This window comes from Mauremys mutica, chromosome 1 (genome assembly GCF_020497125.1).
Source record: "Mauremys mutica isolate MM-2020 ecotype Southern chromosome 1, ASM2049712v1, whole genome shotgun sequence".
Lineage (NCBI taxonomy): Eukaryota > Metazoa > Chordata > Testudines > Geoemydidae > Mauremys > Mauremys mutica.
The window spans coordinates 201,857,544-201,990,644 of record NC_059072.1 but is presented as its reverse complement, the minus strand read 5'-3'; the positions used below and the strand labels follow the sequence as shown (position 1 = coordinate 201,990,644).

General features: G+C 44.7%; 2 protein-coding genes across 6 annotated transcripts; both read right to left on the bottom strand.

The window, feature by feature from the left end:
* Nucleotides 1–22,359: 22,359 nt before the first annotated feature.
* CHAF1B (chromatin assembly factor 1 subunit B) lies at nt 22,360–53,134 on the bottom strand. The gene is made up of 15 exons (XM_045002443.1): nt 53,051–53,134; nt 52,415–52,514; nt 50,346–50,476; nt 49,836–49,968; nt 48,978–49,095; nt 45,668–45,771; nt 43,663–43,759; nt 41,191–41,269; nt 38,160–38,253; nt 37,342–37,411; nt 37,108–37,199; nt 35,346–35,508; nt 33,760–34,185; nt 25,288–25,382; nt 22,360–24,638 (listed from the first exon to the last, which is right to left on the bottom strand). Exons 3-15 carry the CDS (start codon nt 50,469–50,471, stop codon nt 24,517–24,519), a joined length of 1,719 nt encoding a protein of 572 aa, XP_044858378.1. The 5' UTR covers nt 50,472–50,476; nt 52,415–52,514; nt 53,051–53,134; the 3' UTR covers nt 22,360–24,516.
* A 4,530-nt stretch (nt 53,135–57,664) lies between these two features.
* Nucleotides 57,665–118,927, bottom strand: MORC3 (MORC family CW-type zinc finger 3). Of its 5 annotated transcripts, none has more exons than XM_045002439.1 (17): nt 118,845–118,927; nt 109,125–109,197; nt 106,286–106,418; nt 105,006–105,220; nt 104,553–104,697; nt 99,800–99,950; nt 97,950–98,081; nt 97,602–97,721; nt 92,297–92,394; nt 82,292–82,396; nt 82,026–82,148; nt 81,857–81,931; nt 80,957–80,999; nt 69,290–69,477; nt 67,481–68,312; nt 62,314–62,477; nt 57,665–59,831 (listed from the first exon to the last, which is right to left on the bottom strand). In XM_045002439.1, exons 1-17 carry the CDS (start codon nt 118,881–118,883, stop codon nt 59,678–59,680), a joined length of 2,790 nt encoding a protein of 929 aa, XP_044858374.1. In that variant the 5' UTR covers nt 118,884–118,927; the 3' UTR covers nt 57,665–59,677. The 5 variants fall into 5 exon arrangements, with proteins under 5 accessions (XP_044858374.1, XP_044858375.1, XP_044858376.1 ...); XM_045002440.1 differs by lacking the exon at nt 118,845–118,927 and adding an exon at nt 109,331–109,594; XM_045002441.1 differs by lacking the exon at nt 118,845–118,927 and adding an exon at nt 109,492–109,567.
* Between the last annotated feature and the right edge of the window lie 14,174 nt (nt 118,928–133,101).

Here is a 133,101-nt window from a genome sequence, read left to right as displayed (position 1 = left end):
GCTGTTTTGTGGTCCTATAATCCAAAATGGTTTACAGTTAAGTTTTAAAGTCCCTCCATTACTCCAGCATGTGAATTAATGGCTTTGAATTATTATGAAAGAAACGAACAAAAACAACTTAATTACTTTAATTTATGAGTGCTATGGGCGTGTATTATTTTCAACCAAAGTTTGTTATGATTTTTAGCATATGGATTTTGAGCACAATCTCAACAAACGCACTTTAAGTTATACTACACGGGATACAAATATTGTAAATTAAGGAGCACTTACATAGTTTCACATCACTTTCACTTTTTTTTCTAGTTAGTCAACCATGTCAAAAAATCCCTTTCTAATAATATTGCAAAAAGCAGGCCAAATCCTGTGCTCTCAACTCCCATGAACTTTAATGGGAGTTGGTGGAACTATAAGTATGTTAAAAGGCGTTTGCAAGTATCATTTGAATAAAAGACAGAATTTACTTTGACAATATTCACAACCTCTGCAAGATTACAAGGTCATTTTGAAAGCTGTTTGAGCTTCTGGGAACCATGCAATCAAATAGGAGAAACAATACCATGTGACAAACTGTACTGAGTGAAATTTTGTGGCCTGTGTTACAAAGGAGCTCAGACTAGAGCTAGATGATCTAATGGTTCCTTCTGGCCTTAAAATTTATTAATCTTAAAATCTATTTATCTATTACAAATAGCTAATATTCAAAGCAATAATCACAGCCACTAATGCATATTAATTATCTATAAAGTGCTTTGAGATTCTTGGATGAAGGACATGGTATAAATGCAAGGTGCTATTATTATTATAACAAATATACTTTCTGTAATTATGTAATATTTAATATTCAAGAAAAATATACTTGTAACCAACAATAATTCACCTTTATTTGTTATTGTACATTGTACTGCACATCATGAAACAAGAGCATCCAGCATTTATATCAAGACAAGATACTGTAATTGGAGAAAGTTTTATGTTACTATTGCACCTGAAAGAAAGACTACTTTTGTTTGTTACTGATTCCCAAGGGTTACCTTTTTGTAATAATCCCTCATATGTCATAGATACAAAAACTTCATATGGTCAGATTTACAAATTCTGAGTTTAAATACTGCAGTGTCAAGTCATGCAATGCATCTCTTCTAGCTGCAGGTTTAATCCACGTGTTCTTCCCCACAGGCTTGGTCCACACTCAGGCCAGATCTACACTACTCCATACTTTAGTGTAACGTATGTCTCTCAGGGGTGTGCATGACGTAAATTATACTGACCTAATGGCCAGAGTGGACTGCGCTATGTGAACAGAGCTTCTCCTGCCAACATAGCTACCACCTCTTGTGGAGGTGGAGTTGTTGGACTGATGGGAGAGCTCTCTCCCGTCGCCATAGAGTGTCTTCACCAGACACGCTACAGCAGCACAGCTGCACCAATGTGTAGCTATGCCGCTGTAGCACTTCTAGTGTAGACTAGCCCTTAAACTCCCACCCTACCCCAAATATTTCCAAATGGTACAGCTCCACTGGTGTTAGCAACAGAGAGAGGAATAGCAAGGTTCCTGCAGCCCCCACCACTTGGGGGCACATACAGCGGTGCACCACATGAGGATAAAAAGTGTGATTTTAAACCTGTTTACATAAACCAGTGCCAAAGGTTGGACACTTCACTTCCATTTACATCAGGTTTACTTCCGTTTATCATAAGGAAATTATATACAGCTCTAAGCTTAACTGAAATAAGCCACTCAAACCAAAATCAGTGTCCACACATCCTTTTCACTGGTTTCAGTGAAACACTGCAAATTTGTGCACAGACAAGGCCTAACACAGTGACATCTAACCCAGAGGAGGTAAGAAATCAATGCAGGAAGAAGAAAAAAGTGGTAGTAAGATCATTTAAATATTACACTGTATAGAGGTGACCAATGGTAACTTATTACAATGAAAACTCTGTACTGCAGAGGTTATGTGCAGAAATGTCTGACCCATGCAGCTATAGATCCAGTGGAGTAACTTTGCCAGCAAAATTGGAGGAGAAGAGATGGGTAAAATTTACTTACCTTCCCATAATTTTTCCTTCTCCCTTTTGTGTCATCAGCCCTGTGTGTTCCATAACAACTAAGTTATTCCTCCTCATCTTCCAAGCACAGGGGATCTTTTCCTTTTTAAACCTCTCTCTAGCTTTGCAACATAGTACCAGCAGGTGGAGCTTTTCAGAGAGCTGATTGTCTAACTCCCCAGTTCACTGCTCTACCAGAGAAGATGAACTATAAATTCTGATTAATAACGAAAGATTAGCTATAGCCAAGCAGGATGGTTAATCTACGTATTCATTTATGTTACAAAAATGGATATGAATACTAATGCCAAAGCAAGATCCCAATACAAGGCAATCCCAATATTTCTCTCTCTCTCTCTCTCTCTCTGCAGAAAAGGAAAAAAAAAGGAAACGATTCAAAAGGAAGGATTAACATATTTCCCTCCAACTAAAAGGTAATGCAAATTAGGTGACACTCTGAGCGGGGTCTCATTGGCACCTGGTGCCCATTTCAGAAAAGGACAAATCACAGAAAGGTAAGTAAATTTTACTTTTCTCCCTCATGGACACCTGGTGTTCTGTGATCCCCAGACAACCGGAATGTAGGCAGCAGTAAAACTAAACTCTCCAGAAATGAGGGTAACTTAAAAGATAGAGAAAAGTGAACAAAGAAAAAGCACCTTTTAGTTGAGGATGTTTGTTTATTTTTGTCTTTTTTCTTTCTTCTTCCTTGCCCTCTATGTGAAGGGTTACAAACCAAGAGAGAGACTGCAGAGCCATGTGTCCAAAAGTCAGAACGGACAACAACATAACTATTTGAAAGCAATAAAAAAAATGCACTGAAAACCAGGTAGCCAGAAGGCAAAATTACTTGAATGAAGTACTATACTGTTCTACTCAGGAAATGACCAAATACCTGACTGAGTGAGTTCTCGCAGGAAGGGGATCTTTTATAAAAATGTGTAGGCCTGACAAGCTCCTGTATTTAATGCATCTAGAAATGGTGCATGTGGATGCTTTGTACTCCTTCCTTGGTCACCTGTCTAATTATAAAATTGTATCTCATATTCTTTTAGGAATACTTTGCATAAACAATTTGCAACCCTAACCATATTTAAAACATGTTTGGAAGGGCTTGGCTCACAAGCGAGACAAAATAGAAAAATCTGGTGCAGGACTGAGACTCACTTTATCTGGGAAAAATTTGAACACAAGGGTTCCAGATGAATAAAGCTCCCTCCCCGACCAACATAATATTTTTTTTTCTTTTCCATGTAATTGCTACCAGGAAAAACAAAATGGGATTCTTGTCCTTTTAAGCGCACCATGAAATTCAGGTTCTCAGAATCCCTTGAAAACACTCAGATTTGTGGGCAGTTTTTAGATTCAAGCAAGAAATTTATGAGCTCTCCTGAATATTCATGCTCTAGAAGGCAAAATGTCTCATTGTAAACGGTGGATTGTCTGTAACTTGAAACCTTTAAACCATGATTTGAGGGCTTCAGTAACTCAGCCAGAGGTTATGGGTCTATTACAGGAGTGGGTGGGTGTGGCTCTGTGGCCTACCGTGTGCAGGAGGTCAGACTAGATGATCATGATGATCCCTTCTGACCTTAAAGTCTGAGTCTATGAGGTTCCAGGCCATTTTGCTCAAATGTAGGTGGCAGGAAAAGCCAGTGGAAAGAACATGAAAAGAGCGGTGAAATGGTAGGTTTAGCCATACTGTACAAACCCACGCTGTAGGGAGCTGGGGGGACAGGCTCTGTGCACAGGCCCTCAGGCTGCCCTGACGTAAGGGGAACTAGCAGCCCACGTGGGGTTTTGGTTTCAGAGCCTGTGGGAATCAGAGCTGCCCTCAGAGGGAGAGGGGCTGACAAAACTAGTAAAGGGATGGAGGGTGACGGGGGCTGATGTGAAGTGCAGCAAGGAGTGGCTAAAGCCCTTTCTGGAACACCTCGGGCAGAAACACCTAGTTACTGTGGCAGTCTGAACAGGCCGAGGGGTCCTGCATCATGGGTCTTTCCTGCCACAGGCCCTAACTTTTGTTTTTGCCAGTGGGTGCTCTCTCTTATCTGCTCCTGCCCCCACCCTCGTGCAAGCGATGGGCAGGGCCTTGGGGAGGGAAGAGGCCAAGTGAGGGCAGGGTCTCAGGGTGGAGCCAGGGGGCCGTGTCATGGACCAGGTGCTGGGGCCCACAAAAGAGTCATCTGGCCCTGCGTATGTTGAGCACCCTTCTCTTTTTTTTGGTGAGTGTAGGGTTGCCAACTTTCTACTCACACAAAACCGAACCTCCTTGCCCCACCCATCATCCAAGGCCACACCCACGGTCTGCCCCTTCTCCGAGGCCCCGCCCTGCTCACTCCGTCTTCCCCTCCCTCTGTTGCTCACTCTCCCTACCTTCACTCACTGGCTCAGGGGGCTGGGGTATGGGAGGGGGGTGAGGGCTCCGGCTGCTTCCCGGGAGCAGCACAACGTGGAAGCTAGCAGGGACCCTGCCAGCCCCACTGTGCGGTGCCGCCAACCGGACAGTCAACGGCCCAGTCAGCATTGCTGACCAGAGCTGCCAGGATCCCTTTCCGACTGGGTGTTCCGGTTGAAAACCAGACACCTGGTCACCCCAGAGCACCCACAGAGTCGGTGCCTGTATTTCCTGCCCTTCAGCTTACCAGGCTCTTGAAGACTCTCCTGGGTTGTGCCATGTTTCACCTCAGTCAGAGCAGAGAAACAGCCAAGGACCTCTGGCCCATCGCTTCCAAAATGCCAAGTTCTGCTGAATCTCTGCCCCGAACAGCTTACAGCTTGCCTGCCACAGCGCTGTAGAGTGGGAGCAACTGGTGCATTAATGCACAGCTGGGGTGTGCACTAGTGTAATGGAAAAAGCTCGTGCCTGGAGCTAAAGAGAGGCAACGCCTAGAGCAGGGGCTTTCTTCATTTGTGGACCCATAAAAATGTTCAAATGGAAATCTTAGACAATGTCTGCGGGCCCCCAGGGGTCTGCGGACTGCAGGTTGAAAGCCACTGGCCTAGAGGAACCTCCTGCTTCTTATCTTGGAGCAGAAGTGAAACACTGGGGAATAGAGTGGGAGTCAGTCCTCTGAACAGCTCCATCTGCTGGCAAGCACATTGTGAAGCCACAAAGAGGTTGGGGCTGGGGTGTGGTGGGGTGGAAAAAAAGGAGCCTCTAAGTTTGGAAGATGAAGAGAAATAACCCACTTGTAATGGATCACTGATCACCAAGCACCCGGTGCTCATGAGGGAGAAGGATCCTCATAAGGCTGAGAGCCTCCTATCAATATAAGTTTCCTTCAATACCCTACCACCAAAAAGGCTGCAAGCACCTCCTGCTCCCCAGACACCTCTTCCCATGCCCCTCCTTCCAAATTTCTACTCTCCAGTTCCTCACCCACCAACCTTCTTCCGCTAAAACATACCTCAATGTAGGGCTGCCAACAGTCCCATACACCTCTACCCTGATATAACCCGGTCCTCAGGAGACAAAAAATCTCACCGCGTTATAGGTGAGACCACTTTATACCGAACTTGCTTTGGCCCCCCCGTTCCTTGTTCCCTGACCACCCCCTCCAGAAACCCGTGTCCCTAATCCCCCCCCAGAACCCTACCCAACCCCCCTGCTCCCTGTCCCCTGACTGCTCCGACCCCTATCCACACCCCCCACCCCCTGACAGGCACTCACCAGCAGCGGCAGGAAGCAGAGCAACGTGGTCCCAGCCTGCTCCACTCCGCCACCTCCCAGCCATAGTGCTCCGCTTCCCGCTGCCGGTGAGTGCAGGGAGGTTGGGGAAAGGATGCCCTCCATACTCACTGGCGGCGGGAAGCGGAGTGATGCAGCCCCAGCCAGCTCCGCTTTCCTTGCCCCAGCCCCAGCCGTGTCACTGGGGGGGTGGGGGGGAAGAGGTCCTGCACTCACCTGTGGCAGGAAGCGGAGCGCCACGGCTGGGAGCTAGCGGAGTGGAGCAGGCTGGGGCTGGGCTCCTCTGCTTCTCGCCGTCGGTGAGTGCAGGGGGGATCCCTTCCCCCAAGACTCCTCCCCTGAGTGACATGGCTGGGGCCGGGGTGAGGGAAGCGGAGCGGGCTGCTCCTGCTCCCCCCCCCCGCTAATCCCCCAGGCCACTCTGGGACTGCAGGGCCCCCAAAATTGCCCCCCCACAGCTCCTGCCTCCTAGACCCTGGGTTGGGGGAGCCCCTGACCGCCCCTGAGACCCTCTGCCCCTTATCCAACCCCTCGGCCCTGGCCTGGCCCCCTTAACACGCTGCTCAGAGCAGCGTGTCAGAGCTTTACCATGTTGTATGCGAACCTGCATTATATTGGGTCCTGTTATATCAGGGTAGAGGAGTATTATAACTTATTTTGATTTAAAAATTGCCTGTCCCATACTAAATTAGCACAAGATGCCTTGTATCCTGTATTTTGACATATTAAAAATAATATCCCTCTACAAATATTGCAAGCCAGTTTTTTACTACCTTATTTTCCAGTGATATTAAGTTTCTAAAACTAGACAATGTAGTACAGAATCAATTCCATGATTTACTGACCCAATGTACCTACTTAAGTTGAATTAATAAATGGAAATTTTGCCTACCTACTGGCTAACGTTAACATTTACACACATCAGGTAAACAGATTCAGCAGCATGAGTGAAACAGCAGGAACTTCAGACAGTCCTGGACTTAAACAAGAAAAAATGAGATTGTATAGATATAAAATGCCAACGAGAAAGAAAGTACAACAGTGGTAGTTCTGGTAAAGCCTTTTGTACATGATTTGCTATTGGGCATAGAGCTGAAACTGACCTAAGGCAGCATTACAGCAATTGATAGACATAAGAAAGCACACAGGCCAAAAGTACGACAACTATTAGCAAATGTTTTGTGACTGCAAACACTAGAAGTGATATTATTGCAGCATAGGAAATTGCAACCTTTTACCATACAGTTAAACACAGCCTGCATTGCAACAGCATGGTCAATGGAAATAAGTTTGCAATTCAAATATTGTTAAAAAATTGTCTTGTGCAAGAACCAAGGCAGAGCTATTAGTGACCAATGTTTTGGCCCCAAAGTCTGTGAAGGATTGTTTACAAGATTTATCACCATCACCACCAGAAAATCTCTTGTGTGCCTCAAGTAAAGGGGACACAAAGATGTGCTAATGTGCTTGTGATACTCTACCATGTTACATGGTGTTCAGTGCAAATTGTTTGATTTTATGAAGATGGTAATGAATATACGAGAGGCATTCATCGTGCTGTAAAGAACTGTCTAGAAAACACTGTCTAAATGGCATTTTGGGCTAAGTATGAGCATTGCCAGCAGATTGAGGGATGTGATCGTTCCCCTCTATTTGGCATTGGTGAGGCCTCATCTGGAGTACTGTGCCCAATTTTGGGCCCCACACTACAAGAAGGATGTGGAAAAATTGGAAAGTCCAGTGGAGGGCAACAAAAATGATTAGGGGCCTGGAGCACATGACTTATGAGGAGAGGCTGAGGGAACGGGGATTATTTAGACTGCAGAAGAGAAGAGTGAGGGGGGATTTGATAGCTGCTTTCAACTATCTGAAAGGGGGTTCCAAAAAGGATGGCTCTAGACCAGTGTTTCCCAAACTTGGGATGCTGCTTGTATAGGGAAAGCCCCTGGCAGGTCGGGCCCATTTGTTTACCTGCCGCGTCTGCAGTTTCAGCCAATCGCGGCTCCCACTGAGTGCGGTTTGCTGATCTGGGCCAATAGGAGCTGCTGGAAGTGGTGGCCAGTAAGTCCCTCGGCCCACGCCGCTTCCAGCAGCTCCCCTTGGCCTGGAGCAGAGAACCGAGGCCAGTGGGAGCCATGATCGTCCAAACCTGCGGACGCGACAGGTAAACAAATGGGCCCGGCCCGCCAGGGGCTTTCCCTACACAAGCGGCGTCCCAAGTTTGGGAAACACTGATCTAGACTGTTCTCAATGGTACCAGATGACAGAACAAGGAGCAATGGTCTCAAGTTGCAGTGGGGGAGGTTTAGGTTGGATATTAGGAAAAACATTTTCCCTAGGAGGGTGGTGAAGAACTGGAATGGGTTACCTAGGGAGGTGGTGGAATCTCCTTCCTTAGAGGTTTTTTAAGGTCAGGCTTGACAAAGCCCTGGCTGGGATGATTTAGTTGGGGATTGGCCCTGCTTTGAGCAGGGGGTTGGAGTAGATGACCTCCTGAGGTCCCTTCCAGCCCTGAGATTCTAAGTCACTAAGGAAATCTCGCCCAACAGCTTTAAAGAATTTTTTCACCGAAGATGGGGAGTAGAACTGCATTGTGGAAATTTACATGTATTTTTTTCCACAACATGGCTTGTGTCTGACAAACTTGTGAAGAAGTTAGAGGAATCATATATGAAAAGATGTACTGTTTTAAGATGAAGATGCTTAACCAGAAAGAGGATGATTTTTAAAAATTCATTCCAAGCCAAATAATTGATGGAAAAACTAAAATGTGAAGGGAAAGCAAGACTTTATTAAGCTTTATGACTCAGTGCTTTTATACATTGACGATTGGTTCTATTTCTCTTCTGACAACATAATGATGAACCCACTGGCCTCTACAAGAAGCTTAGTTTCTCAGACCTTCAGGACGTAACAGAAGCACTTCAAATGAAAGAAATCAAACATGGATCAACTCTGTGAGGAATTCTGCACCAGTCGAGATGTGATCAAAACATCAAGAAATATTTCCAAATCAACAGTGAACAGCAGATGGATGCGTTTCAGAAGTGTGGAAAAAGTGTAGAAAAAGAAAAGCGTGTTTAAATTTTTTTTCATTTGTACTTAGCACACCAGGAACAAATGCTTTTGTAGAGAAGATTTTTGCCTTGATAGGGAATAAACGGTCTGACAAATGGAACAGATGCAGTACAAATTTAATTAAAAGCAAACTTCAAATTTGCATAAACTTCCAGTTATTCTGCAAAGATTTCTTCATCTCCCTGCTAAAGGATCGTGCGTTGCTGAGTGCAGCAGAAAGCAGCAAGAAATATCCCTAGTGACCATAGGTGAGTACTGCTTAACAATAAAAATAAAATGTAAACTACAGTCACCAAGTTTTGCAGATCGCCATCCCTGAAAAAACAAAACAAAACAGTATTTCTCTGCGGTGTTGTCCCGGGGCGTGTGTGTGCGCATACACGCTATGAACACAGTTCTATATTTTTAAAATACAATGTTGGTAACCATGCCTCGGTATCCCCTACTTAACCCAGGGTTCCTTACTGAAGCCTGTCTCTTCCCTCACCATCCTCCACACTGAACCTTTGCCTTGACCCATGGGTGGCAGGTATAATAGGTCAGGGGAGGCTCTGCCTTCCCCGGCGCTGCCGCGGCTGTCGAGCCCCTGGTTACGGGGTTTGGCAGCAAAGATTTTGCTTTATGATGCCCCATGCAGGATCCAAGGTGACTGAGGCGGCACATACCGCCTCCTCAGGTCCCCCAGAACCTACATGGGGCATATCAAAAGCATCTTCTAACAGACACTTTTCCCCTGGGCAGCTTGGGTCCGGGGAGGGGAGGCACAGCATGGCTTCAGCAAGCCCAGGGCTCCTTAGGGTGGGGGAGGCTTGGGCCTTCGGCCAGCCCGGAGCTCCTTGGGGGGGACGGGGACTCGGGGATTCAGCCAACGCAGGGCTCCTCCAGCCAGGGGGTGGGGGTGCTCTGGGCTGCGGCTGGTCCAGGGCTCCTCCAAGCAGGTTGGGGGGCACTTGGGGACTTCGGCCAACCCAGGGCTCAAGCCGAGGGGGGGGACGCACTCTGGGTTTCTCTGGGTAGAGAAGGGATTGGAGGGGGAGGCGGGTGCGGGTGGAAAGGGCGGAGCCAGGGGCTAGCTTCCCCAAAGGTGAGCTCCACCCACCACCCATGCCCTGACCCCACTTTCCTACAGCAGTTCTCAAACTTCATTGCACCACAACCCCCTTCTAACAACAAAAATTACTACACAACCCCAGGAGTGGCGACCAAAGCCTGAGCCTGCCCAAGCCCCTCCCCCCAGATTGAGGGCTAAAGCCAAAGGGCTTCAGGTGGAGGGCCTGTAACCTGAGCCCTGCCACCCTGAGTGGAGAGGGTGAAGCTCAGGCCCCAGCAAGTCTAATATCAGCCCTAGTGACCCCATTAAAAGGGGGTCATGACCCACGGTTTGAGAACTGCTGCTTGAAGATCCAGTCTGCTTCTCACATCTGGACCTCCCTCACAGGCAAGGGAAGGAGAAGAGACGGTTACTCACCGTAGTAACTGTTGTTCTTCGAGATGTGTTGCTCCTATCCATTCCAGTTAGGTGTGCGCGCCGCGCGTGCACGGCTCTTCGGAACTTTTTTACCCTAGCAACTCCGGCGGGCCGGCTGGCGCCCCCTGGAGTGGCGCCGCTATGGCGCCTGTTATATACCCCAGCCGGCCCGTCCGCTCCTCAGTTCCTTCTTGCCGGCTACTCCGACAGTGGGGAAGGAGGGCGGGTCTGGAATGGATAGGAGCAACACATCTCGAAGAACAACAGTTACTACAGTGAGTAACCGTCTCTTCTTCTTCGAGTGATTGCTCCTATGCATTCCAGTCAGGTGATTCCCAAGCCTTACCTAGGCGGTGGGGTCGGAGTGAGACGTGGCGGAGTGTAATACCGCGGAGCCGAAGGCTGCGTCGTCTCGAGACTGCTGCACCAACACGTAGTGGGAGGCGAAGGTGTGGACGGAAGACCAGGTGGCCGCTCGACAGATGTCCTGGATGGGAACATGGGCCAGGAAGGCGGCGGACGAGGCGTGCGCTCTCGTCGAGTGAGCAGTGAGGCGGCATGGTGGCACGCGAGCAAGCTCGTAGCAGGTCCGGATACATGCTGTGACCCAGGAGGAAATCCGCTGCGAGGAGACCGGCTCGCCCTTCATGCGGTCGGCGACTGCTATAAACAGCTGGGTCGAATGCCGGAAGGGCTTCGTCCGCTCGATGTAAAAAGCGAGCGCCCTGCGGACGTTGAGGGTGTGAAGCTGTTGCTCCCGAGGCGAGGCATGCGGCTTCGGGAAGAAGACCGGGAGGAAGATCTCCTGGTTCAGGTGGAAGGCCGAGACCACCTTAGGGAGGAAGGCCGGATGCGGTCGAAGCTGCACCTTGTCTCCGTGGAAGACAGTGTAGGGTGGACTCACCGTTAGAGCACGGAGCTCAGAGACTCGTCTCGCTGATGTAATGGCGACGAGGAAGGCTGTCTTCCAGGAGAGGTAGAGCAGGGAGCACGTGGCCAAGGGCTCGAAGGGGGGACCCATCAGCTTGGCCAGCACGAGGTTCAAATCGCAGGTCGGGGCAGGACGCCGCACCGGCGGGTACAAGCGGTCCAGGCCTTTAAGGAAGCGGGAAACCATCTGGTTGGAGAAGATGGACCGACCTTCCACAGATGGACGAAAGGCGGACACTGCTGCCAGGTGAACCCTCAAGGAGGAGACCGCAAGACCTTGCTCCTTAAGGTACCAGAGGTAGTCCAGGATGGTAGGAACAGGGACTACGAAGGGATTGAGGCCTCGTTGGTCACACCAGAGCGCGAACCGCTTCCATTTCGCCAGATAGGTGGAGCGAGTGGAAGGCTTTCTGCTCTCTAGCAGGACGTGCTGGACTGCTGCCGAACAGTCCCTCTCTGCGTGGGTCAACCACGCAGGTACCAAGCTGTAAGATGGAGGGACTGCAAGTTCGGATGGCGGAGCCTGCCGAAGTCCTGCGTGATGAGGTCCGGCCACAACGGAAGGGGGACGGGATCCCGAACGGAGAGCTCGAGCAGCAGGGTGTACCAATGCTGTCTCGGCCAGGCCGGAGCTACGAGTACGAGGCGGGCTCTGTCCCTCCGCAGCTTCTGTAGCACTCGGTGTACGAGCGGGAACGGAGGGAAGTCGTAGAGGAGGTGATCCTTCCAGGAATACAGGAAGGCATCCGACAGGGAGCCTGGCGAGTGACCCCGGAACGAGCAAAACAGGTGGCACTTCCTGTTCTCCTTGGACGCGAATAGGTCTACTTGGGGAAACCCCCACCTCTGGAAGATTGTGTGTACTACATCGGGACGGAGGGACCACTCGTGGGAGAGGAACGACCTGCTGAGATGGTCGGCCAGCATGTTCTGCACTGCCGGAAGAAAGGACGCTTCCAGGTGAATTGCGTGGGTCACGCAGAAGTCCCACAGGAGCATCGCTTCCTTGCAGAGGAGGGAGGAGCGGGCTCCGCCCTGTTTGTTCACGTAGAACATGGCTGATGTATTGTCCGTGAACACTGTCACACAGCGGCCTTGCAGGTGGGTGCGGAAGGTGTGACAGGCCAAACGGATCGCTCGCAGCTCGCGGACATTGATGTGCAGAGCGAGCTCCTGGGGCGACCACAGGCCCTGGGTGTGAAGGTCGCCCAGGTGAGCTCCCCAACCGAGCGCTGAGGCATCCGTGGTCAGATTGGCGGATGGGCGAGGAGGGTGGAACGGGACTCCCGCACACACGACCTCCGGGTCGAGCCACCAGCGGAGGGACTCGAGGGTCGGCCTGGTGACCGTGACCACCATGTCGATGGGATCTCGATGCGGCCGGTACACCGACGCGAGCCAAGACTGGAACGGGTGGAGGTGGAGCCGCGCGTACACGGTGACATACGTGCATGATGCCATGTGGCCCAGGAGGCGGAGGCAGGAGCGCACCGTCGTGGTTGGGAAGGTGACGCGGTCCCGGATGATGGAGACCATCGTCTGATGTCGAGATTGCGGTAGGCAGGCTCGGGCCAACAAGGAGTCGAGGACCGCTCCAATGAACTCCACCCACTGTGATGGAATCAAAGTGGACTTCTCGGCGTTGATGAGAAGACCGAGTCGCCGGAAGAGGGACAGGATTTCTGTCATCTGGCCCATTACCAGCTGTCGAGACTGTCCGCGAACCAGCCAGTCGTCGAGATACGGGTAGACGTGCATCTGACGACGGCGGAGGGCTGCGGCAACCACTGCCATGCATTTGGTAAACACCCTCGGTGCGGTAGCGAGCCCGAATGGTAACACGGCAAACTGGTAGTGGGCATTGTTGACCACAAAACGGAGGTAACGTCGATGAGGAGGATAGATCGCGACATGGAAGTAGGCGTCCTTCATGTCGAGGGCGGCAAACCAGTCTCCCGGATCCAGAGAGGGAATGATGGTCCCCCGGGTGACCATGCGAAACTTGGGCTTGAGCAGGTATTTGTTCAGCTCGCGAAGGTCCAGGATAGGACGTAGCCCTCCTTTCGCCTTGGGGATGAGAAAATAACGGGAATAGAATCCCCTGCCCCGCCTGTCTTGAGGCACTGCCTCTATGGCACCCACGCTCAACAGAGTCTGGACCTCTTGTAAGAGGACTTGCTCGTGAGAGGGGTCCCTGAAGAGGGACAGGGAGGGTGGGTGGGAAGGGGGGGGTGAAACAAATTGAAGGCGGTATCCCGACTGGACTGTTTGAAGCACCCAGTTGTCCGTTGTTATTTGGGACCACGCCGAAAAGAAATAGGAGAGGTGGTTGCGGAAGAGAAGGGTAGGATCCGGTAGGGAGAGTGATGGGCCGTCCTCGTGCGTCCCATCAAAAGGCCTGCTTGGACCCCTGAGGGGCCTTGGAAGAGGCCTGGCCCTGGTTACGCCTGTTGCCGGAAGGACGACGGCGATTTGGGCCCGGTCGCCTGCTATTACGGTAGCGTTGCTGATGGAAGGACCGGGGGGGTTGCTGCCGGAAGGACCTGCGCTGTGGAGCTGGCGTGTGCATCCCGAGGGTGCGGATGGCAATGCGACCGTCCTTCAGGGTCTGGATCCGTGAATCAGTCTTCTCAGAGAAGAGACCCTGAGTGTCAAAAGGCAGGTCCTGTAACGTATACTGCACCTCCGGCGGCAGGGTGGAGGACTGCAGCCAGGAGATGCGCCGCATCGTCACGCCGGAGGCTAAGGTCCGAGCTCCCGAGTCCGCGGCGTCAAGGGCGGCCGTGATGGAGGACCTGGACGATTTCTTTCCCTCGTCCAACATCGCCGAGAACTCCTGGCGGGAGGCCGTTGGCAGGAGCTCTGTAAACTTCGCCAGGGACGTCATGATGTCAAAGACGTACCTGGCGAGGAGGACCATCTGGTTGGCGATGCGCATTTGCAGGCCGCCCGCCGAGTAGATTTTGCGGCCTAACAGGTCCATTCGCCGCGCGTCCTTCGACTTAGGCGCAGGGGCAGGTTGACCATGCCTCTCCCTGTCGTTGACCGACTGAATGACCAACGAGTCCGGGGTTGGGTGAGTATAGAGATACTCGTAGCCCGTGGGGGGGACTGAATATTTGCGCTCGACCCCATGAGCCGTAGGAGGGATGGACGCCGGTGTCTGCCAGAGTGTGGTGGCGTTCTTTTGTATTGTCCGTACGAACGGTAACGCCACTCGCACTGGAGCCTCCGCTCCGACCACATTTGTGATAGGGTCCTCGTCCTCCTGAACCTCCGCCACGGGAAGATCCATGGCCGTCGCCATGTGGCGAAGCAGGTCTTGGTGAGCCTTCAAGTCTACTGGCGGAGGCTCCTTGGTAGAAGCTCCGACCACCGCCTCGTCCGGTGAGGACGACAAGGACAAGCCCTGGACGACGACCTCAGTCGAAGGACCTGCGAACTGTTCGTCGGCTGGTTCGGGCTGCATGGTCCTCTCGCGGTCAGGCTCGCGTGGTGGTGAAGGAGGCGGTCGGCTAACAGTCGCCTCTGGTACCCTGCGCTCGGAGGCTCGGAGGCTTGGGGGCAACGGCATCCCCTGAGACTCATACTGGGCCCATGGTACCCAGAATCCCAACTGGTGTGCCCCCTGAGGTTGACCGTGTGGGGTAGGCGGTAGGAGTCCATTGCTGTCCGCCGCGGAGGCGACCGACGCAGGGCGGGATGGCCATGGCGGTGCCGAGGCGCTGATGGATTGCGCCGTTGACTGAGGCAGCCCAGCCCCGGACGGTGCCGAGGATCGGTGCCGGTCTTCACGGTACCAGGATGGTGACCGAGACCAACGTCTGTCGCGGTGCCGGGAGCTCGACCGGTGCTGGGAGCTCGACCGGGATCCAGATCTGCGGTGCCGGGAGCGGCTGCGCGAGTCGCGGTGCCGGGAACGGTGCCGGGACGGAGACCTCCGTCGGTGCCGACGCGACGGCGATCAGGATCTGGAGCGACGCCAGGAGTGCGACCGGTACCGCGATGACGAACGGTACCGGGACTGCGACCGACGTCGAGACGGCGACCAGTACCGCGATGGTGAGCGGTGCCGAGATCGCGAGCGATGGGACGGTGACCTGCGGTGGGACCGGGAACGTGACCGGGACTGGGAGCGTCGTCTGTGCCGTCTGTCCGGAGAGGGCGGCCGGGTCATCATGGCCGGCTTTCCTGCCGACACGACAGCCCGCGCCGGCGGTGCCGGGGGCCGGAGGGTTGGTGCCTCTATGAGCTGTATAAGCTCACGCGCCGAGGAGAATGTCTCCGGCATAGATGGCAGCCAGGGCTCGACCACGGTCGGTGCCGGGGAGCGTGGCGGTGCCGGACTCGACGGTCCGGTGCACGTCTTGTGCACGGCTACCGCGGGGGCCACAGGTAGCGCAATCGTCATCGCTGCTGAGTCCTCCGCGTGGGACTTAGCAATCGCCTTCGCCAGCTTGCGCTTCTTAGAAGGCGAGAGCGAGCGGTGCCGGGTCATCGGAGCCGCTGGCTGAGGCTGCGGAGCCGCGGTGCCGGTGCGGCTCGGGGCCGCCAGTGCGCTCTGCACCGATGAAGTTCTCAGTGCCGGCGCGGACGGTGCCGGGGGCTGGAGTGACGCCTCCATTAAGAGTTGTTTTAATCGAATGTCCCGCTCCTTACGAGTTCGCGGCTTAAAGGCGGAACAGAAAGAACACTTATCTGTTCGGTGACCTTCGCCAAGGCAACGGAGGCAGGCGTCGTGCGGGTCCCCGATTTGCATAGGCCTCTGGCACGATGCGCAGGGCTTAAAGCCCGGTGCCTTGGGCATGAGCCCGCACCGGGGGAGGAAAGGGAGGGGATACCCCCCTTAACCTTATCCTAAAACCTAACTAACTAACTATCAAAAACTATCTACACTAAGTACTAAACGAACTATGTACAGAGAACAGTAGCGAGAGCTAGGGTGGTGGAGGACAGAGAGCACTCCACAGTTCCAACTGGCCGTCACGGGCGGTAAGAAGGAACTGAGGAGCGGACGGGCCGGCTGGGGTATATAACAGGCGCCATAGCGGCGCCACTCCAGGGGGCGCCAGCCGGCCCGCCGGAGTTGCTAGGGTAAAAAAGTTCCGAAGAGCCGTGCACGCGCGGCACGCACACCTGACTGGAATGCATAGGAGCAATCACTCGAAGAAGAAGCAAGAACTGCTGCTGGGCAGGTGGGCTCATGCCTGCCTGGTTGAATTCTCTGTTCTGTACTCAGAGCCGGAAGGGGGCATTGGGAGGGAGCTGAGCCAGCTCCTAGGAGAATCTTTCTGTCTGCCATTGAAGTTGCCTCCTCTCTGATCAGTGAAGGACGAGGAAGAAGCGTGCTGAGTGCCACACTAACAAAGCTCAAATGCTCAAGATTACCTCTCTTCCTTCCATATGTGGGGTGATAGTTAGAGAGAAGCAGCATTGTTCTCCTTCTCCTATGCTGGAAAATAGTGCAGTATAAACTATGGATGTACATGAGTTAGTCAGAGCCATAATTAGTAAGGTGTGATACTAAGGAATACTACATTTATGACAGACTAGCTGGTCTACAAAACTTCAATTAGAGACAAATGGAGAGTAGCCATCGTTTACCTGTAATCCTCCAGATTAGAAAAGCACTAGTTTCTCAGCATTTTCCAGATGCCTTATTTTCTTAAATGATACAATACAATTCCTTCAAATAAAATTCCTGGGCTACGTATGAGTTTGGTAAATAATCTTTGGTTACTCCGGGCCAAATTTTCAATAGTGCTCAGCATTTTAATCTAGACCCAATTAAATTCTAGGCCCTTTAGAAAATCTGGCCCTTTTACATTAAATTTTGAAATGCCATATTTATCCAACTCGATAACTAACTACAGTATTAATCTATTTATGTAAGTTATGACAACCAATCCTATCGCAAGTTTGCTATTGCACATTCCAGAGCATCTGAACAGTGACAGAAAAGTTCATTATAAATGGAATGTAATAAATGAGAGGAAAAGTGAATGGTGTGAAAAGCAGGGGTGGCTTAATACAGTATAGTGTATTCTGTATGTTATAATTTAAAACATACCACCAAGCTGCCTCTTATTAAATAGGACTGCCAAACAAGCTGGGAACTCATAATGCCAATAAATCAAATACAGCTATAGTATATAGATACCATAAACCATTTTTTAAAATGTGTGTCAGTATATATATTTTGTTTAGGAGCATATACCTCTGGCGTTCAGTGAAAAATTCTAACACGAGGAACCCAAATTCACTGGCAAATCAGGAATCCTTTATATGCAGTCAGCAACAATGTGGAACTGTGTGGTTATATATTAGTGGAACTGGCCAAAACATTAGAAATTTTTAATTTCTTAGAACAAGATTGGGTCACATGCTTTTCTGTAAGCCACAAGCATTGCACACACCAGGGGCTCTTTGCATTCCTCCATTTCCCTCCTACTGTCCCCAAACTACCTGTGTCATTCTCCCTCTATTTCATGGATTCCTCCTGTATCCCCCACTCCCCATCTCAGGGCCTCTGTGTAACCTCATTCCCTTCTTTCCCCAGGCCAGGGTCCCCCATTCCCCGCATGCCCCCTCCGTTCTTATGTCCTTCCTTTCTGTCTGGGAGATAAACCATTCAGAGTGTCAACCTTCTAAACTTCATTGGAATGAATGGTAGAGCTGAGATTGGGGGTGGAGGTAGTTATTCTTGTGCTGGAAGGTGTTAACGGCTGCCATCAACCAGTGTTTTGAACTATGGACTATTATGTGCTCTTTCCAGAGAAATTATGGGCACACTAGTCCCATCAATAGCCTCAGTGCAGTGTGGGAAGCCCATTCTCTCAAAGCCAACAATTATTTTGATTTTTATGCCTATCCCCCTTGGGTAAACCACAGTTCTGATCACCTCACAAACCTCCATCACTACAACCCCTCCCCAGTTGACTTACTAACACCAAACTGGTTAGCCATAAACCTGTAGCAGTCTGGGGTAGCCTGCTTCCAGACAGCTATAATGACCTGCTTCTGGACTCACCTGGTCTCCCCTCATGCAAGCTGCTCACACTGCTCTAGGAACATCTGCTTCTTCATGAGAAAGTTCTGGAACAATTGCTGGTCATCCCAGGTCCGCATGACAATGCGGTCCCACCAGTCTATGCTTGTGGCCCTTCTCCAGAAGTGCCAATTGACATATGGTGAATCTGCAGCTATGGCAACATGCATGAACTGCATCAGCTGGGCTGCAAATTCCATGGCTATATGCCCTTCCGAGAAGTGCTTTCGTTAAGACAGATAGCACTGTTGAAATGTCCACCAGCACCTCACAGATGCTCTGCCAGATTCCTGAAATAGGAGTGAAAGTGCAAGCAGGAGATGATCTTCTATTAGTGCTGGATAGATGGTATTGTCTCCAGTTATAGGGATTGTGCACACCCAAAAAATGGCTTGGAAGGCCAAGAGCACTTTCAGTCAAGAGTGGTGGGTTGAACAGAAAGTCTCCAAAAATGCATTCTGAACCAAGCCCTAGGGCAACTAGAGCTAGCAAGGGCACTAAGAATCTGGGATATGCCCCTAGAAATCAGTGTCTTGCAAGCGCAGGCTTGCAAAGAATGGGTTTGTGGGCACAAGTCACATGGACCCAGTGTAGAAATAAGCTTCAACAAGGTCGATAAGGGTAAGTGTGTGTTTTAACCAGATGCAAGGACTCCATATGTCCCTCATTTCTCCCTTCTGATTTTCAGCAAAATCACTAGGGTTCTGACCATGGATACCAAAACATTCCCTGAAATTTTGGAAATGATCAGATTTAAAGATTTTATTAAAGTAAATGTTTGAAATGAAATATACACAGGTTGAGAGGGAAGGTACTGTACATCTGGGGTCAGGCTTGGGTTATGGGGGGTTACAGATATCGTTTGCAAGGATGAAAAGATACATACATATCGCATAACCGGCATAGACCCAGATTGGGGTGCAAGGGTTTTTAAAGTGTCAGTGAATAAGTGGGCTCGGGTTCGCCACGCATGGAATGAATAAGAGTCCAAGTCAGTATTGGTGGAGAGGATAGATACATGGATGGGGTGTGTCCCTTGGTCCCTCAGGGAAGGAAGTGGGTTATTTCCCTGGTCGGCTGTCTCAATTACTCAGCGTGGTATTGGCGGTGTCCGGTGATGTGTTCAGTATAAATGTCTCTGGACCACCTGATGGTGTCGGACACCATGAGCTGTCTCATGAGCCGGGCGTAGCGTCGACCGACCCCACACGCTCTCAGAACTGGCTTGTTGCGGGGGTCCCATGAGCCCAAGGCTTCCACAATCAAGGCGTGTACCTGGACTTCGTAGCCCTGGGCTCTCAGGGTCTCGGCCAGCGGGGCATACTTCGACTCCTTCCGTGCTCGGGCCTCGTGGAAGGCAGGTGACTGGTTTTCAAAAGGCACCGTGACGTCTACCAGGAGGACCACCTTCTTTTCTGGGTCCATCACGACGATGTCGGGTCGCAGTCGGCTGTCTGTCCTGGGGATGGCGGTGTCGACGGTGATCTTCCCCAGGGACGGTGGGATGGCTTTCACTAGTCGGTTCTGGATGGCGTTGTGGTGGTGCCGCCAGGCTCCGGAGTGCTGCTTGCATCCACACAGGACGTGCGGCAGGGTTTCGTTCACGTAGCCGCACTTCCTGCTGCGCTTGTCCCGGTTGCCGTGGCGTATGGCTCCGTTGAGGGGAACGCAGTTGAGTCGGGCCCTGTGGATGAACCGCCAGTTGGCGAACCTGGTGAAGCTGCCCCTGGGGAGGAAGTGGTTACTGGCGTCCCACTTGCTGGACACCTTGAACACCTTGCCCTAGTCTGGCTTCCGCTTGAGGTTCTCGGCGTAGTGGTAGCGGATGGCGTCTTTCAGGGACCTTTCTAGCATGGCTCTGGGGGTCGGGGGGTCGATGGTGTGGTCCGGGGTCTTTACGTGTGGCACCAGTATTCCCAGCTCCCAGCGTTCCTCGCACCACTTCCAGCAGCAGCCGATCCTCTTACCCAGACATCTTGAGGCGTTGCGGGCGCGGGACCAGAGAGAGGATAGGTCTCCCCGCTCTCTCCCGAACTCAGCCTCCAGGGAGCCGCTGAGGTAAGTGGCAATGTCCCGCTCGGAGGGGGCCCTGGCGATGCGTTTCCTGACCACACCCTGTACGGCCTCCTGTGCGATGCCTCCTCACTGTTGGGTCCGGGCATGTCAGGAGGCAGAAGGCGTGGGTCATCACCGGCACGTCACACAGGTCACCCAACCGAGATACGGTGAGTTGAGCGCAAGACCTCACTTCATTCGGCCATTTATAAAATAACCTTAAGTATCTTCATTAACCCTAACAGGAATAGGTAATTTTTTTTCTAAAATGGAACAAAACCATGTCTTTTGTTACTAGCTATTGCAAGTTACTGTTGAACAGAGAAAAGTCAAAGCTTGAAAACTGGGTTTAGGAAAATGTAGGAAATTTTAGCCATGAACTAACTAAAAATTATGCTTATTTATTTCTGAAAATATAAGTGGGTCTTGGTAGCCATCTAGTGTCAAACTTTTCTCCTTAAAGTTTTGTTGCACTGTTTATATTTTGTTCCATTTCTTATTTAAATTTATATAATGTATTTAGTTTGACCCAGGTAGCCTTACTTATGTCTTGGCATATGGAGCACTTAAGCGAAAGTCATTTACATAGTTCACCTGTTGCTCTAATAAAAATATTCTATTTTTAAAAATTGCATGTGTTGATGGAGAGGGAATCCTTGTTCTTGTTCATGAGACGCTACTCAGAAAATAAAAACACCTCCTCCCTGCACACTATATTTAACTGTAAGGAGTAAGCTCTTGTTGGTAACAGAACCAGTATTTTTGGAAGCATATATATCAGAGATTAAATTGTTTACTGTCCTAAAATCCCACAACTCTTCTTAATCCACCACGTTTTTTTTTTGTTTTATACTACTAGCTTCAATATCTTTTCCCCACAGCCCCCAAGATGTAGAACAGTGACATCCAGAGGCCAGCTAACACTTTATGCTTAGAATTCTCATGCCTGGGTTTCTGGACAAGTTATTTGTTCATACTGTTATTATATTATCCACAACTGAATGGTATTCAGCAACCTAGTGGAAAAAATCCATCATCTTGTCCAACACAAAGATTAAACTGGTGATCAACCAGTAAGGTGAATGGATGACTTGGACATATGGAAGACCTTGTAAAAGATATATTGACAGACTGCCAATAAGGAAATACTTAAATATGAAATATATAAATCAGCTAGTCCAGTTGATATACATGATTATGAATGGAAAGAACTGGCTAATGAACTTACCAACAATTTACTTCTGTAAAACAGATGTGGGAGCATCTAAATATGAAAAGAAATGATAGTAATATAGTACTGTGTCAAAAAATAAAAAGGGATGATACTGGTAATTATTTGCATGTATTATTATTGCTGTTCAGAGATGAGCAATAAAAATTATGTGGGACCTGGTTTTATAAGAAAAGATTAAAAGAGCTAAATATGTATGACTTTGCTGAGCAAAGAGGAAGAGAGGGGAGACAGCAGTCTACCAGTAACTAAGGGCGGTAAACAAGAAAAGAAAGGAATTATTTTGGCAAGAGAGAACTACTAGGAATAATGAGATGAAATTATAAAAACAGAAAATGTAGCCCAAACACCAGGAAAAGCTTCCAACAGGATGTGGAATAGTTTTCAAAGGGAAGTGGCAGAAGCCCTATTTCTTGTGACACTTATGATTAGACTGGAGAAAGCATTAACAATGAGCTGTTGGCTAATCTACAATCAGTAATTCTTTTCCATATCTGGCTTATATGGTTTTAAGTGCAATGGTTTCTGAGAACACATCTATTTCAAACCACAGCAAAAATGAAGATGAAGTGAATAGTATTATCCATTACCACTTAACAGTCTTCAATGTAGAGCAGTGGTTCTTAACCTGGGGTGCACGCACCCCTGGGGGTGCGAGATGCTCTTTCTGGGGGTGCGAGAGACGTGCCAGATTTTTTTTAGAAAGTAAATAATTGAAAACACAAATTAAGCACATACGTACAACTACTTTGTTTCATCAAACCTATGTATTTATTAACATTATACATTTTTTAAACGATTACTGTAATATACAAACAAAAAATATATCTAGGTTTAAAGAACTGACCTACTTCAACGATTTTTGATAAGGGGTGCGAGAACATATTTTGAGAACCAAAGGGGTGCAGGCTGCAGTAAAGGTTAAGAATCACTGGTGTAGAGGGTAGCCTACTTTGTTTAAAATCAGGTTTTATAAAACTGCAGGAAAATATTTCAATTAATGTTTATAAGAGCTTGAATTTAAACTGTCCCTTGCAGCGCACACAACCCAAATATTGCAGCACTATATTAGTCATTGTATGCGGAAACCAGAAAGTGGAGATGATTAGTGTTTTCATAGCCCAAACTGAGCAAAAAAATAAAACAGCATAAATAGCAAAGACGACTTTGGATGTAAATGTCTATCATTCATCGTTGGTAGAGATCTTTAAAAATATTTTTACTCAACAGTGTGAACATCTGACCTAGTTTGGTAGTATCTTCTTTCCATTTCTTATTTTAGGATGCTCAAGATTTGGCTAAATCTAATAAAGCTCAACCCCATCCTCTTCTCAAAGATTTTGAGCAGAAATGCAATCAAGATGTTTTCCCCCCATTTGTATATATCAAACTTCAACAGAAATGTTCAACAGATCCTAATTCAGCATCCGAAGAAGTGGGCTGTATGCTCAAATACATTTGTTAGTCTCTAAGGTGCCACAAGTACTCCTGTTCTTAATTCAGCAAAGTACTTTAGCATTTGCTTAACACTGTCTCACTGACAAGCATTTATTAAGTAACATTTCTTCCGTATGAACACTATTTTAGTTAACCTATTTCTGAAGAACTTTCACTTTAATTTGCTTCTTTTTGAATTTGTTGTTTCTCAGGCAGTCATGAAACAAGTGATAAGTAAATTACGTATTTTAAAAACAATAATTTTATAGTGAAACAACCAAAACTAGGGAACAGTATAGGTAGAAAAAAGCTTTAATATGAATTTGGAACTTTTTTTTTTTTAAACTATGTACATTAACACTTCAAATGTTGAAAGCATAGGCTTAGCCATAAGAGAGAAACTGCCACTTAAACCCCTTTTTCAGGTCAAGTCAATTAAAAGGGCCCTTCACTTATTTAACCATTATCTTACATTTACTTTTAAACAGGGAAGGGGCATTGCACAAAGTACTCCCTCCTCCTGCCCCTCTCCAACCTTCACCACCAGGGGCGAGCACTCTAAAGCGCAGTAGGTTTCAAAATATTTGCATTTTGATTTCACTGTTTCCAATCCTAAGGTCTTATGTGTTAGCTACACAAAGAGCACTAAGGGCTAAAAATAAACAAATTAAAAACTTAACATAAATTGGTTTTATGTATTTATTTTTTGCTAAGGGAGCAGGTTTTGCACTATAGAAAAATAGGGAAAACTAGTAATTTCAACATATATATCGCAAACCTTTGCTGTCCCCAGAAAATCTCATGCCTGCAATTTTTTTATACAGAGAATGAACGAATGAATCTGTTTCTATTGTTGAATGCCCATAACAAATATTTAAACAAAAATATTTCACTTCCTTGCAGTTATGAGTTTGTGACTTATTTCAATTATACCACTGATATTGCACTGCATTTTTAAGTGTGGAGCATATAAACATTAAACATCCAAATGGAATGAAAGTCAGAGTGCATAATTATCTTGTGAACTGATAAACTTAATTGTGAAATGTAGAAGTCAATTGCCTCAGGGAAACAGCTGTTAGTCACATTAAAACGCTATGAAGACAAATGCTTAAAAATCCCACTCTTTTGCAAGACACAGACTTGCTGGAAGACTTAATACTTTAAAAATACCAATGCGATGATTATGAAGGAGACTCTTAGGTTGTCACGACATTTCTATACCAGTATTGCCTACAAACACTATGCTTTATCATGCAGTTGACACTACTTGGTTTAGAAAGCAGTGTGTTCAAAGGCCGATACAGACATAGTTAAGTTCCAACTATTTTCACTTCCACAAAGCAGGATTTTTGCAGAAAATCAGTCTTTTCTGCTGCAGATCCCCTCCTTCACAGCACCTTATGTTAAACCCCCTTAATACTCTATTTAGCTGCTGAGAATCTATCACTTGCAGAAAGGGAGTTTACTTTCTGGTCTAGTTGCATTGCCCCCAGACAGTGAGTTTACTGAAATTTTGGTCTTTAGTTGTTTGAACTACAGCAGGTTTGGTCTTCAGGAGATGCAGAGACAGGAGTTTCATCAGTTCTGGGACGTTTAGATGCTGGCGGATTGTGCACAGGATCATCAGAGGGAGAAGGTATCTCTGAAATATTGGGAAATAACGAAATTCACTTAGTTTGATTTCCTGTTTATTATTTTTCATTTTTAAAAAATTAAAAGTGAATTTAGCATTCATGAAAGATGCTGAGTTGACAGCCCTGGATACTAAAGTCCTTTATCCACTGTACAGGCATCATGCAGGAGCAGCAGTGAAAGCTGGCCCGTACAAACCACCAGAGTCTGATATGGAGGTGAATACCTCAATGCCAATTCATTCCTGGGTGTTGAGACTGACAGCCAGGATTCTAATTAACATCAACTCTGTTTATAGAATCTCAGGGTTGGAAGGAACCTCGGGAGGTCATCTAGTCCAACCCCCTGCTCAAAGCAGGACCAATTCCCAACTAAATCATCCAATGTGTTGCTGATGACTAATGGGACATCTGTCCATTAGCAACTGGACTGAGAACAATAACTCACTTTACATTGTCCAAAGTACCATCAAGCAGCAGCAGCTTCCAAAACTGAGTTGGAGACTCAAGTTTCTGAATTTGTCATTAATCCCTCTGTATTCATGTTTGAACTAAGACACTCATATTTACCAAACCAGTCAAAGATCCATAATTATGTAATTTGGAATGAAATGGCTGAGCAGCAAATGTTTTATATATTATGACCAGAAAGTGGCTTACCATGTTGAATTGCTTCTGAGGAGGAAGATGTGGACACTAGATTTGTGTGTGTTGAGTTTGGCGTGTCTGTCTTCAGAGGAATCAAGTTTATTCTCCTTAAAAATAAAACAGAGATACAATTCAACTGCTTTTAATGCCTCACTTCCACAAACTCTTCTTTGAAAGGTACTGTATAGTATAATTATTTAATTACTGCTTCAATTAACTACAGTGTTATAGATGTGCTTTACACACCCACACCCACACTTTCCCTGGCTACCTTTGGTACGGGATATTCTGAACAGAAAATTTAACTCGTAAAGACAGAAGTGTTAATTATTAGATACACTTTCCTTGAATGAGTATGTGGATATAGAGCAACACAGTACTTGATTTTTTACTTCAAAACATATTATATATGTGAAAGAGATTTTAAAAATTAAGATTGGCTGCTAAGATAAGGTTTCTGCTCTGCTCTTTGGGCATGTCTACACTTACCTCCGGAGTGATTGATCCAGCAGGGGTCGATTTATCACGTCTAGTGAAGATGCGATAAATCGACTGCCAAGCGCTCTCCCGTTGACTCCTGTACTCCACCCGTGCGAGAGGCGCAGGCGGAGTTGACGGGGGAGCGTCAGCAGTCGACTCCCCGCAGTGAAGACACCGTGGTAAGCAGATCTAAGTACACTGACTTCAGCTACATTATTCACATAGCTGAAGTTGAGTAACTCAGGGCTTGGCTACACTTACGGTTTGCAGCGCTGGTAGTTTGCAGCGCTGGTCATCCAGCTGTGTAGGAGCAGCGCTGGTGTGTGGCCACACTCACAGCTACCAGCGCTGGTGTGTGGCCACATTTGCAGCATTTCCAGCGCTGTTGGGAGTGATGCATTATGGGCAGCTATCCCAGCATTCAAGTGGCCGCAACGTGCTTTTCAAAAGAGGGGGGTGGAGTGGGGTCTAGTGTGACAGGGAGCGGGGGGAGAGAGAGAGTGGATTTTTGGAGCCAACACTGTGTGTTAGCTTCCTGACTTGAAAAATCAGAACATTTTTCCGACCCCTTAGTCTTAACTCTTAATTGCAAACAGCCTGCAGGCAACAGGACTCCCCACTGTTTCCCTGCCTGCCTCTATTTGATTGTTTACAGCCAGGTACAGATGATCACAGCAAACAGGAGCTTTGTTTGTTTTTTAGATAGCAGCAGCGGCAACGGAGGAGCTCCACAGAGCTCGTTCACAACAGGGAGGAGGATCTCATTTGATTGTTCACAGATTGATCACAGCAAACAGGAGCTGATAAACAGCTCCGGTAGAAACGGAGCTCCGGAGGTTCACAACAAAACAAAGAGAGGCTGCATAACAAAACAAAGGGAGTAATTTAGTTAAAAGCATTCTGGGATATCTCCTTATTCCCTGGAGGCCAATAAAAGCGCTGGTGTGTGTCCACACTTGATGAGCAGCGCTGGATCACCAGCGCTGCAATCGCTACACCCCAACCCGGCCAGGTGTACAGCCAGCGCTGCAGCCAGGGAGTTGCAGCGCTGGATGTGCCTTGCAGGTGTGGACGGTTACTAATTGCAGCGCTGGAAAGCCTCTACCAGCGCTGCAACTTGCAAGTGTAGCCAAGCCCTCAGATCGATATCCCCCTCCCCCCAATGTAGAGCAGGCCTTAAGAAAGTCCTTCCACTGTACTGGCAAGTCCTTCAACTGTAGTGGAATCTCTTATCTATACCTCCACTGGACTGTTCTGACTTTGCCTCTTCTGGGGGACATGCCAATTTTCTGCTGGATTACCCTTTCTTCAGCAGATGTTTGTTGACAAGCACTGTTAAAAAAATTACACTTCCCCAGCAACTTATTACTTGTGCTTTTCTTCTGTTAAATCTACCAGACATGCCATTTAAAAATTAAGTATAAAAAAATGGGGTGGAGTGTGACAAACAAGGTAACTAACACTTCAGTGTTTTCTTTTTATTTTTGCAGACAGCTGTCTCTGTGTTATGGCACAGAGTCCCAGAAATGTAGGGCTGGAAAGGATCTCGAGAGGTCAAGTCCAGCCCCCTTCACTGAGGCAGCACACGTATACCTAGATCATCCCTAACAGGGGTTTGTCCATGCTGTTCTCAAAAACCTCCAGTGATGGGGATTCCACAACCCTTAGAAGCCTGTTCCAGAGCTTAACTATCCTAATATCTAACCTAACTCTTCCTTGCTGCAAATTAAGCCCCTTGCAACTTGTCCTATCTTCAGTGGATCTGGAGAACTGGGCACCAGCCCCTTTATAACAGCCCTTCACATACTTGAAGACTTATCAGGTTCTCTCCTAGTCTTTTCTCAAGACTAAACATGACCATTTTTTTAAAACCTTTTCTCATAGGTCATGTTTTGTAAACCTCTTATTTGTGTTGCTCTCCTCTGGACTCTTTCCAATTTGTCCACGTCTTTCCTAAAGCGTGGCACCCAGTACTGGACACAGTACACCACTTGAGCCCTCACCAGTACAAGCAGAGTGGGACAATTACCTCCTGTGTCTTACATTTGACACTCCTGTTAGTATACCCAAGAATACTATTAGCCTCTTTCTCAACTTCATCACATTGTTGACTCACATGCAATTTGTGATCCACTATAACCCCCCAGATCCTTTCCAGCAGTACTGCTGCCTAGCCAGTCATTTCCCATTTTGTAGTTGTGCATTTGAGTCTTCCTTCCTACGTGCAGTACTTTGAACTTGTCTTTATTGAATTTTATCTTGTTGAATTCAGACCAATTCTCCAGTTGTCAAAGTCATTTTGAGTTCTAATTCCACCCTCCAAAGTGCTTGCAACCCTTCCCAGCTTGGTGTCATCTGCAAATATTTAACATACTCTCCACTCCATTATCCAAGTAATTAATGAAAATATTGAATTTACTGGACCAAGGACTGACTCCTGAAGGATTCCTCCCACTTTTAAATGGTATTTATGGGATAATTATTTGAAATCACTTGAACTCAGTTTATCGATTAACCCAGTATATAAAGTTTTATGGGGAGATTTTTAAAGACAGAAGCTGGAGGAAGGTGCCCAACTGGAGCTGGGAGTTTGTGCTTTTGAAAATCTCCCCTTTATGGCAAATACGCTTTTAGTTTTTGTATATCTTCAATTTGGAGAATAATCCCAAGTAAAACCTAAGATGTTGAGCCAGAAAGTTCTTTAAATTATGATTTGTACAATTTCTCCTTAAGCTTGACTGAGCATGTTTATATCCTTGTGTACACATGCAGGAAGCGCAGAACATAAAACAAGCTCTCCTAGTCTTGGTCACAGTTATCGGAGTAATTTATTGGACTAACTACACCTCTAAGCCCAACTGGTTTCTCTTGAAATGCATTCCCGCTCGGGTCTCAGACCTCTAGCCATCACCTTTTTAGGGGTGGAATCATGCAATTCTCCCACTCTCAGACAGGGCCTTACGTTGCATTCCCCAGGTGCCAACTGTGATTACCTCAGCAGGCCTGACTTACGTTCAGTTTCTCTAATCCTGTTACCTCCAGGAACAGTGGCCAGTGGTTAATACAGTGACCACACAGCTTTCTTAAAGCAAAGTGTTTATTTAAAACAAAAGTATTTCAGAGTAAAAGTCTTAAAACTATAAACTGACTATATTCATATGTAACTTACCAGGAGTCTATCCATCTTCCCCATGGTGATGCTGGTAAGTCTAAGATTCCTATAGACACCTCCAAGACCACTAAGGCCAGGGCAGCATATCTGTTCCCTTAATAACACAGTTCACACCCCTCTTCTTCAGGGAGTGTTTTTTAAAAGCTGCTTGTCTTTTTGATCACCCCCTTTCCAGAGACTAAATCACTTGTTAACGGTGTACAGCCCTTTGATCTGTTAGCTCACAGGACTAGCAAAACAGCTGTGTATCTTTGAACTGGAGCCTGGAAGTAGGCCATTGTCCTCTAATTACCCCCCATGTGTTTGCTGGGAGGCTGCTTATCTAGATCCACTGTATTGCTTTCCTGCTTGTTTTTCCAGCAGCCCCCTATTAAGTTAGATCAATATATTGATATACAAAAGTCCATAAATCCTATATAGTATACATTACCTTTGCCAACTGCCTCACTGAGGTCACATGCAGCATTCATAAAGCTATTACATATCTGTATTCTTAGATTACTATATAAAAGCTCCACATCCACCACAGTCTGCACTACTGTCACTGCAGTCTACATTATTGTCACAAAAAGGGACAGTGGATATTTTTATTTTAATGTTCTAATAACATGTCCAACTTAATTTTAGAAAATCTCACCAACAACTGCACATCAAAGTGACACACAAATAAACCAAACAAACATGAAGCCCCTGTCTGCAAACTCATGCAGTTATTCTGTGACTACATTCCCGTTAGTCTCCTATTTGATCTGTTCTTATTGGAAGTTGAGTACTTGTGGCACCTTAAAGACTAATAAATTTATTTCAGCATGAGCTTTCGTGAGCTGCAGCTCACTTCTTCGGATGCATAGAATGGAACACACAGACAGGGGATATTTATACATACAGAGAACATGAAAAGGTGGAAGTATGCATACCAACAGGCAGAGTCTAATCAATGCCTGTTGGTATGCATACTTCCACCTTTTCATGTTGTCTGTATGTATAAATATCTTCTGTCTGTGTGTTCCATTCTATGCATCCGAAGAAGTGAGCTGCAGCTCACGAAAGCTCATGCTAAAATAAATTTGTTAGTCTTTAAGGTGCCACAAGTACTCCTGTTCTTTTTGCGGATACAGACTAACACGGCTGCTACTCTGAAACCTTCCAATAAGAGACACTCACTGAAGTACCTGCGTATCCCACTAAAGATTCTCTCTTTGACTGTGGGAGTTGGGGTAGAGATAGAACCAGTTGCAACTACAAGCACCAAAGAATAACATGCAAGTTAACTTCAGTGTTTGGATAAAAATATATTAAATGGCAAAAAAAAACTAACGCAGAGTTAAGGTTGCCCAGTAATAGCTCGTGTCCTTCCAGAATGTTGAGTTCAGCAAAACTCAAAACTTCTGAAAACCAGGAAATACAGAGTTAAGGTAAATGCCCATGTAACCTTGACCCTGCCCCGCTGGAGCCAGTAATAGCCATTCAGAATAATCCACATGCACTGTAGCTGCATTCAGCATGCAAGATGTAGCTGTATTAAACGGTGGAGGCAGTAGGTGGCGCAGGTTGGTAGAGGTGTGTTTGTGAGCTGAGGAGATGGGGATTAGTTTGAAGAGTGTCACAGACCTGTGCTTGTGATATAACAGGGGTCTCAAACTCAAATGACCCCGAGGGCCGCATGAGGACTAGTGCATTGGCCTGAGGGCCGCATCACTGACACGCCCCCTTGCTGCCCCTGGCCCCACCCCCAATCCACCCCTTCTATGAGGCCCCGCCCCTGCCCTGTCTCTTCTCCACCTCCTCCCCTAAGCGCGCGGCTCCCCGCTCCTCCCCCCTCCCTCCTGGAAAGTGCTAAGCGCCACCAACAGCTGTTTGGTGGCTTGGCGGCGGGGCACTTAGGCGGCGGGTCCCGGAACAGAAGGGGCCCCCCACCGCCGAAGACCGGGCTGCGCTTCGGCGGCGGCGGGTCTCTCTTTTCCCCACCCCGGCCGGTCCCGCTTCCCACCCCGGCCGGTCCCGCTTCCCTCCCCCACCCCCCGGCCCGGCCCCGGCGGGTCTCGCTTCCCTTCCCCACCCCCGGCCCGCCCCGGCGGGTCTCGCTTCCCTCCCCCACCCCCCGGCCCGGCCCCGGCGGGTCTCACTTCCCTTCCCCCCCCACCCCCCGGCCCGGCCCCGGCGGGTCTCGCTTCCCTCCCCCACCCCCCGGCCTGGCCCGGCCCGGCGGGTCTCGCTTCCCTGCCCTACCCCCCCCCCCCGGCCCGGCCCCGGCGGGTCCCGCTTCCCCCCCCCCTTACCCGAGCGCGTCTCCGGCGAGGCCTGAGCTTCATCCCGCTCAGAGCCGCGTGGTGAGGGGGCGGGGCTGTGAGCTCCACACCGAGCGCAGCGCTCAGCCCAGAGCTCCCAGCCCCGCCCCCTCCCCACGCGGCTCGGATCGGGGCGGGGCTCAGGCGCTCGGACGGAGACGCGCTCGGGTAAGAGGGGGGGTTGAGGGGGGGAGGGAAAGGCTCCAGGAGAGGGGCGGAGGCGGGAGGCTCCGCTTTTCTCTTGGGGACCCCTGCGGAGCCCGGGGCCCGGGGCAAATTGCCCCCTTTGCCCCCCCCTCTGGGCGGCCCTGGGGAGCTCCGTGGGCCGCAGGGAAGAGCTCCGCGGGCCGCATGCGGCCCGCGGGCCGCATGTTTGAGACCCCTGTGATATAAGGAGATCAGGGTTTGCACCCACCACACATGTACGTAAAGAAAAGGGGAGCATGTGTACCCTGCGGAGCTAGTCTGCATCATTTTATTGCAAAACTGCGTAGGTTCTCTCATGGCAGGTCTTGCCATTAGACTTGTCAGTAGTGAAGTGAGATATGAGAGCAGTCCATGGGTTTACTGCTGGGAAAGGGAAAACATAAGTGCAGACGGTATCCTTTGAGTAAGTGTGCAGTGGTGGTTAAATTTCACAAATGTGGTGGTGTTAGGAGAGTAGGCTAAAGTGTTTGAGTGCAGGGCAGGTAGCTTCTTTCCTGTACAATGAAAAGTCAGAGTGCTACTATGTGTGTTATGGGTGTCTGGGGGCATCACTTGAAAAAGGCAGAGGTAAAATTACGTGAGCACGGGATGGTAAAATTATGTATTTCCTAGTTTTCTGCAGTTTGAGTTTTTTTGAACTTGAAGCTCTGGAAGGACATGAGTTGTCACTGGGAAACCTTAACTCTTCATTAACCAAGGCTTTTTTGCTATTTAATTTCCTAGGTTATTTTTTTAAACAGACGCCCTGGGAGTAGAGTGCCCCCACACCAAAATCCAAACCCAGTCTCATGGGGAGGGCTAGGGACCCCCCCACAAGATCCTAGCACACACACATAAGTAGAGAATGTGGGGTGGACAGGCACCCCTGCCCCTATTCAATCACTAGACCCCATGCCATTCACCCCATGTATACCTCACTTGCTACCTCCAACCTTTCACCTCCCCTACCTCCCATCCCCATTTATCCCCCTCTTCACAATGCAACCCTAAACCCTTCTCACTCCTTCCCCCCACACGCTCCCCCTCCCCACCAGCAAACATTTTTCACCCCAAAATAAAAAAAACCCTCTAAGATGGATTTCAGCAATAAGCCACCAACCTCTTCTAAATTTCTATCCAAGGGAGGGGGTGAGGGACTTTGGGTGGGTCAAGTTCATACAACTACTGCTTATCCCCTGGAGCGATCCAGCTAGTGTGAAACTTTGAAGGATAATAATTAAGGCTGCGAATCATTCATGGAGGTCACAGAAGTCCTCCGTGAATTTTGTAGCGCTGGTGCTGCTCACCCCAGGACCACCCCAGCAGCTGGGGAAACCCCAGGACCAGCCGCTGCTCCGGCAGCCTCAGGCAATGGTACCCAGCGCCGCCCTGGAGCAGCGGTCCGGGACCAGCAGCAGCAGGGCTGTGGGCCACCCACTGCCCAGACCAGCAGGAGCAGCAGGGCCCTGGGCTACCCCCTCAGCAGAAACGTCACCCGCACTGTTCCCCCCCCCGCCAGTCTTCCCCAAGCAGCAGTCTTCAGGAGCACCCCCTCCCAGCAGGTAAGATTTAGTCACAGGTATTTTTTAGTAAAAGTCCTAGACAGGTCACGGGGCCATGACTTTTTGTTTACTGCCCGTGCCCCGTACAGGACTTTTACTAAAAATACCTGTGACTAAAATGTAGCATTACTAATAACCTGTTAACTCCCCTGTTCATAAATGTGTGGCACAAGCTATAATGGTGCAGATAGACTGATGAGTTGTCACATGTCTAACTGCAGAAATAAAATCTTTTTCAAGTAACATTTTCATTTGATTTTCCCCAAAGGCCTGGTGGGTGCCCTGCACTCTTCTGGGGTAACCCTCGAGCATTTGGGGTGCTTGGCAACGATCTGAGCCTCGGTTTGATCTGTATTTGTGGACAGAATTATAGGTTGCCAGAATCTGTCAATTTGAAGAAAAGCTTGGGGGTAGGGGTTGTGAGAAGGGTCTGTATCTCAGAAACCCCTTAGTTAAATGGCCCTAAATTTGGATTGCAAACAGAATCCCACATCCCCATGAGGTACACCAAATTTCAAGCCAATCTGAGTAACTGTAGATTTTAGAACACTTTACAGTTGAGCTTTAAACAAAACTAGTCTTAACCGTAACCATAGCAGAGCTGTCTGCTAAAATTAAGGTGCAAGTTTAGGATCTAGAAGTCATTTTGACCTTTAACTTGGAGTACAAATGGAGCACAAAAGTATGAAAAATAGCTATAGAATTTATTTTTAAACCTCCATACTTCTAAAGTAGCACAAGAACAGCTTGTTTTGGCCTTCACATTTGTCACAGGAAATGGCAATATAAATCTTACCTTGGCGTCTTACTCCAACCTTGTAAAGCATTTAGAGTAATCCTCCTGGGTTGGTTTACTTTAGCACTCTGGCTGGCTGGCTGCATGGGTTTCCTCTCCTCTGAAGATGAAGCTGGAATATTTTTGATGCCAACAGGTGTTGAGGGAGAATCCTTGTTGGTGATTGCTGCTGGTGTTTTAGGCTGGAGAGTGAGATTACTTGGATCCATGGTCCTGTTCGGAGGGGTTCCATCAACTGGCCTGGGGACTGGGGAGACAACCTTGTGTGACTGATTCTTCTTCATTTTCTTCTCTGTTGCACTAGCAGTCGTAACACACACCACTGGCTTCTCTTTCAATGGAACTCCAAGCTCATCCTCCTCAAATGTCACAAAAGAGCAGTATCCATCCGTGGAAGAAATAGCAAGAAAGGATCCATCACTGGACCTGTTTATTTTTTTCAGAGGGAAGAAATCTGAGAAACTGAGCTAGTGCTGACCAGTCTCCCCAGAAACATATCCCATGTCAATCACACAAGTTGCCCCATCCCCAGCTAAATGTGTAAATGTAAATAAACCTGAAATGACCTCAAAGACATCATCTAACTCAAACAATCAACAGTTCAAGAAGCACAGCCTTGACAATTGATTTAGTTCTTCTGGCTTTGTCTGTGGTATGGCATTACCCATTACTAGCAGCAGGTGGGTGCAGCCGAAGTGGTACTGAATACAATTTAACTGCAGGTATACAAATATTCATCATCTTTTAATCATGATTTCTGACATGCTGCTGAACGCGGTTTGCCATAATTTATATTGTAGGTAAACAGTGTTCAGCACTGGTTTGACTGCATTTCTTGCCCTTTTTGCTGGCAGTGGGCAGAAGCCCTGCAGTGATAACATGAACAGGCCCCTGCCATTCACTTCACCAAACAGTGATCACTGGTGAATTAAAAAATCTTAAATTTTCTGTTCACGTTCTCATGCAGCCCCCCTTCGTCATGATACATGAGCATCATTGACAGGTTTTGAAAGAAGCCCCATATCCAGTCCTCAGCTGGAAGGATAGTGGTTACAGTATGGACCAGTGGTCCTCAACCACCGGGCCACTTGCAGCCCAATTAGCACACAGCTGCAGCCCATATGACATCCTCAGGGCCATACAGGCAGTGTATATAGTGTGTGGATGTGGCCAAGATAACACAGGGAGCTGCATATGCAGCCCAAAATGGTAAATAGATTGAGAACCTCTGGTACAGACCCTAGAGAGGAAAGATGGTCCAGTGATTAGGGCCGCAGTCTGGGCCATGAGAGACCTAGGTTCAGTTCCCAGCTCAGCCACAGAGAGATCTTGGGTAAGTCACTCAGTCTTTTGGTGCCTCGGTTCCCCATCTGTAAAATGTGGATTATAGCACTGCCCTATCTCACAGGGGTGTCATGAGGAAAAATACATTACAAGATTGCAAGGCACTCAGATTCTATAGTAACCATATAAGTGCGATCGATTGATAGAAGTGTAAAGCAAGAAATAGGAGGATCCTTTCAGAAAAGATAAGAATGACAGCCTGCTCTACCATGACAAATCTAAAGGATCTGTCAGTTACCTACCATGAAATGTCACTCAGAGTATGATAATGTATATTGGATACGTAACCAAAGGGAAAGGACTGCTGTGTATCATAGAAAAGCACAGAATCTTCTGAAGCAACAGCAAACACCAACCGATAGGGCAGATTTATTAGAGCAGGGATGGACTTCTGTGAAGCTTCATCTAGGAGTACAAAGGAACACAACACAGAGGAAAAAAAAGAAAAAAAAAATCACACAGAGACCACCACTCCATTATAATGGTATTGCTTGTACTAACTTAATTAACTGCTTGAACAGAGTTTTTATCATTGCAGTGTATAGTACCAACATTCTGGCTGAGAAGATGGCACTTGTATTATACAACACTATTTTCAAGTACACGCAATTTTCTGGAAAAGCTACTCTTTGGACTTAAGTTTCTCCTATTTCGTCTTAGCCTAAAAGGTGAATGGTTGGGGCAAAGTTTGGTCTTTTTGGCCTTTTTTAAATTATTCAAGTGGGAATGAAAATCCTTCAGTTAAACTATTCAGAAGCTTTTTTTACACTTTAACTCAAGGTCTGAATAAGCAAATCTCAAAATTTACTTTAAATCACAATCTTACCATCAGTTTATATAAAGCACAACTTACTATGTAATCCATTTTCTTCCTGAATTCCATTTCCTTTTGTAATTTTTAAGTTCAACAGTTGGATAATCTTCTGGGCTAGGAGTTAGTTCTTTGTATGATTAGAGGACAGATACCGAACCAACATTTTTCCAGCTGGTGCTAAAAGGTAAGCACTAACTGGCCTTTATTTGCAGCAGTGCTGAACATACACAGGTCGCACTGACTTCCACCGGTGTTATGGAAGCTCAATGCCTTGGAAAATCAGGCCACTTTTTTAATTGTAGGTATCTAAGTTTGTCCGTTTTGGCCCTAGTCGGGATATTTTGCTTTCATGAGAGTGTTGTGGAAGCAGCAGCAGCAACACCTCTGCTTAATAAAGAACTGACAGTTTGACAAAACCCCATCTAGTTCTCGTCCAACAGCAGCTCTGAAGGTTATGGTGGGGAAAAAATGGCACTAAGTAATAGGATCCTGTAAGGGATACTATAATTTGAGAGTTATAAACTTCAAAGGAGGGGGCCCTATTGTGCTCCAGTTAGAATTGAGGAAATCTGTGCCTTTTAGCAAGAATGTGAATAGTCTTGTTTAAAAAACTTAGGGTAAAATCCTGGCCCCGCTGACTTCAATAGGGTCAGGTTTTCACTTCCCACCAGCCAGTTATTGTGCAGTTTGAGTATAAATTTCCCCTCACCACACCTCTGCCAATGCATTCCAGTCCTGACACCAGCAACACTAGTGCAATTTCAGCCTTAGCTCTCCTGAACAAATATCTCCAATTGTTGCAAACTGTGACAAATTTTGTAGTGGTTCTGTGATGTGGGCAATCAGGACTAAAAAAATATTTTACTAGGTGATTCCTTAATGCTGAGCCAAGTTATTTATGTTTATCCAGTGAGTTAAAAAGTTGTAGGAAAACACCAAGTAGTGTTTCTGCAGCATAAGAGGCCAAGTGAGAACATTTATCCACTATACCAAAAATCACTCAAAAGGCACTTAATGAATTTAAGGTCTTAGAATCAGCAAATAGTTTCTTAGTTGTGGTACAACAGTTAATATCCTGAAGGAATATTAAAATACTGGGACATAAAATAGTATGACCTGCAGCTACATAGTCAGATTTGCTTTCCAGCAGATTTGCTGTAAAACAAATTCCCCGAAAGGATTTACGGTACCTTTCTTACGTGCTGGTCTCAACTCAAAGTAGACTGGACAGCAGCGAACAGCTAGAGTTGCCTTTCCAGGACAGGGAAGGTGAGCTATGGGCCTATTAGAAAGAATAAATGTTTAAAATGGCATGTAAAATGGATATATATACACAAAACACACACACAACCACACCCCTATATATATATATATATGTGTGTGTGTGTGTATTATAAAGAAAAAGTAGGTATATTAAATCCTACCTCTTAAGATTTTTTCTTGAAAAAACATACGTAGTATTGGTTACATTCTCTCCTGATTCAACACAGCCAGCTGAGAAAATAAAAAAAAGTTTCAAAGCATTACTCATCAATTCAAAGGTACTAAGCACACAAACTTACATGTATAAACATTTTATTTCCCCAAACATTAGCCTTGTGTCAGAGGGCCAGGTTTTTGTGATCTGATCACAACTTGAAAATGTATCCCAAATACTACCTTAAATCTATTTTAGTTTTCCTTATATACTGCTTCAAAACAAGCTTCTCTTTACTTTTGCAAATGGCTGCAATATCAGTGCCTATGCAGGTAACAGACCCCGCTTTGCAGTGTTGGTCTTATTAACAGATCAGAATGCTTTTAAGAACAAGAACACAAGGGAGTAGAGTCAGAATAAGTCAAAAAATAAAATACTCCTTTTTTTCTGACAGTGCAGCATTGTTGATATACCAGGAATTTCATAAAGAATGCCTTATGCAAGTGTTAACACTACACTGAAGGTCTGAATCTCCTGCTGTTGGTTAATAAAATGCCAAACTGATCGCAAATTTACACAGAGGGATACACTAAATTTAGCCTACTCTGTAAAATAGGGAACCACAGGCTGCTACTACCACCACCACCAGCAGCAGAATGTAACAAGAACAAGATACTGTTAACCCCTTTTGCTGCTATAGCACATGGCTGTATTCTGCAACATATCCATGTTCCTCCGACATTTCAAAAGTGATGTACCTGACACAAGGGCAAAGTGCCGCTCCAGGGCTGCTACATGCACCTGGTACATCTTCCTTTCACATACCTGGAGTGAGAAGCAAAGAGCCGTCAGGAGTAAAACTAAGCCTGCGGAAGAATGATTTCATGCTGTCATCATGAAACATCCGATAGCTTCTCACCTGTAACATTTCAAAAGAATAAAAAAATCTTTAAAGTATCATCTCTGAAAAGCACTATTAATTTCAGTCAATACATTTATCTTAAACTGTGACAATCGCCTGGTTATACAATCCAGTTTAATGGGCCTTAGTGGGTCTTAAAATAATTTAAGATTTTGCTACCTCCAAATTGTTTTTGTAAACTAATATTTTGTGTGGTTTAAATTCTCTATGGCTAATGGTAGTCTCCCTGGATCCCTCTTCATATACTGATTAGCATACTTCAAAGGCATATTAGACTTGACTATTCCTCTCGTTTCCCTCTATTGTATTATTATAGCTATTTAAACTAAAGTAGTCACCAGTAAGGGAAACAGATGAAGATACATTTTATTTACAGAATAGCACTATTGCTTGGGTATAGTAATACTAAACAAAAACAAAAACAAAAAAAAGGAAAAAATGCAACTTGACAGATCCAAAAAATTCAGATATAAAAAGAACCAAAAATTAAATAAAGACATGGGAATAAAGATACATTTTAAGTAAACAGTCAAGTTGCAAATTAACTGAATCTAAGAGCCTGTCCCTTAGGTAATCTTACTTTAACTCTAATACTAAAAAGATTTCAAGATGCCCCCTCAGATCCATTTTAGACCTCTTTTTCAGGACAAACAAACCTGCTGAAGGCTACTTCCTAAAGAAAAAAATATGCTTCCTTTACAGACAACTCCAAAAAGTTATTTTACTATCTATCATTCAGAGTTAATTTGGGAAAAAAAAACTCTTCTGCTTCCCTCTTGGGATCTGAAACTTTTTACCAATATATGTTCACTCAAAAATTATATTACACCCACCAGGTGACTACAAGCTACTGCATTAGTAATAAAAATGTTAATGCAATATAATAACTAGGACTGTCAAGCGATTAAAAAAAAATGAATTGCGATTAATTGCGCTGTTAAACAATAGAATACCATTGTAAAATATTTGTGGATGTTTTCTACATTTTCAAATATATGGAATTACAACACAGAATACAAAATGTATAGTGCTCAGTTTATATTTATTTTTTATTATAAATATTTGCATTGTAGAAAACAAAAGAAATAGTATTTTTCAATTGCAAGTACTGTAGTGCAATCTATTTATCACAAAAGTTGAATTTACAAATGTAAAGTTAGGTAAAACACCTGCATTCAAAAAACAAAACAATGTAAAACTTCTAGAGCCTACAAGTCCACTCAGTCCTGCTTCTTGTTCAGTCAATCAGACAAACAAGTTTGTTTACATTTGCAGGAGATAATGCTGCCCGCTTCTTGTTTACGATGTCACCTGAAAGTAAGAACAGGCATTCCCATGGCACAGCTGTAGATCAGCATCACAAGATATTTAGTGCATTTGGCACGTAAAGATTCAAATGTCCCTTCATGCTTTAACCACCATTCCACATGTGCCCATGCTGATGACTGGTTCTACTCAATGACAATCCAAAGCAGTGCAGACTGACGCATGTTCATTTTTATCATCTGAGTCAGATGCCACCATCAGAATGTTGATGCCACCATCAGAGTGTTGCTCTTTTACGACTTCTGAAAGCATGCTCCACACCTCGTCCCTCTCAGATTTTGGAAGGCACTTATTTGGAAGACACAGATTCTTAAACCTTGGGTCAAGTGCCGTAGCTATCTTTAGAAATGTCACACTGGTACCTTCTTTGAGTTCTGTCAAATCTGCAGTGAAAGTGTTCTTAAAACAAACAACATGTGCTGGGTCATCATCCTAGACTGTTATAACATTAAATATATGGCAGAATGCAGGTAAAAGAGAGCAGGAGACATGCAATTCTCCTCCAAAGAGTTCAGTCACAAATTTAATGAAACTTTTTTTTTTTTTTAAATGAGCATCATCAGTATGGAAGCATGTCCTCTGGAATGATGGCCGAAGCATGAAGGGGCATATGAATGTTTAGCATATCTGGCACATAAATATCTTGTAATGCCAGCTACAAAAATCCCATGCGAATGCCTGTTCTCACTTTCAGGTGACATTGTAAGTAATAAGCAGGCAGTATTATGTCGCGTAAATATAAACAAACTTCTTTGTCTTCACAATTGGCTGAACAAGGAGGACTGAGTGGACTTGTAGGCTCTAAAGTTTTACATTGTTTTGTTTTTAAATGCAGTTATGAAAAAAAAATCTATATTTGTAAACTGAACTTTCACGATAAAGAGACTGCACTACAGTATGTGTATGAGATGAATTGAAAAATACTATTTATTTTGTTTATAATTTTTACTGTGGAAATATTAGTAATCAAAAACAATATACTGAGCATTGTACACTGTGTTCTGTGTTGTAACTGAAATCAATATATTTGAAAATGTAAAAACCATCAAAATATTTAATACATTTCACTTGGTTAATTGCTTAACAGTGCGATTAAAACGGCAAATATTTTTTAATTGCAATTAATTTGAGTTAATTGTGTAAGTCAACTGTGATTAATCAATAGCCCTAATTATAACTATTAATAACCTTAAGAGTTGCTGCCTGACAGATATCTTTGAAATTATTCCATTTAAAAGAAATTCTCTGTGTACAGACTATTTTTTGCTTCTCTCCCCTTGAACTTTACTTAAGGGCATTAGCATTGTCAATTTGCTAAATTATAGAGGCAAATGAACTTGCAAGAGGCAATCACTAGATGACAATGTTATTTGTGATAGTCACTTCCACAGTAAACTAAAGTCAGAGAAAAGAATATGAAGAAACATCTTCTATTCCACACATTCATATAGCAATAAATGAAGAGACAAATGCAAAAATATCTGATGTACAAGTAAATTATTTCTAAAACTGAATAGTTTTTTCCAATTTCACTTTCAGAGAGAGCAGCCCTTATAAAAAACATACCAAGGGTTATCTGATAACATTGTTAGTATTAGAACAATTTACCTCGCCTTCAGCTCCTGATGGCATCTTGGTAACATTGAATGCTACACGCTTAGTTTGTGTACTGTACACCCGCAGCACCCTACATAATGGAGAATATTGTTACCCACAAACAGGTACCTTCCGCACTGAGCAATATCCTTGTCTTTTTCACATAGAGTTACAGCACCTTCCATTTCAGTCAGAACTTTCTGGATCCAGTAGACAGTTATGTGAAAAAAGGACTTCCTTCTAAACGGTAGGAGATTATTACTACTAAATATTATAGGACAGGGCATTAACAAATAACCACTAAGGGCATCTCTACCCTACAAATTTTTGCTGCCGCAAGTTTTGTCAGCATAAAGCCACCAGTTAGCATATTGCTTGTGCGTGTGCATGCTGGGCTTCTTGCATCGGCGCTGCGCACATTCACCAGGAACACTTGTTTCAATGCAGTGAGGAGCATCATGATGTGAAACTTGCCACCAGGGCTGGCTCCAGGTTTTCTGCCACCCCAAGTGGCAAAAAAGCCGCAGCAGCGTGATCACACCGATCCACTCTTCGGCGACAATCAGGTGGCAGGTCCTTCGCTCCGAGAGAGACTGAGGGACCCGCCGCCGAATTGCCGAAGACCCGGACGTGCCGCCCCAATAGCGGCCGGAGTGCTGCCCCTTGGTATTGGCCGCCCCAAGCACCTGCTTCTTTAGCTGGTGCCTGGAACCGGCTCTGCTTGCCACTGTCCAGCACACTGTCTTTTGGGAAGTTTTGGCAATGAATGGTGGGGCAGAAACGAATTGCACAGGGGTGACTAGGACTGCAGGGTCAAGTTCCCATCATGCAACTTTCTCCACTCCCATGCCATCTCTATCCCATAATTTTCATGTCTTTTTTAAAAATTCCATGCACCTACGTGACTCTCTTTGCTGTCCATCATCTCTGACAGAAGCACAGAGCCTGCACAGCTCTGCATTACTGTCGTCAGCATTGCAAACAAATGACACAAGATCCATGTTTCCTGCAGCCCCTTTGTTGATTTATTCACAGAAGCTTATTTGTGACATGTGTATGTGCCCTTGAGGGAAAATCAGGTATCAGAGTGAAATGGAAAAGACCTGAACAACTTCCTGGGACTTCCCTAGTGACTCCATCAGTTCCTACAGAACATGAACCGTAACTGAAAGAATAAATCATGTTTCTAGCCGTTATTGTTGCAGTTTCCTTACGAATGTGAATTGAATGCAGGCCTGTGCAAGATTATCTTCCTAAATCTGCACGGGAGAAGTGTGAACGGACTTAATTCATGTCTTTAAGGGTGTGAACTCTGAAAACTAAAGATAAGTTAAATTGTCACTTTACTATTTCACAGCTGATCATTTTTAGAGAAACATCCAAATATTGTGTTTATCCTGTGGAGATTCAAAAGGACTATTAGGTCTTTCTACTTGTCCTCTCTCTGATCCACTTGCAGGATCTTCTTTAAGTGAGATCAGTACCCTCTGTAATAGAACCCTCATCATTATGAAGGCTTTCCAGATATACCCAGACAGTTTTCTGTTTCTTAATTTCATCCTGCTACTCCTTGTTACACCTCTGGAACTGAGGCTAGTAATCCAGAGGAGAGGAAGAGAGAGAAAAGATACAAGAAAAGAGGAAGATGAAGAGGGAGGGGATTTATTAAAAAGGCATCACTTTACATCTCCAGCCCCTGGAGAGAATAAAACCAATAAAAGACATAGGTTAACATGTATCCATCTTTTTGTCTTCAACACACAAGAGCGACAAAGGGATAAATAAAATTAAAGAGGTAAGACTTTGGTGATAAAAAGGTACCTAAACTAAACTAAGACACTAGCTAAACAATGCCATGTAATTTCTACAGTCTATGAAGACAGCCCACTGATGTGCTATTTTTCTTCATTACAGAGATTTGGAACACTTTGGTACTAAAGAAATCTCACATCAGGGATCACTCTCCCATAGGTTTATTAGCCAGTTGCAAAGTCTATCAAAATCGGATGCATACCCCCAAACAATTTAAGGTGAACTGCAAAGTTAAAATGAAAAAAAAAAACTGAGTTAAACACAGATTTGTTTGCCAAATGACCTTACTAACCAGGCTGCTGAGGGTGGGGATATGGGGTGAGATGAAAAGAGGGACATTCAGCCCAGAAAAATTAAACTTCTGATATCTTCAGTGATTCAAAAATGCCCAGTGGAGGATAATTTGTTTAAAAGTTTAATTAAAATTATTATTTTTTGTTGAATATTCCCTCTAAGACTTTGGATGGCATTCAGCACAGAAATGACTTTGGAATTCACACCAATTGTCACTTCACCTTTGCAGTTCCCTTTGAAGGACCAATGTGAACAGCAATTAAAACTCACATTTCCAGATATTGATACTTGTGAAGTGAAAAGCATTCAGTTCTTTTCTTGACTTAATTAACATACAACAAAGAATAGTAATAGGAAACACTTAAAACAATAACTCACCTATCACAGCTAAGAGTTGCGATGTACTGGCCGACCGGATCCCATGTTATTCCTTGTACATAACTCTTGTGTTCATTAAAAATTGAAACTTTTTGCCCTGAAAATGCAAATAGTTTCTAAATTCCAAAACTCAATTTCTATTTCATAACACACTTTTCATTTCAGAAATAAAACAAGGCTAAATATTTCAGAATGTAAAGTTGTATATATTTTTACACTTAAATAGATAACATTCTCGTAAAGTGTCTTACAATGATGGTAGTGGGAGAAAAAGCTTTCTAATTATGTCAACTCAACCCACAAAACTCTTCACCAACCAGGGGACCTGGTGCTGGGAGGCATGAGGAGCCACAAGTCCCGCCCCACCCCTGCCGTTACACTGCAGAGGGTGGCACCATTTACACTCATGTTTAACATGTATGCGGACGAATCAATTAAAACTATTACAAGAAGAGATTTCAGAGTATTACACCTGTCCAACACACTGACTCCATGTGTCACAATGAAGAAGCTACTGTCTCATACTTGCATGGAGGACAACTACGTACTTTACACGAAAAATACTCCAGCATGAGAAGACAAAATTCTTTGAGCAACTCAACACACAGCTTAACAAAGCTGCTGCCTCTCACTGTTCAGTGAAGTTTCTTAATAGTTCCCAAGAGGAGACTGACACTAAAATTATCTTGCATGCCTTCAATGTCACAGTGAAAGATGTGCACAAGACACACATGAGCTAGTGTTGTGAGATGCTACCCAAAACTTCCGCAAGATTCTGTTTTTGTGCCTGCAGCTAGGGAACAGAATCACTGTATATTCCTCAGAGATGTGTTCCTACCACTCAGCCCATTAAATACCTCCACACTGCCAGGATGTGACGCTACTGGAAGACCAAATTGTCTTACCAGAAGGCATTTGATTCACCCTCCTAAGACTCTCTCCACCCTTTGAAGGTGCTTGGAATGGCAGAGACAATCACTGATGAGGTCATAAATAAACTTGGCATATGAATGCCTCCAGTGTAGACCAACATTAAAGACACTTGCAGAGCTATGTTGATGGATGTTTTCCAAGAAGTAGAAAAACAGAGAAAAATTGCCACTGACAAAGGGTGCATTTATACATGCTATCAAGAGGGGCAAATTATCAATCAACGGAATGGCTCTAGGATGATCAAGCACAAGCTATCCTCCCCTTTTGGGCATGGATGGGTCTGGATGATGGACTAATCACACCAGTGTATGTGAAATGCCACGCACTCCAGAATCAATCCTTCTGCTAAACAAATGCTCTCAAGACAAATGCTCTCACCACCCGGCAAACATTTGGCCAGCAGCCTGCTTTTTACAGAGATGTACGAGTACAGTGCAGATGAGAATCAGTGTGACATGTCTAGCAGTGATGCCCTACATGGGCACAACATTGATGATGACTGATGAATAAATATTTTCATGCCTACATGTCAAGACTAGCTTCCCTAGAATTACTAAAGATTAATATATTTACGTAAACAATGCATCTCTGTGTTAACATATAATTTTGAACATTTTCTCAAATATAAATCTATATAATAATTATTCAAGATTTGTCACATTTGGTACCACTGTGGTTGTGGGAGAAAGGGCTTTCAAAAGATACCCAACTCGACCCCTCTCTGACAACACTGTATTATCAAATTTCCACCACTGGAGGACCTGGAGCTGGGAGGGTGGTGAGTCCCCCCTGCCATGCCACAGAGAGTGACACCATGGAAACTATGATTCTGTAGACTGTATGAATCAAATGACCCCTCCCTGACCCTTTTGTCTTTAACCTGTCGACAAAATAAGATTTCACTACATCACACTCCCAGACTAAGAGGTATTTCTACCCCACCCTCACAAATTCAGGAGATAATTTGACCATGTTGTCAAAAAAAATGCTTTCAGTTATGTTTTAAGCATTAAGCAATTCTACTTATCGCAGGATGATTGCCACAAAGACAAATTAGAAACTTAGCAATTACCTTTATTGACATCCCACATTATAGCTGTGTTATCTACTGATGCAGATGCCATGCAGTTTCCATCAGGGGTCCAGCAAATATCATACACATCTTCTATGTGGCCTCTGGAATCCGAAGTAGTAGATTGTGATAATTAGTTATAGCAAGAACAAGAATTATTAACAAACAAAGCCAGTTTTTTTTAAAATGTTAAAAGCCTATAACCAAAGGTTATCAATTATTCCAATAGTGAGATGGCCAGCTACTGCTTTTTATTTTTAAATATATATATATTCCTGCTAGTAGGAGTAACACACATATAACCCTGCTAACCTCTGTATAACATGGCATCTTTCAAAGAAATAAAAACCCTGAATTCACAAATGACTTCCAATGATGTACAGTAACTCCTTACTTAACGTAGGGGAGCTGATAGGGGGGCTGCCAGCTGTGGACAAAGCAGGCAGACAAACAACGTTATAGCAAAGTATTGTACAACTTTAAATGGCACACATTCTGTAATTGAGCTGGAACGTAAGAATCGACACAACATTAAGCGAGAGGATGTTAAGTGTGGAGTTACTATATGATTAAAGATGTTAAAAATGAACATCCCCAGGAATGTGTGCAATATAGACAATACACAATTGTTCATGTACTATTATATAAATATAATATAAATATGAGAAAAGTCACTTTCAGAAAACTTTCCTTTATAGATACATTTTTTCACAAGAAGCGTTCAATAAAAAGTTTGCATATTAAGTGGAGTCATATCAAATCTCAGAATCTGAGTTTAGTTCATATTGCATTTGAACCAATGTCTTCTGATATCCAGTCCAAGTCAAGAGAACCTCCATGAAAAATAAATTTTAGAAATGGTAAGAATCACTAGCATTATTTTGTACATTTACACCACAATGTGACTATTTGAATGATAAAATGTTACATTCCCATTTTTAAAAATTCCAATGTTTTTGGAGAAATTAATTCTAATTAACTTATCTTGGAAGCTGTTCCAGTCTTGTACGGAAATTATACAAACTTTTTAAAAGGCATATTTTATACTATACACACTTTGTAGCTATTCAGGTGTAAGCAGAGTCAGGATGAGCTCTACCCTGACATCTGGTGGTAGATTATGGGGAGTGCGGAAAGAAGTTTCAAATATTCGCATTAGCATTTCAGTTATTTGCATGGGCACTCCCACCCCACTTAGCATACCGCAAAGCAGCCTGGGATGGTTATTTTCACAGCTATGGGAGCCCCAATTTTGTTGTTATTGGGGCAGGAGCAATAAAATGTTGTCATCCCGATTAAGTAAATGAGAAACTACAAAACTGTCTTATGATAGAGGGTTTCATTGTCAACTAAATAGCACTTGCTAGACAAGGGACATGGGTTCCAAAACCCAGTCAAGAGAGAGAGGCTGGGGACAGAGATCTGTACTTGGTGGTGCAGGCTCTTTGTGTGAGCCAGATGCACCAGTTCCACCTGTGCCTCTCTCCACTGTGGAATGTCAGAGTTAATTTTTGATTCCCTTAAGAATCTAAATGCAGGTTACTGAGCTGAATTCACTGGTACTGGGGCTCCCCTACTAAGAGCTGGAATCACTGAAGAGCTGGACTTGCTGAGCTGAGAGCACTGAGTACTGTGCTAATGAGTGGGGGAGCCTGAAGCCATACTGTGGAGCAGAGCAGCTGGCAGAACAGAGTAGAGCAGTTTGTGCAGCCACTGGGTGAGTGGAGCCAAGCAGCTCGTGAGGACAGCTGGAGTGGCTCACAGGACAGCTGGTGGACCAGAGCAGCTGGCAGAGCGGAGCAGCCCGCAGAGCAAGCGGAGCTGAGCTGTTTGCGGAGATGACTAGTGGAAGCAGAACCCCACGAAGAGGCAGGGCAGTTGGCCCCGAAACCACGTAAGGTGCCCCTTTCTACCCAGGCTGGGGAGGGGGACTTCTGCAGAGAGACTCTTGAGCTCTGGGGCTGCACTGACCCGGGACAGAGACTTTTGGATTGTGGGACTTTTGGGACTGTGGGTGATTTGGGGGTTGCTGGACTCAAGGGCCCCGAGAGAAGGACATGGGCCCAATTTGCTGGAGTGGGTCTTTGCTCACGGTTTGACCTATGAACTCTAGCTGAGGTATTTTCCCAATTTAATGCTTGTTGTTTGTCATGTAATTAAACCTTTTCTGCTACACCAAGACTCTGTGCTTGCGAGAGGGGAAGTATTGCCTCTTCGAGGCGCCCAGGGGTGAGTGTAAGATTTTCCCAGGTCACTGGGTGGGGGCTCGAGCTGGTTTTGCATTATGTTGTGGGGAAGGGACCCCTATGTATTGAACCCGGCCCTTGCTGCTATCGTTTCGGCCTGGCAGAAGGGTTACACAGGTTTATCAGGTAGAGATACTAGGGTTTGTGTTTTGTTTTTTGGGTAAAACAGTGTGAATTACTAATGAATTTAACGACCCTAAGGGATGCAAACTGAGAGAACCTGGAGTCCAAAGTGCTCAGTTTATCCACAGATGCTGCTCAAACAGGGGATAGTGTTCCAAATATTGTCCCATGAAGGGACAAAAGGTGATTTCAGTTTCCACAGCCTTTCATTCCTTTGCTTCTCTATTGAGAGTGACAACAGGATGTCATTCAGTTTCCTCTGTGGTAGTGGTGCTGATGTCTTGCTCACTAGGAACTGGACTGAAACCACGACTTATTTCACTTAGATAAATGAACTATTTTAACTGTGATTACACATACATTTTAATAAGCATCATATATAATGTGAAATAAAGGCTATTTTGTATTATATGAATACATAATAAAAACAATGTAAAAGTGTCTATTATAATTATTGTAATTTGCAAATAATATTTCCAGACAGCTGGAATAAGACTTGGCTGGGACTGACATTTAGCAAACAGGCATGATTCATTTGATCTTTTGGCACTTTTTTGTTTAATATTCATTATTAAATTACATTCACTATAAATTCAGTAATAAAAATGTCTGTTTTCTTAAAATATCCCTGTGCAAAAGTGGACAAAGGCAGAGCTTTTGAAGTAAATGATCATGTAAGTAGGTGCACAGAGCTATGCCACAGATGTCAGATCTTCTGCCTTAAAATCTTAGAAGACTGGGAAACAGACTGGTACAGAACAGCAGCACTCACTGATACTAAATAGGGGCACAAGTTAGAAAGCATAACAGGAATTAGCTGTGGAGCAGTTGAGTTTTCCAAAAACTGTGAAGGGGATTTGTATATGCTGAGTGGAAGGCTGTTCCAGACATAAAGAGCATCAAGGAATGAAGAAATCTCTCAAAAAGCCCAATTAAATTACCTTAAAGTTTTAATTACTGTCCAATTCTCTTTGTTCAGCTGAGCTTCATCTTCATCTTGAAATGCTATTGGTTCTGGTTCTTTGTTATCATTCAATTTCCACAATAAAATCACAGCATCTGTGGAATAATTTGACTTGTTAAGTTTTTCTGTTTTTTTTATAATGAATTATTATATTGGCCTTATCCTGCTATTATGTTGCATGTAATGTGCAACTCAACCAGCAAAAATATTTAGACTAGTCTTGGAGATTTTTTTAGGTGATTGACCTAGAAATGCTTTTTTCCCCACCATTACCTTTATTATGCAGGAACAGGAAACAAATGTGTAAGTTAGTTTTGATTTATGTTGCTCTAGCCTTTTTCATTACACAATCTGATTAAGAAGGATATTTCCAAAGGTCCAAGTGGGAGTCAGGTTCCCAACTTTCAACGGGTACCTAACTGCCCTTTGTGCCTTTGGAAATCTTCTCTTAAAATATTACACATTTGTGTCAAACACAATAGAGAGCTATCCAATCAACTTTGGTCCTGAGGATAAGGCACTTGTCTGGGACTCAGGAGATGGATTTAATTTCCAAACTCTGCCACAGTTCCTTTATGATATTGGGCAAGCTGCTCAATGCCACACCTGTAAAACAGGAATAATTCTTTCACATCTGTAAAACAGAGAAAATACTTCCCTATCTCACAAGGCGGCTGGAGGAATAAATTCATTAGGGTGTGTGGGGCACTCATGTATTATGGTGATAGGGAGGGCAGTGGTTCATACAAACCCAAAGACAGACACTTTCTGTGCTCATTTTTACATGAGATGTATGTATATTCTTTATATTGGTTTTTATTATAATGTTACTCACCATCTCCTCCTGATGCTAAAATCTCACCACTGGGAGAGAAACGCACAACATTCACTGCTTTGGTATGGCGAGCTAGATTGGATAAGAATTCCACAATTGCTTTCCCATCTGGTCCTTTTTCCACTTTCCAGATCTAGTTATAGAAGTATTACAGAGAGTAAATTGGCTTCTATACCTGAAAATTGATCTATTTTCAGTTTTGTAATTAGTGTGCACCATTTTCTTCAGTTCAGTTATTTATATATTTTACAAGGAGGCAGGAGGAGTGCAGTCATTCACAAATTTCAAAACCCTACCCAAACTAGATGAAATTAGGAAGAAGCAGATTAGCCAGAACTTGAAGACTAAACTCAAACTGATAGAGCTCACGCCCCACTTTCACATAACTGTTCATCTGAGTCACTCACTGGTGGACAGTGGAAAACCAGAAGAATGTGAAATTTTAAAGTAAAATTAAATTCCTTGGTAGTTATCCTGCACACACTAAAATCAGTGAAAGTTTGAACTCACACGAACAGCAGTGTCTACTCCAGCTGAGGCCAGTCGATTGATTTTCCCATCAGTTCCATGTTGGAAGTCTAAGCTATATACCGGCTCTTTGTTGTGCCATGCTATTTCACAAGTGATGACCTTCATTCTTTCTAAAAAGTAAAACATGGCAAGAATCAGATATTTTGCATTTATTATGACAAAAATTGTAATCAAAGTTAACAACAGTGTCCACAAGCACTACGGAAATAAGAAAAACATTATAGCAAAGCACAAAAGATGACTACGTTTGAAGTTTTCTGTAAGAATATTCTCTGAAAAGGTTACTAAGCCATGGCTCTCTACTCCATTACGGGAAATCTTATTATGACGACAGAGGTAGTTGTGCTGGAACAGTGCTTAGGTACATTTTCTGTGGGCATATAATTTTTCCCATCCCCAGACCTCAATGTGGCTGAATTCTTCATGCTGCTCTGATCCCTCTACTCCCTGCTCCGACGGCAGCACAAATCATAGATTGGTGTTTGAGTCACAAGCGTTGCTGAAGCAGCAAGAGTAATTACTACTGAGGGAATTCTATGTCAAAAAATTAAAAATTCTGCACCAATAAAAATTCTGCACACAGTATTTTAAAATTCTGCAAATTTTATTTGTTAAATAAATGTGGAGGCTCCAGCATGGCATTGGGGAGCACAAGCCACTGGCTACACAGAGGTGGGAGATCATTGTGCCGCTCTCCCCCCCGGACACAGACTCAGCAGTGAGTCTGCACCCAACCCTGACACAGTGAAAGGACCAGGTCTGCCCCAGGAACACTCCAGGGCCCTGCCCCTCTGTGACAGGTGCACCAGGTGTGGGCAGGAAGGCTCAGCAAGGCACGATCCAAGTACGGAGGGGCTTAGTGCGGGGGGGGATTCAGGTGTGAGTTAAAAAGGTTCGAGGGGGGGGCAATCTGGGTGCGAGCAGCTCAGCGAGGAATCCGGATGTACAGGAGCTTGTTGGGGGGTTCTGGGTGCAATGGTAATGGGACTCTGCAGGGGGGGTCCAGGTGAAGGTAGTTGGGGCTCAGCAGGAGGGGTGTCAGGGGGGAAGAGAGCTTGGCAGGAGAGTGTGGGAGGCTCAGTGGTGGGGTCCAGATGCTGAGGAAGTGGGGCTCAGTGGGGGGGGGGAAGCGCAGATCCAGGTGCAGCTGGTTGGCTTGGTACAGTGGGGATCCGGGTGTGGGGGGCTCATTGAGGTGGTCCAGGTGCAGGGGGAGTGGGGTTTGTTGGACGGGTTCTGGGTGCGAGGGGGAGTGACGCTTGGCAGGAGGATCTGGATACAAGGAGGTTGGATGGATGGGGCAGCAGCTCCCTGTACGGGAATCCCTCCCCATGCAGCTGAGAAGCAATGGGTGCAGGAAGCGGGGGGGGGAGGGGGGAGAGACGAGAGAGAGAATTTGCAGAGCTTCCTACAGCCAGGAGAGAAATCTGGGGGTGGGTCTGACACAGCCCCGGATGCCGTGCAGGGAAAGAGGAAGTCCCATCCTCCCCAGCCCAGCCAGGACTAGCAGCTGAGCCTGGTGCAGAGTAGGAGCCGCCAGCTGGGTCTTCCCCAGTCCCACCTCCTGCCCCACAGTGATTTACCTCTGCTGGCTACCGTGGGCACCCAAAACATACTGCTGGGAAGGGTCGCATGACCGTTCGAGTGGCTTTCTTTTGCTTCCCCATCAGAAAGTAATTTTTTAGCAGGGAAGCAAAAAAATCTTCAGGAGGACATAAATTCTGCACATGCACAGTGGTGAAAAATTCCCCTAGGAGTAAATAATGCTAGAAGCACGGCAAGCAGGAAGGGAGGTGTAAAAGAGGAATTCACCATTTAGTGCAGACCTCATGGACCATAAAAATTATCTGCATTTTAAGGGGAAATTACCAAGAAAGTAAAATGAAGAGAAAAGAATTAGCATGTTGGAGTGGGAAGAGAGATGAAAGGATAGAAGGAAAAGGGGAGAGACAGAACAGAACAAAAATCATTCCTCCTAGGAAAGGAGGGACTTGTTAGTCACAGAAAAGATGCTATGCCTCAGCAATAGCAAAACAATACTCACTTACCTAGCAGCTTTCTTCCAGAGGGCTCAAGGGACTTTGCACATCACCACTGTTCTACAGAGAGGAAGACCGAGGCACTCAGCTGAGAAGTGTCACACAAAGCCTGAGGTGCACAGCGAAAGGTCTGAATCAAGCTCACGTAAAAGAAGCACTCGTTTGCCAAACGGCATGAAGCTTCAAAGGAAGGTGAAGCAAGTCAAGCTGACAAATCCCTGCAAATGAAGAGGCCCCCTTCAAAATACTCCCTCTCTTGAACAAAACCCACCCCCGGCAATAGGAGCGACCCAAACCCACCACTGGAACACGGAACAACCGAGGAGTCGCAGCCAGGCTGAATTCGCCCCCCGCGCCCTGCACCCCGCCCCGCAGCTCAATGGGGCACCGCCCCGCCCCCTGCACCCCGCGCCCCCCGGGGGCTGCACCCCGCCCCGCAGCTCAATGGGGCACCGCCCCGCCCCCTGCACCCCGCGCCCCCCGGGGGCTGCACCCCGCCCCGCAGCTCAATGGGGCACCGCCCCGCCCCCTGCACCCCGCGCCCCCCGGGGGCTGCACCCCGCCCCCCAGCTCCCGTCCGTAGCGCCGCGGGAGGAGGAGGAGGAGGAGGAGGGGGGGGGGGCCCGAGCCCGCGGCCGCCCCTACCTGAGGCTGGCGCGCGCGCGGAGTGGGGGAGGCGGGTCCGGCCGGCAGGCGGGGTTCGCCTTTCCCGCGCGCGCGCCGCGGCTCCCCCCGCAGTGACCGCGCATGCGTCCGATAAAGGCGGGGTCGAGGGAAAGGGACACGCCCGCCGCGGACTCGTTCCCGGGGGACGTTACGGGGCAACAGCGCCACCTGCTGGGGTTCTGGCTCGTGCCTCCCCCGCGCCCCGCTAGGCCCAGAGCCTCGGCCCCAAGCTACGATGCGGGGGCGGGGGGGTATTACGTGTGTGCGCCTAGAGCTGGGTGGGAGAGAGGGGGCAGGGTGTGTGGGTAGGGGGGGCAGGGTGTGGGTGTGGGGAGGGGAAGCGGGAGCAGTGTGTGTGTGCAGGAGTGTGGGGAACAGGATGTGCGTAGGGATGGGAGGGGGCAGGGTGTGGGTGTGGGGAGGGGAAGCGGGAGCAGTGTGCGTGTGCAGGAGTGTGGGGAACAGGGTGTGCGTAGGGATGGGAGGGGGCAGGGTGTCTGGGTAGGGGGAGCAGGGTGTGTGTGTAGGGGCCAGTGTGTGTGATGGGTGGGGGAAGCAGGGTGTGTGTGTGTGTGTTTGTGTAGGGGCAGGGGAGCAGGGTGTATGTGTAGGGAGCAGGGTGTATGCATATAGGGGCAGAGCGTGTGTGTTGCTTTACAGAATGATGGAGATTCAAGTGTATTTTCCTCTGTTCATTCAGTCCCCTCCCGTGGCAAAGTGAAACTTTCTCGAGTTCAGTCGTTCCACTAGAGTGGGTCGGATAAGAAGAGGCACTTCCCCATGCCCGCTCCAGCTGTCTGCTCCATTCTTTCAGGCTCCTGTAAGCCATTCCAGGTAGGTGGGCACTGGCAGAGCAATGCGGTTAGGACAGCCACAGGGATCCTACCCTCTATAGAGCAGCAGGGGGTCTTTTTTGTTAGGAAAATGTGCTTTAAGCTGTAGCAACGGGAAACAGAGACGGTGTTTCAGTGAGGCGTCTCAGGATAGTCCCGGACCCTTGCTTTTATTCACTTTTCTCATACATACAGGTTATTCATTACTACATGATTGATACACCTGTTTACTTCATTCTGATTGGTTAAGGCTGGCTTTCCTCACCGGGCTCACCGGGCCATTGTCCTGAGTGACTAATGCTAGCATAACAGAATGTGCATGCTGTACTTGTACTATTGAATGGTTCAATGCAGAGACAGCGTGGCTTGCCAGCACTTGTACCTACATTAAGCAATTGTCTCTATGTAAGTATTAAGGGGGTGGGGGGGCATTAGAGAAATGGTAACAGAATTGAAACGGTTGCACTGCTCTTGTAATTGAAATTAATTGTACCTAATCCGACATGGATGTCTCATCCATAGATCACAAAGCACTTTATAAAGCTGAGTATTGTCCCCATTTTACAGGGTGGCAGAGGGGTTTACAACACTGGATCTCAACTTTGTTTTTGGAATTTACACCATTTCCTATAGTTGCCAAATTTTGTTAAGTTGCCCTAGTGACATTTTATGTAAATTATGTAGCAGTCTAATTTGCATTCTTGCAAATTTCCATAGGACCATAAGCTTCATCTGATGGCCAACACATTCTGCCCAGAGCAGTAGCAGGATGTCAGGTGACATGAAATTGCACAAAACTTGACAATTTGCCCCATGGCTGCTAGACTATGAGTGGAGGAGGGTGTCTGGTATGTGTAAAGGGTGGATGCTAGGCTGTCAAGGTGGGTGACTGCTAAAACTGTGGGGAGAGGAGTGCTGGAGTGAGTCAAATTGCTAACAGGTGTTGGGGGGGGCAGCAGCTGGCTGTTTGGGAAGAAAGCTGCGGGAGGTAGGGGTACAGTCCTGTGGTTGGGGGGCTAAGGGAATGGCTGGAGACAGCCTGGCACCTGTTCCTCACCTCTTCCCCTGGGTCTGCTGTTGGTGCCATCTGTAGTTGTAAAACAGGGAATATGGTGTGAGGGGGGACAGAGGCTGGGTGCAGACCCCACAGCAACCTCTGCTGTACTCAAACAGTTACAGCCTTTTCTGTAGCCCATCTGAATGCATGATGTGAGAGTTCAGTATTCACAACCCCAAAAGTTCAAAAATAATTATTCAAACACTAAAATTGTGAGGATTTTTACAAAAGCCCATGATTATGTGCCAAAGATTAAATGGTGTTTTGGTCTGTCTTCTGAATTCCTTTTGCCCACCCCCAAATATGTGTATCATAATTACAAAATGGCCAACCCTTGCAAATTTAGGTCTTGCTATATTTAACCTCATACCAAACTTGTTATATAGGAACAATTTTTAATCCTTGCAGAGCTGGGCAGTTCAACTGAGTGACCTACTGTGGTTCTCAAAGAGGAAGAGTACCACCTGGGGGGGTATGCAGCAGTCTTCCCAGGGGTACATTAATTCGTCTAGATATTTGCCTAGTTTTAGAACAGGCTACATAAAAAGCACTAGCAGAGTTAGTACAAACTAAAATTTCATGTGTTTATTCTACTCTATATTCTGTACACTGAAATGGAAGTACAATATTTATATTCTTTATATTATACATTAGAAATGAGAAAGCAATTTCAGTAACAATGTGCTTTGACACTTGTATTTTTGTCTGATTTTGTAAGGAAGTAGTTTAAGTAAGGTGAAACTTGGGAGTACATAAGACAAATCAGACTCCTCAGAGGGGTATAGTAGTCTGGAAAGGTTGAGAGGCACTGCTCTGTAGCTCAAGTAGTAATGCCCTAAGACACCATCTCCAATAAGTGCCAATGTTACACCTTTCAGAATGAGGATTACTTTCTGGAAAGATAAGTTAAACTTAGTTCTGGCCTTTCTGGAGTTTACACAGCAAGAATCTACTCTTTGGTTACACAGGGCAAGTCTTCCATGGATTACTCTGAACCAAACAAATAAAAATACAGCAGTAAAGTATATTAGTACAACATCCAATTTCACATCTAAATATATTTTGCAATATCAACATTCCAACAAATGCTTCAGGGCTCTTAAACTGAGTTTTATATATAATGTATTTTTTTCACCCCATCTGGGTCATCTGCAAGGTTGGAACCCACTGCCTTCCAGTCCACAGCACAGACCTCTTCCATGTGAAGTTATAACTGGTGGTGGTGCTGGTGTGCGCGCGCAGGGGTGGAGTAGGGGGTGAAGCATGATGATAGTCTTTACATGGACTAGCCCTTACAGGGAGGGATAGCACATTGCCAGTGGGTTACACAAGCTTTTGTGGACTGCTGGGCATTGGGAATCTTGGTTTCCATTGCTGGCTTTGGGAGCAGTGTGTGGTCTAGTGCAGGGGTAGGCAACCTATGGCACATGTGCCAAAGGTGGCATATGAACTGATTTTCAGTGGTACTCACACTGCCTGGATCCTGGCCACCAGTCTGGGGGGCTCTGCATTTTAATTTAATTTTAAATGAAGCTTCTTAAACATTTTAAAAACCTTATTTACTTTACATACAACAAGAGTTTAGTTATATATTATAGACTTATAGAAAGAGACCTAAAAACGTTAAAATGTATTACTGGCACGCAAAACTTTAAGTTATAAGTCAATAAATGAAGACTCGGCACACCCCTTCTGAAAGGTTGCCGACCCCCGGTCTAGTGGTTACAGACTGGATAAACAAATGTACCTGTGACAGATTTGTCCAGGGTATTGCAGGAAATTGCCCAACCTTCTTGAAGTAAGTTTGTTTCATAGGCTATGGATTGTATGCAATTCCATGTAGGGAGGGAGACCACAGTCTTCCAGGAACTAAGCTGAGTGGAGGGGTGGGATTAGGCAAATTCACTCCAGTTGTAACACTTCCAGAGAGCTAGCACTGACTGGAGTCTTGCATATGCTTGTTCAAACTGAACTATCCTGGGACCAAAAAAGAAGGAATTTTGTTTAAAGAGTTAAAACTAATGGAGAGCTTTCCTTCTAATACAGCAAGCGGAGGGCCCCAATCCTCAGGGAAGTGTTGAAAGGACTGACAGACTAGAGCCCTTGTGGAAAATGGGGTGTGATCTCTAGTAAGTTTAGTGTATGTGTACATTTTTATTAAGAATAAATGTGCTTGCTTAGAAAGAGCTGTGTGGTAACTTATTGTGGCACTGTTTATGGTCCCTGACAAGAAAAGTAAACAGGCCTGCTTGGGCAGTCTGACTACTGGGGAATTCACAGTATAGGCAGGGAACTGTGCAGCCTGGAAATAACCTGATTAGGAGGGAGAGAGATGTGACAGCTGGGAGCTTAGAATGGGTGCCCTTGCTGGACCACAGCGTGGGAGCAGATGCAGTTGCTCTGAACTGTGACAGTACCAACAGCCTTTGTTTAGGAAATCTGGCATTGAACCTGGGACTTCAGAACATGAAAACACTAGCCTCCAGCACTTGAGTTAAAGAATCAGGTCTCTTAGCATGGAAGTAAAGTCAAACATCTATATGTGGTCTAACCGCTAAAGAGAGTAACAGAACTACACTATTAGTGCGGATTACAGAAGCAAGCAATTTGACATTCTTCTGAAAGGCTGCATGGTAAAGTGGAGGCCAGATTCTTCTTAAGGATGAATGTTAAAATAAAGCCAGAGAGCTAGTGTGCATATTCTTATTTAAAACAAAATTAATTTTTTATTGACCAGTTAAAAGTTTTGATCTGACAGAAAACCAGAATGTGTTTTTTACAAAAAAATACATCTATGTACTTTAACAAGTAAACTTACTTCCATTTACCCGCTGTTCCTCAAAATTTAAATGTACAGTATAAATTTTTAATTTTCAATATAGACATTTTACCAGTCATCTATAATAAATTCAACTACAGAAGTATCTGGACAAAACACTGAGAAAATAAATAAACAATGACAGACAAAATGAAAAATTGCACACCAGTTTATCAAAAATTAACCATGTTCATATACCTAAGCCATATTTCAGCTACCTGTTCAAAATTAAACATTAAATTTAGCCATTATAAGCACAATAGTATTTCTTTATCCCTACTAGCATAATACTAGATCAGGTATTCAAGATACTCTTACGCTAAACAGACTAGCATAGTACAACTAAGGGAATGCAACCTAATTTAAACAGAATAGTAAGGTTGCTTAAGCCAAAAAATGTAGGTTTTGTAGAAACAGATGTTTCACATTAATGTTTAAAATTAAAGGGATGTTTTCATGATTGTTTTAAAGGTTTTAATTGAAACAATTTTTGTTTCGCACTAGTCAAATGAGAAGGATACCTCTCTTGGCTGGGAAAAAAAAAGATGGTTTGAAGGAGCATCACTATCCCCATATTTGTCCTCCGCACTCAAATTTAAACATTCACCTGTTTTGCAGATATTGCAGCGCTGTGCTGATACAGGAGAACCAGTTAAGAGACTAGAAACAAAAGGACTAGCCCATTTTTTGTCCATAAAAAATGTGCAAAATTGAAAACAGCATAAACAGTGAAAGCAAATTAGATTTAAGTTTTCAGCTTTAATAAACTCATTGGTCATTACCACCATAAATAAGGTAATTAATTTGCTTTTAAAAGTATCTAACTTAAATGCCCTTTTAATTACATAATTCCTCTAAAACTGAGTAGCCCATTGTAATCATACAGCATGCTGCATTATAGGTATTTTCATGGGAAGCTAAATTAGGAGACATTGATTACAGTAGTGTCATTTCAACAAAGCTAACAAAGGGGGGTTTCTATGGCAGAGTCAGTAATCAATATTGCAACAATTCAGTGTTCTGAGGTTTTTTATTTTAGGACATCTTGTCCCTATTATGTATTTGCCAACATCACAAAACCACTATTCAATTTAACATGATTCGCAGTCTTCACTCAAGGGGGTAGTATTAAAATGGTAGCATTTCAGGTCAGTATTGAGATACATGAATAAGCTTACACAGCACATACCAAAACTATGCCTACTTGTGGTTAGTACCACAGCAGTATGCGTCTGAGTGGTATGAGCATCTGCAATTCCCACTGGCTTTGGTGGGAACTGCAGGTATTAGCACTTGTCAGGATCAGACCCTTGTTGTACAAAAAACCCCCAACAACCCATATTGCTACCAGGGACCATAGCCCAAACATTTCATGTACCAACTATATTTGATCATAAGTAAAGGCAAATGCACAAAACTTGCCTGTTTCATTATTGTTTACAAGCAGAATACTGATATTTACAACAATGCTTTTGTGGTTTGTTTTCGGAGGGGGATCAGAGAGGGTAAGTTTAGTTTTGGGGGAACAAATACATTTAAGGATCACTGAGAATACAAAAGTTAAAAGCAAAATGAAAAGCTCGGTAAAAACTGCTTAAGACTCCAAAGTAATAGAAAATATTTGCAAGTTTAATTACATTTATTTTTAAAACAAAATTCTTAATAAGTTAGGTACATCCACGGCCTGTCAATGTTGACTGTTCCTTTAAGGAGAAAGTTAAAGGTACGTGAAAAGTACCCACAGTATTTGTGACACCTGAGTGCACACAGTATATATATTTTACACTGGATTTATATCTAAATTACTCAAACAAAAACAAAACCAGTCTTTACAACTTGGAAACCATACAATATAGTGGAAGATTCAGCAAGTATCTTAATGTCTTCAGTAAAGGATATTAAGTAGTGGTGATTTCATGCATTTGTTCCACAACTTGTCCTAAAATTTCATCAACTATATCAACATCATAATTAACTTGCTGCAAATCTAAATCAGGCATAATTATGGCCAGTAGCTGTCCAACGTTAACTCGGAGGGATCGCAGTTTCAGGCTGTAAGGAGATAATGTTGATCATATTAAGGAAGATTTTATATATAGAGTGCAGATAAATTCTGAAATTACAGTCCATAACATTTTATATTGAACTTTATAAACAATGTGACTGCCTTACTGAAAAGAGAAGGTTCTGCAAATCTGAGTTTTACAAAGAAAAACATCAGCCAACATAAGACATGATGAAATTTAATTTAAAGTAATCTATGAAGTAACTCAAGGCAAGGATCTAGCTGGACCAGTTTTTCCAAGGTTTGAGCACCACAGTTCCTGTGCTGGAGGATTACATGCTCATTCCGTTTTAAACAAACACTAAGGGCAGAACTTGGTTCCATTCTCCTCGCCACAAAATAGGGGCTCTTTTGAAGCAAAATGAAAGAGATTGTGTTTATTTGTTTGGGTAGCACAAATCCAAATACTGACCCAGATACCTTACTGCAATCTCCATTTTGCTTTCTCAAAACAATTCCAAAGTATTAAAAATTGGAAGTACATGCAGAAACATGATAGGGCATGGCATATCTGGCCCAAGTGTGAGGCACACACTGAAAGCCACCTCTAGAGACAGACAAGAGGAGGAGGGGAAATACTAGCTGGAAAGAGAAATTAATTTGTCCAAGAACTACTTTAAAAATAAAGCTACAATAGGTGTGTAAAGCTACGTTTTAGCTATATTTCTCTGTTACACTCTACAGGGTTTTTTTTTCTGCTTCAGCCTCTTTCCTACTTTCCTTTCCTCCTCCTGTTTATTTTGTGTGTTCCTTCTCTTATTCTTGCTTTCCTGTGTTCATTTTCTCACCCCATGCCTCTTTGCTGCTCAAAATTACTTCCAACTCAACCATCCTTTTTATCTTTCTTCCTTCTGCCTGCATTTCCTTCCAGGTTAGGCTGGGACTTATCAGCAAAATGGATGCTGATTTGTGGGTGGCCACTAGTGCAACAAATTCAAATAATCCGCAAATCCTTCCAGGGAGTACGAGACATTAAAGTTGGAGGCCAACAGCAAAGAAAATGGTGGCAGACAGAGGAACGATCACAACTGATGCAGCTACAGCTCAAACCTAACACTAGAGATCGGGCTAGCGGTGACAACTCTGAACAGACTTGTATGGAATGGTAACTCAATCTATTACTACAATTTGCAGTAACATTTGAGGAAGGGTGTCAGTAATCCATAAAGAACATTTAAGGCCTAGTCTACACTACAGAGTTAGGTCAACATAAGGAAGCTTACGTTGACCTAATTTTGTTACGCATCTATACTACAGTAACTCATCCACTACGCTGACTTAATAACTTCACCTCCGTGTGCAAAAGAGTGCGCTTAGGTCGATGTAGTTAAGTTGCTTACATCACCTGTTGCTGCTTTTGACAGCCTGAGCCCTTTTGCCCTTGCATGGAGCCAGCCAGCGCCATCAGCCCCAGCTTCGCTGCCCCCACATGGGGCCAGCCGCCCCAGCCCCAAGTAGGGGCAAGCAGGAGTGAGGCTGATGGCACCGGCCCCATGCAGGGGTGGTGGGGCTGATGGCACTGGCCGCCAGCTGGTGCCAGCAGCCCCAGCCGCTCCCTCCCTCACGGGGCAGAACAATCCAGCCCGTGCCAACAGCCCCAGCACTGCCCCTCCTGCATAGGGCCAACCACTAGCTGGATACCATTAGCCTCAGCCGGGCCAGCCTCCCCAGCCCTCCCCTGTCGCCTCCACATGGGGCATGCTGGTGGCATCAGCCCTGCCCCATCACCTCCGTATAGGGCAGGCAGCCTACCATAATCCCCTTCACGTGGGGCCAGCCAGTGCCATCAGCGCCAGCCCCACCGAAACCTACAGCCCTAGGGCAGAGGGTTCCCACAGTCAGCCCTGCACCAACTGTCAACCCTGCAGTGGTGGGGCTCTGCCTGTCAGCCCCCTGCAATGCCCCCACTTAAGTCGATACATGCGCTCCTGGTGAGGACGCAAATCATTGGCACAAGGAGGGTAGTGTGGACATGAACAGCTGATTTAATTACTGCGCTGGCTGTAGGTCAACATAACTTACATTGACTTAATTTTGTAGTCTAGATCTGTGCTAATATACATTTGGAGTAAAAATGAGAAAAATTGTCAGAAAATGGACAATGTCTTCTGTGCGTTGTATAGCGGTAAGTAAGCAAGCTGTTAACACCAATAAAAAGCCATTGTTCTACCTGAATAAAGAGAAACCTTATTTCTTCTATTTTTATTTTATTTTTTTAGGATTTTCAGACAAACTACACATTTAGATTCTTTTAACACTTGCAATCTGGACCATATTATACATAAACTAATCTGAAATATTTTTTGGAAGATAAATTGTGAACATTAGCGGGGAAAGAAAGGGGCAGTGAAGATTCAGAAAGTCATAAAAGTTTACAGAATCAATCATGAACTTTGACAGGGTTTTAAGGTACAAGCTTGATAGGCTATTCCAGGCAAATTTCTGGTCTAAAAGAAAGAAAAGTGATACCTTTCTTCATCAGAATAACTGACAGGATCTTCAATGTTACTGGCTGTGGAATCATTTGCACATGCTACCACTTGAGGAATTGTAGCTTTTAACTGTGCAACTTCTCTTTTAAGCTCTTCGCACTGAAAACCAATTTGAGTTTTTTCCATTTCCAGCAGTTCAATCTGAGACAGGTAAATCAAAGTAAGTTAATTTTATACTTCTGAAGTCAAGGTGGCGTAATTTAAAAATAAGGTGATTTAAATCATTGGCTTAACTAATGTTCAAATCACTTGATTTTTAAAAGTTTACTGATGCTTTAAAAAACTAATCTGAAAATGCGTTTTACTGCAATGAATTAAAATTAATAAACTAAATTATGCTTTCTAAAAATGTCACTACTGGTTGGGTATCATCTGTATTTTACAAAATTGCTAAAGGAAAACAAAATATTGAAAATTAAAACCATGATCCTGCAAACACTTAAGCAGGTATGCAATTCTGCTCACATTAATATCATCAGATTTTCTTCAATGTGACTGCTCATCTGCTTGAAACCAACATGAGTGTGCACAAGTGTTTGTGGTATCAGAGGTTAAAATTGTAGTTATTAAAAAGTCTTAGTGCCATAAAATCTTTCCATTCAAAACAAATTGCTTCAATATTAACAATCAGAAGTTAAGACTCAATATATTAGTGAACATACTTTACATATGCCAAAATTTTCAAAAACAGAAGCCTAAAGTTAGGCACTTAAAGCTAATTTAGGCACCTAACAGTTGAATTTTCAAAAGCACTTAACTTATTTAGGAGCATAAGTTCCATTGATTTCACACTGCAAACCCTGATGGTTGAGTATAGACTGGTCAAAGCAGTTCAGCTTTCTTGACTTGTGGAAGTTCAATACATCAAAAAGTGGAGTTGAGTACACAAACAGCATGGGCAATTTACTTATCAATTCTGTATGTGTGTGTTTTCAGATTAAGGCTATTAATGAGGCTCTTGACTTTTTCAGCATAGATGAGCATTTTAAATCTGAAACTTGGAAGGGCGCAATCTATAAAATCTGAAATTCTATGAACGATTAGAAAGCTAAAGAAACATACAAAACATCCACATTAGCAATTTAATACTATAAGATAGGGAAATAACTACCAACATTTAAATAATTGATCTTTTAAAAACTAATTTATCCATCCTGTGTAAATTCCAAAAAACGCTGTTAGCTAATTTTAGAAACTGTCATTTTCTTGGTTTTAGCTCATTCTTGGTGAGCAAAAAATGGCAGAATATAGATACTCTCCTCTAAAAAATATTTTGAAAAAGATGGAGACAAATTACCAAAACTGATCAATTTCCATAACACATGTACATATAGCAATTTTGTTTAGAACAGTTTTAAAATACTAATGGTTTCTCTCCAAAATGAAAATTTTACTCCTCACAACGATGCCAGATTGGGTGTCAGAGGCTTTGGATGGCAGCTGATCTAGGAGAAGGTCAACTCCAAATTAAAACCACAGCAGGGTCAGCCATGAGTGGGCTACTTAGCTCCTAGGTTCTTGGTGTGTTCTTTGAATGCAAGTATTTAAAACATGTAACCGACACTCTTTTCTAGGCAACAGCGACAAATTGGCCAAGTCCTGAGAACAGCGACTTGGAATGTAGGTTCACTTAAGGGTAGGTCAGGAGAGCTGGTAGAGGCAATGGCTAGAAAGAAAATCCATATACAATATCTGCAGGCAACTACATGGTGTAGAGGCAGAAGTATAATTTTGAAAGATGGATTTAAAGTTTTTTTGGTTTGGAGAAAAAAATGAATGGGGTAGCTATCATGAGCTCAGATCACTGATGTCATGAGTGTAGAAAGAAGAGGGAAATGATTAATGATAGTACGGTTGATGATAGAGAATAGGGTTGTTTGATGTCAAAGTTTGCTCCACAAATCAGGCAGACCTATGGAAGAGAGGAAGAACTTTAGAAATGAGCTGGAAAGTTGGTGGTTATGGTTGAAAGTGACACCTTGTTAGCAACCAGCAATCATGTTGGTGAAGGGAGCCCAACAGAAGTAGTGGTGGGTAAATTTGGCTTTGGTAAAATAATTGAGAAGGAGAGAACTGGGTTAAGTGGTGTTTAATGGGAGTTCAGTGGTGAATACTGTTTTGTTTTTTAAAAAAGAATCCCATATGAGGATATATTACAGTGGAAAAAGCAAAGCCCAGGTAGACTATATTTTGGTAAGAGAACATATGAAAATGGTGAAGGACAAAGGTTGTTCTGCCACATATGCACTCAGTATAACAAGTACTAATAGCTAAAATGTATAACCTGAGAACACAGGAAAGAATGAAATTGAGGAAGAAATTGCACTAGTAGTTAGTTATGTAAGGGGGCAGAAAGGAAGTTTGCTAAACAGTAAAGGAAGGTTTTCATGCATTGCCAAAGACAGTGAAGTGAGTGGAAGGAGAATTAAGAAAGTTTAAGAACATAAGAACAGCCATACTGGGTCAGAGCAAAGGTCCATTTAGCCCAGTATCCTGCCCTCAGACAGTGGCCAAATCCAGGTGACCCAGAGGGAATGAATAGAACAGGTGATCATCAAGTGATCCATCCCCTGTTGCCCATTCCCAGCTTCTGGCAAACAGAGGCTACAGACACCATCCCTGCCCATTTCATTAAGGCAGTGAAGGTAATGTGGCAGAACAAGTGGTAAGATAGGGTCCTTTTGGATAACAAGTAATTAAAAACAAAGAATTAAAGAGTCTGAGAAAGCAGGTTGGGATGAGAATAATAAAAGCACACAACATGCAAAAAAGGCAGTTAAGGTGAGAATGGAAGCTGAAGAGGAATTATACAGAAAGCTGGAGGAAGATGATGTCAAGAAAGTATCAGAGGGGTAGCCGTGTTTGTTGCTTTTTACAGATCCAGACTAAGGGTCCTGTGGTACCTTATAGACTAACAGATGTATTGGAGCATAAGCTTTCGTGGGTGAATACCCACTTCGTCAGACGGGTTGGCAAAAAAGATGAACAAATGAAACACAAGATAGAGCTTTCTGCATGAAGGATGGGAACTGTGTGATGACTAACCCTAAAGGTGTGGTAGAGATATGGAAAAAATATTTCCAAAGGCTGTTAAACAAGAAGAGAATTGCAACTGCAAGCACCTCCAACAATTATGGAAAAGCCTCAAAGAGGATTGATCTCTGTAGAGGAGGTAAAAGCTCTGAATAAGATGAAGAAAAGTGAGGCAGCAAGTGAAGATGAGATAACCGTTGATATGATCAAGGCAGATACTCGCTTCATACATTACTATGTTTGCTGGGATCCTACTTAACTGGAGAATGGGATAGATTATGCCTCTCTGGGAGGGCACGGGTGATGCAAATAATCCAAATACTTATTGGGCATCACGCCGTTAAATCAGACTCAAAGTCCTTGAAAGAGTTTTGGAGGTAAGGTTTTGGTGCAAGGTGGAGGAAAATATAGGAGAAGAGATTTAAGAAGGAAAGGAATACTACAGACATTATATTTACAAGACAGAAGTTTGAAAGAATTATAAACGGAGGGTGTAACTGCTATGTAGCATTTATTGATCTTGACAAAGCATATGACTTGATTCTGCATTGTTTACAGTATTGAAATCGATGGGACGGGGACTTCAGAAAAGGATATGATAGAGAAACTTTATTGAGGGTCAAGAGCTAAGGTGGTAACAATACATGGAATTTCAGAGAGTTCTGAGGCAGCAGTGGGAGTCAGACAAAGCAGTGTGCTGAGTCCACTTTTCTTCATCCTAGTTATGGAGTTAAGTAATAGGAGTACCAAACCTGTGGAGATAGAGAAAGGTAATCTATGCTGACCATCTGGCCCTTTTGGCTGACAGCAAAGAGGAACTGGTAAATATGGTATCAGAGTAGGCATCTGTGTTTGAAGATCATAGTTTGAAGGTAAACACAAAAGACCAATTATGCAAGTAAGGAAGAGTGACAGAAGAGCTGCTGACTGAAGTTTCTGGAGAGAAGAAAAAATCTGTATGCTTGGGAAGTATATTTCAGGCCCCTGGACCAAGATCTGGAGAACTGAAAAGAACACCACAGTGAGCATGGATGGCAGTGAAAAAGGCAGGAGTACTGTGGAACTTGCAATTAATTCACAAACTGAAAGGAAGAGTGTTCACTGCATTTGTCTGTCCCTGCCTGCTCTGATTTGGCAGTGGATAATAGAAAATAATATAGTGAAGAGAATGGCAGGCAAGCAGAGTAAACAGAGTGCACATGGAATAAATTAGGGGGAAGATTAATTTGGGACTCTCAGTGATAGCAAAGAAAGCATGGGAGAAAGAGGACAGCAAGAAAGGACATGGAAGACAGAGGACACAATGGAAAGACTGTCAAGAGAAGTTTGAAGAGAAAAGGACTGGAACTCCAAAACCTAAGAACCTGTGCCATGGACTGTAAGGAATAGTGAAGAATCATAGGCACCTCCGACCTCATGTAAATGGGAAAAGGAGTTGAGAAGTGAAGTTAAAAGATGGCAGACGTAGTCTCCAGTGGTATCTATTCTGTTTATTAACGGAAACAAATAATGAACTACCCAAAAGCAACGAGAACTCCTGTATATTTGTCTATCAGGGTGTCTCAAGCTTACTCTGGAGGGATCACTTCTAAAGAGAAGTTAGAGTAAATCTATGCCAATTCAATGCTTGGTATCTTTTCTAGCAGTTTTTATTAGTTGTGTTACTTGAACACACAATACTATTTGAAAAAAATATTCGTACTTGAATTTTTGAAAGAGGCAACAGTATACTAAAAAAATAACAAAAAGGTATTCACATCTCTAGAAATTTACAACAAATCAAGATCTAGCATATACACAGGAGATGTCAGCTAATGAGATAATCCTAATTTATTTCCAATTAACTGATTTGCATCTGGATAATTATGATAATTTGTATGTGCAATTGCATCCACAAATTTTTACCCTGATCCTGCAGTGTACTCGATGTTTCTGTTCTCTTTGCTCATAAGGAGCCCCACTGATGCCATAGGGAGTTCTGTGGATGGAGCTCATTACAAGATCAAGGCCTTGGTGAATAATTTTGTAGCTAGTTTAAAAAAAAAAAAAAAAAAAAAGACAGATCCTGTATATTCACTTTACCTTGCCATAAACCATATTAACAAACATACCTCACTTTTATATTGATCTCTCTCAGTATTGCATTTGTCCAGTTGTCTGAAGACATCATCAAGTTGCACAGCAATTTCATCCACATCACTTTTATTTTCATTGTTAGAACATTTGCTGCATTCTGTTTTTAAGTTTAGCAAAGTACTACACTGTTCCTTTAGCTTTTCCATCTCTTTTAAGGCCTGCTCATATAAAATAGCCACTTCTTCTGGACTTTTCTCTTTAAAATTTTCTAGTTTGTCATCTGGGAATATAATAGTCTCAGTTGACTGATGACACATTTCCTTTTTCACATAGTTATCATTCATTTCTAGTATCTTCTGCTCTAGTATTTTCATCTGGTTGATTAACATTTCACACTGTTTTCGGTAATTTTCTTTTTCTTGGTTTGCTACTTGCAGCTGATTTCTTAGTTCATTTAATTTGATGCTAAAATCCACAGAAGAAATCTCAGAAGCACTGATGATTTCTTCTTGGCTTGTTTCCAAAGTTGATCGGGGTAACTGCATATCTATATTATCTTCTACTTCTTCCTTTTTAACAACTAAACTTGGGATCTCAGTTTGAGTTGATGCAGTCCACTGCTCATATTTATCTTCTGAACTAGCTGCACCACAAGGCTCCTCTTGCATGCTGCCTTGTTCCATGTTAATATGCTCAGTTTTTACTATTGTAACATCATAGTCTGCTGCAGGCTTTGGAGTACTGCTCTCCTCTAAGATGATGACGTCCTCATCATCGTCATCTTCAGTGTGATTGTCAAATGTGTGGTTATTTAATCGTGGTGTCTTTAAAGTAATAGGTGAATAACCAGAAATCTTCCGTTTAAGGCTGGGGAGGGAAGAAATGAAATAAATCAGCTAGTGCAAAGTACTATATTATTCAAAATAATTCCTATTTTCCCAACTGTGTAATTCCAAATTTGTGTGAACAGTGCTTATGAAAATAAAGTACACATTTGTTGGACTGACCTGGTGATTCTAGACAATCATCTGCACTTTTTAATTTCTAAATTTTGAAGTCAACTTTAGGAGTCGTAAATCCTACCATTTTGGAGTGCTCCTGAAAACTGGACATTGAGTGAACTGACACTATACACAGTGAATGAGAGGATGTCTTTCTGCTTATCTATTCTAGTGAGACTGTTGGTTGTGCTTGGTACAGTTAAGAACATTAGGAGAGATCAGGTTTCATGGCTGGACTGAATGAAAAGGATTCATCCAAGGCTATTTGGGACAATGGAAGCAACAGCATCTTTAGTTAACTAAATCAGAATTACAGGTAATTAGCAGAAAGACAGGCTAAGTCAAGAGAAAGATGTTCTTGAATGGAACAGATGTCAGCAGAGAGGTTCTGACTAGAAAGAATGTTATGCTAAGAAAAAACTACATATCACTAGTCAGTCAGGGTACATATCAAGCATTATTTTTATAGTAACTTAGCAATTGACTTGTTTTCACACTATATCATGAAACAGACTAATAAACTTGGACCAAGAAGTGACAATATAATAAAAGGTTACCAGCAATGGAAGCTTCTTTGGAAAAATATACTGGAAAGACAGCTAACACAAAGCAGTCTTTCCTGACTAAGAGAAATAGGTAATCAATCTTCCTACATTTGCTTTCACTCTTCAGAAAGCATCTGATCTAATGTCTGACAGCTATCATACTAGCTCAGATAACACATCAGTCATTATGGCTGTCACAACCTGGCAACTGACATATTACAAACACCATAATTACTTTCATCTGCAAATTATTTATTCCTGAGATGAAGGGAAAGCTACTTTGCACTTATTCACTCACCTGTTCTCAGGATCCAAATGAGGTGAAGATACTAATCTATTGTTTGAAGTGTTTATAGATCTTGTAACAGAAGTGTTTAAGGCTTCTGTTAAGTGTGATCTTAGAGCACTCTCCTTTCTACTCATAGATGACAATGCATTTTTGATTGAAGAGACAGAAGGTGTTTTAAAATACATTTCATTATTAACCTGTAGAAAAAGCAATATTTAATTAGACTAAGCACAGAAGTTATAGACACCTTGAAGGTAGGAAGGGTACTTGAAATCTAAATTTGGAGGAACTATGTACCTTATTACATAAGTTCACAACATGTCCCATACTTGGGCCACCTTCACATACAGCTGGAAACCTGCCTTGCATTTACCAATATGAGAAGGGCAGGATGGTCATGAGCCTCTGGTTGAAAACCCCTGTTCCCATTAGAACAAACAACCCCAAGCTGACTGTTGTAGCCCAACCACCAAATCTTATTCAGAAGTGCCATTTATATTCTGTTTTCTTTTAATACATTATATTTATGGATGATGGAGCTACTTTGAATGGTGCAGTGCCCATTCAAAAACACTATAAAACATCCAACCACTGAAATCCTATTCAAAAGTTCTGTTTAGCTGTGATGTAAAAATACATGTTACTAAGGGAGTAAACACAAAAACCACATGGTGCAGTTTTGGAAATAAAGATTAAAATGTCCTAGACTGGAAACAGGTTCAAATGGTTTATGGTTAAGACCTGTTAAGGAAATAATATAAATAAACTGAACATCTTTGTACGCGTCTGTGTTAAATTTTACCAATGTGCAGTTACCATAAAGAACTGTGCTCACTAAAAAGAGGTAAAATATGCTTAAACACCATTAAAAGGACTTTCTAGACAAAAATGTATACTTTAATGTGTAAGAGTGCTGGGGGAGGGGGAGGGGCACTGAAAGAAACTTAACAGGACTGGCACAGGAACTAGACTGTTTGAAATCACTATTTTGCTAACAGATGCTGTGGAAACAATCAAGCACTCTGACAGTAGATAGCAACAAAAGTACTATAGCCATTAAATAAGCAAAACCAATAACTCATTAATAAAGCTTTGTTAACTATATAACGTGATCTTGTAACTGTTTTAAGGAAGTATGGAATTAAGTCAATGTGTGCTAACATGTACGTGGGGGATATACAAGCTATAGAAAGTAAAAGTGACCCTAAGTTATATGCAGCAAGAAAACTTGCCCTCTTACCACAAACAAGTTAAAATTTGTTATAAGAAATAGTCCAGTTGGTGCAGTGCAAAAAAATTAACAAGGATCCAATTCCATGAACTTAAATGTAAAACCACTGAAACCCATATGGTGTGAAAAAAAAAGTTTTCCCTCTGTTGCAAGACAATGCAAGATCGGGAAAGCCCCAGACTTGTACTGCTGTTTGCTCCTGGGAGACAATTACGTGTGCAGCTGTAAAGTCTTACAGACAGAGTTGCCAGTATGTGGATTCACTTTGGGGAAACAGTCTTCAAATTGCACAGTATGGCTGAAAAATTGACGCTCATAAAGTATAAACTGTCTATGCTAACAACTATTGTGTAGTGGCTAAGAAACCCACTTCTGGCATAAATGCAGAAAATATTACTTTAATTGGTCTATGTTCTGTTTCACACCTAAATTAACTTTAGTAATAAATATTTTAAACCAGTTTGTAATATAATTAAAAGAAAAATTAAAATGACAAAAAATGCTTTAAAGGCAAATCAAGCTTATAATGTATTATGCCCTAGTAGGCTATTCCATAAAAATAATCTTGCACCCCCTGGTTTGTACTTTAAGCTAGTATTAAATAGTAATGCTATAATCTTTAAAAGATACACAAAACAAAACTACAATGCAAACAAAACAAATACCAATATAAAAAAAGAACAACAAAAGTAGTGGAATGTAGACAAGGCATTTATTAGGAGGCACAGTTAGGAGTCAATCCTTCAAACCCTACATAAGGGTTTTTCTATAAGGATTGATAGCTGTTAACTCAGAACAAGCACGTCCACAAATAGATCAAGTCCTTCCACATACAACCGTTCTCAGGAAGGACTGTCTCTCCCTTTGGACAGAAAGTCCTGTTCATTTGTTGGATCAGAAAGAAGACCCTGCATCAGTTTAAACTCAAGTAGTACAGGTAGTACACCCCCTCTTAGCTCCTGGATGGCTGTAGTTCCCCCCTCCCCGCCTCATAGAATTACATACAATCCCTGGCCCACAATGATATATAAACTTAATACAGTAAGGCTAAACTTAATCCAATAATGTTTTTCCAGGGTACTGCAGGAAAAAGACGGTTACTCACCGTAGTAACTGTTGTTCTTCGAGATGTGTTGCTCCTATCCATTCCAGTCAGGTGTGCGCGCCGCGCGTGCACGACTCTTCGGAACTTTTTTACCCTAGCAACTCCGGCGGGCCGGCTGGCGCCCCCTGGAGTGCCGCCGGAATGGCACCTGTTATTTACCCCAGCCGGCCCGTCCGCTCCTCAGTTCCTTCTTGCCGGTTACTCCGACAGTGGGGAAGGAGGGCGGATCTGGAATGGATAGGAGCAACACATCTAGAAGAACAACAGTTACTACGGTGAGTAACTGTCTTTTCTTCTTCGAGTGATTGCTCCTATGCATTCCAGTCAGGTGATTCCCAAGCCTTACCTAGGCGGTGGGGTCGGAGTGAGACGTGGCGGAGTGTAATACCGCGGAGCCGAAGGCTGCGTCGTCTCGAGACTGCTGCACCAACGCGTAGTGGGAGGCGAAGGTGTGGACCGAAGACCAGGTGGCCGCTCGACAGATGTCCTGGATGGGGACATGGGCCAGGAAGGCAGCCGACGAGGCGTGCGGTCTCGTGGAGTGAGCGGTGAGGCGGCATGGTGGCACGCGAGCCAGCTCGTAGCAGGTCCGGATACACGCTGTGACCCAGGAGGAGATCCGTTGGGAGGAGATCGGCTCACCTTTCATGTGGTCAGCAACCGCTACGAACAGCTGGGGCGAACGCTGGAAGGGCTTCGTCCGCTCGATGTAAAAAGCGAGCGCCCTGCGGACGTCGAGGGTGTGAAGCTGTTGCTCCCGAGGCGAGGCATGCGGCTTCGGGAAGAAGACCGGGAGGAAGATCTCCTGGTTGAGGTGGAAGGCCGACACCACCTTTGGGAGAAAGGCCGGATGTGGTCGAAGCTGCACCTTGTCCCCGTGGAAGACGGTGTATGGCGGGCTAACCGTTAGAGCACGGAGCTCAGAGACTCGTCTCGCTGATGTAATGGCGACGAGGAAGGCTGTCTTCCAGGAGAGGTAGAGCAGGGAGCACGTGGCCAAGGGCTCGAAGGGGGGACCCATCAGCTTGGCCAGCACGAGGTTCAAATCCCAGGTTGGGGCAGGGCGCCGCACCGGCGGGTACAAGTGGTCCAGGCCTTTAAGGAAGCGGGAAACCATCTGGTTGGAGAAGATGGACCGACCTTCCACTGATGGACGAAAGGCGGACACTGCTGCCAGGTGAACTCTCAAGGAGGAGACCGCAAGACCTTGCTCCTTAAGGTACCAGAGGTAGTCCAGGATGGTAGGGACAGGGACTACAAAGGGATTGAGGCCTCGTTGGTCACACCAGAGCGCGAACCGCTTCCATTTCGCCAGATAGGCGAGTGGAAGGCTTTCTGCTCTCTAACAGGACGTGCTGAACTGCTGCCGAACAGTCCCTCTCTGCGTGGGTCAACCACGCAGGTACCAAGCTGTAAGATGGAGGGACTGCAGGCTCGGATGGCGGAGTCTGCCGAAGTCCTGGGTGATGAGGTCCGGCCACAACGGAGGGGGATAGGATCCCGAACGGAGAGCTCAAGCAGCAGGGAGTACCAATGTTGCCTCGGCCAGGCCGGAGCTACGAGTATGACGGTGGCTCTGTCCCTCCGACGCTTCTGTAGCACTCGGTGTACGAGCGGGAACGGAGGGAAGGCGTAGAGGAGGTGATCCTTCCAGGAATACAGGAAGGCGTCCGACAGGGAGCCCTGCGCGTGACCCTGGAACGAGCAGAACAGGTGGCACTTTCTGTTCGCCTTGGAGGCGAATAGGTCTATCCGGGGAAACCCCCACCTGCGGAAGATTGTGTGCACGACGTCGGGACGGAGAGACCATTCGTGGGAGAGGAATGACCTGCTGAGATGGTCGGCCAGCGTGTTCTGTACTCCCGGAAGGACGATTCTAGGTGAATGGAGTGGGTCACGCAGAAGTCCCACAGGAGCATCGCCTCCTTGCAGAGGAGGGAGGAGTGGGCTCCGCCCTGTTTGTTCACGTAGAACATTGCTGATGTATTGTCCGTGAACACTGTCACACAGCGGCCTTGCAGGTGGGTGCAGAAGGTGCGACAGGCCAAACAGATCGCTCGCAGCTTGCGGACATTGATGTGCAGAGCGAGCTCCTGGGGCGACCACAGGCCCTGTGTGTGAAGGTCGCCCAGGTGAGCTCCCCAACCGAGCGCTGAGGCATCCGTGGTCAGAGTGGCGGACAGGCGAGGAGGATGGAACGGGACTCCCGCACAGACGACCTCCGGGTCTAGCCACCAGTTGAGGGACTCGAGGGTTGGCCTGGAGACTGTCACCACCATATCGATGGGATCTCGATGCGGCCGGTACACCGACGCGAGCCAAGACTGGAATGGGCGGAGGTGGAGCCGCGCATACGCGGTGACATACGTGCATGATGCCTTGTGGCCCAGGAGGCGGAGGCAGGAGCGCACCGTCGTGGTTGGGAAGGTGATTAGGTCCCGGATGAGGGAGACCATCGTCTGATGGCGAGATCGCGGTAGGCAGGCCCGGGCCAACGAGGAGTCGAGGACCGCCCCAATGAACTCCACCCGCTGCGACGGGATCAAGGTGGACTTCTCGGTGTTGATGAGAAGACCGAGTCGCCGGAAGAGGGACAGTATGTCTGTCAACTGACCCATTACCAGCTGCCGAGACTGTCCGCGAACCAGCCAGTCGTCGAGATACGGGTAGACATGTATCCGACGACGGCGGAGGGCTGCGGCAACCACTGCCATGCATTTGGTAAACACCCTCGGTGCGGTGGAGAGCCCGAACGGTAACACGGCGAACTGGTAGTAGGCGTTGTTGACCACAAACCGGAGGTAACGTCGATGGGGAGGAAAGATCGCGACATGGAAGTAGGCGTCCTTCATGTCGAGGGCGGCAAACCAGTCTCCCGGATCCAGAGAGGGAATGATGGTCCCCAGGGTGACCATGCGAAACTTGGGCTTGAGCAGGTACTTGTTCAGCTCGCGAAGGTCCAGGATAGGACGTAGCCCTCCTTTCGCTTTGGGGATGAGAAAATAACGGGAATAGAATCCCCTGCCCCGCCTGTCTTGAGGCACTGCTTCTATGGCACCCACGCTCAACAGAGTCTGGACCTCTTGTAAGAGGACTTGCTCGTGAGAGGGGTCCCTGAAGAGGGACAGGGAGGGTGGGTGGGAAGGTGGGGGCGAAACAAATTGAAGGCGGTATCCCGACTGGACTGTTTGAAGCACCCAGTTGTCCGTTGTTAATTAGGACCACGCCGAAAAGAAATGGGAAAGGCGGTTGTAAAATAAAGGGGTAGGATCCGGTAGGGAGAGTGATGGGCCGTCCTCGTGTGTCCCATCAAAAGGCCTGCTTGGACCCCTGAGGGGCCTTGGAAGAGGCCTGGCCCTGGTTACGCCTGTTGCCGGACGGACGACGGCGATTTTGCCCCGGCCGCCTGCTATTGTACGGGCGGTAGCGTTGTTGGTGGAAGGACCGGGGGGGGTTGCTGTCGGAAGGACCTGCGCTGTGGAGCCGGCGTGTGCATCCCTAGGGTGCGGATGGCAACGCGACCGTCCTTCAGGGTCTGGATCCGGGAATCAGTCTTCTCGGAGAAGAGACCCTGAGTGTCAAACGGCAGGTCCTGTAATGTATATTGCACCTCCGGCGGCAGGGTGGAGGACTGCAGCCAGGAGATGCGCCGCATCGTCACGCCGGAGGCCAAGGTCCGAACTCTCGAGTCCGCGGCGTCGAGGGCGGCCGTGATGGAGGACCTGGACGATTTCTTTCCCTCGTCCAACATCGCCGAGAACTCCTGGCGGGAGGCTGTTGGCAGGAGCTCCGTAAACTTTGCCAGGGACGTCATGATGTCAAAGACGTACCTGGCAAGGAGGACCATCTGGTTGGCGATGCGCATTTGTAGGCCGCCCGCCGAGTAGATCTTGCAGCCTAACAGGTCCATTCGCCGCGCGTCCTTCGACTTAGGCGCAGGGGCAGGTTGACCGTGCCTCTCCCTGTCGTTGACCGATTGGACGACCAACGAGTCCGGGGTTGGGTGAGTATAAAGATACTCATAGCCCGTGGGGGGGCCTGAATATTTGCGCTTGACCCCACGAGCCGTAGGAGGGATGGACACAGGCGTCTGCCAAAGTGTGGTGGCGTTCTTCTGTATTGTCCGTACAAACGGTAACGCCACTCGCACGGGAGCCTCTGCTCCGACGACGTTAGTGATAGGGTCCTCGTCCTCCTGAACCTCCGCCACTGGAAGAGCCATAGCCGTCGCCACGCGGCGAAGCAGGTCTTGGTGAGCCTTCAGGTCTATAGGCGGAGGCTCCTTGGCAGAAGCTCCGGCCACCGCCTCGTCCGGTGAGGACGACGAGGACAAGCCCTGGACAGCGACCTCCGTTGAAGGACCTGCGGACTGTTCGTCGGCTGGGTCGAGCTGCATGGTCCCCTTGTGGCCAGGCTCACGTGGAGGAGAAGGGGGCGGTCGGCTAACCGTCGCCTCTGGTACCCTGCGCTCGGAAGCAGGGGCTCTTGGGGGCAATGGCACCCCCTGAGTCTCATACTGTGCCCATGGCACCCAGAATCCCCACTGTTGTGCCCCCTGAGGTTGACCGTGTGGGGTAGTTGGTAGGTGAGCATTGCTGTCCACCGCAGAGGCGACCGATGCAGAGCGGGATGGCCATGGCGGTGCCGAGGCGCTGATGGATTGCGCCGTCGACTGAGGCAGTCCGGCCCCGGACGGTGCCGAGGATCGGTGCCGGTCTTCACGGTACCGGGACGGTGACCGAGACCAACGCCTGCCGCGGTGCCGGGAGCTCGACCGGTGCCGGGAGCTCGACCGGGATTCGGACCTGTGATGCCGGGAGCGGCTGCGCGGGGAACGGTGCCGGGACGGAGACCTCTGTCAGTGCCGACGCGACGGCGATCGGGACCTGGTGCAACGCCGGGAGTGCGACCGGTACCGCGATGACGAGCGGTACCGGGACTGCGACTGACGTTGAGACGGCGACCGGTACCGCGATGGCGAGCGGTGCCGAGATCGCGATCGACGGGACGGTGACCTGCGGCGGGACCGGGAACGTGACCGGGACCGCCGTCCGTGCCGTCTGTCCGGAGAGGGCAGCCGAAGCATCATGGCCGGTTTCCCTGCCGATACGACAGCCCGCGCCGGCGGTGCTGGGGGCTGGAGGCTCGGTGCCTCTATGAGCTGTATTAGCTCGCGCGCCGAGGAGAATGTCTCCAGCGTAGATGGCAGCCGGGGCTCGACCACGGTCGGTGCCGGGGAGCGTGGCAGTGCCAGACTCGACGGCCCTTGCGGCGCCGGAGTCAATGGCCCGGTGCACGTCTTGTGCACGGCCACCGCAGAGGCCGCAGGTGGCGCAATCGTCTTCGCTGAGTCCTCAGCACGGGCCTTAGCAAGTGCCTTCGCCAGTTTGTGTTTTTTTGAAGGCGAGAGCGAGCAGTGCCGGGTCTTCGGAGCCGCTGGCTGAGGCTGCGGAGCCGCTGGCTGAGGCTGCGGAGCCGCGGTGCCGGAGCGGCTTGGGGCCGCTGGTGCGCTCTGCACCGATGAAGCCCTCGGTGCCGGCGCGGACGGTGCCGGGGGCTGGAGCGACGCCTCCATTAGGAGCTGTTTTATCCTAATGTCCCGCTCCTTACGAGTTCGCGGCTTGAAGGCGGAACAGATCGAACACTTATCTGTTCGGTGACCTTCTCCAAGGCAGCGGAGGCAGGCGTCGTGTGGGTCTCTGATCGGCATAGGCCTCTGGCAAGACGCGCAGGGCTTAAAGCCCGGTGCCTTGGGCATGAGCCCGCACCGGGGGAGGAAAGGGAGGGGATACCCCCCTTAACCTTATCCTAAAACCTAACTAACTACTATCAAAACTATCTACACTAAGTACTAAACGAACTATATACAGAGAACAATAGTGAGAGCTAGGGCAGTGGAGGACAGAGAGCACTCCACAGTTCCAACTGGCCGTCACGGGCGGTAAGAAGGAACTGAGGAGCGGACGGGCCGGCTGGGGTATATAACAGGCGCCATAGCGGCGCCACTCCAGGGGGCGCCAGCCGGCCCGCCGGAGTTGCTAGGGTAAAAAAGTTCCGAAGAGCCGTGCACGCGCGGCGCGCACACCTGACTGGAATGCATAGGAGCAATCACTCGAAGAAGAATTGCCATATATGTCACACTGGACATCACTTCTATAGCACCACTCACTTTTGGGGCTGCACTGGCCCCCTTTCTTCTTCCTTCAATCATGAATAGCAGGCTAGAGATGCTTTCTATCACTGCAATTTTCTCCCAACATAAAAGCTTTTTGTCATTGGGGCACATGGTGGTTTTTTCTAATGGCAGGCTGCACCTAGTTTTATAGCTAGTAAATCCTCAAAATAAAAAAAAATTATTGTAAATTAGCTTAGTTGAGATGTAAGTGACAACAATTACAAGAAAAAATATAAGCCTCAAGACTGGACACCTCATTTCTAAACAGAGCTACTCAGCTGTGTCTACACTACAAGCGCTACAGCAGCACAGCTGCAGCAATGCCGCTGTAGTGTAGACACATTTTACAGCAACAAGAGTTGCTCCATCACTGTAGTAAATCTACCACTTTGACAGGCGGCAGCTAGGTCGATGAAAGAATAGTTCTGTAGACCTAGTGGTATCTACACTGAGGCTTAGGGTTAGCTTAACTGTATGTCTCAAGGATGTGAAAATTTCATTCCCCCTGAAGAGCATAGCTAGGCTAACCTAAATTTTAGGTCAAGACCAGGCCTATGTCTGACTAAAGTAAGAGTTTTTTTATTGAATGCAAAAGGGAACCAGGATACTATAAAGTGGGTGCATAATTGGATGGAAAACTATTCCCAGAGTAGTTATCAGTGGGACACAATGAAGCTGGAAGGGCGTACCAAGTGGGGTCCCGCTGGGATCAGTCCTGGGTTTGGTTCTGTTCAATATCTTCATCAATTATTTAGATAATGGCAGAGAGAATACACTTATAAAGTTTGTGAATGATACCAAGCTAGGAGGCATTGCAAGTGCCTTGGAGGATAGAATTAAAATTCAAAGTGATCTGCACACACTGGAGAAATGTCCTGAAATAAACAGAATGAAATTGGACAAATGCAAAGTACTCCACGTAGGAAGGAACAATCAGCTACACACATACAAAATGGGAAATGACTGAGTAGGAAGGAAGTACTGCGGAAAGGGATCTGGGGGTTATAGTGGATCACAAGCTAAATGAGAGTCCAGTGTTGCAAAAAAACTCCATCATAATTCTGGGATGCATTAGCAGGAGTGTTGTAAGCGAGATACAAAAAGTAATTCTTCCACTCTACTCCAGGCACATAAGGCCTCAACTGGAGCATTTTGTCCAGTTCTGGGCACCACATTCAGGAAGGAAGTGGACAAATTGGAGAAAGCCAAGAGGAGGGAAGAGGATATAAACTGGCCATCAGCAAGTTCAGGCTTGAAATTAGGTGACGGTTTCTAATCATCAGGGAACTCAAGTTTTGGAATAGCTTTACTAGGGGAGCAGTTGGGCCAAAAAACCTAACTGGTTTCAAGACTGAGCTTGATAAGTTTATAGAGGGGATTGTATGATGACACTGCCTACAATGGCATGTTGCCTATCTCTGACCACTAGCAGGAAATATCTCCAACAGCCAGTGATGGGACACTAGATGGGTAGTTTAGATTGGACATTAGGAAAAACTTCCTGTCAGAATAATTAAGCACTGAAATAAGCTGCCTATGGAAGTTATGGAATCTTCATCATTGGAAATTTTTAAGAGCAGGTCAGACAAACACCTGCCAGGGATGGTCTAGATCAGTGGTTCTCAACCTAATTACCATTGTGGGCCACATATGTAGCTCGCTGTGTTATGTGGGCCACATCCACACTACATATATATTAGATACACACACACACCCACACACCCTGTATGGCCCTGAGGATGTAACATGGGCCACAGCTGTGTGCTGATTGGGTCGCAAGGGGCCCACAGGCCACGGGTTGAGAACCACTGGTCTAGATAATGCTTAGTCCTACCTTGAGTGCAGAGGACTAGACTAGAAGACCTTTCAAGGTACATTTCAGTCTAACAATTCTATTATCTGCCTATTAAAGCACATTTTGTGATTTTACTTGCATATTTTTATCAACTTTTTTCACAAAAGCTATGCTTGCTTTTATATATTCTCTAGTAATTTCAATATTTAAATAGTTCTATTTACATTGGTTCAATTACTTTGGAGAGTACATTTTAATACTTTAATAATTAATCACTGAACTTTGAATTCTGCTCCCAAAACATGACTATGAAAACAGTATCTTCTTACTGAATGTATTTGAAAATCTGGTACACGGGGAGCAAAGAGAGACATGCACATCATGAAATATGCATACTAAGTGTTCTTGCACACTAAATTTTGCCATTAAAGTAAAAAGATGATCTGGAATATATAGAGAGAGGACCAGGTTTTCAAATGTTTTTACTTTTTATTTGTTAGCACTACAGCATTAATATAGTTATGCCAGAGAGCCTGTATTTTTTTTTTTCCAATCTAATGAATCAACTGAAACATGAAGTTCGAAATAAAGAACAAATTCTGCAAATAGTTTTTATAGGTAAAAACCCCACTGAAGTTAAGGTTGTCTATGCAGAATGGAAAGCAGAATTTGGCCAGCAGAACCTTTATTGCTAGCAATGATACAGGTCTGAGGTTGAATTTGCAGGACTGACAATTTAAAAAAAATTCTTACTTGTAAATTAAGCAAGTTGAACCCACAAGACACATAACAGAGCCTCTCAATGCTGTTTTAAATACCTTAATTTGATCAAATAGTCAAAAAGTATATGACTTCTTAAACAAGCGTAATGTGATCAGATACCAGTATGTGTGCACTTGCGTATATAAAAACATTAAATATGAGAAGTGTGTATATTTGTTTACACATCTTCTAAATAAGAGCAGCAGGCTCATTGCCTTTAAAAATGTACTAGTAAAACAAAATGCATATTTAAAAATATTATAGTGTTGTGTAAATTATGTTTGAAGCCCCTTTCAGAATGTTTATATAAAAATATTTAAATGCATTACAAAGTAGTTTGAGTAATCTCCCTTATATCCTCAAAACAAACCTTATATCCTCTCAAACAAAATCGGACACTCAGATGGAAAAAAAATATCCCAACTTCCTGAAGTGTACATACAGAGTTTTGAATTTACAGCTTTTGCTAAATGCACATTAGCGGCTACAGTCCAACATACTGTATTTATATTCTTGAATGAATTACATCTGGGAAATCATCATTCAGGTGCATTTACAGCCAAAACTACCAAATTCAAGAGCAAATCAAGATTAAGAGAGACAGTTACCTGTTGGCTGTACTCCAGTCGCCTCCTTAGTTTTTCCCTGTCTCTTTATACATTAGGGGAAGAAAAAGTTTAAATCAAAATATAATTCACTGTAAAAATCAATTTCTAGCTTAAAACGAATACAATACTCTTCACCTTTCAAAGATGAAAAGAATGAACGGTTTTCACTAATATTCTGAATTACTGAATACAATTTAAGCATGAAGGCTATTAGGAGTTAAAATTAGCATAACCTCAATTACTTGTCAGATTTGACCACTGTAAATCATCCTTTTTAAGCTAACCCTTTTCATCAGTACTCAAAACAATAGACTTCCTGAACTGTCAGCTAAGGTCCTGTTCATGCTCAAATTACTACTGTGTTGGGGTAGTTGGTTACACCCAACTGTATGTGTAGGCTAGACAAGGGATCCTCAGTTTATGTAGCCTGCATCACACCTTAGAGTGTCATCTTCCCATTCACTGTGTGGACCACCTTTCCCCTCCCCATTAAAAATTACACAACATCCCTGAGCCAATGCCAGCAATTGCTCTAATAATATTACCCTATGAGAGTATTTACATTGACAGCTAAATATGTATTAATTTAGCAACTGGAAAGGAGGAGAGAGCATCATATGATCAGCAGTCAAAAACAAAAACGTCACCAGTGGTCCACAGAACAATTTGAGAATTTCTGCATCAGTCCATGCTAAAAGGAGCGATTATATATGACATTTATAACACTGTAGCACTGTTCCCTTACAATGGTTTGGTCTGCTCTTTTAGGGCACAAACCATGCTGTAACTTGGTAATATCCCCCAAACAGTGGGTAAATTAAAAACTTAAAGGTGTTTTACTTCTCATATTTCTATTCTATAATAGGTACATCTTTTCACACAAAAGTCTTTGGTACTCACTTTTTCTTACACGTTTTCTCATATGTCGGATGTATTAAGTCATCATCTTCAGGTTCTTCTGGTACACTGCAATTCCTGATTAAGAGTATTGAGACAAATGGTGCTCTAATCAACTGAGAAAAGTAAAACATGCAATAGCATCTAGATATTCCTCCAGATCCTACTTTACCTGAATTGTGGATCAGGATTCAACGAACAGTACCACTTCTCTGGCAAGCGATCTATCCCATCTGGAAGTTTCCGCCACTTCAGACATGAATCACATTGAACCCATGTCTGATCAGGTCGTTTTCTGTAAAGAAACATCAAAACATTCATATGATAATGTTTTTTCCCCCCACTTCTGTGCAATATCATGTAGGAGTAGAGAAACTAACATGCATGTATTCTAGTACTGGGGCCTTTACATTATAGCTTTAGAGACATCTTACTTACTGTTGATCCTCTACTGGCAAATCTAGAGGATATTCTTCATTTTTCTTTGCTTTCATTTCATTCCAGTAATCATTAAGTTTTTCTCCCAGTGCCGCTATTGTAAGTCTAGCAAAGAAACAGTGCCTCATGAGAAACATTTTGTAATATATTTATTAGCCAGAAAAACATTAACTTTTCTATGCAATCTGTAAATGTGTGATTATAGCAGAAAATTGTTCAAATAAAAAAACTAGTTTTAAACTAAAGCATTGGACTTGTGTGAAGTCCTATGTGTCAATAACTTAGGGCTTGTCTACACTACCCGTCAGATCATATAGTATAGATGCGATAAATCAACCACTGAGCGCTCTCCCATCGACTCCGATACTCCACCAGAATGAGGAGCGTAAGCAGAATCAACGGGAGAGCGTCAACTGTCCACTTACCACAGTGAAGACACCGTGGTAAGAAAATCAAAGTATGTCGACTTCAGCTACGTTACTCACATAGCTAAAGTTGCGCATCTTCCATCGACCCTGCGCGGTACTGTAGACAAAAGCCCTTAGTGATATATTTCTGGCTTTGATTTGGGAAAATTGCTGGTTCAAATACTGGACAAGTCTTTGCACTAATAGTGAAAATAAAGGTCTCAAACCCAATTTACAAATGACTTTCAGAGAAGAATTAAAATGAGCATTGAGTAACACGATGGTCTATGGCACAGGAGGGCAAACTATGGCCCGCAGGCCACATCTGGTCCACGGGACCGTTCTCCCTGGCCCCTGAGCTCCTGGTCCAGGAGGCTAGCCTCCAGCCCCTTCCCTACAGTTCCCCCTCCCCCGCAACCTCAGCTCACTGCGCCACCGGCACCATGCTCTGGGTGGCAAGCTCCTGGGGCAGCACAGCTACAGAGCCCGGCCTGACCCGGTGCGTGGCTGACTCCAGCCGGGAAGCGTGGCTGCCTGTCATGGTGCAGCCGCACCACCAGCCACCAGTGCTCCAGGCAGCGTGGTAAGGGGGCAGGAAGCGGGGATGGATAGAGGGCAGGAGAGTTCGGGGAGTGGTCAGGGTTGGGGATGGTCAGGGAGAAGGGGTGGTTGGATGGGGCAGAGGTCCGGGGGGAGACCACCAGGAATGAGAGGAGGGGTTGGATGGGGCGGCTGGGGGCAGTCAGGGGTGGGGGTTCCAGGGGCAGTCAAGGAGAAAGTGTGGTTGGATGAGGCAGGGGTCCAGGGGCAGTCTGGGGACATAGGGCAGGGGTTCAGGGGGGCCACCAGGGAACAGGGGTGGTTGGATGCGGTAGGAGTCCCGGGGGGCCATCAGGGGCAAGAAGTGGGAGGGGTCAGATGGAGGCAGGGGCTGGGCCATGCCTGCCTGTCTGGGGAGGCACAGCCTCCCTTAACAGGCCCTCCATACAATTTTTGAAACCCGATGTGGCCCTCAGGCCAAAAAGTTTGCCCACCCCTGGTCTATGGGACTAAGTCTCTGGTTTAGGTATGAGGGAGTCTGGGCAAACACTCTCAGTGGTGGTGAAAATTTAGTCCAAAGTATAATTACAGTCTGCAGAAATAGCAGCAGTTGAAGAAAATAGCTTTTGATTCAAAACAATGGTGAGAAATAAGGCAATACAGCTATTTAAAAATATTCAAGTAGTCCATTTGATGGTCCTGTTAGTACTTGTTCGTGAATATTAGCCCTTTTAGTCATTTTCTTTTTTGTATATTGATTCATTTACATATTAACTATTCTTTAGAATCTTTATGATATTAACAAAGAGTATGTGGAATTTTAAGGTCCAGAATACTGGTCCTTGACCTATAAGTAACCCTATTCATGATTCTATGCATTAGGCTGTATCCAATAATCTGTGGTGCTTCCATGTCTATAAAACTCCAAATATTCTTGGAAACCATTCCTTTAAAAAAAAGTTATAATATAATGCTTACATAAGCATATATAAAATTGATTGATGAGGGATGATTGTTACAGCAGATGTTTCCTATTGAGGAATCAACAGGGAAGAATGCTTATGGGGGAAGAAGAACTCACTGAGAGGTATCTTGAAGAATGTTGGTCCTCAGCTGTAAAAAATTATGCCTTCACACATAAATCAGGTAAACTAAGAATGCATAGATATTAAAGGAAATCCCATCAGAACATAAGAAATGACATCAGAACACGGTTCTGGGAGAGTGTTTTTGGCGAAGAGGGATCATGGGCTGAAATCCCTATAACACAACAGAAGTTTTGGAACTTAGGTGAGGAATGAAACTGTACATCCCACCAGTTACAGTGAAGAGGAGACACACACAGCATTAGATCTTTACCTTACAGCTAGGGTAGTAATGTATCTATTCTTTCTGTATTCTGTACAGTGCTGTACTAATCTCTGATTGAACATCTATGATTAATCAATTTCAATTGAGCCTGTTATTTGACAACCTTGGATAGTCATTAAGTCAGATATGCAAAAGTCCTCAGCAAGATCACAACAGTCTTAGGCCTGGTCTACACTAGGCGTTTAAATCGGTTTTAGGAGCCTAAAACCGATTTAACGCCACAACCGTCCACACTAGGAGGCACCTTATATCGATTTTAATGGCTCTTTAAATCGGTTTCTGTACTCCTGCCCGACGAGAGGAGTAGCGCTAATATCGGTATTAACATATCGGAATAGGGTTAGTGTGGCCGCAATCGACGGTATTGGCCTCCGGGAGCTATCCCACAGTGCACCACTGACCGCTCTGGACAGCATTCTCAACTCGGATGCACTGGCCAGGTAGACAGGAAAAGCCCCGCGAACTTTTGAAATTCATTTCCTGCTTCCCCAGCGTGGAGAGCTCATCATCACAGGTGACCACGCACAGCTCATCAGCACAGTTAACAATGCAGTCTCCTGAGAATCGAAAAAGAGCCCCAGCATGGACCGCTCGGGAGGTAATGGATCTGATCGCTATATGGGGAGAGGATTCAGTGCTAACAGAACTGCGTTCCAAAAGACGAAATGAAAAAGTATTTGAAAGAATTTCTAAGTCTATGACGGATAAAGGCCACAGCAGGGACTCCGTGCAGTGCAGAGTGAAAGTTAAGGAGCTCAGACAAGCCTACCAGAAAACCAAAGAAGCAAACGGAAGGTCCGGGGCAGGTCGAAAAACATGCCGCTTCTATGCTGAGCTGCATGCAATTTTAGGGGGCTGCGCCACAAGTACCCCACCCCTGACCGTGGATTCCGAGGTGGGGGTTGTAATCTCTGCCATGTCAGACGGGGAAGATGAAGATGAAGAAGAGGAGGAAGACCTCGCAGAGAGCACACAGCACTCCGTGACCCCCAGCAGCCAGGAGCTTTTTATCACCCTGACGGAATTACCCTGCTCCCAGCCCTCACAAGCAACTATTCCAGAGAATGACGCCATGGAAGGGAGCTCTGGTGAGTGTACCTTTGCAAATAGCAAACAGTGTTTTTTAAGCAAGCCTTTTTTAATGATTGATTTGCCCTGAGGACTTGGGACGCATTCGCAGACAGTATAGTTACTTAGAAAAGTTTGTTAACATGTCCGGGGATTGAGAGGAAATCCTCCAGGGACATCTCGATGAAGCGCTCCTGTAGGTACTCCAGAAGCCTTTGCAGAAGGTTTCTGGGCAAAGCATCCTTGTTCCGCCCACCATGGTAGGACACTTTACCATGCCATGCATGTAGCAAGTAATCAGGTATCATTGCGTGGCAAAGCATAGCGGCGTATGGTCCCGGTGACTGCTGGCATTCAAGAAGCATGCGCTCTTTATCTTGTTCTGTTATCCTCAGCAAAGTGATATCGTTCAGGATAACCTGGTTAGAAATCAGGAATTTAAGTAAGGGGGGGTGGCCATTTTTCTACTGGGTTCGTGGAATGCAGCAGCTTAAAAAAAACACTTTCCTGCACGTAGCGAAGCGGGGGGAGGGGAGGAGTGAAATGCCGATGATCTTTTCTGTTTGGTCACCGGCGAGGCGATCTTCCCCAAGCTACCGGACAAGCAGTGGGTGGGGGGGAGGGGGAAGGTTGTTGATTAGCAGGGAGCTAGCGTGGTATTAGCCATGCGTTGGGGGGGGAGGGGTAAATCACTGAGACAGTGGCTTACCATGGCCGCATGCAAGCTGAATCCTGATGCCTGGACCTGTGTCTGAGATCTGTAACCCAAGAGTTGCAAGCAGGCACTATTAAGATGAAAAATGCGACCTTGTAGGGAAATCACATGTGCTATGTAAGGTGAATAGTGCTTTTCACTGTGAAAGAGTATAACCATTGTTCTGTAAAATGTATCTTTCTAAATATTTATCTCCCTCATGCAGCTGCAAATATTTCAAGCGTCCCTCCTCCATCCCAAAGGCTAGCACAGATAAGGCGGAGGAAAAAGAAGACGCGAGATGAGATGTTCTCGGATATTATGGAAGTTACACGCAATGAAAGAGCTCATCTGAATGAGTGGAAGGACGTGGTTTCAAATTACAGGAAAGAGGCCAGTGAACGTGAGGACAGGAGGGATGAACGTGAGGACAGGAGGGACAACCGAGATGAGAGGTGGCGGCAGGAAGACCGGCAGGAAAATCAGCGGTGGCGGCAGGAAGATCAGCGGTGGCGGGATGCAACTCTGGGGCTGCTGCGTGATCAAACTGACATGCTCCGGCGTCTTGTGGAGCTTCAGGAACGGCAGCAGGATCACAGAGTGCCGCTGCAGCCCCTGTATAACCACCCTCCCCCCTCACCATGTTCCTTAGCCTCCTCACCCAGACGTGTAAGAACGCGTGGGGGGAGGCTCCGTGCACCCGCCCACTCCACCCCCGTGGACAGCCCAACCAGAAGGATGTCGTTACTCTGAATTTTATTTTTTTAATGGCCTTCTCCATCCCTCCTTTCCTCCTCCCAAAGCACACCCTTACTTCTCTCCCTCTTTTTATAATGAATCAATAAAGAATTCATGCTTTTTAAATGAGTGACTTTATTTGCATAAGTAAGCTGTACTCGAAGGGGGAGGGGGAGTTGCTTACAGGGACTGAGTCAATCAAGGGGGTTGGGTGTTCATCAACAAACACAGCAGTCACACTGTACCCTGGCCATTGATGAAGCTCGTTTTCAAAGCTTCTCTGATGCGCACCGCTTCCTGGTGTGCTCTTCTAATCTCCCTGGTGTCTGGCTGCGCGTAATCAGCGGCCAGGTGATTTGCCTCAGCCTCCCACCCCGCCATAAAGGTCTCCCCCTTACTCTCACAGAGATTGTGGAGAATACAGCAAGCAGCAATAACATAGGGGACATTGGTTTGGCTGAGGTCTGAGCGAGTCAGTAATGTGCGCCAGCGCGCCTTTAAACGGCCAAATGCACATTCCACCACCATTCTGCACTTGCTCAGCCTGTAATTGAACAGATCCTGACCACTGTCCAGGCTGCCTGTGTATGGCTTCATGAGCCATGGCATCAAGGGGTAGGCTGGGTCCCCCAGGATAACGACAGGCATTTCAACATCCCCAACTGTTATTTTCTGGTCTGGGAAGTAAGTCCCTTGTTGCAGCCGTTTAAACAGAGTAGTGCTTCTGAATACGCGAGCGTCATGAACCCTCCCTGGCCATCCCGCGTGGATGTTTGTGAAACGTCCCTTGTGATCCACCAGTGCTTGCAGCACCATTGAAAAGTACCCCTTCCGGTTTACGTACTGGGTGCCCTGGTGCTGCGGTGCCAAGATAGGGATATGGGTTCCATCTATCGCCCCCCCACAGTTAGGGAATCCCATTGCAGCAAAGCCATCCACTATGGCCTGCACGTTTCCCAGAGTCACAACCTTTCGTAGCAGCAGCTTAGTGATTGCTTTGGCTACTTGCATCACAGCAGCCCCCACAGTAGATTTTCCAACTCCAAATTGATTCCCGACTGACCGGTAGCTGTCTGGCATTGCAAGCTTCCACAGGGCTATCGCCACTCGCTTCTCTACTGTGAGGGCTGCTCTCATCTTGGTATTATGGCGTTTCAGGGCAGGGGCAAGCAAGTCACAAAGTTCCATGAAAGTGCCCTTACGCATGCGAAAGTTTCGCAGCCACTGGGAATCGTCCCACACCTGCAACACAATGCGGTCCCACCAGTCAGTGCTTGTTTCCCGGGCCCAAAATCGGCGTTCAATGGATAGAATCTGCCCCATTACCATCAGGATCTCCAAAGCGCCGGGGCCCGCGGTTTGAGATAATTCTGTGTCCACGTCCTCATCACTGTCATCGCCGCGCTGCCGTATCCGCCTCTTACTCGCCTCGGTTCGAAGGTCCTGGTTCAGCATATACTGCACGAGAGTGCGCGAGGTGTTTAAAACATCCACGATTGCGGTATGGAGCTGAGCAGGGTCCATGCTTGCTGTGCTATGGCGTCTGCACGGTTCACCAAGCAAAAAAGGCGCGAAACGGTTGTCTGCCGCTGTCAGGGAGGGAGGGAGGGGTGAGGCTGTACCCAGAACCACCCGCGAAAATGATTTTTGCCCCATCAGGCACTGGGATCTCAACCCGGAAATGCCAAGGGGCGGGGGAGGCTGCGGGAACTATGGGATAGCTACGGGATAGCTACCCACAGTGCAACGCTCCAGAAATCGACGCTAGCCTCGGACCATGGACGCACACCACCGATTTAATGTGTTTAGTGTGGCCGCGCACACTCGATTTTATAAAATCTGTTTTACAAAACCGGTTTATGCAAATTCGGAATAGTCCCGTAGTGTAGACGTACCCTTAGAAGAGGAAGAGAAGTTTTGAGATCAGATTTAAAGTCAGAAAAACAAGAGCAAATGAACGTTCCAAAGAGAGGTTTAGAAAGAAAAATACAAAGGTAGACAGCCACAAAAAAGTGAATCATAACATGAAGGAAGGAGGCAAACTGGAAGGCAGAAGTAGCACAGCAAAATGGATAAGAAGCTAGTGAACTGAAGAGGCAAAGACATGGGAATAAGCAAGGCAGAGCAAAAAAGTTATAGTACATGAAGTAAGTAGGATGGTTTTGGACCAAATGAACAAAGGATTCTACAAGACCAAACATGACCTGTAAAATGAAAATACTTGTCTAACGGGAAATACAGACGAGACCAGTAGGAACAATTATCTGTATACAAGGAATAGGCAGTAAAGGAGGAATAGAGTTGACATCATAACCAAAATCAACAGAGGTTTTCCAGAACATATTCAGTTGCAGGGCTGAAGCCTAAGGGAGGACAAGGAAAGTAGACTTCATAGGGTGATGGGAGCAGATGCACAAAAGCTAGGGTGTGTGTGTGTGGGGGGGGGTAAGATAACACTACTAAACATTCATATAAAACTGTACTAGTGTATTAAATGTATTTCAATATTCATTATTTACCAGTCACTTGTCAATTAAGTGAATTATTTCTGAAGTCTCCCAAGCTCTCTTCAAATGAGAGAAAAAAAATATATCCACTGTTTAATAAATATAAGCAGCACAATTTTAGATAAAAGTTGAGAAAGTTACTGTCATAGTAAAGGGTTACCCGAATCTCTGTTCCCAATCTGGTCTCTCTGAATGCAACCCCCTCACATGTTAGGTCTTGTGCCTTTACCTATCTTGTGGTGTGTTAGTCAATACAAATATATTAGAGATTGCATACATCCCATTAACGGGTATTATCCGTATTAACACAATTTGTTTACATATACAAAAAGTGTTGGGAAGTTATGTTAACTGAATATATCATGCTCGCCCCACAATTCTGTTCACAAGATCACAACATTTTGCAAAGCTGAAGTCAGCTTTGCCATTAGAAAATAGGAAGCCCGTTAAGCTAAAATACAAAGAGTGGTAGGTCCTAGCACAGATTGGGATGCACCTCTTCACCCAACTGGGTTTGGAATGTACTAGTCAAATCAAAAATAAGAAAAGAATAGAACAAAAGTTAAAGAACTGTTACAAACTGATGGATTGGATTTTAGTGATGTGTAAAAAGCTTTGTAACTTGTAAAATGATGCTACAAATATTACTCAGACTCAGACTTTAAGGTCAGAAGAGACTATTATGATCTTCTAGTCTGATCTCCTGCACAATGCAGGCCACAGAATCTCACCCACCCACTCCTGTAACAAACCCCTGACCTATGTTTGAGCTATTGAAGTCCTCAGCTTGTGGTTTAAAGACCTCAAGGTGCAGCGAATCTCCAGCAAGTGACCCGTGCCCCATGCTGCAGAGGAAGGCGAAAAACCCTCAGGGCCTCTGCCAATCTGCCCTGGAGGAAAATTCCTTCCCGACCCCAAATATTGCAATCAGCTAAAACCCTGAGCATGTGGGCAAGACTCACCAGCCAGACACCCGGGAAAGAATTCTCTGTAGTAACTCAGATCCCACCCTATCTAGTGTCCCATCACAGGCCATTGGTCATATTTACCACTAATAGTCAAAGATCCATTGCCAAAATTACTCTATCCCATCATACCATCCCTTCCATAAACGTATCAAGCTTAGTCTTGAAGCCAGACAGTGGCTTGAAGTCTTTTGCCTCCACTGCTCCCCTTGGAAGGCTATTCCAGAACCTCACTCCTCTGATGGTTAGGAACCTTCATCTCATTTCAAGTCTAAACTTCCTGATTACTAGCTGATAAGCTATCTTAGAAGCATATATTCCGTGCAAGAATTGCTTCCCAGAAAGAAGGCATGTATGTCTCCTTCTCGTATTGTACTGCTTTGTCTTTAGACAATAAATTTGGATAAGTCTGGTTATTTGAAAATTTAAGAACAAACTATGAGCGTAATCAAACGATTGTCTACTTTTTGTCAATAGGTGGGATTCTGCAATTCTCGAGACCAGGCCCTGGACTACAGTATCCTGTGGATCAATTGTACGAACTTAACAGGTTCAAGTGAGTTCAGGTACCTGTACTTCTTCCCTGACAGTAAGCTAAACAGGCCTAACTTCTTCAGATACCCTCAGAAGGATCCGGGGTTTTAGTCTAGTTCCCCTAAACAGCTACCCTCCCTCTTGAAAGTGTTCTTTTTGAGTTTTTGATCCCTTTTTCTGTCCTGGAATTGTCAAACACTTGTGTAGTTACGAGACAACTCGCTTACCTTGAGCCATTTTTTCCCTTCCTGCTTGTTCTCCATTCACCCCCACATTATACTAAACCACTGTATCCATACAACATCCCAATCAGATCAACATGCACTATTCGTAAATTATTATAGAGCAGCTCCAAATCCCAGTTACCACAACTCTATGCTGCTGAGAAATCTGAGTTGCTTACTTTCTGGTTCATCTGCCAAATCTCTCAAAGATTTAACAGAATTTCCATTCTAATGACCTATCCATTTCCTTCGGTTACAGGCAATTGATATTGCTCAGCCTGGCAGAGAAACAGGAAAGCTGTATCTCAGAATTTTAAAAAGGATGAGTCAACTTTTATTTTTAAAATGGACAAATTTTTAATTTATAGTTTTAACTATGGCATTAATTTTGAGACTCCTTAAATACACTTTCCAATAAGTCAATTACTTAATTATCTTTGCATATAAAAAAACAAGGAAAAATAGAAACTCCTAAGTATCTTCAGATGTAGATGACAATGTATAAAACTTTTCTTGCAGGTATTACTATTTAACACACAACAGCTAATAAATTAACTTGGCAATTATTTGTTGTTTTTATTTCTCACCTCACGCCTCCCTCAAATACATATTCAACATTTAAAATACTCCACAGGTTAGCATATGAATTCAGCTTTTCAGCCAGTTAACTCTACCAACAGAAAGAAGCATTTAAAGAGAAAAGCATGAAGATGTTTGAAAGATAAAAGTAACTTTTTAAAACAGAATTATCTACCTTTGTTTTCAATTTGGTAACACTTACTGTCCAAAGTGGTGGTAGTATTTCATGACAATTTCAGATTACAAAGTACTTATACAATACTTAGGGAAAAAACTGACATTTTATAGCTAAGAAAATAGCATGCTAGGAAACGTATTTAATACACCCACTGTAAAACCATTTTATAATATGTCTAAATAAAATACATATATATTCACCTGTATTCATTGGTATAATCAAAATCTTGTTTATTATGAGTTGGTTTTAGGAAGTTACATTCTATAACCCCAACTACACCAACACCCATGTTGTTTGCCTGTAAAAGATTAATATAGAAATTAGAAAAAGATGCCAACTTTTATACTGAAACATTCCTATACACAAAAGGAAAAAACAGACTATTGGTAGTTTGGATTTTACAAATCTATTCAATTTAGCAACAAGTTTGTCAGAAAAGTTTACAAGCCACATGAGCTGAAGTTACAAAATTTTATTTTGACATGTAGTTCCTTTTGAAAAAGGTATTTTGTACCTATCATGGATGAAAACATACCCAATGTGGATAAAGGAAGGCTTTAAAATAGTTCCAAAGTGGGCAGGTGACAAAAGCTCCCAGGTAAGTATAAAAAACCCATATTAACAGAGGGCTAGATGTTCAGGGGAAGGGAGGAAGACATGGAAATTTACAATAGGGTCACCAGTCAGGGAATCTGTTCAACATCTCAGATGTCTATGCACAAAGGCAAGGAGTATGGGGAATAAACAGGAAGAACTGGAAGTGTTGGCATATAATAAATTAGCTTATCACAAAGACTTGGTGGGATAAATCTCATGACTGGACTATAGGTATAGAGGGGTATAATTTGTTCACAGGACGGACAGTCAGGTGATGTAGCATTATGCAACAAGAATATAGACGCTTATTCTGAGGTCCAGAAGGTGGTGAGAGGCAGACAAGTTGAAAATTTCTCGGTAAGGATAACCAAGGGAAAAATAAGGGTGACATCATGGTATGAGTATATTATAGACACCAAATCAGGAGGAAGAAGTGGATGAGGCACTTCTAAAAACAAAATAGAAATATCAAAAACACAAAATCTGGTACTTATGGGGGACATGAACAACCCAGACATCTGCTGGAAAAGTAATACAGGCAAAACAACAAATGTCCAATAAGTTCTTAGAACGTATCAGGGACAACTTTTTGTTTCAGAAAGTGGAGAAAGTAATCATAGAGACAAACATTTTAGACTTGATTCTGACCAATAGGGAGAAATTGGCTGTGAATCTGAAGGCAGACAGCAATTTGGGTGAAAGTGATCATGAAATGCTGATTTCATCATTCTAAAGAAAGAAAGGAGCAAAAGCAGCAGAATAAAGACATAAAAGGTAAGGGAAAATTCCAACTTCCAAGCTAGAACACTAAGTAGCTAATACATTAACTTGGCAATTATTTGTTTCTATTTCTCACCTCACACCTCCCTCAAATCCATGTTCAACATTTTAAATACTCTACTGGTTAGCAAAAAAGCAGACTTTAACACACTCAGAGAACTCATAGATAAAGTCCAATGGGAAGAAAAGCTAAGGGAAAAATGAGTTCAGGAGAGCTGGCAGTTCCTTAAGGTGACAATATTAAAGGCATAACTGCAAACTATTCTGATACTGTTCTATCTTTCCTTTGTAAGAGGCCAATAAGGCTCCATCAGGAGCTCTTTAATAACATGAAAATCAAAAAGGAATTCTACAAAAAGTGGAAACATGGTCAAATTGATACGGAGGAGCACTAAAGAACAGCATAAGTATGTAGAAACAAAAATCAGAAAGGATAAGGCACAAAATGAGTTACACTTGGCATAGCACATAAAAGGGAATAAGGGGAGGTTCTTTAAATACCTTAGGACCAAGAGAAAGAAGAAAAAAAGTGCATCTTCTGCTTAGCAGAGGAGGAGAGCTAATAACTGATGACATCAAGAGAGCTAAGGTGCTTAATGCCTATTGTGTTGCAGTCTTCATTAAAAAGGTTGATGACCACCAGATACTCAACACAATTAATACTGACAACCAGTGGGAAGGAATACAAGCCAAAATAGGAAGAGAACAGGTTAACGAATATTTAGATAAGTTAGATGTATTTCAAAGTCAGAAGGGCCTGCTGAAATTCATGCTAGAGTACTTAAGGAACCAGCTGAAGGCATCTCAGAGCTCTTAGCAGTTATCTTTGAGAACTCCTGGAGGACAGGAGAGGTCCAAGAAGACAGGTACTACGTTTGTCCTTCTCCAATCTTTAAAAAGGGGAAACCAAAGAGGGCCTGGGGAATTATAGACCCGTCAGCATAACTTCAATACCTGCAAAGATACTGGAGCAATTATTAAACAGTCAATTTGTAAGCACTTGAAGGAGAATAGGGTTATAAGGAACAGTCAGCATGGATTTGTCAAGAACAAATCATGCTAACCTGACTTAATTTCCTTCTTTGGTAAGATTACTGACCTAGTGGATGGAGGAACACAGGAGACATGATAAACCTTGATTTCAGTAAAGCTTTTGACACAGTTCCACATGACATTCTCATAAGCAAAGCAGAGAAATGTGGTCTAGATGAAATTACTGTAAGATGGGTGCACAACTGGTTGAAAGACTGTATCCAAATGTTATCAGTTTGCTGTCAAATTAGGAGGGCATATCTACTGGGATGCCAATGCGGTCAATCCTAGGTCTGGTACTATTCAATATTTTCATTAATGACTTGAGTATGCTTATAAAATCTGCAGATGACACCAAGATGGAGGGGTTGTAAGCACTTTGGAGGACAGGTATAAAATTCAAAATTAGCTTGACAAATTCAAGAATTGATCTGAATTCAACAAGATGAAAGTCAATAAAGACAAGTGCAAAGTACTGCATTTAGGAAGAAAAAAATCAAATCACAACTACAAAATGGGGAATAACTATCTAGGTAGTAGTACTGCTGAAAAAGATCTTGGGGTTATAGTGGACCACAAACTGAATTGTCAATGTGATGCAGCTTCAAATAAAGTTAATGATTCTGGGGGTGTATTAACAGGACTGTTGCATGCAAGACACAGGAGGTAATTATCCCACTCTACTTGGCACTGATGAGGCCCCAACTGGAGTAATGTGTCCTATTCTGGGTACCACACTTTGGAAAAGACATGGACAAATTGGGAAGAGTCTAGAGGAAAGCAACAAAAATGATAGAAAGGTTTAGAAAACCTGACCTATAAGGAAAGGTTAAAAAACTGGCCATGTTTGGTCATGAGAAAAGACTGAGGGAGGATCTGAGAGTCTTCAATTATGTTAAGGGCTGTTATAAAGAGGACAGTGATCAATTGTTCTCCATGTCCACTGAAGGTAGGACAAATAGTAATGGGCTTAATCTACAGCAAGGGAGATAGGAAAAGCTTTCTAACTACAACGGAAGTTAAACTCTGGAATAGCCTTCCAACAGAGGTCATGGAGTCCCCATCACTGGAAGCTTTTAAAAACAAGTTGGACAAACACCTGTCAGGGATGGTTTAAGTTTACTTGGTCCTGGCACAGCATAGGGGACTGGACTTAATGACTTTGAGGTCCCTTCCAGCACTAAATTTCTATGATTCTATAAGGACAATGGACGTAAAATCTGCCCTTTTTTTTTTTTAAAGTATACTCAGAACTGGTAGGTAATGTCCCCCGGGGAAGAAAATCTAAGGGCTAAAAGAGAACTGGAAGTTTCTCAAGGAGACAACATTAAAGGCACAACTTCAAGCTATCCTGATGTGAAGGAAAGAGGAATAATAGTATGGAGTCATGTTGACACCTTCAGGAACTCTTGAATCACCTGAAAATCATAAAAGAATCCTACAGAAAGTGGAAACTTTGTGGTATTCTTTTGTACTTAGCAATTTATCAAGTATATAGGGAGAAAATCAGAAAGGCTAAGAGACAAAATGAATTACACCTAGAGAGCGATATAGAAGACTAAGAAGTTTTTTAAATACATTAGGAGCAGAAGAAAGTGTAGGTCTTCTACTTGGCAGAGAAGAGCTAACAACAGATATCAGGAAGGCGGAGATGTTTAATGCCTATTTTGCTTCAATCTTCACTTAAAAGTTTAACAGTGACCAGATACCACACAATATTAACAAAGGGGAGGAATACAAGCCAAAATAGGAAAAGAACAAGTTAATGGATATTTAGATATGTTAGATGTATTCAAGTCAGAGAGCCTTATGAAATTCACCCTACAGGTAACTTAAGGTACTAGCTGAAGCAACCTCTAAATCAGTAACAGTTATCTTCAAGATCACATGGAGGGTGGGTAAGGTCCCAGAGGACTGAAGAAGGGCAAACATATTACCTATTTTTAAAAGGGGGAAACAAGGAAGACCTGGGGAATTATAAACCAATCAGCCTAACTTTGATACCTAGAAAGATACAGGAACAAATTATTAAACAATCAATCTATAAGCACCTAAAGCACAATAGAGTTACAAGTAATCACAACATGGATTTATCAAGAACTAATCATGTCAAACCAACTTAATTTACTTCCTTGACAGGGTTGTTAGCCTAGTGGATTGGGGGAAATAGTAGATGTGATATCACTTGATTTTTATTAAGGCTTTTAACACAGTCCCCCATGACCATTTTCATAAGCTAACTAGGCTTTATAACATGAAATTACTATAAGGTGGGTGCAAAAGTGGTTGAAATACTGTACTCAATGAGTAGTTATCAACTGCTCACTGTCACATGGGAAGAACGTATTTAGTAGTGTCCTATAAGCATCAGATGTGGACAAACTGGAGAGGAGAACAACAAAAATTATAGAAGGTTTAGAACCTATAAGAAAAGGTTAAAAGAACTGGACATGTCTTCTTGAGGATTTGGGGCCGTGGGAGAAGACCTGAGAAGTCTTCAGGTATGTTAAAGGCTGTTATAAAGAGGACTGATCAATTTTTCATGTCTACTGAAGGCAGGACAAGATGCAATGGGCTTGAACTAAAGCAAGGGAGTTTTAGGTTAAATATTATGACAAACTTTCTGTTTACAAGAGTAGTTAAACCTCTAGTAAAGGGAAGGTTGTGAATCCCTATTACTGGAGGTTTAAGAACAGATTGGATAACTTATCATGGATGGGCTAGGTTTTACTTTATCTGACTCAGAACCAGGAGCAGGATTACTTTGAGATCCCTTCCAGCCCTACATTTCTATGATTCTCGAGTCCCTCCTTTCTCCTAAAGGAGACACATTCATGCTTACACTTTGTACATCAAGTTTAGTACTAAAGCAATCATTTTTCATTAAGTGCTTAGTACAACTTTCAGTACTAAACTGATGCACTGACACTACATAAACCAAGGATTTTACAAAAGCACCATCAAAATATAACATTTTTAAAAATTCATTATTTTATTACTATTAAATTACTCGATTAAACAAATTAGGTAAACTGTTTTGAATTAAACTAGTTTCTAATTCACAAATATTAACGTTTTTCAAGGTTAAAGTCTTACCTTTAATTGACAGCCAACCCTTTCATAAGCTTTGATCAGTCTGTTTTTGTGATACATCATTATTCCATAATGGTCTTTGTTTCTGCAGTTAAATCCAAAGGTGATTCTTACAGTTTTAGCCTTGTTTTTGGATGTTAAGGATAATTTGATCACCCAAGAGTTTCTTCATACTGAAAGTGCATTAAAAAATGAGCCAATACTTTCAAACTAGAACAATTCCATCAGCCCCTAGGTTTGGTATAGCATCTTAAAATGGATATCTGCAACACAACATTTTGTCACAGACAGCCTACTTACATCAGGTCTTCCCATTCAGCATGCAATGATGTACATATCAGTAAAGGATACAGCCAAAAATTTTGGTCTATAAATATCACGTTCAATGTATGCAAGACTTTTGGAAATCAGCTGCGTTTTCACTTTTTGTCCTCTGATAATGATTTGCATTCTTGGCTTCAAATACAAAATACTGCTGTAAGCCTGCAAAGCACATGGTAATTTCTATTATGCAAGCCAAACCAAACCAACACGAATGGTTTATAATACATCCTCTCTCTATATAGAATAAATGCTGCTTAACAACCACCCTGATAATTACTTCCTGTTAAACATTTTGCGTGGAGCTGAAATCATCCAATGACTTGAACTGGAATTGGTCTGGATATTGGCAACAGGCTTGCCACTTACTGACTTTTTTTGCCTGCAGCTCCACATGGAAAGACCCAGGCGCAGGCAGGTTTGCAGGGCTGCAGTTAGGGACAGAAGTGCTAGGATGTGTGGAGCCCAGATCCCAGGGTAGGCTGCAGACAAGGTTGCTGACGCCGCCTAGATGCTGAGGGGCTGCATGATACCTCTCCCTGTCGTCTCTGGGCTGTGTCCTGCCCTTGCAATAGGGGCATGGCCTTGGCACTCCCAGTCACTTCCCCTGGCCGCAGGCAGGTTTGCAAGCGGTGGCAAGGAGACGGACTGTTCCTTCACTGAGGAGACTAGCTGATATTGTGGCTTGCCTCATGCAAAAAGGAGCACCACCAGGGTTGGTTGAAAAATAGTGAAAGGTCTTGGGGGTGAACTTTGCTTTACAAGGCATTAAACAAGTCTAGATTCTATACTAAATAGTTAAATAAGTCTAGGTTCTAAATGCATTATGATTTTATTTTATATGTAACCGTTTCCAATATTTCTACTTGCTATCACTTGAATCTTTTTCCTTTGTTAAATAAACTGTTGCTTGTTTTCAATATAAACATATCTAAGTGCTGTCTGTTAAACAGAACAGTGATCTGAGGTATAACTGGAAACTGCAGTGTATTGCAGCTGGGAGCACCAAAACTGTGAATACTGACAGTTTCCAGAGGAACAGAGGCTGGGCACTAGGAAGACATTCATGGGCTTGGACCACATCACTAACCTGAAGAGAGACAGCAGAGCAAACATAGGCTGAGAAGGGAGTGCTTGTGTTGCCTATGACTGGCGGAGTCAGGAAGCTGACACACAGCCGGCACAGAACAAGGCTTCCTCACACTAAGGGCAGGTTGTAGTTAGGTGCCTCACAATCCTGGGCACCCCGGAGAAGCATCACAGACACATATTTCAAAAGCAAATGGCTTGGCTTTAAAATATTTTATGGCCACTGCTGCTGTAGTATAATCATTCTCATTGAAAAGAAATATTTGAAACTTACTTTCCAGCTTTGTCACTGTTTTAAGTAAACAATTGTCGAAGAAAAACTCAGTTCTCGCTTTTTGTTTGGGTGCAGCAAAATCAAATACTTTATTATTTCTCCAGTAATTACAATGGAGGGAGAGAGTGCCATAGGACACAGGGTCGCCCCAGTCCTGGACAGGTCTCTCAACTGGTAAACAATTACATCAAGCCTTTATACCTTTGTTACAGACAATTTCTAGCAATCATGGAGACAGTAAAAAGCAACAAATACATTTTGTTTATACATAGCAGAAAGGCTTATCTTATTTGTCTCTCTCTTAAGAAAAGCAAGCCTGCATTTTGGTTAGTGATTGCAAGGTCATAATAACTTTGTACACAGTTCTTGTCCTGTCGCCTCGCACTATCTTTGCTCCTACAAGTCTCACGTCATTAGGGTTACAGTATGGCCTGACTCTTGCTAACTGACTGACACGCATTAAAATCCGCTTCAAATCCTTATGGAAGCTTTCCCTGCTTCCACACAGTATACCTACCCGTAGCGAATAGTCACTTTCAGGCACAATCTGGTCCTGTCTCTCTTGTTTTTTATACCCTCTTTTCCCTGTTGCTTCATCTAAATCTTCTGGAATTCTGATGTCGTATTTATCCTTATCAAAATCGAGCTCTGTTTCTCCATCTTTATCTCTGTGGAAGGAAGTCCAAAATATAAATAAAATAAATTAAAAATTATAAATAAATAAATAACCCAACACAATTACTGAAGAAGGCAGGGTACCACGGAGGGGTGGAAGAGGAAAAATCTTAGCAGGCAAGTTTGTTTCAGCTGGAGATTCTAAAGTATGGTTTCCTCAAGAGTATGTTCCTTTTTAATCACAGTTCTCTAATATTTACAAGGTAGCGCTGCAATGACATTCATTTGTTCTAAATGAATCCTAACAATACTACTACAGAAATACTTCCTAAAATACTCAAGGAGCTGACTGAGGAAATATGTGAGTCATTAACTATTATCTTCGAAAACTCATGGAAGATGGGAGAGATTCCAGACTGGAAGAAGGCAAATACACTGCCAATCTACAAAAAGGGGAATTGAGATAACCCAGGGAATTACAGACCCAGACCATAGTTATCAGTGGTTCCCAGTCAAGCTGGAAGGGCATATCAAGTAAGGTCCTACAGGGATCCCTCCTGGGTCCAGTTCTGTTCAATATCTTTATAAATGATTTAGATAATGGCATAGAGAGTACACTTATAAAGTTTTCAGACGATACCAAGCTGGGAAGGTTTGCAAGTGCTTTGGAGGATAGGATTAAAATTCAAAATGGAAAAATCATCTGAAACAAACAAAAATCAGCAAGGACAATGCAAAGTACTCCACTTAGGACGGATCAACCGCACACATACAAATTGGAAATGTCTGCCTAGAAAAGAGTACTGTGCAAAGGGATCTGGGGGTTACAGTGGATCACAAGCTAAATGAGAGTCCACAGTGTAACACTTGCAAAAAAAGGCAATCATCATTCTGGGATGTATTAGCAGGAGTATTGTGAGCACAACAGAAGAAATAATTCTTCTGCTCTACTCTGCGCTGATTAGGCCTCAACTGGAGTATTTTGTCCAGTTCTGGGCACCACATTTGAGAAAATATGTCGACAAATTGGAGAAAGCCCAGAGGAGAGAACAGGATATAAACTAGCCATCAACAAGTTTAGGCTTGAAATTAGGCAAAGGTTTCTAATCAGAGAACTGAAGTTCTGGAACAGCCTCCCAAGGCCAGTGATGGGGAGGGCTCTGAGTTACTACAGAGAATTCTTTCCCAGGTGAGTGGGGCAGGTTCTGCGGCCTGCAATGTACAGGAGGTCAGACTAGATGACCATGATAGTCCTTTCTGACCTTAAAGTCTCTGGGAGCAACAAAAATGATTAAAAGTCTAGAAAACATGACCTATTAGGGAAGACTGAAGCCTGGTCTACACTAGGCGTTTAAACCGGTTTTAGGAGCGTAAAACCGATTTAACGCCACAACCGTCCACACTAGGAGGCACCTTATATCGATTTTAATGGCTCTTTAAACCGGTTTCTGTACTCCTCCCTAACGAGAGGAGTAACACTAGTATCGGTATTAACATATCGGATTAGGGTTAGTGTGGACGCTGATCGACGGCATTGGCCTCCGGGAGCTATCCCACAGTGCACCAGTGACCGCTCTGGACCACAATCTGAACTCGGATGCAGTGGTCAGGTAGACAGGAAAAGCCCCGCGAACTTTTGAATATTTCCTGTTTGCCCAGCGTGGAGCTCCGATCAGCACGGGTGGCGATGCAGTCCGAAATCAAAATAAAAAAAGAGCTCCAGCATGGACCATGCGGATGTGATCGCTGTAAGGGCAGGCAAATCCGTTCTATCAGCGCTCCGTTACAGAAGATGAAATTCAGAATCCTTTTTTAAAAATCTCCAGACAGACGCCATAGCAGGGACTCAGCGCACTGCAGCGTGACAAGCGTAACGGAAAGCCAAAGAATCAAATGGACGCTCATGGACTGGAGGACTGAAGCTATCCCACAGTTCCTGCAGCCTCCGAAAAGTATTTGCATTCTTGGCTGAGCTCCAAATGCTTCTAGGGTCAAACACAGTGTCCGCGGTGGGTCAGGGCATAGCTTGGCAATCTACTCACCCCCCACACACACCCCCAGAAGCGAAAGGGAAAACAATCCTCTGACTCTTTTACATGTCACCCTATCTTTACTGAATGCTGCAGATAGACACGATGCTGCAGCCGTCAACACCAACATCATCACTCCCCCCCTGCCATGGGTGGCTGATGGTACAAAAGGACTGGTAACCGTCCTCGTCATCAGCCTATTGGCACATGGGGCAGTAACCATGCTGACTAGCATCCGTCAGGTCGATCAAGGGCGCCTGGCCCTAATTTTTTCTGGTGGTGGATGGTGCAATATGGCTGGTAACCATCGTCATCATAGCAACAGGGGGCTGAGCTCCATCACCCCCCACCCTTCATGTGTAAAGAAAAGATTCAGTTGCCCCTGGACTAGCAGAGGGATGCTGGGCTTCTCTCCTACACACTGCTTAATGTCCTGTCTGGACTATCATAGCAGCTGGAGGCTGCCTTCCACTCATTTCTCACTAACAAGTCACCATGTCTTATTCCTGCATTCTTTATTACTTCATCACACAAGTGGGGGGACAATGGTATGGTAGCCCAGGAAGGCTGGGGTAAGAACGGAATGAACAGGTGGTGTTGTTACAGGAGCACCCCCTGTGAATAGCATACAGATCATAAATTCTGCAGGATCTGACACAGAGCAGCTGTGCTCTCTGGTTCTATGATACAGTGGTTATCTAGTACACTTGCCTATATTCTAGGCAGGACTGATTCTATTTTTAGATACCAAAAAGGAGGGATTGACTCAGGGAGTCATTCCCAATTTTGGCTTTTGCGCCCCTGGCTAAGAGCAGCCAGGGGCACTTATGACAGCAGCAAATGATACAAAAGGACTGGTAGCCATGATCATCTTAGTTCCAATTTATGGAAGGGTTTGGAAGGTGCAATATGGCTGGTAACCATCTCTGCTGTCATGCAAAAGCAAAAGCATGCTTCTGTGTAGCGCTGCTGAATCGCCTCTGTGAGCGGCATCTAGTACACATACGGTGAGAGTCACAAAAGGCAAAACAAGCTCCATGATTGCCATGCTATGGCATCTGCCAGGGCAATCCAGGGGAAAAAGGCGCGAAATGCTTGTCTGCCGTTGCTTTCCCAGAGGAAGGAGTGACTAACGACATTTACCCAGAACCACCCGCAACAATGATTTTTGCCCCATCAGGCACTGGGATCTCAACCCGGAAGTTCCAAGGGGCGGCGGGGGAGGCTGCGGGAACTATGGGATAGCTAGGGAATAGCTACCCACAGTGCAACGCTCCAGAAGCCGACGCTAGCCTCGGACCGCGGACGCACACCACTGAATTAATGTGCTTAGTGTGGCCGCACGCACTCGATTTTATAAAATCTGTTTTACAAAACCGGTTTATGCAAATTCGGAATAGTCCCGTAGTGTAGACGTACCCTGAAAAAAAATTGGGTTTGTTTAGTCTGGAGAAGAGAAGATGGGCAGGGGGTGGGGGGAATATGATAACAATTTTCGAGTCCAAAGAGATTGTTACAAGGAGGGGGGAGAAAAATTGTTCTCTTTAACCTTTGAGGATAGGAGAAGGAGCAATGGGCTTAAATTGCAGCAAGAGCGGTTTAGGTTGGACATTAGGAAAAACTTCTTATCAGAGCAGTTAAGCATTGGAACAAATCTCCTAGGAAGATTGGAGAATCTCTCTCATTGGAGGTTTTTAAGGATAGGTTAGACAAATACCTGTCAGGACGGGTCAGTTATTACTTAGTTCTGCCTTGAGTGCAGGAGACTGGACTAGATGACCTATTGAGGTCCCTTCCAGCCCTACGTTTCTATAGGGCCCACTCCTGCAGAGGCACGTGGATGGAGTAGTTGACCTAACAAATTTGTTCTCTAATTTCTACTGACTTTGAGAATGTGACTAATTAAGCCTTTTATTTTGCTATGGTAAATTGTGTGGGAAAATTCTGGATTAGATACTGTAAGAGTCAACAAACTAGAATTAAACTTGAAAAGTTCCAGGCATTTTAAGTAGACTACTGCTCGGCCACAAGAAAGTTTAGTTAAGGAGCTGCCTGGTGTCTCACAAACAGCCATTAAAATATTAAAACAGATGGGATTTAGCAAGATATCACATTTTAGGGCTAGTTTACAACTGCAAGAGCTTTGCAAGTACAGCAATAACAACAAATCTCTCTAGCAGAGATCCAACTTATTCTAGCAAAAGTAATTATTTTGCTGGCACAGTTAAACTACCTCCTCAAAGGACAGAAGCTATGCTGACAAAGGTCCTCTGCTTGTATTAACTGTCAAACACAGGGTTTTTTGCTGGCATAACTAACAGACATAGCTATGCCAAAAGAACATTGTAGTATAGACCTGGCTTTAGACCCTTTGCCTCTGGCTATTTTACTTGCTCAGTCGTGATAGTTCAGTGGCAACGGATGAATGACCTTGTAACTCTCAAATGTATCCGTCCGATTCCGCATGTTCCCACTAAGTTACAACCAACTCATGCTCATTAGCTTTATAGCTTTAGAGAGTAGTTCCACCAAGACTTCTAAAGTCTAGCTGCTTACCACCAAACTCATGCATAGCAAACACTTGTTTTAAGTTCACAAGTTACCAGATATTGGACTTCATCTTACCTTCTAAGGTTCCAAATAATGATTCTTGTTCCCTTTTTCCCCATGATAGCATCAAGCTCTGCCAGTAATTTCTCCTCAGTAGAGAACAAAGAATGTGCCTGGATGGCCTTAAGGCTGGCTTTGTATTCTGGATTAATTATTTGCCGTAAGAACTAAGTTAAAGACTTAAACATTTCACACATTAAAATAAATTTCTAGGTGAGCTTCTCTGGCACAGCCACAGTACTCAGGGCTCTCCCCCTAACAGGCCTCAGACATGTGTTATGCTGCTAGCTTACTGCTTTAATTCAACCCCATAGCCCTCCTCCCTCCTTATATATATGGAGGACATCCGCACAACTGCAATTTCCATCTCTTGAGAGGGCAAGAGGCACACCTGAGAGGCTCTTCATATCCTACTTTTACACATGCAAGTTCTCTACTTTTTATGTTTGAAAATAGTCAAAAGGATATGTTGCCTGTTAAATGATACTATAGGAACAATGACATGTTCTGCCTTTGTAGCTTCTAGGAAGGTCTGAGATAACAGGCCAACACTCATGGTCTCTCCATTTTTGGTAAAAACAATCGCATCTTTTCCCAGGCGCATAGATCCTGATTTAAATCCATTTCCATACAGTCCCACTGGAACGCGGCCATTTATTGTAACTTTGTCACTGAAGCCAAAGCTGAAACACATTGTAAGAACATTTTGTAAAAAAGTGTAAACTCACAAAAGATTGATGTCAAAATAGGTTTAAACAGATTATGTTAATCCCTACTTTTGATATCAGTTGACTACAGCATAGCTAAAAGCAGTATTTGCTCAACAACTAGACAAAGGCTGAGGATCAGATTGAGGTTATAATGCTAAACTGCTCCCTAGTGTGATCTATTGCCATCTTTAAATATGTCTAAGGGGTATCATCTGTATGGAATTATACAAAAAGTGCTCCCAAAGCAGTCCAATAGTCAATTATATTTTAAAAGACTGAACTGGACCTTGGTGAACAGTTTTTCCACTTCTCTCAATTGCTTTCGCAATTATTTGTAAACAAAAGTCAACTTTGCATTAGTAAATGAGACAAAGGAGACATTTCATTAAAAGTGATGATCTGTAGTTGTGCAGTGAATTTAGCATTAAGCCCTTAACTCACAAGAAATAATACCTTAGAAAAAAACATAAAAAGAAAATATATAACTGTTCATTATAGTTATTCCTCACCCCCTTAATTTTTCTACAATACCTTCAATTTTGAACAATGTGCAAAATCTGAATTCTATTACATTTCACCTACAACCCAATAACTCAAAGAAGCAACTGAACAGTCATGTTGGCAGTTAATAGTACTGAGTTAACTACCTTTCAACTTTGGCTACCTGGGTTTATATTCACACAAACCTGAGTTTAGCAGGTATGGCCTCCTCTTCTTCCCCTATCCTATTCCATTTACGGACATTTCAAAACCACATATTTCTGTATAGCCGCTGACTCAAAATAGGCTCAGGAACAGACAAATGGAGATGGGTGATTCAGGAACAAAATATACTGCTGATCTTGATGAACACTTGACCAGCATCTGCCTATTGTTTGGATCTAGCTATTAATCTTAGTCTCGCTTTCACAAGCATTAAATTCATTTGCAGATTTGATATAAAAAAATATGCAGGAATGAGCAGAACATTAAACTCTGAAACTGAAAATTGGAATGATTGTGGGAGACCATAAAAATATCCACAAAACGGTTACCCACCTGAGCATTTTGTGCAATTTCTCTGAAGTCATGCCATTTCCATTATCAGTAAATGTCAAACATATGTTGCCCTTTATTACTGTTTTGTCTATCCAGATCTGTTTAGCATTCACATCTGGATCGTAAGCATTGTCTGAAAATCAGAGAAGTGTGAAATTAACAAGAGCACAAATTAAAATGCTATAGCATCCATACATTCAAAATACATCATTCTGGTGAAAGGCTTATATACCAAAACCTTCTATGAAAATATTTTCCAGGTAAGTGGATTCAGCATATCCCATCTCTACCTCATAAAATATTAAATTCCATACCCTTCCTTCCCTGACCCTCCTTTTTAAATCAGTTAAAGCCATTTTTTAAAGTTAAAATATTGTACAAGGTCTACAAAATGAGTGGCTTATAGTTGCTGTTTTAGGATCAAACTTGAAAGTCAGTCCCCACTTAGTACACACCAATTTTTATAATCACTCATATGGACAGCCACCATATTATCTGGGTTGTTTGCTGATGATTTTCCACCACTACTCACTCAGAAAGATGTAGGGTTAAACTATGAGTGCTGGTTGCCAAGTAGCTTTCAGACAAAAGGCTTTTCCGAAGACTAAAGTGGATCTGCCATTTAGGAACCACTTAAACTATTGCTGGCAATGCTGATGAGTAGCCACTGGAATGGACCTACCACCTTGATTAAATGTAAACCCTACAGAATTTTAGTAATTTGCATTAAGGCCCATTCTGAATTTGTGAGTGAACAAACGTGTAAAAGCAAAGGTGCATAACAAAGATGTCCTTTATCAATATATTTTGTCAATTTTAATTATGTACATTTCTTCAGTGTATATATACAGTGGTACCTTGTAAAATTAAATTGTAGTAATACAATACCTCATTACAGCATCTGCCACAAACTCTAATTTGGGGTGAGGGGATACAATTTTTTCCTTGCAACTAGCACATACAGTTTTGCAAAGCACTGAACAGCGAGATTTTGCTACTTTGTTTAAAAATTAGCACAGACCCTGAAACAAAAACCATACACTGAAGACGTACTTGATGATGAATGTCAATGCTAGAATTAGAAATTAATTTTAGTTTTATTTTCATCTCTTTGATGAAGTCATCAGATTATATGTAAAATATGTAAAAGTTGATTAATAGCCCCCCCCAAATTGACTCAATTTTAAAATAAAAGATTAACACTCCTCCACCCCCTAGCAGGAATATCAGCTCACATTAGACTTGAATGAACTATGGTTTTAAACATGTGCAATATGCCCAATGCATGTGGTCAAAAAGAATGAGATCATAGGAAGAGTTGTGTTAAACTTTCAGTGACCCTTCAAAATACCAGTGTTATATTATTTAAGGTTTGTGCTGAAATAATAGAAATAAAACCTGGTTCATTGGGTACCAGGTACAGTAAGTAATTGTCTATATAAGTTTGTTAAATATATTATAAAAAACTGCTTCACCTGGCCTTAGCTAAGGTCCAATACTTGGCAATTACATCACTTGTTCATTAAAGAGTATTAAAGAAAGTAAACATTGCTAATACCTGCCTGAACAAGTTGGAGCCAACCAATATGGGTATAAGCATCCCTGTAAGCCCTTTTGTAAATATTTTTAATCAAATGCTCATAAGTGTTGTTACTGTTTGGATATTTATTATTTAGGCTTTTAGACATATTTAGAGCAATTGCAGAAATACCACTGGGCCTTCAGATTTAATAAAGGAATTTATGACTGAACTGGTGTCATGGTAGTATCCTATATTAATAATTTCAATACACACAGCCCCCAAACTATTGCCTCTACAATACTGCCCCTATTTATAGTTCAAGATATATCATATGTAAAATTCCACTCAAGACATCATCATAATCAAAAAAGGAAGAAAAAAAATCTTGTTTTCCAGTACCTTGTATAAACAAAATGTTACTAATTTGCTGCCTATTAGGGGAAAAGCAAACCTATTTTTAAAAATCTAGATTGCAATGAATGATCTTCACACAAAACCAGATGCTAAACATTAAGATTGGCCTCAGTTTCCTTCAAACCACCACTGAATGGCAATAGAAATGGGCAGTTTCTCCCACTCACCCCACTCCTAAGTTTCTCTTTAGTCCTTCTCAACCAGCTATGCTCCTAACTAAGCTGAACTGCAGTTCAGGAAAAGGGAGCACATGGCTAACAAATAAGGTTATAAAATATTTTCTTGTTGGACAACCAAATATGAGATGCAAACTATTCTGAGGAAATGTACCTTAAAAAAAGGTCATTCTAACACAAACTTCTAGCTTTTATAAAACTAGAAACTGTGAACAAAGATATAAAAGCAAAGTGCAGTTTGGCTTATTGGCAAGTATCTGTTATTACAAGTAGACAGGTCCAACATTTTAGGTTTTGCTACTGAAAACTGAACAAAAGCCTAAGAAATGGTTTTATGGATTTTAAATGAGAAAAAAAAATGTCTTAAATTTGAACATTTCCCTAACAATGTTCAAAACCTAAATTATACCACTGTGCTACTACAAGTGAACCTGACAGATCTACTTCCAAACAAAATAAACCACAAATAGCATATATCACAAAAAACAGTTTATTTTTTAAATTAGAATACACTGTATTAACACATGTAAGGAAGTTTCAAATATGATTAAACTGAAACTTTTGATTGCTCTCTATGTACCATAGAATCAAAATTTAAAACCTTATTTCCCCTCTACTTTCTATTAAAATAATTATTTAAGCTGAATTTAACTTTTAATGTCAAAGTCGCTGCACAATTTAAACAAAAACAAAGGGGTTGAGTATTGAATAAACAAAGCATTGATACCTATAAGTTCTGCAACTGCACTGAACGGCCAAGTGTGACTGGTAGAATTTGTGTGCAAGAACTTTGGACAAAGCTGAAACAAAAAACAAAAAAAGGTTAGTGTTAGCTCAGTTTGTTTCCTTCCACAATATAAAGTGAAAGACAATATCTATTAAATACTGTGACATTTACTGTAGCTATTGTATACAACAAATGTGTCAAGTTACCACACTTAAACATTGGAAATATTCTTCAGTTTTTATCATCAATATTCTTCAAGAAAGTGACATGATCAGCAAGATTTAGCTCTTGTTGTTATGCTGTGTTCTGGACTAGAGTCCTCAAGGTCATCCTATGAAGTTGGTTTCTCTTTTTTGGAGAATCTTACATTACTCCTGAGGGAGGTGCAGAGCTACATACGGTGGCTGAGTGGGGGCACAGAGATGAGTGGGGACAGGAGAGGGGTACAGAGACACATAGGGACAGGGGAGTGGCTAGGTGAGGTCACAGACACATGAGGACGGGGAGAGGGGCACAGGGACAGGAGAGGCTGGGTGAGGGCACAGAGACATTGTGATGGGGCGGCGTACAGGGACAGGGGATTGGCTGGGTCAGGGCAGAGACATGGTGATGGGAGAAGGGTACAGGGACACAGACGGGAGTGGCTGAGTGAGGGCAGAGTCACATGGGGGAGGGGGAGCAGAGCTACATAGGGCCAGGGGAGTGGCTGGGTGAGGGCACAGAGACACATGGGATGGGGGCAGATGTGCCTGACTGAATGGGAGAGGCTAGGGATCAGCCAGGGTCTGCACGGGGGAAGCTCCCTGACAATCCCTCCCCGCCTCTCCTCCCCCCCCCCAAAAAAAACAACCCTGTTCCATACTTTTCCCACCCATACCCAACAGCCCTCCAAGTTCACTCCCAGGCTCCTTCCCAGCAATTTATTTCCCTCTCCTTCAGCTCCTCCATTACCCCTAACTCCCCCAAGCCTTTGCACTGCTTCTGAGGGGTGCAGGAAATACGGTTCTCTATTGTATTTAAATGAATTATTACTCCAAGTTCTGTATTAATATGCCTAGTAAGGAATCTATTTGTCAAAAAACATTTCCTGAATCTTTTTTGTCTATATTGCTACAGACATACTTGCTGACAGATATTTTGAAATAAATGACCAAAAATAATTAAAACTGGTGAGATTATATTCTGCATATTTTATTTGTCAAAATAACACAATTTTGCAGAATTTTAAAATATTGTGTGCAGAATTTAATTTTTTGGCGCAGAATTCCACCACGAGTATTACATGTAACAAACTACAATTACATGCCCACTGACAGTAGAGGTCATCAGAGGAACCAAACCTCAGCTCTCCAGCACAAGCCTCAACCACTTGAGCTAAAAGAATAATCTTTAGCTTTAAGAATGTAACAAGAACTTATTCTTAATGGGGGGAACCACCAAGAGGAGCAATACACTGGCTTAGGCTACAAATGCTTTGCCAGTATAGCTATAACAGGGGAGCCCCACAGTGCAGACATAGCATATACTGACAGATGGAGTTTTTCCACAAGAATTGTAACATCACCTTTCCGAACAACATTAGCTATGCCGACAGAAGCACTCTTCTGCCAGCACAGCTGCATCTAAACTGGAGTTTTTGGTGGCCTGGCTGTGTTGACAGGGGGTACCGTTTTTTCACATGCCTGAAAGACGCCTCTCCCAACTAAACTTTGCAGTATAGACCTGCTCTTAGTGTGTACAATCATGTCCCTGTAGTAACTGGGTCTGTTTGGTGAAGGCTTATTTATCCCTAACCAAATAGCTCCTTTAGGTCAAGAGGTGGTGACTCATGGTTTGGATAGTCAAGCTCCTAGATTCTATCCCTACCAATGACCAGAACAGCTATACCAGAAAACTCTTACTTGGGCCTTGTGTACACTAGAAACCATGAGCTAGTCACCCTGTCCATTATCCCCATAGATACTATGCTGTTGACCTTTTGCCGAGCAGAAATCAGGACCTTGTAGATCAGTTTTCTGTTTGGAGTGGAGTCAGGTATTTTCTTCAGGTAACTTGTTTATACAAAACGCACACCAATCCTATTTCCTTGAATAGGGGTGGTAAATGGCACATAAACAACTCTCTCTTGCAGAAACCTCAAGTAAAGCATTTCTGCCTGTTTCCAGGACACTCTCATCAATGTTACTGCTTAATTTCTGAGACTCTTTCTCTCCCTAAACACCCCTGCACTTCTATGAGGGCAAGTCTACACTACAAACTTGCAGTGGCACAGCTGCACCAATGCAACTATTCCACAGTAGCACTTCTGGCACAGACATTCTAAGCCAATGGGAGCAAGCTCTCCCATTGACAACTCCACTTCCATGAGAGGCAGTACCTATGTTGGTGAGAGAGCTCTCCTGCAGACATAGCGCTGTCTACACCAGTGCTTAGGTTAGTATACCTACGTCACACAGTGGTGTGGATTATTCACACCCCCTGAGTGACAGTTATACCGAAGTAATTCTGTAGTGTAGCCCAGGGCTGAGAAAGTCCTAGGCTTTGGCTACACTTGCACTTCAAAGCGCTGCCGCGGCAGCGCTTTGAAGCGCTAAGTGTAGTCAAAGCGCCAGCGCTGGGAGAGAGCTCTCCCAGCGCTGTCCGTACTCCACCTCCCTGTTGGGAATAACGTACAGCACTGGGAGCCGCGCTCCCAGCGCTGGGGCTTTGACCACACTGGCGCTTTGCAGCCCCGCAATTTGCAGCGCTGGAGAGGGTGTGTTTTCACACCCTGCTGCAGCGCTGCAAATTTGCAAGTGTAGCCAAGGCCCTAGTCCCACACTGCTCAGGGAGACCATAAGGCCCGAAAGCTGGGCCATCAATACTTTTATACAGCAGCTCTGCAACACAAAGGCAGCTTAGAAAGGTCTAATCACCTGCACAAAGGACTGTGATTTAGCTCACACAATATCCTTAATGACTTTCAGGGAGTGAAGTATCAGAGGGGTAGCCCTGTTTGTCACTTTTTACAGATCCAGACTGAGGCTGTGGCTACACTTAGCACTTCAAAGCACTGCCGCGGTAGCGCTTTGAAGCGCTAAGTGTAGTCAAAGCACCAGCGCTGGGAGAAAGCTCTCCCAGCGCTGTCCGTACTCCACCTCCCTGTTGGGAATAACGAACAGCGCTGGGAGCCGCGCTCCCAGCGCTGGGGCTTTGACCACACTGGCGCTTTGCAGCGCCGCAATTTGCAGCGCTGGAGAGGGTGTGTTTTCACACCCTGCTGCAGCGCTGCAAATTTGTAAGTGTAGCCAAGCCCCAACAGACGTATTGGAGCATAAGCTTTCGTGGGTGAATACCCACTCTAATACGTCTGTTAGTCTAAAAGGTGCCACAGGTCTCTCTGTCGCTTCTTTCAGGGAGTGGTTATTGCATGAAATCTTTAACTTCCTATGGAGAGCTTAATCCTGGGTGCTTTTATATTTTTGTATATGTATATGTACACACACCTCTAACGGGCAAGCCACTAGTGTTGTTATAATACTAAAAGGTAGTCCAATGAAAGATATTACCTCACCCAACTTATTTTCTAACAACATTGCTCATCCCACATGAATGTTGTAAAGCTTGTTTGAAAAGCAATTTTTACATACATGGAAGAGTTAAACGGAACCCAACACACAACAGGAACATATCCTCATGAGGCATATGCTCGAACCCTTTTCTATTGATTAAATTAAAACTCACACACTGTCCAGCAGAACTCAAAGGTTTAACATGTCTTTGGCCTTGTCTTCACTGCAAAGTTAACTTGAGCCATCACACATAAAACCCCTTAATTAGAATGCAGTGGTGCTTTTAACTCAAAATGGCAGTCCCAAGAGAAGGTATAGGCTACCACAGAAGTGAGCATAGCTCATCAACTGTACAACCACTGCAGTGTGGATGCAGGCTAGCTTCACTGTGGTGCCACCATTAGTCCAACACCTTCCAACAATTTTCCCCATGTTCCCCGAAAGGACAGACAAGTTCTCTCACAATGCACTAAGAAATAATTCATAGAACAGCTTAAATTTCTACATTGCTAAGAATCACAGAATTTGCCCCCAGAAGTTGTAGCACTAATCAATGAGTGAGTATAGTAACTCCTCACTTAATGTCATCTCAGTTAATGTTGTTTCGTCACTGATCTATTAGAGAATATACTCATTAAAAGTTGTGCAATGTTTGCATATAACGTTGTTTGGCTGCCGCCTGTTAGCAGATGGGGGCTTGGAACAAGGGTGGGCCGGCAGTCCCCCCATCAGGTCCCCTCCAACTCACTCCACGGATCAGCAACTCCCCGCTCCTTCCCCATGTCTCCTGCCTGCAGGGCTGCGTCCTCGCTCCTCCCACCCCGAACCTCCTGAACACCGCAAAACAGCTGACTGCTGTGGGCGGGAGGCACAGGGAAGGAGAGGGGAGTCTGCGCTAACTAAAACCTCTCCAGCACATCATCAAGGATCTACAACCTATCCTGAAGGACGATTCGTCACTCTCACAGACATTGGGAGACAGGCCAGTCCTCACTTACAAACAGCCCCACAACCGGAAGCAAATACTTACCAGCAACTACACACCACACAACAAAAACACTAATCAAGGAACCTATCCTTGCAACAAAGCCCGTTGCCAACTCTGTCCACACATCTATTCAAGGGACACCATCATAGGACCTAATCCAGGCCTGCACAACTCGTAAAGCAGCGAAGGCCATATTAGCCAAAGAAAACAGCTGAGGGCTGAACCCCCCTGGCCCCGCCGCCCCCACTCCAGCACCGCCAAGCCCCCCCCGAAACAACACACACCTCAGTGCCGCACCCCCTCCCCCCCCAGCACCGTCCACCCCATGGAAACAAACCCTCCTTCCCCAGTGCTGGCCCACCGAAACAGCGGTACTGAACCTTGGTAATATGTTATAGCGGACCCCTAAGGTAGTATAATTAAGGTAAAAGAAAAATGCCTTTTTGCTAGAAGTAGAATAAGATCTTCCACCAACTTTGTAATCAATTGCCCTATTGAATGAATGAGGTGTGAATGAGGAAGGCATGGAAGACAGGCACCGCCAGACAGCTGCAACCTTTGGAGAGAGGATGGGAGCCAGACCAGATCAGTAGAACAGGTCAGCCACTGACTCCTTGCTCTCCTCCTCGGCCCCCCACCCCCGCAGGTCACCTACTCAGCCCCCGCCACTGCCCACCCGCCCCCTCAGTCCCCTCTCCCCCACCGCCAGCTCACCTGCCCTCCCCCGCTCGCCGCCTCAGCTCCCCTCCCTCACCCACCACTTGCCTACTCAACCCCCACGGGCCGCACAGTGAGCCCACCTACTCACACACACACCCCCGGGTCACACAGTGAGCTCACGCGGGCCACATGCGGTCCCCGGGCCGCATTTTGTGCAGGCCTGACCTAATCACATCAGCCACACCATCAGGGGTTCATTCACCTACACATCTACCAATGTGATATATGCCATCATGTGCCAGCAATGCTCCTCTGCCATGTACATTGGCCAAACCAGACAGTCTCTACGCAAAAGAATAAATGGACACAAATCAGACTTCAAGAATTATAACATTCAAAAACCAGCTGGAGAACACTTCAACCTCCCTGGACACTCAATTACAGACCTAAAAGTCACAATTCGTCAACAAAAAAAATTCAGAAAGAGACCCAAGGAGAAACTGCTGAACTGGAATTAATTTGCAAAATGGACACCATCAAATTAGGCCTGAATAAAGAATAGGAGTGGATGAGTCATTACACAAACTAAAACCTATTTCCCCATGCTAATTTCCCCCCCTAGTGTTACTCACATCTTCTTGTCAATTGTTTGAAATGGGCCACCCTGATTACCACTACAAAAGTGATTTTTCCTCCTGCTGATAATAGCCCACTTTAATTGATTTGTCTCAGAGTTGGTAAGGCAACTCCCATCTTTTCATGGTTGGTGGGTGTGTATTCCTACTGCATTTTCCACTCCATGCACCTGATGAAGTGGGTTTTAGCCCACAAAAGCTTATGCCCAAATAAATTTGTTAGTCTCTAAGGTGCCATGACTATTCTTCATTCTTTTTACTCTTACAACAGTTACATTTTCCCCTCTGTTCCAACTTTATAAGCTTAATTCTGCTCATCTTTATTTTCCACTTGTTTATGACAGATGAAATCTGGAATTTTAAATTGTATTATCACACACCTTACAAACTTTTTCTAGCTTTGTACATAACAGTCCAGATGAAAATAAACCACGGAGCCATCTGCACTAACGGTACGTACCTAGCACAAAGTGCATATTTAGCAAACTTCAACAGAACATACATCTTGCTTTTGACAGATTCTGCATATACAAAGAACAGAGATTACAACAATTTAAATACTAGTGAATTTCCACAATAAAACTGAGCATGAATAGGAAAGATTCTTGGAGATTTTAACTAGTTCAATGCACTGACAATGTGAACATTTGAGACTATAAATGTTTATCTTCTTTCACCTATTCAGTTCCATACTTCTAAATAAATAGGTTTCTGAATCTTCATCTTCCTAATTATAATTTTACTTCATAGATACAGTAGTAACGTTAGCAGAACTTCCATTCTAAAAAAATTCAGAGCCACTATAGATTTTATTAAGTTCCTTCTGCAAACAACTAACAGGGCTGATTTTTTAAAATAAGATTTGTTTGTTTTGATTATCTTATTCACTGTATTTGAATGGTATTCAATTGTGCATGAAGTTTTAGAATCACTTTTCTTTTGGAAGGACCCAAATATTAGAAAACAAGAATAAAACTAGGGTTGCCAACTGTCTAATCACAAAAACCCAAACACCCTTGTCCTTCCCCGAGGAACTGCCCTCCCTCCATCACTTGCTCTCCCCCACCCTCACTGGGCTGGGGCAGAGGGATGGAGACCAGGGGGGGACGCACGCTCTGGGCTGCGGCTGAGGGGTTCGGAATGTGGGAGGGGCTCCGGGCTGAGCCTGGGGTAGGGGTGCAGAACAGGGTGCGAGGTGCAAGCTCTGGGAGGGAGTTTGGGTACTGGAGGGGGCTCAGGGATGGGGCAGGAAGTTTGGGTGCAGGAGGGGGCTCCGGGTGGAGAGGGTGAGGGCTCCAGTCAGGAGGCACTTATCTCGGGCAGCTCCGGGGCAAAGGCAGGCTCCCTGCCTGCCCTGGTGCCACACCACTCCTGGAAGCAGCCAGCACATCCCTATGGCACTTGGGTGAGGGGCAGCAGGCTCCATGCTCTGTCCACACCCACAAGCACCGCCCCCGCATCTCCCATTGGCCACAGTTGCCAGACAATGGGAGCTGCAGAGTCAGCGCTTGGGCAGCACACGAAGCCCCCCCATACCCAGGGGTCACAGGAACACGCTGGCCGCTTCCAAGAGCATTATGGGGCCAGGGCAGATAGGGAGTCTGCCTTAGCCCCATTGCAGCTCCCAACTTTTACTGGCCTAAAATTTCCCGGTTTGGTTTCGTAGCCTCTGGGATATAGAACCTGATACCAGGAGACTCCCAGCAAAACCAGGAGAGTTGGCAACCCTAAATATTACTAGTCATTTTTAAACATCCAGAACTGAGAAGTGATTTGGTCAACTGGTTTTAGCCCTTGGTTATAGCCACAGCCATAGACAATGCTAGTTGCCACTATCATGGTTAGCTGTGCCTTTGACCTCTTACTGATCTCTCTAAGTCCGCTTCTCAGATCTCATGCCTTCTCCTCTGGACAATTCTGCTATTCTCCCATTCATAGAATGGGTCCTAGGCTACAGTAGCCTGCATATCAACTGTGTTTACCCAACAGATCTGACTAGTTTGGTGCCTACTGTCCTTCCTTTGGGAATCTGTTCCCAATGGATTACAGTGGCCCAAAACGAGGTTTCTTAAAACAAAGTATTCTTTAGTCCCAACAGTGGGAACACAAAGAATAGCATAAGAGAAAAAAGTATTTTTTTAAAACAGAGGAGATAAAACCGGCCTGGATCCTCGGGAGGGAACTTACAGCCCCACTTCCTCGAGGGCGGCTGGCACATCAGAAAGCATTTAATGAAGGCAGACAAGGACGGGTCTAACCACTGGCTCTGAGCTGCACTCAAGGGCTCTCCGTTTAAAGCCACGTGAGGACAAACCCACTGAGCAGAGATGTACGACTGTGGCTCGCAGGAGCCCGCTGCAGCCTGGCATGGCCCCCACGCCCTGCTGTGTGTCGGGACTTGCCTTCATATACACACACACTCCTTAAGAGACTGTGTGCTCCCAGCTCACCTAGAGAGCCCCATACAAGCTCCTCTACATGCCTATCTTATCTAAACCCAAGTTCTGTTGGTGAGATAGACAATCTTTAAAGCTACACAGAGCTCTTTTTCAGATCTGGAAAAGGTACTGAGCCCTAGCCTACACTAAGGACTTATGCAGTTATAACTGTCACTCAGCAATACTGTACACACCAAACTTCCTGTGTATACAGCCCTATGTCAACAGGAGGGCTTCTGCCTCCCTGTACCTGAAGTGCAGACAAGCCCTCAGAGTGTCACAACTGAATACAAGATAGTTCAGCATAAATTGTTAGCACATATTCTAAGGGACCATTCAAGGTGAAGTAGTAGCCCATTCACACCCATATGTCATATGACAAAAAGTAGGGTTAGTAGTTACCGATTACTGTAATAAGCCATGAAGCCAGTGCCTTTATTACAACCATGATTTTTAGTGTCTAACAAAATTATGAATTTAAGCTCTCACTCATCTTTTGGAAGTGTTGTGCAGGTTTCCTTTGAGGATAACAATTGATAAGTCAGATATAGAAAGATCGCTTCATGAAAAGTGTTCACAACTGATATGGCATTTTTGTCTCTTTTCTTTGTCCAAAAGAAGTTGGTCTAAATAGAAGATATATTACCTTGCCCACCTCGTGTCTCTAATACCAGAGAACCCACACAGCTAAAACAATTCTGCATAGTATCTATGCCTTTCCATCACATGAGAAGGGCACAGGAAAGCCTAGCTGTTTACTAACCCTGCAGGTGTCTGTGGTGCCAACACGTTTCCCCTGAAGAGGTCCCTGACAACTGCCGACCCCACTGAATGATCATGTCCTTTTAAATCTAGCCAGTGTTTTTGTTCTCCGCCGCCTCCCAATCTCGGGTTTCCTGCCCAAACCTGTCCTGTGACCTCCATAGGCAGGGCCAGAGCATCAAACCGAAAGGCGTTTGCAGTGTCTCCCAAGTCCCCCTCCCCGAAACACTTGAGGGACGCCTCAGCTCAACTCATTACCCCGCCTTCCCGTTTCCAAACAGCCCCGATGACACCGCCCACAACAGCCACGCGATGACCATCCCCGCGGCCAGACGGGCACAGAGCGCCGAGCCCCTCCCGGGGCCCCCCGGCAGACCGTGGAAACGCCCCTCCAGGGCCCTTCCCCGCCCACCCGGACTCCCCAGGGCGGCGCGGACCGAGCCCCCGGCCCGTCTCTTGGGAGCCGCCAGGAGGCTCCGCGGTGTTTTGGTTTTCGGAAGCGCAGGTTTCCCTGCCCGGGCTCGGGCCTCCGCCCGCCCGCCCCCCACGCCGGGCTCGGCCCCGGCCCCACACGGCTCCGACTTGGGGGTGCGGGCGGCTGGAGCAGCAGCAGCCCCCAGGGAACGGGCACGAGGCGGGAGAAACCAACTCAGTCCCCGGGGGCGCCCGCCCGGCCGCCCGCTCACCGCGCTGAGGCGAATCCCGCTCTGCGTCTGCGCCGCCATCTTAGCTCCGGTGCGAAACTAACGCAGCAGCGGAGCCGCCCCACTCCCGTCCCAACCCGCGCCCCTCTCCGCCTCGAGCACTTCCGGGGCGGGGCCGACCACTTCCGGCCCGAGTTGGGGGCGGGGCTGGGCGCTGAGGAAGAGCCGCGAGGCGCCAGCCCCCCCCACCCTGCGCTGGGTGGGGCGAGGCGCCGGCGGTTCGTGCCCCCAGCTCGTGCGGGGGAGAGGAGCCGAGCTCAGCCTGTCCGCCCCGCCCCGCCCCGCGGGAGAGCGGCTCGCGGATACCCCGCGCCCGGCTACATGGCAAGGGAGACCCCGCGGCCGTAACCAGACCCCGCCCCCGCGTAGGCACCCGCACACACCCCCCTGCCTGCAGCCCCTTGGGTCTATCCCCCGGTGCAGGCTCTGCTCCGCCATACACACAGCCTGGGTCCAGCCATCTTCCCGCCCATACATCCCTGCATGCCCCCGCTACACACACACCCCCGTCCTCTGTCCACACTCTGCCCTTTGCACATCCACCCTACATCCCCTGCATGCCCACACTGTGTGCACACCGACCCCTGCATGCCCACACCCTGTGCACACCCATCTGCACACACAACCTGCATGCACCTACCCCCATATCCCCTGCACGTGCACACCCAACCCCACGTACCCTGTAGACACACCCTGTACACTCTCACCTGCATGCACACCCTCGTACACATTCCCCCACATCCCTTGCATACACACACCTTCGTACATATCCCCTGCACACACACCCTCGTACACATCCACCCCCACATCCCTTGCACACACACATACCCTGTGCGCACACCCACGACATCTCCTGCACACACACATCCTGTGCACACCCAGCGCCACCTCCCTTGCATGCACACACCCTCTACACATCCATCCACACATTCCCTACACACACACACACGCTGTGCACAGACTCAGACACATTGTTTGAATGTTGCCACATTCAAGGTTTTCCTGTGGAATTGGGCAATTTAATGCATGCCAGTAATATTTTTTGAGCAGTCACGGGTTGCAGTATTTTGAGCAAGTTTGCTTATAGTCTGCTACATTTGGGGCTAATTAAATTTAATTAGATGAAATATATATATATATATATATATATATATATATATATATATATAAAATGTACTTGTGGCACCTTAGAGACTATCAAATTTATTTGGGCATATTTGGGGGCTGAAGGTGACGGCTAATGCCGTCCTGTTACTTTCTTTGTTGGGCCTGTCCTGGAGTAGGTGCTATGGGTACCTGCATGGTCCCACAGTATGCCAACATTTTTATGGCTGACGTAGAACAATGCTTCCTCAGCTCTCGTCCCCTAACGCCCCTACTCTACTTGTGCTACATTGATGACATCATCATCATCTGGACCCATGGAAAAGAAGCCCTTGAGGAATTCCACCATGATTTCAACAATTTCCATCCCACCATCAACCTCAGCCTGGACCAGTCCACACAAGAGATCCACTTCCTGGATACTACAGTGCTAATAAGCGATGGTCACATAAACGTCATCCTATACCAGAAACCTACTGACAGCTATACTTACCTACATGCCTCTAGGGGTACGTCTACACTACGGGACTATTCCGAATTTGCATAAACCGGTTTTGTAAAACAGATTTTATAAAATCGAGTGCGCGCGGCCACACTAAACACATTAAATCGGTGGTGTGCGTCCACGGTCCGAGGCTAGCATCGATTTCTGGAGCGTTGCACTGTGGGTAGCTATCCCGTAGCTATCCCATAGTTCCCGCAGCCTCCCCCGCCCCTTGGCATTTCCGGGTTGAGATCCCAGTGCCTGATGGGGCAAAAATCATTGTCGCGGGTGGTTCTGGGTAAATGTCGTCAGTCACTCCTTCCTCTGGGAAAGCAACGGCAGACAAGCATTTCGCGTCTTTTTTCCCTGGATTGCCCTGGCAGATGCCATAGCATGGCAATCATGGAGCCTGTTTTGCCTTTTGTGACTGTCACCGTATGTGTACTAGATGCCGCTGACAGAGGCGATTCAGCAGCGCTACACAGCAGCATGCTTTTGCTTTTGCATGACAGCAGAGATGGTTATCAGCCATACTGCACCATCTACCAATCCATAAATTGGTAATAAGATGATCATGGCTACCAGTCCTTTTGCACTGTTCCATTTGCTGCTGTCATAAGTGCCCCTGGCTGCTCTTAGCCAGGGGTGCAAAAGCCAAAATTGGGAATGACTCTCTGAGTCAATCCCTCCTTTTTGGTATCTAAAAATAGAATCAGTCCTGCCTAGAATATGGGCAAGTGTACTAGAGAACCACTGTATCAGAGAACCAGAGAGCACAGCTGCTCTGTGTCAGATCCTGCAGAAATTATGAGCTGTATGCTATTCACAGGGGGTGCTCCTGCAACAACCCCTCCTGTTCATTTCATTCTTCCCCCAGCCTTCATGGGCTACCGTAGCATTGTCCCCCCACTTGTGTGATGAAGTAATAAAGAATGCAGGAATAAGACACAGTGACTTGTTAGTGAAGGCAGCCTCCAGCTGCTATGATAGTCCAGACAGGACAGTAAGGAGTGCATCCCTCTGCTAGTTCAGGGGCACTTGAATCTTTTCTTTACACATGAAGGGTGGGGGCTGATGGAGCTCAGCCCCCTGTTGCTATGACAATGATGGATATCAGCCATACTGCACCATCTACCAGGAAAAATTAGGACCAGGCGACCTTGATTGACCTGTCCCAAGCAAGTTGGTATGGTTACCAGTCCTTTTGCACTGCCCCATGTGCCAATAGGCTGATGATGAGAACGGGTAGCAATCCTATTGTACCATCAGCCACCCATGGCGGGGTGGGAGGAAGGATGTTGTTGTTGAGTGCTGCACCATCCCGTCTATCTGCAGCATTCAGTAAAGATAGGGTGACATGTAAAAGAGTCAAGACAGGATTGTTTTCCCTTTCACTTCTGGGGGTGGGTGGGGGGGTGCGTAAATTGCCTAGCTATGCCCTGACCCACCGCGGACACTGTTTTTGACCCTAGAAGCATTTGGAGCTCAGCCAAGAATGCAAATGCTTTTCAGAGACTGCAGGAACTGTGGGATAGCTTGAGTCCTCCAGTCCATGAGCGTCCATTTGATTCTTTGGCTTTCCGTTACGCTTGCCACGCAGCAGTGCGCTGAGTCCCTGCTATGGTGTCTGTCTGGAGATATTTAAAAAATGATTTTGAATTTCGTCTTCTGTAACGGAGCACTGATAGAACAGTTTTGCCTGCCCTTACAGCGATCACGTCCGCATCGTCCATGCTGGAGCTCTTTCTTTATTTTGATTTTTAACTGCATCACCACCCGTGGTGATCGGAGCTCCACGCTGGGCAAACAGGAAATATTCAAAAGTTCGCGGGGCTTTTCCTGTCTACCTGGCCACTGCATCCGAGTTCAGATTGCTGTCCAGAGCGGTCAGTGGTGCACTGTGGGATACCGCCCGGAGGCCAATACCGTTGATCAGCGGCCACACTAACCCTAATCCGATATGGTAATACCGATACTAGCGCTACTCCTCTCGTTAGGGAGGAGTACAGAAACCGGTTTAAAGAGCCATTAAAATCGATATAAGGTGCCTCCTAGTGTGGACGGTTGTGGCGTTAAATCGGTTTTACGCTCCTAAAACCGGTTTAAACGCGTAGTGTAGACCAGGCTTAGCTTTCATCCAGACCACATCACATGATCCATTGTCTACAAATGTATTTGCTCCAATCCCTCAGACAGAGACAAACACCTGCAAGATCTCTATCAAGCGTTCTTAAAACTACAATACTCAGCTGCTGAAGTGAAAAAACAGATTGACAGAGCCAGAAGAATACCCAGAAGTCACCTATTCCAGGACAGGCCCAACAAAGAAAGTAACAGAATGCCACTAGCCGTCACCTTCAGTCCCCAACTAAAACCTCTCCGGTGCATCCTCAAGGATCTACAACAGGGATTCTCAAACTGGGGGTTGGGGCCCCTCAAGGGGTCGCAAGGTTATTACATGGGGGGGGGTCGCGAGCCGTCAACCTCTACCCCAAACCCTGCTTTGCCTCCAGCATTTATAATAGTGTCAAATATATTTAAAAGTGTTTTTAATTTATAAGGGGGGGGTCGCACTCAGAGGCTTGCTATGTGAAAGGGGTCATCAGTAAAAAAGTTTGAGAGCCACTGATCTACAACCTATCCTGAAGGACAATCCCTCACTCTCACAGATCTTGAGAGACAGGCCAGTCCTCGCTTACAGACAGCCCCCCAACCTGAAGCAAATACCAGCAACTACACACCACACAACAAAATCACTAACCCAGGAACCTATCCTTGCAACAAAGCCAGTTGACAACTTTGTCCACATATCTATTCAAAGGACACCATGATAGGACCTAATCCCATCAGCCACAACATCAGAGGCTCGTTCACCTACACATCTACCAATGTGATATATGCCATCATGTTCCAGCAATGCCCCTCTCTCATGTACATTGGCCAAACCGGACAGCCTCTACGCAAAAAAATAAATGGACATAAATCAGACATCAAGAATTATAACATTCAAAAACCAGTTGGAGAACACTTCAACCTCCCTGGTCACTCAATTGCAGACCTAAAAGTCGCAATTCTCCAACAAAAAAGTTGCAAAAACAGACTCCAAGGAGAAACTGCAGAACTGGAAGTAATTTGCAAATTGGACACCATTAAATTAGGCTTGAATAAAGGCTGGGAGTGGATGAGTCATTACACAAAGTAAAAACAATTTCCCCATGCTAATTTTTCCCCTATTGTTACTCACACCTTCTTGTCAACTGTTTGAAATGGGCCATTCTGATTATCACTACCAAAGTTTTTTTTCTCCTGCTGATAATAGCCCACCTTAATTGATTAGTCTCATTAGAGTTGGTCTGGCAACACCATTTTTTCATGTTCTCTGTGTATATATATCTTCCTACTGTATTTTCCACTGCATGCATCTGATGAAGTGGGTTTTAGCCCACAAAAGCTTATGCCCACATAAATTTGTTAGTCTCTAAGGTGCCACAAGTACTCCTTGTTCTTTTTGCTGATACACATTAACACGGCTACCACTCTGAAACCTAAATATATATATACTGTATCAGGGGCTCTCCTTACAGGATCTCGCTGCCCGCTGGCTTTTCCTGGCTGAGGTGAGATTTTCAGCCACAGGTTGAGCCGTGAGCTGCGGCCATGGTGAGTGCAGGCGGCACTTACTGGCTCTGTTGCTCCCTGGTGGGACATGAGCTGGATGTGCAGGGCCTTTGTCATGGCCTCTTCCTGCCGTGGGGTTTCATGTCTACGTCCCAGGACCAAACTGCCTGGCTCTGGGTCCCTGACAGGTGAGTGCTGAGGAGAGCGGGGGGAATGAGTTCTGCAGGCACATGTGGGGGTGACCAGGCACCTCACTGTTCTGATCCCCTCTCTGCTTTTGGTGGCCTTTGCTACAAGCAGAGGACATTTGGGCTCCTCTAAGGGCTCGTTTTAGCTCAAAATCTCAGAGTGCTTTAAAGACGCCACATTTGCCATCACTCATATAAATGTGAATCCCATTTTACAAATGGGATTATTGAAGCTGTGCGAAATTAACGTGATTCTGTAAGCTTAGACTTTTAAAATAAAATCATGTTTTTGGCAGAGACTATTGTTCTGAATTTTTAATTTTTTTTCCACAGGTCTTTTAAAAGAGTATTTCTGCTTTGTTTAATGTCCATGATGGTCTCTTCAGCAAGATAGAAACTGATTATACAGGTACTGTATACACTGATACTACGTATACATAAAGTACAGTCTAATGCACAAAACAAACTGAAAAAGAAAAAGAGAAACTTTTTTTGGTAACTTCTTTCAGTTAAAAATATCTTAGGTGTTATAAACAACTGTACAATGCTGTCTGTAAGTAGACTTGAACTGTGAATCATTGAAATGAAACTAAAAGAGCAAGTCAGGAATTGAAACAGAGAGAGTTGTTATAATTGGTAGATGTACTGCTTTGTAGTGTATACTTAGAGCAGCAGCATCTTATCTTATCTCCTGCTGTGTGTACTGTTTAAAATTATGAACCATATCCCTGATTTACTGGGTATGCATTTTCCTTTCCTAATGGAGAATGGAAAGAAAAGCAATTGACAAGTTTGTCTGAATATTTTGCCTGGTGGCTGTCATATAAAACTGTGATTTGGGTGAGGGAAACTATAGAGAGCCTGTTAAACACATTTGTCACGGAAGGGAGAGAATCTTACAATTTCCTAACACATTTATCACAAAGGAAGGAGTTGTCCTTGTGACGTTATTGACAGGAATTGTGACCATATAGATCATTGTTGCACCTGGTCTTGTACAGAGGAGGCCAAGTGGGGTGTCTATGGAAAGGTTGTAGTTTGCTGGTTATAATTATACTGTCTGTAAGTGTGTATTATTTTTGCATTTGAAGTTATGAATATTGGCTATGTACTTGTTTGATTTTAAGTAGCCTCGGTGAAGCATTTGGTCAGCTTCTTGAGAAAAGACTATTCTCAGTTAGTGCCCAGTCAAGAAACACTTAAGCTGACAATGGACTTTGAGAGACGCCAATCCACATCTGAGCTTAACGTCGGCCTGTAAAGAACTGAGTCATGCATGGACATGTGACTTGCCCATGTGACTGCAAAACTCCATCTTGTAGCTATGATTCTGCATAGGAAAACACAAGGGGTTTCCACCCACAAGAGAGACTATATAAGGCCCTCCATTTTGTCTTTAGCTGGCACAAAAGATAGCCTCTCCACCCCAAAGAGATGCCTGAAAGAAACTGGAATAAAGGACAGTAACTACCTGGGTGTGAGTGATTGCTGGACCCAGACTAGGAGGAAGTCTAGTCTGTAAAAGAGGCTTATTGGAACATCTCTGAGGGTGAGATTTACCTGCATTTAGTTTCTTAGTGTGTTAGGCTTAGACTTGCGTTTTTTATTTTATTTTGCTTGGTAATTTACTTTGTTCTGTCTGTTATTACTTGGAACCACTTTTTTGACTAAGTATGAGGTTGCTACTGTGGGGGTATGTAAGGGTTAAATAAACACCTGGGTAACCACTATCATGGTAATAGGGAGTTAGGCACAGGTAAGCACTATTTCTTTGCTTGATAGATAAAGTTGCCATCCTTTTCCCTTCCCTATTGCTTGTAAAGGATAGATAAGCGTTGCAGCTGCATAAGGAATATGGTTGTCTGAAGGATACTCTTTGTGTGGAAAAAGTGTTATCTCCCCACTTCCTTCCTCTCACAGCTACATAAATGAGCTCAAGGTCACGGCTTCTTCCTCCCCTGTGAACTACTGATTAAGGGAATGTGTGGCTACAATTACTGCAAAGAAATGTATCTTCAAGGCAAAAATGTCTGTATAATATGCTTAATGCTGTAAACAAGGGCAGGTATAATTATATTCAGTATATAGCTATTAATATTCATTATATGGTCATTCATATTATTAAATAAGGGTTTTGGGGGTGTTGTAGTAAATGTGAGTATTTACATGTTAACTTAAATAAAAGAGTGTGATGTGATTAATTTGGGGGTTACTCAACAATTGGGTCGAGGAGAATAAGTACCACAATAAAGAAGTCTGTTTACTCAATCCACCTCTGGGTCCTCTTGCTCCTTCTTTCCATCTCTAACAGCTACAACCCTTCATTCTGCTTCTTTTTGGTAAAGGAGAGGTTTAGCTGAATATTAATTGTGTTGTGACCTCTGTATACATGCAGTATTTGTGAGGTTGGAGGAAGGGGAGGGGAAAGGATCATGATTTTTATAAGAGAGCCTTTGCAGCGTGGGGTTAAATAACATTTGTCACTGATTGCTGTGCTTCTGAGACATTCAGAGCCAGGAGGGAAGGATGTAGACACAGCTGCATACAGTACCTGGGAAGTGAGTTTAAAGTTGTTTCATGTTCAATACATAACAACTTCATTCACCATTGTAGTCGAAAGAGAGAGCCTGAGACATGAGGCCTGGTATAAGGAGCCTGCTGAGATAAAGCAGAGTTAACAAGTCTCAGGCCAAGTCAGGCCCTGCTGTGTTACAAAGCAGATGCTGCCTGCTTGCAAGTTCACTGTCCAATATATGAAATTGGGAAGTGGCACTGCAAAAACACAAGCACTCCTAGGCATTAAGTATTCATGTAAATACATTCCATAAGCGTAGTACCAGAACACCCCGATACAAGGTTATGATTTAAACACACTTCCTGAAGAGGATACAAAGACACATTGACACCCTCTTAAAGATAAGGTCAGGATGACACTGTGATGAATAGAGAGATTTTGATTGAACCAACTTATACAAGGTAAAGGGTGGTAACTAACCCTGTCAGAGGGGCAATATGTAACTTATTTATATCACTGTATAAAAGATCTGTCACAGAGAGAACGTCTTTGTCCAGCCAAGGTGGGAATGGAAAGTCCCGCCGTTCACTGAGCTGAGTCCATTGTAACAGGCATACATGTCTTAGTATCCTCGTAGCATCTGCCAGGTGCTATTACCATGCTTTGTTGACAATAAACCTGGCCAAGTGCCTTCACTACAGAAACTGAGTCTGTGGTCTTTTGGGCAGTTTGACTGGAGCCTGCTGTACCAGCTATCTGGCTAGAGCCAGTGCAGCATGCAAAGAGAACACACATGCAGCCAATGACTAACTACAGCCTTTTTTTGTTTGAGACATCTGCCAACCCTCAGCTGGGTTACAAGTACACCTCTACCCCAATATAACGCGACCTGATATAACATGAATTCGGATATAACACGGTAAAGCAGCGCTCTGGGGGGACGGGGCTGCGCGCTCCCGCGGATCAAAGCAAGTTCCATATAATGCGGTAAAAAAATTTTGGCTCCCGAGGACAGCATTATATTGGGGTAGAGGTGTACCAATATTGGGGTTCTGATTTTGAATTTGATTGTCCTCTCATAGCTTTTTTGCTAATGTGGATGAACTCCTGCTGGGGCTTGTAGGGTTTTTTTAATCATATCTATACTAGGTATCTAACGAAAGCTGTTATTTGGTGTACAGATCAATTTGTTAATAAAAAAAAAAAAAACCTTTGTTTCAATAAATGGATTGGGCTAGTTTTCAACCAGTGACTTTGTCTATTAACGCAGTAGAAATCTGGCAACCCTTTTATTATGTAACATGTTAGAGTGGGTGGGTCCTTACTTTGCATGTTTGCTTCAGTGTTACTAAGTGGTGAAAGGTTGGGGAGGTGATTGGGTCTTTGGAAAGCATCAAAAATGTATTACGTAAATTATGGACAGCCTACACACCCTGTACATGCCCACACACATCTTCTGTATACACTGTATCCAAAAACCCTTCAACGCCAACTGGCAAAGGGGTTACAGCAATGTCCTGATTCTGATACGTACATTCTGGCTCATCAAAGAGTATTATGTGAGATCTCAGATGAAAGCCAGGGTCACACTGATTATTAATATCATTGTGAAATGTATGTATAAAGAAGTTATGCATATACCTCAAAATATTTTCTTCAGTTTGTATCAAGGTATGAATCACCAGCATTGATGGAAGAACTGGTTTTCTGTCAGACAAGAGATGTTTATTCTGTCCATTCACATGTGCACTGAGTATTGTCTCATTTACAGTGGGCTTCTTATAACCAGTTTGAACTGGATGCAAATGAAAGATTGTGAGGACTTCAGAGTTAAAAAATGTAGCAGGAGAAGGAAGGTTTCAGAGTGGTAGCTGTGTTAGTCTGTATCAGCAAAAACAACAAGGAGTCCTTGTGGTACCATAGAGACTAACAAATTTATCTGAGCATAAGCTTTCATGGGCTAAAACCCACTTCATCAGATGCATGGAGTGGAAAATACAGTAGGGAGGTATAAATACACAGCATATGAAAAGATGGGAGTTGCCTTACCAAGTGGGGGGTCAGTCAACTCCCATCTTTTCATATGCTGTTTATTTATACCTCCCTACTGTATTTTCCACTCCATGCATCTGATGAAGTGGGTTTTAGCCTACGCAAGCTTATGCCCCGATACATTTGTTAGTCTCTAAGGTGGCACAAGGACTCCTCATTGCTTTAGGAGAAGGAAGTGTCACACTGTATGGAATGGCTCACAACTGTGAGTGCCTACCTCAGATTAGACTGTCAAAAACAGGGCAGACGCACCAAACTGCTGGTGTGTTCTATACTTAAATTTCACCAAGCCAGTAACAAATACAAACTTCTTGATCACTGACTTTTTTTACCCTGGAATCACAGACAGTACCCCTAGACTCTCCAATCTATCTTGCCACCCAGTGATAAATGGCCACTTACACCAAAAATTACACCACATTCAGGCGGTTTCCAGTCCCAAGAGACCTGTCGCTTACCCCAGATTAAATGGTATCCTAGAATTTAAACCAAAGACAGTGCCTGTAGCCAATCCTGTAATAAACTATAAAGAAGTTTATTAACTCCCATTTCTTTCTCTTAGTTATTTAAAGATTAATGCAAGCAAGCGCGCACACACACACACACACTCTCTCTCTCTCTCTTTCTACCATTTAAATCCTAAGAGTAATAGAGTTGTGATCTCTCAATTCAAAGTGTCTTTCAGGGCAGACCCAGGAGGCAGGCCCTGGAGCTCACCTAGCTTCAGTTTAGAGTCTCTGGTACTTCAAAGTTCAAAGAGCCAAAAAGATGTAGTTTCTTTTTGTCAAGGGTTTTTATTCCCTTCCCCCAGAGTTCAAGATGATGGGACAAGTTCATGTGCTGGTCTCCTCTTTATGGGGGGGTGAACAGTCAAAGTCTTTTGCCCTCTGATGTTCCACAATGGTTTGTCTGGTGTCTATAGGCATTCTTCCGTGGACAAGACATCACACCTCCTCTGGCAAACTAGTATTTCACACTTGGTAATGTTTCTCTCCTGACAGTGGGGGTTTACAGTTACAGAGCAAACACTTAACTATCACCTTATAACATGGGATATAGATATTATAAATGAGATTATGAAATGTTTGTATGTTGCTGTATGCATTAGAGTCTAAACACTAAATACATTCTCATAAGACTAATACCTACTTTGAGCAAAACTAACACACAAGTGAACTGGTCTGGTCAGCTACAAAGTTGTCTGTTCTTAGCTAATGTCTTCAGCCTGGGCAAGAGCTGGCATCTGGCCTGCTAGTGTCACAGGGGGAACCCTATCTGGTGGGTGTCCTTCTGACTATATTTGGGAGGAAGAGAAGGTGCCCAGGCACCATTCCCTGAGGTAGGAAAAGGACAGTGCTTTTGCTTCATGAAAGAGGGGTCTCAGCCAGCCTTGGCTGAAAACGCTGGAAAGAACTTTGGGTGATATAAGCTGCTTTAGACAAAAGAGAAACTTTTATGCAGTGTTGTAGCCATGTCAGTCCTAGGATATTAGAGAGATAAGATGAGTGAGGTAATATCTTTTATTGGACCAACTTCTGTTGGTGAGAAAGAAAGGCTGATCTCTCTCACCAACAGAAGTTGAGCCAATAAAAGATATTACCTCACCCATGTTATCTCTCTAAGAGAGTAACTTATTGAATGCCTACAAATCATGTTATGATTTTGTTTATTATGTAACCATGTTTCCAGCATTCTAACTATTACTAGACTGTTTTTTTTTTGAAGATAAACATTATTGTTTTCACTATAAATATATCTAAGTGCCATGGGGTTAAGCTAAGTGCTGGCTCTGAGTTGAATATTGCAAGTTGGCGTGTAAAGTTTTCCCTTGGGACAGTGCAGGGAATGCTCTGAGAACTTGGGGGTTGGTATGTGCCTATCACTGCCTGTACAGAGATAGCAAAGCCTGTGGCTGACTGGCAGAGACAAAACTCCTCCGTGCTACGGACAGCCGGTGGGGAGGTGCCTCACAAACTTGGGTAACCTTGTGGAGAGGGACGGACGGGGACACACACACACACACACACACACACACACACACACACACACACACACACACACACACACACACACACACACACACACCCCGACCGAACACAGAGACCTGGCGGGAATAGAGCCGTGCTCTGGGAAGAGCCAAGAAACGTGAAAGTGTAGCCCATAGGGCTAGCTTGCCTTTATTATATTCAGCAGTAATGCAAGGAAGCTACAGGCCTGTATCCTGTAAGACATTGGTGTCAGCAGTTTTAGCATAAGGCTTGAGGCCTATGAACTTTGACACAGATAAATGGCCTAATGGAAAACGCCAAGTACTGGGGAGCTGAAAATAGAGTGTTTAAGGGGAACCTCTGACCACAGGAACATGAGTCCAAAGCAAAGAGTGTCATACCAACAAATTAACATACATAACAATAACAAGTACATGAGCTACATCCTCAGATACCTAACCTCAAACGGCCATGGCAACAAATTGATGTATATGATATTGATCTACTAATCTATAGCAGAAGGACGACAGTCCAACGTTAGTAAGGTGAGGAAATACAAATAAGGAAAAGGGAAGAAACCTCTACTGATTATGCGTCAGACATAGTGATGTCAGCCTAACATAATATAAAAGCTGCATCCCAGCCTAGGGGCAGTAGGACAGAGAGATTTAGGTCCCTTGGGAGGTGCCAAAATCATGGCCATTGGTGATGAGGGGGGAACGTGATGGTGATGAAAAAAATAATGGCTAACATTTCAGGATGTTCTGCAAGGGATGGTGTAAGTATATGGATGTGCCGATGCACATTCTATAGTATCTCCTACCTTACTGGGTTGGAGTGTTTGTGACTGTGCTAAATGTATTAATAAACTATTTGTAAATATAGAAGAGTTCCTATAGTGTGTGTGTGGCAACAGGGTTCCCAACTAAATAATAATTTGAATAATCCTGGGCCAGAATTTGGAACAAGAACCTGTCAACCCTCAAAGTGTTAACTGGAATCCTTAAGTAATCAATATAATTAATACATAACCTATAAATCAGGCTACAAAAGGGAAGTTCAGCCTATGGGCCAGACGGTAGTGCAGGGGCAGACAAACTTTTTGGCCTAAGGGCCGCATCAGGTTTCGTAAATTGTATGGAGGGCCAGTTAGGGGAGGAGGTCGTGGCCCAGCCCCCCACCTCCTATCTGTCCCCCGGGACTCCTGCCCCATTCAACCCCCCCAGTTCCCTGATGGCCCCTCTGGGACCCCTGCCCCATCCACACACCCCTGTCCCCTGGACCCCTGCCAACCCATCCAACTCCTCCTCTCATTTCTGACCTCCCCCCGGGACCCCTGCCCCATCCAACCACCCCTTCTCCCTGTCCCCTGACTGCCCCCAGAACCCCTGCCCCTGACTGCCCCCTGCTGCCCCATCCAACCCCCCTCTCCTTCCTGACTGCCCCCTGCTCCCATTCAGCCCCCCGACCCCTATCCACACCCCCGCCCCCAACCACCTCCTCAAACTCCCCTGCCCTCTATCCAACCCCCCCTGCTCCCTGCCCCCTTACTGTGCTGCCTGAAGCGCTGGTGGTGCTACAGCCACACCACCCGGATGGAGCCGGGCCATGTCGCTGCTGCCACCACACAGCACAGAGGTCAGGCTTGGCTCTGCAGCTGCGCTGCCCCAGGAGCTCACAGCCCTGCTGCACAGAGCGAGCTGCAGGGGAGGGGCCGGGGGCTAGCCTCCCAGGCCAGCAGCTCAGGGGCCGGGCAGGACGGTCCTGCAGGCCATAGTTTGCCCACCTCTGCGGTAGGGAGTAGAGAGGAACTGAATAAACGAGAAGTGGAGATGAAATGCACAATGTTAATTTTTTCCGAGGACCACAAAATAATAATTGGAATTTTTAGTACTTCTCTACCCTGATATAACGCTGTCCTTAGGAGCCAAAAAATCTTATTGCGTTATAGGTGAAACCGCGTTATATCGAGCTTGCTTTGATCTGCCGGAGCGTGCAGCCCCGTCCCCCCAGAGCGCTGCTTTACCGCGTTATATCTGAATTTGTGTTATATCAGGGTAGAGGTGTACTTCCTGTTCATACCGCTGCAGAATTGTGAAAGGAGAAGTGATCTGCCCAGCCACAGTCAGGCACAGAGCCAGTGTTAGGGCGCAGAACTCTTTCTCTGACTTTCAAACCCATGTTCCTTCCTGCATGCCACACCAGCCATGAGATGCTGCTTGATTGTTAGTAGGCAAAGAGGTGCTCCATGGGAGTTAGGGATCCTCTAGCTTTTCCATGGTAGGAATCA

Excerpts from the sequence above, each read along its gene's own strand:
- CHAF1B (XM_045002443.1), bottom strand. The coding sequence starts at position 50,471 with ATGAAGGTCATCACTTGTGAAATAGCATGGCACAACAAAGAGCCGGTA. Across the intron at positions 49,969-50,345 it reads GAGTAGACACTGCTGTTCGT|ATCTGGAAAGTGGAAAAAGG; the intron begins GTGAGTTCAAAC and ends TTCTATAACTAG. Across the intron at positions 34,186-35,345 it reads ACTCTGAGTGACATTTCATG|GTCCAGTGATGGATCCTTTC; the intron begins GTAGGTAACTGA and ends AAAAATAAACAG.
- MORC3 (XM_045002439.1), bottom strand. The coding sequence starts at position 118,883 with ATGGCGGCGCAGACGCAGAGCGGGATTCGCCTCAGCGCG. Across the intron at positions 105,221-106,285 it reads AAATTGCACAAAATGCTCAG|CTTTGGCTTCAGTGACAAAG; the intron begins GTGGGTAACCGT and ends AATGTGTTTCAG. Across the intron at positions 99,951-104,552 it reads ATTATTTGGAACCTTAGAAG|AGATAAAGATGGAGAAACAG; the intron begins GTAAGATGAAGT and ends TTCCTTCCACAG.